Source organism: Manis pentadactyla, chromosome 1 (genome assembly GCF_030020395.1).
Source record: "Manis pentadactyla isolate mManPen7 chromosome 1, mManPen7.hap1, whole genome shotgun sequence".
NCBI classification, from domain to species: domain Eukaryota; kingdom Metazoa; phylum Chordata; class Mammalia; order Pholidota; family Manidae; genus Manis; species Manis pentadactyla.
The window spans coordinates 193313963-193456501 of NC_080019.1; the positions used below are offsets into that span (position 1 = coordinate 193313963).

The 142539-nt window shown below is 50.6% G+C and overlaps 4 protein-coding genes and 1 long non-coding RNA gene across 10 annotated transcripts; 2 read left to right on the forward strand and 3 right to left on the reverse strand.

Moving 5' to 3' along the window:
- Positions 1–5064: 5064 nt before the first annotated feature.
- Positions 5065–35715, reverse strand: TMPRSS2 (transmembrane serine protease 2). 6 transcript variants are annotated; one of them, XM_036876909.2, is made up of 15 exons: positions 35629–35715; positions 27383–27453; positions 25102–25324; positions 22863–22949; positions 22057–22176; positions 16829–16955; positions 15951–16013; positions 15670–15780; positions 13141–13184; positions 11877–12048; positions 10511–10686; positions 9294–9389; positions 7118–7260; positions 6523–6675; positions 5065–5281 (listed from the first exon to the last, which is right to left on the reverse strand). In XM_036876909.2, exons 2-15 carry the CDS (start codon positions 27395–27397, stop codon positions 5270–5272), a joined length of 1542 nt encoding a protein of 513 aa, XP_036732804.2. In that variant the 5' UTR covers positions 27398–27453; positions 35629–35715; the 3' UTR covers positions 5065–5269. The 6 variants fall into 6 exon arrangements, with proteins under 6 accessions (XP_036732804.2, XP_036732805.2, XP_036732808.2 ...); XM_036876910.2 differs by lacking the exon at positions 35629–35715 and adding an exon at positions 35446–35529; XM_036876913.2 differs by lacking the exon at positions 35629–35715 and adding an exon at positions 35480–35500.
- Positions 35716–42473: 6758 nt separating this feature from the next.
- On the reverse strand, positions 42474–78973 carry LOC118907878 (uncharacterized). Its single transcript, XR_005023006.2, has 4 exons — positions 78883–78973; positions 53824–54072; positions 53256–53365; positions 42474–42796 (listed from the first exon to the last, which is right to left on the reverse strand). It is a non-coding gene; the product is annotated as an uncharacterized LOC118907878 (long non-coding RNA).
- Positions 78974–91871: 12898 nt separating this feature from the next.
- On the forward strand, positions 91872–92795 carry LOC118907863 (keratin-associated protein 10-8-like). Its single transcript, XM_057504820.1, has one exon. It carries the CDS (start codon positions 91900–91902, stop codon positions 92527–92529), a length of 630 nt encoding a protein of 209 aa, XP_057360803.1. The 5' UTR covers positions 91872–91899; the 3' UTR covers positions 92530–92795.
- Positions 92796–97053: 4258 nt separating this feature from the next.
- On the reverse strand, positions 97054–97710 carry LOC118907864 (keratin-associated protein 12-1-like). The gene has a single exon (XM_036876890.2). The coding sequence runs from the start codon at positions 97708–97710 to the stop codon at positions 97390–97392; it is 321 nt and encodes a 106-aa protein (XP_036732785.1). The 3' UTR covers positions 97054–97389.
- Positions 97711–99527: 1817 nt separating this feature from the next.
- On the forward strand, positions 99528–100333 carry LOC118907865 (keratin-associated protein 12-1-like). Its single transcript, XM_036876892.2, has one exon. The coding sequence runs from the start codon at positions 99775–99777 to the stop codon at positions 100063–100065; it is 291 nt and encodes a 96-aa protein (XP_036732787.2). The 5' UTR covers positions 99528–99774; the 3' UTR covers positions 100066–100333.
- The last annotated feature ends 42206 nt before the right edge of the window (positions 100334–142539 follow it).

The window sequence follows — 142539 nt, forward strand, 5'->3', positions numbered from 1 at the left end:
GGAATGTCAGGTAGACGTAGTCAGCCATTTCACAAACACAAAAAAAGGAAATGAAAGTGTGAAACACACGGCATTATTTATAATTGCACTGACCAATGTCCAACTTGCTCAATCGCTAGGTACCTGACATGCAGATGAAAAGATAAAAAGCCACGTCAGGAGCAGTTTCCCGGCAGGATTTGCAGGCAGGTCTGGCTAGATGGAGGTCTGGGCAGCAGAGAAGGTAGAATGTTAACTGTGGGTTCCTGCTCCCTCAGGATGGCACTGCTGTCCACACTGTTCTCTGTGGCCTAGCCAGGGATGGGGACCCTCACAGGTTTCTGGCCATGGCCAGCTCAGGAGCAGAGAGGACCTTGTCCTTGAAGGCAGGCGTTGAGGGATCACAGGGCCCAAGCCTGGAGGACAGGAGTCCGCAGGGAGCCCCGTGAGCACGCTCTCCAGAGGGAGCAGCCGCAGCAGGAGCTGTGTGCCCCCAGGCTGCAGACCACGCTGGACGACTGTGTACAGGATAGGGGGGAGGTGGACTAGAGACACTGGCCCCTTCCAGCATCCCCCTCACCCAGGTCCCTTCTGACACTTGGGACTCTATGATCCCCAATGCTTTGGGACAATGTAAGGATTTATTTACAAGAGGAGAGAATGCCAGGGGAACAATGGGCATTCAGCAAGTTCAAACCAACGCCTGCTGTGGACAGCACCCAATTGCCAACTGTACACCTGCAGGTTGACTTCAGACCACCAGTTCACTCCTGTTTAAAGGAAACACTGCAGCAACATGCACACACTCTGTAAGCCTAAGGGGAGGCACGCCTTCCTAAGCCAGCTCTAGGGGAGGACCCTGCGGCAGATGCAGGCCCGCTGCTCACCTGCGTGCTGGCGAGCCATGGAAGCCGGCGCTCCCTCGTGGCTGGCCTGAGTGACTTCTGCAGGACCAGGCACCTGCCACCTGCCCGCAGGAACACTGCCCAGGCCAGAAACAGGTGTCATTGTGGCCAAGGGTCTTCTTTGCTGTTGTTACACAGTTTTCCTGGCAATTATATGGTGAAGGAAGAAAACTGGTAGCACATGCTCCAGAGAATGGGAATTTACCCCAGGGTAAACCTGCTGGGGTCTCATGTGCTCACCATCACTTTCATTTTGGCCAAAAAGAGCAGGTGTCCAGGGATCCTCCAGGTCTGTCCTGGCCAGCCAAGTGTACTAGGCCTCCCCCAAATGTCCAGGAGTCAGGGAGAGACAGCTCTGTGAGAGTGGCTGGGCTCTGGCAAGGGGCTGAGCTGCCCTCCTCTGCTCACTCACCCATGAGGGGCAGTGCTGGAGTCAGAGCCTGCATCTTCAGATTCTGCCACATGCTCTGCAGCACGGGCTTGAAGGTCCATCTATCTGTGCAGAATATGCTGGAATATCAATGATGCCCCCTCATGGACCCTCCCTCTAGGCAAGCCTGGGGCTGAGTTGGAGCAGAGCAAGGAGGGGAGCCAGGTAGAATTGAACTGACTGAAAAAGAGAGGCTCGTTTTCCGGAGCACGGGGTCGGCATGCTGCAGGGGCTGGGCATGTGCCTTGGAAGAGGCCAGGCACTTGTTCAATGGCTTCTGGATTTGTGACCATCTTCTAAGATGCTGTGGCCCAGCTGCCTTTATTACTGTCCTTCTGCAGCAACAGCGAAGGCGAAAGCAGTCAGTGAGCCAGAAGAGCGTCCCGAACGTAGCTTTTGCTTCAGAGGAGAGGAACCCGGGCTGAGCAGCAAGTCTTCCACCAGACAGCAGTAAAAGCAGCCAAAGGGACACAGCCTCGGCTTCCCACTGGTCAGATCTCATTTCATTTTCCTTCCAGGGAAAAAAGATCCAAGCAGCTCAATGGGATTCAGGTGGTTATAAGATCAGCCTCCTTAGTTACAGCAAGTATCTAGCAAATGGATGGCTCAAACACTGGTATTTTCGGGGTTCATTCATTTCAAATGCGGTAGCCAGTACATTCGTGGCTTTTTAAAATGTAGCATTAATTCTAGCACTTTTCTTCAAACACTGGGGGAATGAACTCCAGCATGTGCCACGTCCTACGTCATGCTCTCTGTGTCCCAAACAGCCTAGGGCTCTAGTGGTGGTATTTCACTCCAACCAGGAGTCTGTGCGGCTCTTTACGAAGTCAGGCTCCAAGGGAAAGCCTTGGTCAGAAGGGAAAAAGGCTCCGAGTTGGAGCAGAGTCAGGTGAGCCTTGGGTGACAGAAAGAGCCAGGGACACAGCGGGGAGCTGAGTTCAAGGCAGGACCCCTAACAACTCAGCGAAGTGAGTCAAGGTGGGCAACCGTTCCTACCCTGGAAATACACCTACTGACCCAGCAGCAGAAAGCAACAAAACGATCAACACAAATTATGCAATTTTACTAATACTTGTTTCCACTTTAATTAGTATTTGGGGTTCATTTATACCGAGCAAATTAACTTAAGTATTTTATAAAGCTTTTAACATGAAAATGCCATTGTTTCCTTAGCTTCAGCATTCTGGCTAGACCTTCGAAGTGAAATCAGTCTCATTCAGAAGTAAAACCTTCCACAAGGTGACCCCAACATGAAAAATAAAACTGCAATTGTCAACTGCCTCACCCATGTGGGTATTTTAGGTACAGCCAGTGGTCATTATTTGTGGATCCTTTATTTGTGAATCTGCCTGCTCACTAAAATTTGACTCCTAAATCGGTGTCAGTGGCACTTCTGTGCACACGTGCTCAGGAGCAGTAAATTTTAGTGTCCGCCACGCGGATCACCAGTGTTGCCTTTTTGTTTCAGCTTATACAGTAAACAAGCGGTTTTTATGCCCCATTTAGTGCCATGTTTTCAGCATTTCTGTACTTTTGGGTGATTCGGGTGTTTAAAATGGCCCAAGCATGGCAGAAAGTGCCATCGAGTGTCCTAAGCACAAGAAGGCTGTGATGTGCCACAGAGAAAACACGCCCGCTAGGCAGGTGAGATCAGCTACCGTGCTGCTGGCCCTGAGTCCAGTGTTAATGACCCAACTATATACATTTCATGAAGTAAATATATACATACAAAACAAAGTGGTATGTTGGTCTGTTGACAAAGACCAGAGGCTCACAGTCACCTGACTGTGCTTGTCCCCCCGGAGCAATGATTCCATATTCGCTGAATCAGTGTTTATGACGATTATAGAACAATTTTCATGAATGAGAATCAACTGTATGTAAGGACATTGTCTAATAAAACTGTGTGCTTTTTTACTACAGCTTTTTCCCAAACTTTTAAGACATCTTGACAGAATGAAGACAATCACCTGTCATGTATGTAAGACCTACAGGATTGAGGGAATGCAAAAAATAGAGTGGGTTTCTATTTTTGGGGAGGGAACAAACTCGCCCCATGTTTCCCTTCCCCCACAGTCACAACCCTAGGGTGTTGGGCACACGCTGGTTGAGGAGGCAGCTCTGCCCCCATCACTATCAGGGCCTCCAGGGAGGCAGCCTTGGGAGGGAAGGCGCTGGACTCGGCTCTGCACACGCTGGATCTGAGGACGTGTGGGACGCTGGGCAGAGGTCCAGAAGACAGCTGGGTCTCGGGTCTGAATCTAGGAAAAGTGGGGGCCACACGCGATGCCCCTTCAGAAGCCGTCGGGGGTCATCTGCAACAGGACAGACGGTGGAGCTGGTGGGATCAGCCAGACCACATCCGCCCCGGCCACCGCGCCACACCTCCATTCTCAAACCCACCCCTTCAGCTGCCAACCCTGCAGCCACTGCGCCGACTACATGACCCTCCAAGGAAGAGCAGACTCGTTCTGCTCACCAGACAGCATCTCAAAGACTCAGTAGGTACTTGGAAAAATGTATAATTTATTGGCATAATATTTCACAATTGAATTTTACAGTTCAAAAAAGATATAAAACAAGACAAAAAGTGGTCACATAAATAAGAAGACACACTGAAGCAAGAACATGTTCTCGCCATGCCAGTGCTTTCTAAAATCTGAGTTGGAGAGCAGGCATCTCAGTGCCACATGTCCGGAAGGCCCCAGGGAATGCTGCTGTCACCAAGGCACATGAATGGGATGCACCATCTTCCCCGTCGGGGTCAGTCCTAGCAGCCAATCGGTGTCTCATTCTTAGAAACCAGCGTGCTTGAGAGGAGGCAGGACCTCGGGAAGGCAGTTCTCAGGGCGAGAGCATTTACACCTCGCTTGGCAACACAGCCTGGTCCCTCCTCCGGGGAAGCCTAAGGGCTGGAAGGGGCCATGGGGCATCCAAAATACACCTTTCTCTTCTTCATCTGAAGCATGGGAGCCATTCTTCAGCTCACTCATGTGCAACACATTCAGTTAGGAGCCAGTCACTTTGTGAAAGTAGTTCAAGTCGGCCACCGCTCACATTTGGCAAGGATGACAGCTGCAAAGAGCCCGATGGAGGAACCACTCGGTGGCACCACAGCCAAGATTCTGTGAGCACTGAGGTAGTGACATGCAGAGACATTGCATGGAAATGGTGCATCTGGGATTGCACATCTCTGACTTCCCTGGGTGGCCTCAATTTCCACATGATCATCAGGCCCCAGGCACTCCATGTGGCTGCTTCCAGGAGGACCACAGGGGTGTGCACAACCTCCAAGGAGGCCAGGAGGACAGTGGGGCTCCCTGGGCAGAGCCCCACCTCACGCACGGTGGCCCCTGCCCGAGCCGTGCCCGGGGGTGAACACACAACGGCTTTCCATGCTTTCCAGGATTCATCTGCATTCTCAGCCCCACAAGAAAAAAAAGGGTTTCTGATGTCTTTACATCATCACCCATGAAGGGCTGGTCCCTTTATGTGCGGCCATCATCTGGGTCTGCAAAGAAGGCCCTAAAAAAGTATCAGCAAAAACCCTTGTGCAGAGACAGGCCCTGGGGTCACCCTCCTCAGCACCCTTTCCATCTCAAGCTGTCCAGCAGCTGAGAGTCACCAGCCCCACGTGCATCCAAAGCGGCCCTTGGACAGGCACAGAAGGAAGACCCGAGGGGCGGATGGCATCCATCTGCCCTGCACCAGCCCTGGGTGCTGCACCCAGCAAGGCCTGGTCACCCCTTCCCGACAAGGGGCAGGAGCATGGGCCTGGGGGGAGCCCAAGGCCAGCACAGAACTGTGCAGAGTCCAAAGACAGGCAAGTTCACTATTTAATCAAAATGAAAGGCCGTTGAATCATTCCTAAAAGTACATTATTCCCCGGGAATTAAAAATCAGCTCCTTCATTTTCTTGTGGAATATGGTGTCAAAGCCAAGGCCGTGTGGATTAGCTGTTCACCTGTTTGAAAGGAAAGAGAAGTGATGTTATTTTCATAAGGTAAAGGTAGAAATTGCTTTACACCCCAGATTGACAAGAGGCACTTAAAACCAAAGGAGCAAACCTAACAGGACGAAGGATATTTTTTCTACAGCACCGAGGTCAAGGAGCGGAGCTGATGTGGAGGGAAGGCACTCTAGGTGCCGGGAGTGTGTGGAGGTCCGGAGGGAGCGGGGAGAGCACGCTGCGGCAGAGGCAGGCCGCTCACCAGAGAGGGGACACAGGCCTTTACTTGGGAAGGTCCAGCTTGGGTCTAATCGCTGCTGACTCATTTGCTCTCACCCCATGGCCTAGCTGACCTTCCCAGTGTCTGGAGCACCTTCTCCTCCCAGGCCCCTCCAGCCCCCCAGCCTCCCTCCACCACAGCCCCCAGTGGATCCAATGGGCCGTCATTTCCAGCACACAGCCCTTTGCCAGGTGTGGATGGGCTGACCCCTGTGGTCACTTTGAAGTATTTGGTCCCATGGTTTCCTGTAGGGAAGACGCAGGGTAGGCCCCGTCTGGCTCTGCCCCTCACTCTCCAGAATGGACACTTTGGGAGGCCAAAGAGGAGGCGAAATAGAACGTTTCCTTTCACCAGGTGCCCATCTCTAGAAGGGATGAAATGTGTGCCCATCCTGAGGCCCCTGAGATCAAGGGAGATCGGGTTCTTGCCCAAGATCAGGAAAGTGCCCAAGACAAGGGCTTTGCTAAGCAGCTCAGGTCCAGCCGGGTGTCTGGGAAGCGGGGCTGCAGAGGCCCGCTGGATTTCACAGCCTTTCCTTGTACAGGAGAACGCTGGTGCTCCTCTGCCCCAGGGAGCAGGGCAGGTGCCGTCACAGCTAGGCGTGGTGACTGGCTGCCTCTGCTCTCAGCCCGCCACCAGGTTTGATTCGTGAGGTCTGGGTGGGTTAACAGAGCCAGGTGAGCCAGAACGAAGCACGAGGAAGCCCGTGTACAGTTAGCTCTGTACCTTGCAGGGCTAAGCCCAGGCTTTTCCATACAAGCACCACTGGGCCCGCCCACTGTGTCCAAGTGATACCACAGCAGGGCGAGTGGACGCTGGAGAGATGCTGTAAACGTGGCCAGAGGAGGCAGAACGTGCATCATGTGAAGGGAAGGTCAGCACGCAGCTGCTGCAGGACCGCACCCCCCTCCACAGACATGTGGGCTCTGACACAAAAGCTCAGAGAATGCAAGCAGAAGGCGGATGGCACAGTTACCCTCATTTGTCGATAGATCCAGTCTGTAAATACTGTCACGTTTCCATACACTCCTGGTCTGTTAGGCTTGGCACAGCCGGATCCCCAGCTCGTGTCCCCAATCAACCACCAGATGCTGCTCTTCAAAGTGACCAGAGGGCCTCCACTGTCACCCTGGGGGACACAGCAAGTTACGGGGAGTACACAGAGGGTGGGGGTTCGGGTGGGGCCTTGGTGGGAGGTAGGCGTGGCTGCGGGTGTCACATCACGTGTCCTCCAGTGAGGTAATGGGAATATAATCTCCCAAAGAGACTACATCAGCAATGAATTAGGGTCTGTACTGGCTGAGGATTACTAAACAAATCGCTGTGCATATCTTAAAATAGTCAAAATACTCATTTCTGCCCACTGAGTTTTTGACAAAATAACCCTTCTGGGGGTGTTGCTGGTGGCACAGCGCTTTCGGGCGTTTCACAGCCATCCCCTACCGCAGCTGCCCGCAGCTGCCTCCGGGCCCAGGGACGTGGGGCGCTGCCTCTTGTGGGGGCAGAGGGCGCCTCTCACCGACTCCGCAGAGACAGACGAGGCCAAAGGCTGCCTAGAAACATGCAGTTACCTGGCAGGAATCGACGTCTCCCTGCAGGTAGCCCGCGCAGATCATGGCCGGCGTGACCAGGCCGTTATAGACGTGCTTGCTGTTACACTGCCAGGGCTCGAGCAGGCGCACCACGGCGGCGTTCAGCATTTCTGACGTTTTCCCTAGGACAGGGCACCCCGCTGGCCCTCAGTGCCGCCAGGGACCTCACGGGGGGGTGCGGGGGGACTCCCTCGTGGAGATGCCCCGCTGCCGCCCGCCCTCCCAGCCCACTCGGGGTGAGCCCGGGTGGGGGTCGGCACCCGGCAGGCCTGTGTTGCCCGCGCTCCGGAGGTCAGCTTCGGGGAAAAGACTCTGCCCCTGGCCCGGGGAGCCCACCCGGGCTCTGAGCTCCTCCTCCATCACCCCCCAGCACCTGGCTCTGCAGGCCCGTTTCCCCGGTGCCCGGCTCCCTCTTCCCTGGACCCAGGCCCAGGAGAGGCCCCTGTGCTTCTCACCTTAGACGGCCCACCCTCTCCGATCCCACTGGATCCTCCACATAGCACCCCAATTCTCGGCTCCCCGACCTGCATGTTTCCCTAAACGATTGCTGGCCACAGTCTCTACCTCCTCCCTCCCGTCCTGCTGCCTCCACGGGAAGTCCTCTAGGCCGCATGGCTTCCCCTCCTAAAACAGAACCTCCACCCCGGATCCTCGCCACCTGGCTTTCCCAGGCTGGGAGACGGCACCAGCACCCTCGCTGGGCTCAGGCCCCAGCTGGAAGCCGTCCTCCCCGGTGCCTGGCTCTCCTCCCTGCTGACCGTCCAGCCAGCAGCCAGCCAGAGGCTCTGCCGACCTGAGACCCTCAGATGCGCCTGGTCCCCTCACCTCCCGGCGCCCCACCCAGGCCTGGCCCCACATCATGGGCGGAGGACCACCACAAAAGCCCTCACTCTTACGCTCAGTCCGCCCTTGCCCACACCCTTTCCCTTTCCCATGACTCCCAAGCAGGTATCTGGTCCCATCATTCTCCAGCCTAACACCTCCGACAGCTTCCTTTCTCCCTCAGAATAGAAGCCAGCGTCCTCAGCAGAGCCTGCGAGGCTTGACACAATGGGGCCCTAGCCTGCCCTCACCCCCAGCTCACCACGCCCCCACCACCCGGGCCCTTCTGCTCTGAAACATTCTTGTCATTCAGACCTCCACCTCAACTGTCACCTCTTCCAAGAAGCCTTCCCTGGTCACCTCTTGAAAGCAGCCAGGGCCTCACTGTCCCAGCTGTCTGCTGCTCAGTCATTTGTTTCCTGTCTGACCACATCCAGCTCCCGGACACCCACCAGAGAATGTGAAGTCCCAGAGGGCAGCGGTTTTGTCTTATTTCACGCGTTGCTGCATTTCCAGCACACAGTAGGTGCTCCACTAGTATGTGTGAGCTGCCTATTTGTCTTGGGCTGCTGTGAAGCCTTGCTCACACCTGTCAGGCTCACCCCCAGTCAGTTTCTTCAGGCAGGACGCCAGGATCGCACCATCTCTACTATCCCCCCAACATGCCCCAAATTGCCCACCCTTGTACTTTCCACCTTGTTTTAAAGGCTTCGTTCTAGGTGTGCCCTCAACACTTTTTGGAGGAAGGATACAGGCTATGAGGGGCTTCTTCATACCACTAAGTACTTCCAACACTCCAGAAAAATGAAGCCGCCAGGATGCCTTCATTTGGAAGACAATCTCCGAGATGAAAGCCGATTATGAGGTGAGGAAGCCAAACAGGCCTGCACCGGGAGGGCATAGTCCCCTCGCCCCACGCGTGGTAGCGGGGCAGGAAGACAATGGCTCTGACAGCCTGGATCTGGCCACCACCGTCACACAAGCCTATCCTCTGGAGGTCATCCTCACCCAGCCACCCTGGCTGGCCCGTTAGCAACAGTGGGACCCAACCACAGGTGCTATGTAACTCTCACAGTATGTGGCCTTTCTACTTCAAAAAGCAGTTTCAACTCATTGTTCCATTTGATCTTCCTAAGAACAGTGCCAGTTAGGTGGGGCAGGCATGATTTCTCCCATTTAGCAGATGGGGAAACTGAGGCATAAAAATGGGGTGAACTCCCGAACACCATCCATTCACTGGTTAATCGAACCAGGATTAACACCCAGACCTCCCACCTCTGAACCCCATGCTCTGTCCCATGCGGCCTGCAGACCTGTGCCCCAGAAGACTCACCTTTCTCGTGCGTGGCCCCCCACCCAGAGATCCAGCAGGCCTGGGCGGGCTCCAGCGTCATGCCTGGGTTGGGCAGACACACCGGTCCCACTTCGTCTGTTTCAGGAAGAGAGAGTACCGTGAGCTAGTCCGGTCTACCTGAGCCATGGGCTCCACCTGGACCTTCCCCTGATGTGCGCTGGGCCTGGTGACTAACATTGCCCATGGAAAATTCCAGATTCTAAGGTGTCCTGGCACTGCCCCTTTCTGTCCCTGCCAGGCCCCTCCTTCCAACAGGCAGGATGTTCCCCACTCTAGAAGTTCTGCTGCTTATCAATGGAGTTATTTGATAGCTCTGTTTCTAAAAATACACAATAGACTTTTTTTCAAACTTAAATCTTCAAGAAACAGAAATTTAAAATACACAACACATCCAGGTGGTGGAGGGTAGAAAATGCACACATGGCCGTGGCCGTGGCCAAGAAGCTGGTGGGCACGTCCAGCATGCAGCTCGGAGCCCCATGTTGGACACCCCCTCCCCTGGGCAGCTTCTTGTAGGTCCGAATTGTTTCCCCACTTGAACACAAACACCCGTGTAGAGGAACTGGGTTTTGCCTCTTCTGTACCTGCATGGGGCTGGGACATTCTGGCCCGGCCCTCGGATGGACTAGAATGGGGTCAAATAAAAAGCTACATGTTTGTTTCTTATTGTTTAAAATTGTTATTTAAGTATCTTATTTCAGAATTTATGTTTAAAAAAAAGTGTCTTGACAATTTATAGACTAGCAGTTCTCCACTCGAGGTGACTTTGCCTCCCTAGGGACATTTGCCAAGTCCGGAGACATCTTTGGTTGCCACACAGGGGGTCCTAGTGGCATCAAGGGGGTGCTCCTAAGCATCCTAAAATGTGCAGGTGGCCCCCAACCATGAAGGCTCCCACCCCAAATCTCAGCAGTGCGGTGGGTGAAAAACCCTTTCTGACCTGCACAGATGGCTGAGTCACACCTCTGGATAGTGGCAGACAGCGTGCTGGCGGCTGCTTCCCTCAAACAGCATAGGCCCATTTTTGGGTGCCTCGGCCCCGAGCAGGCTTCCAGGAGCCGACCCTCCAGCATACCACCCTAACTCCACGTAAATTCCTCCCCAGTTATCAGGGCACAGGCTTAGGTCCGATCAACCTGTCCTTAAGATTTGTCCCAAGGCGTTCACATGCCCCGAGTCACACAACACAGTCGTACCGCTGAGAGTCAGGGGAGTCTGCAGCTTCATGAGAGCGATGTCATTGTTCTTGGTCTGGGAGTCGTAATTTGGATGAGAAATCACTTTTTCCACGCGGTACCCATTTCCATAGAACATGAAGGACTGTCTCAAAATCCCCGCGAAGGCCGACCAGTACCGCGGATGGTTCAGAGGCCTGGAAGACGGAGATGAACGCACAGCAACTCAGACCCACATGCGGCACCCACTCAGTGGCCCTCCAATGTTGCAAGCCAGAGCCCAGGGTCCCCAAGAGGACCCTTCTCACTAAAAGCCACAGAGCAGGACGCCTGCCTCAGCATGGCCTCCTCCCCCGACCTCTGCTCTATTCCTCCTGGATAAACCCCATCCTTCCAGGGCCTCCCACCATCCCCAACCCTGACAATGCTAGGCATGCTTATTCTTGGGCCTGAATGCCTCCTGAGGCTTCAGGCCTTATTTCTGGCCAGACTGGGTCTAACGTGCCTTTATATGTTAGGGGATTTCCTGGCACATAGTAGGTGCTTAATGAGTGAGAACTGATGAGCAGACTTGGTCTCACAGCCATCAAGGCACTGTCTATATACAGGTGTTGCCCTTTCAAGAGAATCCCAGGGGCTGTCAGAATATGGTGGTGGGAAGGGGACACCCTCAGCAATAAACATGGCTCCTGTGCCCTCACAGCAGCCCTGGAGGGACAGGCCCCCTGCTCTCCCGGGTGCAGGCACTACAGTCAGACACCCAGAGTGGACTGCCCCAGGCCACATGGCCAGAGAACTACAGGGCCAGGAGCTGAGCCAGTCACCAGCATCCCCCAACCAGAAGAGCTCTGTCGAGGGAGGTTTTCCCCAAAATAGGCATGTGACCAAAATACTCTATGTTTAAAGAAGAAGGAGGGGGCAGTGTCTTCCACAAAGGCTCACACTGTAGGTTATGGCTACCTGCCTGCGTGGGTAGGGCCATGGCCAAGCAGGCTTAACCACAGGCCCCCAGAAAATTCCGCAGGCAGCATGAGGTCCCTGTGTCTGATGGCACCCTCTCCACGGATGGCCAGACCTTCCAAGAGGGCAGCTGCTTCTGAGAAGTGCAGGATGGAGCTGAGAAGCCAGTGGGCAGAAGGGCCCTGGTCACAGCAACACCCCTGCCCTCAGCTGTACCCCACACCCACAGCCCTGCTGCAGCAGCACCAGGGCACGCTTGCTGAGGGTGGCCTGGGCCACGTGCCTCCTGTGCATGAGCTCCTCTGACCCTCCAGGCAATGCCTGGAAGCAGGCCCCTGAGAATACCCCTGGAGCTTGAAGAGCTGAGAGACTCCGCTCAAGGTCACACGGTCACAAAGCCTCTCCAAACCCAGGCGCGGGGACGTACTCCTCCACGCAGTGGGCGGCTGTCACGATCCACTCAGGGGTGATGATGGAGCCTCCGCAGACGTGGATGCCCTGGACATGCAGGCTGACCTGCCAGGGCCAGTCCCCCAGGGCCGCACCCGTCCCACCGACGATCCGGCCCTGGCGGCTCATCTTCTGGCTGACCCCACACTCTGAAGGCGACAAGCACAACACGGGTGAGCAGAGGCAGGCCACCTGCCCCCATGCCCGCCCAGCGGAGGCCCAGACGGCTCCTGTCCCAAGGGTCCTGCCAGGCTGGTGGGCACTGTTGCCACCTCTCCTTCCCATTTGTATGGGGTCCGACTTGTGGAGGATGTGGCCCGATTTTCTTTAGGGGCAGGAGAGGAAGCTCCCACGTGCCCAGGCAGGGGGTCCCTGATAGAGAGGGCCTGGGACCTCCTGAGTCCTGAAGGGACTGAATGCTCAGAGGTCCCGAGGCTCTAGAACAAAGCAAAGGAGGGCAGAATGGAGGACGGAGGGGGAGGAGGGACGAGGGAGGAGGGGAGGAGGAGAGAAGGGGAGAGAGGAGGAGAGAGGGAGAGGGAGGGAGGGGAGGAGGGGGAGCGAGAGGGAGGAGGGGGAGGGGAGGGGAAGGATGCATCCCTGCTCCCTCCCCCACTCTGTCCCCATCACACTGGGGTCAAGGCAGGCGGCCCCCATGAGGGCCCCCACAGTGCGCTGCACACTGACCACCTCTGTGCTTCCCCTGTGTGCTGGTCTCAGTCCCCTTGAGGTGGGGGCACGGGCCAGAGGCCGGCACCATGCTCTCTTGGTCCCTACAGAAGCTCACTCCCACCCAGCCTGGCGGGAGGTTCCGGGGGGGCCCCTGGGCCGTGCCCCCTCCTGGGAGCGTGGGCTAGCTGCACCTCTGCAGACACAAAAGCTGAGCTCCGGGACCAGAGCCCCCCGGGGAGCAGGGCTGGGCCAGCCCAGAGAAGGAAGCAGAGAGACAGTGCCTTCCATCCTGATGAACACAGGGATGGGGGCACCCTCAGGCCTCCCGCTTCCCCTGGGGTCGGGGGTGCACAGGAGCGGGACCCTGGCAGTTCCTGGAGGTTGCCTGTCCTCAAGGACGGCTACTCCTGTTCCCGAAGCTGAAGTACATCAGATTCCAGGAAGGAGCTCCTCGGGTTCATCCCAGCCCACCACCCCCCGCCTTCTCCCTCCTCACCCCCAAGGATGCATTCTGAAGGTCTGGGCTGTTTCCTGTGTAGAAATAGAAAGGCAAACCCAGGGTCACTTACCTATGCAGCGTAAAGAAACCACTGTTTTTGAAGAACAGACATCACTGCAAAGGAAGAGAGGGATCCTGGTCACTGTAAAGCGTGAGGAGACACTTCACCCTCAAAACACAGACATGACTACTTCCTTCCAATGTACCCAGAGGCAGACGGTCCACGACTGAAGACTCGGATAAGGGAAGCAGATCGATATCAGGGACGGTGGGAAACACACGCGGAGTACCAGAGCCAAGTCCCCGCTGTGTGACCCTGGGCAAGTCACCTTACTGAGCCTGTTTCTCTCATCTGCACAATGGGATCATAACAGTACCAACTCATAGAGTGGTTGCAAGAGTAAGTGTGCAGTGATGCGTGTATTTTTATGCTCGGAATTTACAATCACCCTCCAGTTTTGCAAGGAAGCCACTTGTAAACTTCCAGGTTCCCATGGCTACTTTACATATACTGTGCAGAAAGCAATACCACCAATCATTTGCCAGGAGACAAAAAAAGTTACTCACTGGGGAGGTAAACTTTTGAGGTTACAAATGAAAAATAAATAATAAAAGCATTCTGTCGTAGAGTGGATTTTCCCCAGTGTACTAAAGACAGAAGCAATCCCCGGGCATCAGGCATTCGCAGCCACCCGTGGGTTCCACTAAACATAATTCTCAGAGCATCAGCATCAGGCCAGACCTCCGGCAGGTGATGGAGCAGGACACAAGCCCAGCCCACTGCAGAATCCTATCTGCAGGCGTCAACCTGGTCCAAAGCACACAGGGACCACCAGCCCCCTCTGCTGGCCAATAGGAGCGACTGCGGCTGCTCTGCCCACACAGCCAGGGTTCATCCCACCCACCTTCTAGGAAAAAAGCATTAAGATACCAGTCACAGCAGCAGCCTCACTTCTCAACAGCATCCAATCTAGTCCAAAGGCCTGCTTCCTTGAGACCTCCCCAGAGTGGCCCAACACAAGCCCAAGTCCAGTGATAAGTCCCTCTGACCTCTGCTCCCGAGCTGCCCCGTGGTTCCACAGACAGTGTGTCCTCTGGCTGGGCAGAGGTGGCAGTGCCAAGAGAAGACACATTCCCATTAAGAGAAGGTGTTTTCCAAGAATTGTAAGGCTCCTCCTTTACCTGGAGGCATTGCTGTCAGCCAACAGCATCTGGGCACCCAGCAGTCACTCAGACCAACCCCATTAGAAGCCTGAGACTCGGGGATCCAAGGGCAACCTCTGAAACCAAAGAGAGGTCTTCCCACCTCTGCCACATGTAGAGGACACCATGCGCCAGGCAATGACCTTCTCTTCTTTCCTGCAATCCCTGCAGCCACCTTGTGAGTTCCCAAGGCTCTTGCCAAGAGATGACAGCCTCCCTCCCTGCTCAGCCCAAATTCCGTGTCTCCAAGGGAGAGAACACACCCCTCAGCATTCACAAACAGGCCAGGCAGCTGTGTTTGGCTTCTTGGGAAGGCAAACTCCAGCCCCGCTGCTTTGACGGCTACATCTGGCTCTGCACACCCCTCCTCCTGGGTTCCCCTGTCACATTCCTGGGGACAGCCAGGCTTGGGCAGGAGTCAGCCCCCCAGACACCTCAGCCACCTGCCGCCAGGAATGCAAACCTGCTTCCAGCCTCCCAAAGGAAAGGAGGGGCGGCGCGATTAACTCCTCCTCCCCTAAGACGCACACCTGGCACCTGGTACCCGGCCCTCTGTGATGGTGTGGCTAACCGCCTGAGGATGAGTGGATGACAGGAACCTGGGAGCTGAGCAGGAATCGTGTACAAAGGACACTGTGTGTCTTTTACATGAAAGAATATTCTGATAGTAATAATGACCCCTGAGAAAATTGCAGACATTTTAAACATGCAAAAGAAGAACCTTAAGTCCACCCCTCACCCCCACCCTCCTAACCAGTGACCTGTTCAAGTTCGTTTCCACCCACTGGAGGTGAGCTATCAGGACAAGCTGGCTTTGCAGCACAGGAAATGTTGGCTGAACGGAACCAGCCACTCCCTCCCAGGCCCCCAGAATGACGTGCCCCTCTCAGGGCACCATCTGACCCTATGGCTTGGGGCTGAGGGACCAACCATCTCTGCCAACGGGGACCAAGGGGACCCCAGAGAAGCAGGACTGCCAGTGCTGAACCTGTCACAGTCCTGGGAAAGCTGGGAGGGGTGGGCCACCCTGGCTGCAGCCCTGAGGCATTCCCTGACCCCTGGGGACACACGCTGACACCCTGGAGGCACATCTCTAGTGTCCAGAGAGTGAGGACAATCTGTAAGGAGCGATCTCTTTTGCCCTGCTACTCAATGGCACTGAGGGCAGAAGGCAGAGGGCGTAAACAAAATGGCAAATACATCGTGGCCATTCCCAAGAATAGATCCAGAGCTTCTCAGAGCAGCCATCCTGCAGAGAATCCAATCTCCTCCCATGAGAAACTCGGCCAGGCCCACAGCTGCAGCTCAGAAACGAATGGGGCCAGGGATGCCCATGGTGTCTCCTATTCATTCCCATTGTAAAATTTCTTAAAGGAAAAAATAAATCACCAAATACCTGTGGTAGAGTTTTTTATAGAGATCCACATTGCCAGTGCTAATGTTCAACTTCATAAAGCTGGTGGCCCCGCTGTCATCCGCTATTCCTTGGCTAGAATAAAAACTATTCCTAAAAAGACAGAAAGTCTTATTTAAAACAATGGTCTCATTGGAAGCAATTGCAAATCCTATGCCATATTATAATACTGTCCTGTATGACATTCAGATTAAGAGGAACGACGTAGCATTTTGAAAAACAAAATCACAAGTTCTGATCAAGTGACGCTGTGTTATAACCACCTTTCCGTCCTATGACCCTGAAGCATCAGGCAAGATCCTCCACTGGTCCTGTTTCTAATCTGGCTTGAGGACGAAGAAACAATGAAAATAAGGATGTGTGAGTATATGGAACCTACCAGAATTTACAGATGTTATAATGCCCCCCGTTACCCGCTTCTAGCAGGTCCTAAACTTTGATGGGGGCTTCATTCAACCTTTCAATTTGGGGAGGGCATTCTGAAGTATTTCAATAGCTAAGATGCCAGCATTTTTATCAAGAGGTAGTTTCTTTTGAAAGCTAGCATACAGAGAACACCCTTCGATTGCACATTAGTCACACGAGGGCACCCCCAGGAGGAGAAGGCAGCAATAAAATCACTCAGCCTTTGGCCATGAGGTCAGAAGGCTGCCAAGGCCTCCACGGGATGCTCTGGTGAGCCCTGGGCTGGGAATCACGGGACGGATGCTGCCCCTTCCTCCCCCGCCTTCCTTGGGGCTGCATGCTGGAATGAATCCTCTCCCACTGGGAAGCCTCCCAAGTCTCCCCGTGCATGCCAGGAAGGCTGCAGACCCTGTTCCCTCCGGCCTCCCTGGTGCTCCCAGCCCCAGCCCCGACCCAGGCAAGCCTCAGCCCTTTCTGGAGGCTCCACAGGAAAAGAGCACCCCACGCCCTCAGCTGGCACCCTGGGCCTCAGAGGCCACAGCTGTGGAGTAAGCAGGAGAGTACGGAAGCCGGGAGGGGCTGGGACCAGGTGGCAGCAGGCCAGCTCACCAGGTAGGGCAGCACCTGCTCCTTGGCTGGTTTCTGGGTAAGCTCTGTCCCTGCATTCGTGCTCCGGCCCTTCCCAGGAGGGGCAGGGAGAAGCCCTGAGCTGCCCAGGGCTGCAGCCCATGCTCACCGGTAGCCCATGTCCTGGCACGCAGCCCTCCCGTAGCTCTCACTCCAGTCATCTCGGCACACAGGGTGCCAGGACTTCCTCTGCGCTGAGTACACCTGCAGGATGAAGTTCGGTCCATAGAGGCGAACTGCAGGCAGGGAGACACTGCTTGAGTTTCAGACAATTGGCCAAACTGCCCCATGAACCCCTCAGGCCCTGACACAGAGGCCCAGGGGGCAGGCTAGTCTCCTCCCATAGCACTGACCACACACAGGGGTGCCCTGCACCTGTTTCCGCTCTGCTGAGAAGTGCTCTTGACCCAGAAGCATTGAAACAGGTTTGGACAAAGACTTGCGTACCATTGTTCTTCAGCAGCATTATTCACAATTAGCAAAAGGTGGAAGCGATCAAACCCCAATGGATGGATGCACAGATGTGGCGCATCCAGGCAGTGGGCTCACACTGGGCATTAGGGGATGATGACTGGCCCACACTGCCACACGCGTGAGCCTTGAAGACATTCTGCTGAGTGAAGCAGCCTAGCACAAAGGCCAATACTCTGTGAGTCCATGTCTGTGGAACATGGAGAGCAGGGAATGGAGAGTGACAGGGAGGAGATTAGCGGTTGCCAAGGGCCCAGGTCGGGCCGGGGGACTGTGCGGAGATGACAGGGGGAGGGGGGATGAGAGCTCAAGGTTCTCTTAGGAGGTGAGGAAGGTGCTTCCAAACAGCCTGTGACGCTGGCTGCACAACTCTGCGGATATAGAAGAGCCATTGCGTCGTACACTTTAAAAAGATGAGTTTCCTGGTGTGTGAATTTTATCTTGATAATGCTAATTTTTTTTAAATGAGTAAGATAAAGGTGTTTTTTTTTTTTTAATGCTCTTTAAACAAATACTTTGAAAATGTTGACCCCTCTGCCCAGACCCTGGACCCCGGCAGAGCACCCAGAGGGTGCTGAGTCCCCTGGTGTAAGGCTCTGCCTCTAAATTCATAACTGCTTTGCCAAAACAAATGCATCTCTTATTTACAGAGATAAGACATGATACAGACGGCTGAAGGCCCCTCCATATTCCAATCCCTTCTCTGGCTCCCAGAGATAATCACATTCCAGAATTCTGTGGAAGACGACATCAGGAGTGGTGAATAATTGAGTGGAAGCCTGTGTGACCCAGGGGTCAGCCAGCATCATGTATTAACAGAAACAAATCTTGAAAACAGCATTGCATCAAAGAGGCCAGCTGCCAGATGACCTGTTCCACACGACATTACTTGGTAAAGCTAAAAGCATGGACAGTCCTGCTCTGTGGCTGGGGGAGTGCATGTGGTGTGAAGTGTAAAGTAAGGACCTGGCTATCTCAGACCTCCTTCTCGCCCCTTATTGGTGGCCCCTGACTCACTGGATTGTCTGACCGATGTCTCAAGGCTCATTCCTCCATGAAACAACCAGCCATGCCCTGATTATTTCCTAATGCCTCCATGATGAGGGAATCCATGTGCAATGTTCTAGCCAGCCATGTGTTAGTGGGTAAGCACACTGTGATGCAGACAATGGAATATTACTAAGGGCTGAAAAGACATGAGCTACCAAGCCAGGAAAAGACAGGGAGGAAATTTAAATGTATATGACAAAGTGAAAGAAGCTAATTTGAAAAGGCTACTTGCTTTGTGATTTCAACTATATGACCTTCTGGAAGAGGTACAACTCCAGGGACAGTTAAAAGATCAGAGGTTGCCCAGGGCTGGGGCAGGGAGAGGTGAACAGGCTGAGCAGAGGGGATTTGAGGGCAGTGACTCTGTATGACACTGTAATGATGGACACATGTCAGTACACACATGTCCAAACCCACCATCCAAACGTGAGCACATCATACATTTGTCTACAACACCTAATGTAAATTAAGGACTTGAATTAGTGATAATGTACCCATACTGGCCCATCGAATGTAAGGAAAGTCCCCATGGATGCAAAAATAGGGGCAGCTGTGTGTGGAGAGGCGGGACATGGGAACTCTGCTATCTGCCCTATTTCCTGGACACTTAAAAGTGCTCCAAAAAATAAAGGCTATTACTTTTTTTTTTTTTAAGTAACTGGATTTAAATAAACTTCCAGACTCAAAAATAAAACTGACACTGTGCTGGGATAGAAAATGAGGGGGAAATTTCACTCTTATCTGTGGATGACTGTAGAGATTATTTTTCCCTCCAGCTGTTCTGCAGGAAAACACAACAGCTGATGCACCAGATAGCTGCAAAGGGTCTCAAGCAGTTCTTTTGTGTTTTAGTCTTTGGGACTTTGTTTTTGGCTCTATTGATGTATAATTGACAAATAAAAATTGTATATATTTAAGTCATGCACTTGGCGTTTGATACATGGATAAGTTGCAAAGTGACTACCACAGTTAAGCTGATTAACATGCCCATCACCTCACAGCATTAATATTTCTTTTCTTCCCTCTTTTCTTTTTTGTGTTGAGAACATTTAAGATCTAAATTTGCTAAGATCCTAGCAAGTTTCAAGTGTACAAAACAGTATGTGAACTGCATCACCTCACATGGTTTTTCAGCTTCTCTTCCAACATTTTAATGCCTGGACATAAAAAGTGAATTAATGTTAAGAACATATATATCTGTATATCCTAGGAAAGAGACTCTGTACACATTCTTGAGCATTTTTCACAGGTTGGTGTAATGTTCCTTAGTGTCAGAAGATGTGCATTACTTGGAAAATAATTTCTGCTCTGCACAGTGGACAAATTACAAGCACAGCACATGTGTGTTCCAATCTAGTACAGAATACACACATGCAATGTTGTGATGACCCATTTTGTTGTATATGAATAATCAACATGGGAGCCAATACCAAACTGTGAGAGGGAGTCTATTAAAAGACACATGTGTAAGTCCTACAGTCCTACAAACCCCTACAGTTCTCCAGAGAGAAGAGCTTTCCTTCTGGAAATGTTTCCTGCCACTATGCTCCTACCCTCGGGGCACGTGTGCTCCAGCGGGAGGCAGGCAGAACCAGAAAGTCCTCTAGGAAGAGACTGCCTCCACCTCGGTGTGTCCACAGGGGATGTACACGGAGGGCACACGCAGAATCCACAGCAGTGGGACAGGGAGAGGTGCTCTGGGCCCGAGGGGAAATGATTTCAGGATATGTCATCAAGGGCCCAAAGCAGCTTGTAGTAACCACTGGGAAACAGGATTAACAATGCAAGCACACATTTATTTGCTTTTCACATGAAAAAATTCTCTGGAAGGAGAAGACACACATATTGTCCCTGAGAAAGAAATGTGATTGGCCGGTGAGCAGGCACGTGGTTGAATGTGAGTGAGAGTGTGTCAGTGAGTGTGTGTGTGGAGAGGGAGATGAGATTTTTCTGTACTTCCTGAACTTTGATCTATTTGAGTATATTAACTCTTAAAATATTTGTATTTGTTGTTAGTATTTGCAATATTAGGAAGAGAGAGGAAGAATCTCCAGGTACCATAATGCATTTGCCTTGCTAGAGTTTATCTTTGCACATGCATGTGTTGGAAAACAGCAATGAGCATTCCACCTGACCTTAACCACACGCTCCTGCACCTCAAAATCTCCCTCCTTTAAGAAAATGGTGACAAACACATTATCACCATTATAAAGGCAAGGATCTATGTGAAGAGTTTAAAGAGTGAGTCACTGGCAAGTGCAAACTCCCTAGAAGTGTGCAAGGCTGTGCAGAAGGAGTAATTGGGACTGCGACCATGCACCAAATGGCCTGGCCCTGGCTGCCACCCTGGGGAATTCTAGCATCATGACCAGTGACACACGTTCTCCCGAACTGTGATGTGGAGATGAGGACATGCAGGGAAACGGCCATGCTGAGGACGCTGAGGGGAGGAAAGGATCCTGGGAGGCGTGCAGGCTTCCTCTGCCACTCTCTGCCAGCCCCGGGGCCTGCATGCCAGGTTTAGATCAAATACTGAGGACTTAAGAACGAGCTTGACTGGACAAGGGGAAGGTGCCTGAGAGATTTCTGGTGATGCTTCCGACACTACAATTTTGAAAGTCCTATTCATAAAAGAGACATGGCCTTGTGTAAATGTGTCAGAGTGTGCGCAGAGGGCATTAAGCCATGGCACACACCCCACCACCAACGCCCGCCCTGAGTCCTGGATGGCCTGCTGTGGCCAGGCATTGCGCTCCTTGAGGGGGGAAAGAGACAGCCTTGCAGGAGAAATAAGAGAGCTCTCGCCAGGGTGAGGGGCCAGTTAAATGTGTGTAGATGGTGCTTTCCTTCCACTTCTGCCACGTATACACCACGTATGCCCTGGTGCTCACTCAGGCAGGCCAGGCTGCAGTCAAAACTACCACCCAGAGAGGACGCAACAGGCTAATACCACACAGCTCTGAGCTGAGACGTTAGCACAGCTCTGCTCTGCTTCTCAAGCATTGTTTTCCCCATTACAGCCACTTTACCACCCTGAAATCACCCACAAAAAGTTAAGAGAAAATACTAAAAGCAAATTGAGCTGTCCTCTCGGTGACAGTAGATACATACAAATTTAAAGGTAGCTGGTGTTGGACACGATGCAGCACACTGCAGACTGCATACCGCTGAGCCCTGAGCAACCCGGTGACGGAGGGAGGAGGGGTGCCAACCCCCTGCACAGTCAGAAATCCACCTGTAACCTTTGACTCCCCCCAGAAGGTAACTACGAATAGCCTACTGTTGACTGAAAACTTTACTGATAACATAAGCAGTCAATTAACACATATTTTCTACGTTAGGGTATTATATACTGTATTTGTACCATCAAGTGAGATGGAGAAAAGAAAATGCTTTTTCAAATTGTCACAAATCACCAAAGTATTTTCTGATATATTTACTGAAAAAAATCTGCATGTATTGGAGCCACGCAGATTAGAGGTTTTTCAAGGGTCAGCTGTATTTTCAATAGCCTGCTTGTTTTAGTTGCTGTGAGGTGACATCCCATGAGAGCTGGGGGCCCACACGCCCTAGTGACCCTGGCCCTGCCGCCACTCTCTTGTGGTCTGTGTGACGCTGGGCCCCGAGCACAACCCCTCTGAGCCTGTCTCTCATCTGAAAATTGGGGTCGGGCCCCAGGTGTAGCCTCCAGGCAGGGATTCAACAACACAGCAGGTCAACGTGCCGGACACCAGCCTGGAACTGTCACGCCACATGTGTGCAGTGGGCCTGGGTGCCAGCACATCCCCAAACAGAGGGCACAGCCTCGAGACTCACCACAGCGGTTCTCGTCCTCCCCGCCGGGGCAGTGCAGGACCCCGTCGCACCAGTGCGAGGGGCTGATGCAGGTTCCTGAGGAGCCGCACTCCATCCCGGACACAGAGCACTTGTCCTCCACTTGCAGAGAAATGAGGAAGACGCCAGTGGCAGCAGGAAAGAACCCTTCTCCCCTTTATTTTAGCCAGCAGGGGTATGTCATCACCACCCACGTACAGCAAAGGAAACGGGGCTGGCGGTGAGCAGGGGAGAACCCCCAGGGCGCCTAACTGCACAGGGCTGTGAGAGGGACTCCCAGCCTTGCATTGGACAGCTGTCCTCTCCTCTGCCGCGCAGTGACTTCTGTGATCCGTGACCACCTGAGTCGCCAACCCCAGGCTGATGGCGTTTGGCCTGGGCTGTGGTACCAGGAGGTGGCCCACAGCAGCCACAGCTGTACGCTGAGGTACAGAGGCCCAGGTGTGGCCCCAAGGCAGGGGTCCCTCAGCTCAAGAGTGCCCTAAAGCACTGGGGAAACTCGAAAGGCTTCTCCCACCCTGTGTCAATACCACACAAAAGACATGGGACTTTGACAACTGATAGATGAGGACAACGCTCACAAGGAGGCCTAACTGCCGGGTAGGGGGTGACTGCTCCTAGAACGGCTAGCCATGCATCACCAACAGCAAACGCAAGGAAAGAGAAGACGCTCATTTTGCAAGAGAAACTTCGGGACAGCTGTGGGTGGTCCCCAGCCCCGGGAGCAGGGCCATGCCCAGTCAGCACGCGGACCTCCCCCTCCCGCTGCGGGCTTGCCCCTGACTTACTGAACCTCCAGAGCAGGAAGGCAGCCGCCAGCGCTCCTGCCAGGAGGGCGCCTAGGGCGACAGTGATGCACAGCACCCTCCTGGTCCCTGGGGGAGAGAGCTGAGTATAAAATGCAGTTGCAGAATTTTCGGGATGTTTCAGCTCTCAGATTTTATCCACTTCGTTTACAGTACAGCATATCAAGAAACAATAATTTCTTATCCACATAAAATGTTACATTTAATTTTAAGAATGCATCCTGGGAGGTCTTTCCCATCACACTTCCACTCTGCTTTTCTGGAGAAAAAAGCAGGAAGGCACAATAAGGATCAGTGTAAATTAACGTCAACCTCTTTAAAAAAGCATGGCCTTAAAATAGCCAAATAAATGATTAACGTAAAAAAAATTGGCTTAAGAGGGAAAGTACCTTGTTTTGGTAAGCATAAGTAAAATAATAATAATGAACCCAAATTATCACCTCAAGGTGGGAGAATAATTGTCTTACCCAAAGTGATTTAGCAAACAGGTGTCCTGTTTGCCAGCCACTAGCCACATGTGGCTATCTGCACTTCAATTAATTACCCTTAAAATGTATCAGATAGTGATGGCAGGTCAAGTACACAAGAGTCACATGTCCTGGAGAGTGAGAATGTAGAACATTTCATCGCTGCAGAAACTTCTCTGGGCATTGCTGACTGGCCCTGGGGAGTGGGGGCAGGGGGCAGGGACACGGGGCTCCCACTTCAGATTAAAGGCATTTGGAAAAGGTCACCAGTGTCCTCTAGTCAAAGCAATCTGACGCACCATTATCAGTCAGTCTATCATGGTTTGGACACCAGTACCCTCAGCAATTCCTACCTGGAGAGCGGCCCCAGGGGTCCCAGAGCATTTAGGGGAGGAAAGGTGGAGAAGCGAGGGCCGGGGGCGGAAGGCCTTTAAACAGACCCTCCAACCCCTTAGTTTATGTAGAGGACCCCCAAGCTAAGAGGTGGAGGGTGGGGGACACCTGTGCACCCCAACCGTCCACATCTGTGCTTCTAGAAGTCAGCCAGGGCGGCAAGACCTGCTTGGGGACTGGGGCAGACCAGACTGACCATTTGATTAGGGCTCATTTTATAATCAATCACGTTCTGCAAATTCCACAGTCTGTTTTCAAGCTGTAACAGGTTTAGGAGTCACCTGGGGAGCCTGGGGTGGGCGAGATGGGTAGGCAAAGCACAGAGGATTTTCAGGGCAGTGAAACTGTTCTTATGACACTGTAATGGCAGATATGTTGTTATACATGTGTCCAAACCTATAGAACATACAACAAAAAGTGTAATCCTAGCTGTATTCCTCTAAGGGGTAGTTCCTAACAGTCAGCTAGCCTGCAGCTGGCAGGAGCTGGGGAGAAAGATGGGAGGGGCTGGAGAGAAAGAGTGGGAGGGACTAGAAAGAATGGGAGGAGCTGGGGAGGGAGGGTGGAAGGGGCTGGAGAGGGAGGGTGGGAGGGGCTGGGGAAGGAGGATGGGAGGGGCTTGGGAGGGAGTGTGGGAGGGGCTAGGCAGAGGATGGGAGGGGCTGGGGAGAGAGGGTGGGAAGGGCTAGAGAGAGGATGGGAGGGGCTGGGGAGAGAGAATGGGAGGGGCTGGAGGGAAGGGAGACAAATGTAATGTGAAGAAAGGAGGAGAAGGTCAGGAGGATGAAGGGTTCAAGTAATATTCAAAGGACACACCACCCATGACCCCTCAGCTTTTCTCTGGCCGCTCAGATCAGGCTGAGATATCCTTAAAGTCAAGAAAGGGTAGCAGACACGTGTGGGACAATCCCAGCAGTTGCTTCCTTGCACGCCACATCTTCATGGCGCACCGTGAGCATGGCCGGCTGTACTCGGGGAACTGGACCACGGGCAAAGGCTGGAAGCTGTCTTCCAGCTCCAGAGCTTGCCATTTATCCCAGGTGACACATCAGAAAGCACACCGGCAAGGAACGCGACAGAGAGGCCGGCTTGAAAGATCACCCGGGTGTTACGGGCGAAGCTGGTACAGGAGAGTTTTAGCAAAAGATAAAGGTCTTTGCAGCCTGGAGGCTCCTGGAAGCCTGGGGCAGGAGGTCAGACCCGGTGCAGACAGCTTGACACAGCAGAGGGACAGGGAAAGGCATGCTAAGACAGACCGACCAGGCCGGGGGACAGACAGCCGGCGACAGAGCGGGTTGGGGCTGGAGCTGGCAGACCCACACTCCGGTTGCATATGGGAGAGAAACACAATAGGGTCCTACTTGAGGTGCACAGTGTCCCCGACGGGGATTTGGGCTGCACGTGGATGACGGGCGTCGAAGCGTGCGTCAACACCCTCGGGGCGTACTGGGGCACGGCGGGCGGGTAGTACTGAGCTGGGTACACGGCGTAGGCGCTGGGGACCACAGCTGGCCGTGGCGGGTACGGGCTTTCGTTTTGGTACCCGTGGTTTTCATAGTAAGGTCCAACACCTGGCGGTGATCCCTAAACAATTAAAAAGATGAATAATATAAGCCTCTAATTACCTTAGAGGTTAAGTATATCTCCCATTGCCCTCAGACAAGAGGTGGAAGGATGCTGCGGACTCTTTTCCGTCATCTACGATTAGCCAAACACCCAACTATGCCGAATAAAAACTAACGGGACTTTTTAATTAATTGTCAGTGGTTTTTGTTTGTTTACCAATCATTTTCTTGAAATAAAGAAAAAGCAAATGAACATGGAGATGTAGTAAAAAATATAAAGAAAAAAATGTGTAGAAGTCTGGGAAGGAGTCAATGCCCTACACCTTGAGACAGGGTGCACAGCTATGAACTGGTGCTACCGGAATTATAAGAACAGTCGCTGCGTTTGAGAGCCCACCTGCTGCCAGATGTGTATGCACAACCTCGCTGAAACCTGGCCATAAGCCCCAGATGGCACAGTTATGACTGACACACCTACTTTTCAGAGGCGCGTGAGTGATGGAGGTCAGGAAATGTACTCAAAGGTTCATCCTATACATGCTATTCTGCAAATTCCTTTTCTATCCCCTCATCTCTCACAGACAGGTGTCATCATTTACTCGCCCTCTCTTCAAATGGGCATTTCAACGGGCTTAGGATTTGGGGCCGCTAGCAGTTCTGCTAGAATAAGTAACCTTGTACAGCCCATGCAAGTTGGAGGCAAGTGTGTGGATTTCTGGAGCTGCACCTATGAGTAGCGTTTCTGAGTCCCAGTGTGTGCACGCAAGTGAGGACGATAGTGCCCTAGCCAGGGCATTTCATTCTCAGCTCCATCCTTGGCTGGTTTCTACCTTCTTAGAATGCCTTTCTCCCCTCCCTCTGCCTACTGAAGACGTCTTCTCCAGGCCAGGGTTACCCCTTCAAGATGCACCCCTGGTGGCCACTCCAGACCCCACAGCCTGCCACCCTCCCAGCTTCTGCTCGGCTCAGTCCCACCCCCACCGGCCAGGCCACACTGGGAGGCCACATTTACCCTCTAACCTGAGTGGCCCTGTGCAAAACTTTCCACCCATGAATTTCTTTCCTCGTTTCTTGTTGACTGAGATCTCAGGGAGAAGAGGATTTCTGAGCAAAGGCAACTTAAAGCTTAGCATTTTAAACGGGACCTCCAGGGAAGCAGGATTGTAAAGAGACAAGCCAAATGCAGGCTCCCAGAGTTAACCTCTGCCTAATAACTCACCAATGCTCTCCTTCAAAAGTCCAAAGATTATGGCTCTAAACCAAAACAGTAGACAGAAAGGGAAAACGAAATGTAATCTCTGACCTAAAGGGGAGTACCCGAGACAAAAAAGGAGCACATGCTTGAACCCTTTCTGAAGCATCTAAGAACATGCCATCCCACCCAGGAGCAGCTATAGGGAGTGTAGAGGTTTATCCTGGCAAATTCCTGTGCAGTAGATTTGAAATTTTAAATGCATTAAGTAACATAAAGGAAGGAAGAGCAGAAGGTCTATTTTCCAGACACAGGATATAGAAAAGTTGTGTTATTAAGCACAACTCTTTAAAATGCACTTATTCCCAGGTACAAGATGCATCAGTAAGATGTGATGGTGGACAAAGACTGTCTCCAAAGTCGGGGTGGAGAGGTGGGGTCTAGGAGGTGAGATGGGCAGCCTGGTGCCCCACGCACTCATGGCCTCCCCCAGGTCACCAGAAAGCCAGGCTACCCAGTGGTCTGCTGGCCAGTGGTATCCGCATACCTACTCCCTGTCACCACTTCCTGGTTCTATCTGTCCCCACACCCCATCCCTGACCCCTGGCCCCAAGCCCACCCTAAGGCCAAGAAGAGACGGGGCCATGGTGAGAAGGCGCATCACCCCATACACACCAGCCCAGGGACTCCTCTGTGCAGCCCCACGTGGCTGCACCCTGACTCCCCACTGCTCACCCTGCCTCGAGCATGCCTTGGCCACCACCAGCAATGGAGCGCACACCTTCCCTACAGTACCTCCTGAAATGCTGACCACACACCTCGGGAGATGATGGAAGGAGGAAGGGAACCCAGAAAAAGCCAGAAAGGTAATAATTAACCACTTACTGGGTTCAGAGCCATCTCGATTTTATCAGCGGCATCAGGTAATGGGTAGGTATTTGGAATGTTCAGATGACCTAGAAGAAAGAACGGCAAGATTGCAACATTTCCAAACTGGTTAGTTTTTAGAAGACACATTGAAAAAGAACTCGAAGACTTTCTAGGCAAGAGTTCCCTCTCTCCAGAGCAAACAGCAGCTTTGCCTGCTGGCCTAGGCTTCCAGCCTCTTCCCCATGACTGCTTGCACTAGGAGCTTGGTGCCTGCTGGTACCTGAGGGGGGCCGGCTGCTCTTACATGGCTCCCAGAGGGACGGTCCCCTATGTTACTGCTACTGAACGGAGAGCCCAGGGTCTAGAAACAGGCACAAGGTGACATAGACCCATCCAGCTCAGGAGGTTCAGGAATGGCAAAGGCCTGGGGCACTACTGACAGGGCCACTGCCCTGAGGTGCCACTGGGCCAGTCACGGAACTTCTGAATCTTGTACAGAAATGGGCGTAGAATTGGCACTGTCTAGTCCAGCTGGCACTTGAATGAGAGGGTGCACCAGACACCTCGCAGTGCCCAGGCACAGACAGCGGGCCCATGGGACACTCACGCCCCCACTCACCCCTGCCGCCTCTGTGGAGCAGGTACTCTATAGCTTAGTACCAGATAGAGGCCATGTCTGACCTCTTAGGTAAGCCATGTGGGATCTCCCAATCCTCAATAAACACGTATATGAAAAAATTCCAGAAAATACATCCAGATGCAGCCCTACTCCACTTACTGCCCCAAATCCAGAACAGAAAAAATTCTGAACTAATCATTTTGGCAGTTTCTCAGGTCAGTGGTAGTGAAAAGGCGAAAACGCAGCTCTGGGTCGTCTTGTTTGTGGGCGTCTGTCAACGGCTGACGGTAATGTCCAGAAAGACTGTCAGCATGGCGGGCCCTAGAGTGGAGCCCCATTCTGAGCCCTCTCCCTCCCGTGACCAAATGCAGGACTTTTCTCCACCCCGCACTCCTATCTTGAAATGACCAAAAAATATTGCGAGACATGGCCTCCGACATCCACCCACAAGGCCGTGCTCCCGGTGGGCAAGCCCTGGGCTGCGGAGTGGGCCAGATCAGGCCTGCGTAGGTTTCATCTGGAAAGCGCCTGGCCCACAGCAGGGGACAAATGGTTGTAAGCAGCAGAGCACAGTGGTTAAGCCCCTGGCCTCTGGGACCCAAACTGCCACTCAGCCACTCACTAGCTGTGACCTGGGGCAAGTCTCAGATTCCTCATCTGCAATCAGCGATAACAAGAGCCCCGTACAGGGCCACTGAAATGACTTGATACTAAAGATGAAGCTCTTCCTGCCTGGCGCACTGGCTGGGCTCCACACGTTTTTCTTAAAAAAATGTGCTTATAAAGCTGATAAATGCTGACCAGCCTGCCACAGGGGAAGGGGACCGATCTTTGGCTTCCCAAATATCCTTGCGAAGCCCCCCAGCTCCGAAACTCTGAGGGCACCAACGGCAACAGAGCCAGCCCCACCCACCACTGCCCTTCTACCTCCAGAGCAAAATTATTTGACTCATTGAGCTAGAAAAATAAACCACATTAACATGTTATGACTAAAAATATAAGTATGGCTTTTAATATTGGGGAACCTTGCTGAACAGGTCACAATAAAATGCACCAGATCATTTATTTACTCTTCATGTAAAGATAAAATGTTAGAACCAGTTCATACTGGTAGCGTCGAGATTTTTTTAAGTTTGGGAAAAAAAGTCAGTACCTTTCTGGATCTGAGAAAAGAAAACTGACCAATATCCAGGTGGAGGGGTCCCCATTCGAATATGTATAACATTTCAGCCTTTAAATGGTGCAGATTAACAAACCTTTCCTAGCCTGCTCTGTAAAGAGAGGGCTCTGAGATGTAATCGCAACCCTGCATCCTCCCCCCTCTAGAATGAATGGGAAACACACTTCCTAAGGCGCCTTCCAAGAGCTTCACCTGCTGGCTCTCCTGTGCCAGCCTCCCGGCTCTCACCAGTTCCCAGTTTGGTTGAAGTTTCAGGAAATGAGAATTCAATCCCCCTGGCTGCTTTCCCAGTTTAAGAGCCCTCTGAAAGGAACGATCAATCCATGCTCAAAATCCACACTTCCTATTCAGAGAGAGACCAGGAAGCCAGAGAAGCAAGGAGCACAGGGAGTCGGGCTGGGGATTGTCCAGCAAAGCCACAGGCCCCAGACGGAACCACGGGATGATCCTATCTCACCCAGCCATCCCACACCCCACAAAACCTTAGAACCAGAAACACCCAGTGCGCCCAGATGAGCCGCTGCAGACTTTGGAACAGAAGACAAATGTCATGCTGCCTGTAGTTTTCTCTGGCCAAAAAGAAAGGAGAGGAAAACGTCTCCCTCTGGCACTGGGTCTGAAAGGGGACACGCTACTGTCCAGAAAGACGAGGACGGCACATCTGGTCTGGTTCCATTTCAGAACAGGCAATCCCACTCCCACACAAGACAGCAAATCACATCAACTGGCTCTCAGAAGGAGCTAGACGGCCTGGACAGTGAGAGGCAGCACTGTTTCTCAGACATTCCTTCCTGTCACTGAAAGGACACAGGCGGTTGCTCTTGATTCCAGAATGCCAACCATAATAAGACACTTTTCCTTTAAGTGACAGAAGAACAAACATGGGACGATGCTCCTTCCTCCTCCGTGTCCAGGCCAGCTCCCTCCCTGGCACTGACAACACCATCCGTGAGTCACACAACACACACGGCTGTTTCGGCCATTCCAGGTCATCCTTTCAGAGAACTGAGTCACCCCAAGTCACCTGCCCAGCCACTGCTCAATGGGATGGTGTCGCGGGATCCTCTCTGCACCCCGTGACATGATGAAACTACTTCCAAACAACAATAGTCTCTCCTTAACATGTCTCCCCTGAAGATCCCTGAATACATCCGCTGCAGGCTTATTTTGAAAACCACCAGAGCGGAACAGATGGGGTCAGTCTCCTCAATGCTGACTCCCACCCGTGACCGCCACACACTAGCATCCATGCATTTGTTCCTGCCCTGGACCCCACTGGGTTCCTTTGAGATGTGGCAAGCCAACGGGGGCTCACCGTCCCTGACCTCAGATTCTGATTCCCTTCCTCAGACTCCAAAGCAAGCCATGCCAATAGACACTCCCTATCCAATGGGCAAATGGTCCCTGAGAAGCTCTTGTGCCTCACCCACTGCACAAAACCCCATTATACAAAAAGACATTCTCATATTCCACGGGGAATATGATGTGCTGATGGAAGGTAACAGACAGTGGTGATGAGGTAACAGTTCAGGGTAAGAGTGTTTAAGGGCCCGCACAGCGGGTGCCCGCATGAGAGGGAGAGAGCGGACAGAGCTCACCTGCAGAGAGGGATGCTGCATCAGCTGCATCACCCAAGCCTCTTTCCCTATGAATGCCTCATTGTCCCAGTGAGGTGACAGACTTTTTAGGGCAGGAACTGGGTCTGCTCCTTTTTTTTTTAATCTAGCTTTGTGCCATACAAAGAAAGTGTTCCAATATTCTTTGAGTTCCAAAGGCCAAATGAGTAAGATGAAATTTAAGAGAGAGAGAGAGAGAGAGCTGGAAGGTCTTTGCATCTACACAAAACCAGCATCCAGGCTGAGGGGGCGGGTGAACTCTCAGGGCACAAAACTGACGGCATGCCTATGGTAACAGGTGGCAGAGTCCCTCCAGCAGCTGGGATTAGGGTGGGGATCAGAAACTTTATAAAGGTTTAACTGGCTAATGTTTGAAGAACTCGTCCAATCTGTGAAATGGGGATGATAACAAATAAATAAGGTTGTTGCAAGGATTAAGTGTGTACATTTGCTAGCAGTGCCCCATCCGTGAGAAGCCCTCACTAATAAAGTAATGACAGCAGCTAAAATTCACCTTGCACTAGGTAAGGGGCTGTTACATGGAAAAGGGAGGCAGTTTATTCTGTGTAAATCCGAAGGACAAAACCAGAATCAAAATGGTCAGAAACATCAGAAAGGCAGGTTTAACTCAACCCAGGGAAAGCAAGTTTCCAACAGTGAGAAAGTTTAAATATTGACTGGGTTTCCTTGGAAAAAACAAGAGTTCCTCAAGAGTGTGACCCAATACTGGAAGAGGGGGTTTCTCCATCATATTCTTGAACAGAATTGGGCTTTAGCTGGGAGGCCTGACATGACGATCTTTCATTCTCTGTGGTCAGAAACTGGAAGAATGAACTGCAAACCCAACATCCTTAGAAAACAAAGGCTCCACATGCCCCTAAATTCAGATCCAGGGCTGGAACGAGGTCAGGCGTGGCATCGCCAGGCAGGCCCAGAACGCAAAGTCCTTACAGGGAATCTGACACTGGGTCTCAGGACACATGCAATCAAGCAACCGCATGGCCTGGATTCATCTTCCAATTCAGCTCTCACTTAGAAATTTTTTCTAACCAGCATCTCTTTGACAGCTGTGGTCTCTCTTCCCAGCCATGCTTGAATCCCCAATTCCGGCTAGTCTGCCCTTGCATGAACCTCCAGACTTCCACCACCAGTCACACACACACACACACACACACACACACACACACACACACACACACACATGGCGCCCTTCAAACATATCAAGCTGTCTTACCACCTTCCTGCACCTCACCCCTGCCTGCACACCCCCCACACTGATGCCTAACTCCACACAAATGCCGGAGTTCACTATGCCAGCCCCTCCTCCTCCCTGGCTCACCTCTAATCAGGGCAAAAGGCACATCTTTCAGCCACATTCCCTCCTCAAAGTCCACGCTGTTTACAATCCAAGTAACTGCCCACATGCCCACAAGAGATTCAGTGTCTGCCTCCCCCGGTGTTGCCACTAGGCTGACTGTGACATTTCCACCTGAACACTGTCTAGGTGGGGGCAAACCAGGTCCCAGGTGGGGGCTCTTCTTCCTTCCTGCTCTCAAGTTCCACCTCGAGGCTGTCCCCCAGAACTGCCCGTGTGATCCACTGAGCCCTTTGCTACCCCTTGGGGTTCCATGTGTTCTTGGGGCCAAGATGGCCAATGGCACAGGGGGCACCATGAGTTCTCTGCCCCTAGGCCATGACCACTGGGAGCTCGCAGGCCAGGGCCCCCTGAGATGCCTTCAGGGCTCCCCAACACCAAGCTGAAGGGACTCCCCAGGCTCAACGCAGAGCTCAGCACTTAGGTATGTGATGCCTTTGCACCCCATCCCCAGATGCCACCCTACCTGTCCTGGGGCAGACCCAAAGTCAGGGGGTCGCTGGCAGGTGCTCTGGAAAGTAAGGAGGGAAGAGCAGCAAAAGCTCAGCAATTTTGGGGAAGCAGGACCACCCAGGAGATCCCAAGCAGTGGCTGCGAGCAGAGGTGGGAAAGCCCAAGGGGCTGCGAATTCCCTCCGGACCCTTCCTCCATCTCCCCAACAGTGGGCCCAGCTTCCAGTCCTTAGGTAACCAAGACCAACCAGCTGCTGCTAAACTGATCCAGTCGCCTTTCCTTTCTGCTTCCACACCCATGGTTTAGACCTGATCCCTGGTTCCCAAACCAGGAATTTTCTGGAGGGTTTAGCAAAACAGATTCCTGAGCCCTACTCCCAGAGTCTGGAACAGCAATTCAAATAGCACGAGAGCAATGGCCCCGTATTATTACAAAGCTCTCCTGGGACCTTGCCACAGGTTAGGCAGAAAGGAGGACCACGGGCCTGAACTCCTGGTTCACACTTCCTTGTAGACCCGGTACCCCCATCATGCTGGGCCCGGAGTAGGGGCAGCGTGCTTATGTGATGGCAGTGGTTGCTGGCATAATGTCCTGCATGTGTCTAGGTTTCACTGTCCACAGGACATTTTCACCAGCGTCTTGTCCCTTGATTTCCCATTACCCAGGGAGGTCAGCCCTCCTGGCATTGGAGGAGTCCCAGGCCCTCCTGCCCAGGTCACACTGAAGGGAGCAGCACAGAGCCCAGGTGGGGCTGCCAGCAGGTGCTCCACGGTCAGGTTAGAGGGAAGCAGCCTGGCACCAAAGCGAGCCCCTTTCTGTGAGGTTCCCTCTCCCCTCCTCTCTGCTGGTTCCCATAACATTCCAGCCTCCTGCAGGAGACAGGGAGGAAGGGAAGGGAACTGCCTCCATGTGCCAAAGCCCCACAGAGCCAGGAGCCAGGAGCCACACGGCCTGCCTTCAAACCCAGTTCTCCCTGTAGGTCACTGAGCCTTGAGGGCTTTATCTCAGCTCTCTCACCTCAGTTTCCTCACAACGGAATTAAGATGTGCGGTGAGGGGCTTGCAGTGACACGCAGACGGAAGTTCCACATCCACATTTGCTGTTATTATAATAGCAGGGTGTCCAGACTTACTGGGACAGTCACGGTGAGGGGGAGGGGAGGGGCTCCAGCAGGTTCCAGGGCCCCGCAAGCAGCTCCTCCACTCAGACCTTCTCAGAGGAGGGCCAACCTTGGGGGTGTCAATCAGAGGGAAGTTGCTGGGGACCAAACAAATGTCCAGACCAGAGCAAAGGCCGTGCCCCTCACCAGTTGGTATTTTAAGAAAACAGAGCGGGGTGTTGAATGACCAGCCTCCAGGCATAAGTCACCACCCATGGGACATGCCAAACTCCGGGCTGAGTGTGTGCAGGCCGGTCCTGCACCTTTCACTCTGACCCTCTCCGGCCAGTTATCAGCAAGCTCCGCTGGGGTCGGAGCACGGAGGCAGCACCCACCTCCGGTGAGGCCGTGGAGTGGGGAGCACCCCGCAGGGCCTTCCCGGGGACTCCCGCGTCGCCTGGCTCACCAGGCCCCCTCGCCTCCCTGGGCAGCAGGGCGGCGCCTCCTGGTTCCCCTTGGCCCCGTTAGGCTGGGCCTGCACCCCCAGCCAGCGCTCTCCTCCAGGGGAAGTTGGCTCCTTCCTCACTTCCTGGAGAACCTTCCGCGACCTCCGGCGTTAAGTCAACAACCCTCTCCTCACTTTAGGTTTTCTAAACACCCAGGAACTCCGCTTCGCAGCCCTTGTAATTTTCCACGATGTGGCCTCTCTCTCCAGCTGAGAGCGCCAGGAACGCAAGGGTCTGTCGTGGCCCCAGGACTCCGTGCCTTCGGAACTGAGAGTGCGCAGCCCCCGATTCCTGGTGACCCCTGCCCATCAGGCAGACCTCGAGCCGCCTTGCCATCCTTACCCCCAAAATGAGCAGCCAGGATTCCTCCCGGCCAGGCCCATCGCCGTGTGCGTTCGAAACGCGATCCAGGATCCCAGTCCTCAGGGCTGCGCACCCCCACCCCGGGGAGGCGTCTGTGCCACACGGGCTCGGGGCACGCGAATGCCGCGCCTGGGCCAGCGCCAGCGGGGTCCCGAGCCGGGCGCTCTGGGCAAGGACGCGAGAGCTCTGGGGCTGTAAGGCAGCCCTTCCGCGGAGCCCGTGGGGCCGCGGGCAGATGCCCACTGCCACGCCGGCGCTCCCGGCCGCCGGGCCGTGGCCTGAGGCCGTGTCCAAGCGCCCAGGTGCCCGTCCCTCGACCCAGACGCGGACCGCCCGTCGGGCGGGCATTCCTGCGGGTGCGCGGTGCCCATGCTGGCTTCCGCCGGGGCCCGCGAGCGGCAGTCCCTCCCCGGGGCTGCCGAGCCGTTCGCGCGTCGCCGGGGGTCCTCCGGGAGCCCGGCCCCGCCACCCCCGCTGCGCCGGCCGTATCGCCCCCGGCATCTCAGCGAGTTTCCAGTTTCTCCCCACCTCAGGAGGGAACCAAGGAGCAGAAGTTCGGGTAACACTCCGGGGCTGCAGAGAGTTTCACGAAACAAAGAAACAGATCGACAATCCTCCCTCCTCCTCGTCCCCAGTAGGAAGAGGTGCACCCCGGCCTCCAGTTCGGGCCTCGGAGGACAGGTGGGCCAGGAGCGGGCTCCGGCCGAGAGCACCCACCGGAACGACCCCAGACACCGTCTTCTCCGACGCATGGCCCGGGGACTCGCGGAGCAACCTGCCCAGCCGCGCCACGGCCAATGGGTCCCAGGCGCGCAGCACCCACCAGCCCCACGGAGGGCGCTCGGCCGGGCTCAGCCCCGCACGCACCTGTCGCGCTCGCGCTGCTCGCACCTGGCCTCACCTCCTGCCACCCCGCCCAGCGCGGGGGGCCATCAGGTCCCTCCTCGGGCCACCGGCCCCGCCCGGAGTTCCGGCGGTGCGGGCCGCTCACCTGCAGCGCTCTGGGGCCCGGGGCCCCCCGCCCCTCGCCCTTCCGCCTCCGCCTCCTACCTTGCTCGCGTCTTCCTCTGCCCGGCGCCGGAGTCCCCAGCCCTCCCAGGCTCCCGCTTTAATCCCGGGAGGCGGTGTCCAGGTGCCCAGGGCGACACCCCCCGAACGCGGGGCCGGGTCAGCCCTGGCGGGGGGAGGAGACCGGGCGGAGCTGTTCAGGGCGGGAGCGGCGGGAGGAGTTCGCCCCGGGGAAGCGCGGCACCCGCTTGACGGCTGGGAAGAGCACATCTCCCTCCCTGCGGCCCTGGACCGCGCCAGTCGAGGGCTCTTCGCAGCCAGAAGACTCGAGTTTGGATCAAGGCAGGGGATTCTGGGGAGCGCTGGAGCTGTGGCTGCCAGAGCTCCTGGAGGTGGCCCGCACGGGCTGGTGCCCACAGCCCCGCGTGGCCTCTGTGCCCTAGGTGCCCACCCAGGAGTCGGCCCCCGTGGACCCCTGGCCCCCGCCACGCGCCCTGCACCCCCCACAGTCCACCTTTCTCTGCCTTCAGGTCCCAAGTCCCGCCCCTCTCTCTAAACGCGCCCAAGAGCGGAGCGAGGTCTTCCCGCCCACCAAAGGCAGGGACGCGGGTGACCTAAGCCTCAGTCCAGAAAGCACGGCTTGCTCTCCCCGCCACTTCCCCAGCCCTTCAGCTTCGCACCCCCACCCGTGAGAGTTTACAGCGCACGAAGTACCCTGGATTGCTTAGAGTAAGGTGGAAGGGGGGGTGGCGGGAGTTGGGGTAAACCTAATTCATTCCCAATCACGTGCGGCCTTGGCGCAGCGCCCCTTCCTGCGCAGGGCTCTTTCCTCCTAAGTTCTTCCCGCCCACCCTCTCCTTTGGATCCCTCCCTTAGATCCACAGGGAGGACCATCGTGAATCTGCCCGGTCCCGCGTGCGCTCACACTTTACCCGTGTCCAGGGTGTCCTGGGTAGAAGGCCCTCCAGGACCGGCTGCAGCACGCAGGTCAGGCGGACCCTTCTTCAGGGAGTCACTCACTTACCTCTGTTTTGAATAGTGTGTTTGGAGCCCTCTAGAAATGACACCCCTGCTCTCCCACACCCCTAATGTGCACCTGACACCAGGTATGCACATCTCTACATTCAGCCCTCTTGTGGCAGATCGGTCAACATCCATTTCCTGTCTCTTGACAACTTTGCGGAATTTTTGTTAGGGTATATACACTTCACAGGAGCAGCTCACCAGCTCAGGGAGCCGACTCCACCCCAGTACTGGCTTGGGGGCATGCAGCCAGTCTCTGGCTCAGCAGCTTAATCCCATCTTTGCCAGAATTTCTGCTTCGGGGATGTGGGTAAAATTGCAATATTTCCAGAACCTCTCACCTGGCTTTAGTGCATCTCCATATCAATAGGTGATTACAAGGAATTGGGAAGGGGAGGCATATTTGGACCTAGGAGGGTGGGTAGGGTCCTTTTGCAGCCAGGTTGAGAGAGACACAGACAAGTAGACGACTTCTTGTAAGCAACAAATGGGTTTCTCCCACTTTATTTCTCCCTTTGACCAATTTCAGCTTCAAAGGTTATTTGCCCCAGGCTGGGAACATATTTTCCCCCTAGAGTTACAGGGGATGAACACAGCCCAGCCATGTGAGACACAGAAGAGAGGTGTCCTGGGGTTTGGGGGAGGGGAGATGTTTTCCCACCCTTCTAAGGCAACTTGCAGAGACCCTCTTCCTGGTCTTAGAGGAGGAAGAAGCAAGTAGCCACAGGAATTGCTGATCACCATCTCTCCATCTCTAAGGAGCTAGTACCTGGATAAAAATAGCTCCATGAAAAAGCACAGCATAGCGATGCCAAGGACCCCAATTCTATGGCACCACTCAACCTCTGGATCAAACAAGCAAGCTCTGGAGTTAAGTCCCCCTTTGCCACTTCTTTCTTCAGTGCAAGTAGAAAATCTGAATTGTTTACCAAGGGGAGTATCTGTGATGTAATAAAAGCAAAACTGTATTATTATAAGTTAAAAAATAAGCATTAGAGTTCTGTTCATAATCATATAGCAGACTAGATATCCTGAAATAATGCTATCACTAAATAAAGCCTTAAAATCTGGATAGAATATATATTAATAAACTTTAAAATTACAGCTTAATTTGCCAGAAAACTTGAGAAACCCTCAGACACAGAAATGCAGTGGAAGCATATATCCAGGGAAGGAAAGAAGAAATCCCAAAGTCATCTAGCCATCTCTAGTTGTACAGTTTCATGAGCAGGGGCTGGGGACAAATGACAACCAAAGTCAGGGACCTCAGCAAGGTAGACGTTTGGCTGGGACACCACCACAGTGAGTCAATACCCAAAAAGCTCCACCCTCAGAAAAGGATGATTTAAAAAACCTGATAACCAACCCACTGGAAGTGATGATCAATAAACTTGTTTATAGTTTGGTCTTAGCCCCCAATGCACAAGAAGTAATGCTCTCCAGAGAATATATAACTACAAGCAAGCCCTCATATGAGAATTTAGCTTTTGAACCCAAATTCTCACTATTTTTATAGTCAGAAAAACCTCAAGCCAAGAATTTGATCTAAAGTAGTCCTAGATTGACAATGTCCTTGGCACATGTCCAAGTGCTCCAGTGGCATGCTGCTTGTGAGGTTAATTTTATGTGTCAACTCTCCTGGGCTAAGGGGAGCCCAGACAGCTCTTCTCCTTGCTTCCTGTATCAGTGTTCCTGGTTCTCAGACCTTTGAACTCAAACTAAACTGTACCACTGGCTTTCCTGCTTGTCCAGCATGCATAGGGCAGATGGTGGGAATTTTTGGCTCCCATAATCACATGAGTCAATTCTTATAATAAATACACAGACTTGCATACATGTGCACACACACAAATATATTCTATTGGTTGTATTTCCTCTGGAGAACCCAGACCAATATACCCCTCAACCCAGGAAAACTCCCACACAAATTTAAAATGAGCTTTAATTTAATTAAAAACAATGAAAATAAGAGCAAGCAATAGAATCAGATCATAGACATTGGCATTATTGGACACAGATGAGAAAATAAGTATGATTACTATGTTTAAAAAATAAAAAAGAACCTAAAATGAATAAGAAGCAAGAATTATTTAAAATTCCTAGTGGAGTTAAGGAGAAAATACTAAAGACAGCTTGTAGAAACAAACAAACAAAAAATGTAAATCTTCAGTAGCTGAAGAAAGAATCATTAATATGGACTACAGACCTAAAGAAATTATCCAAAATTCATATGGAGGGGCAAAGGTATTTTTTTAAAATACATGTAAAAGAAGCTAAATGGTATGGAGAATAGAGTAAAAAGATGTAAAATATGTCTGATTAGACCTCCAACACCTGGTAACAGAGAGAACAATGTAGAAGCAATAATGATTGCAAAAATATCCAAAACTGATAAAAAGTCTTGAATCCTTAGATTATTGAAGCTCAAATCCCAAGCAGAAAACAAGAGGAATCCATAGTTACACAGAGTATAGTGAAGTTGCAGAACCCTAAAGAGAAGGTATGAAAAACATCCTGAAACTAAAGACTTCACCCCCAAATAGAAGGTGCAATGTGGGAAAGAGTGGCTGTGAACATGGAATTTTATATCCTATAAAAAGATCCTCCATTAAGAAGAAAAAGACATTTCCTGACAAATCAAGGCAGTGTGCACCGCAAGGAGCAAACTTGGAAAAGATATAGTTTGGAAGAAAGAAAAATTATCCCAGAAGGAAAGTCTTACGTGCAAGAGGAAATGGGGAGCCAGAGAAATGGTAAAAATGTGGGTAAATCTGAACAAATCGACAGCATAAAACAACATCACTGATAAGGTTTAATTTATAAAGGTAAAGAAGCAATAGTAACAAAAAGCAAAATGAGAACCTGGAGAATAATAGCAAGGAAACCCCAGTGGGTGAACAACACTAAAGCATCTTAGTGATTGTGTTCTTCTGGACGAGAGTAAATGTACTGATTAACTATGGATTTTATTGAGTGTTCTAGTTCAAAGGATAATTACAAAAGAATAAAAATAGAGTATATCTTGATATACCCAAAGAAGAAAAAAATGGGATAGAGGGGGGAAAATTTAATGAAACCAAACAAAGCAAAGAAGAAGGAAGAGGAGTAGAATTAAACCCAGAAGAAAAAGAAACACGGCAAATAGCACAAAACGTAAGTGTAGAAATAAATACAAATGCATTGGGAATCATAGTACATGTAAATGCTCTAAACTGTCCAATTTATATGAATAGATTTTTTTAAATATACATAGATTATCAGATTGCCTAACTTTTAAGACAGCCATCTGCTATGCATTTATGAGACATGTAGAATGGACACATGTAAAAGAAAGCCAGTTTGAAAAAGACAAAATAGACTTTAGAATAGAAGGCTTTATTGAGAATAAGGAGTTGCTTTATAACAATAAAACAAATCACTTGGAAAACGTAACACATGTTAGCTTGCAGATACCTAACAACATAGTCTCCAAAAATGTATAAAGGAAACATGTACAGAACTATGAGAAGATCTTTACAAATCCACCATCATCTCTCTTAGTCATGAGAGGTCAAGCAAACAAGCAAACAAAAATCAGTAAAACTACAGAAGAACTGAACACCCCAGTGAGAAGATTTCATGAATGGGCATATATAGATGCCTTCACCAAATAATTGGCCCAATGGTTTTCCAGGATAATTCTTAGAAATAGTTAAGAAACGTATTATTCCAGTTTCAAAAATTGTTCCAAGGAATGGAAATACCGAAAATACTCTCCAGCTTATCAATGCCTAAACCATCAAAGATAGTTCAAGGACAATTACCCAATTGATCAGGAATATAAATGTAAAAATACTAAACAATTATTAACAAAAGGAATCCATGATGTGCTAAAAAAGATCCTGACCAAGCTGGGTTATCCTAGCAATGTAATATTGCTTTGACACTAAAAAAGCTACCAGTATAGTTCAACACAATAACATGTTTAAAAAGGAAAACCATAAAACCATTGTAATATATTTCAAAAGAGCATTCAATGGAATTCAACAATCATCCATAATGAAAGCCCTTTGCAAAATGAAATAAATGGGAATTTTCTTACCTGATAAAGGGTATCTGTATAAATCTCCAAGCATATCATCCTTAATGGTGAAATGGAAAGGTTTACTGCTGCCCCCGGTCCTCCTCGACACTGTACTGAACCTTTTAGCTGGGGTAGTAGACGGGAAAAAATAAATTAAACTAATGAGAGTTACAAAGGAGGAAATAAGTCCGCCACTATTTGAAGATGATATGACTGTTTATCTACAAAGCCTCGAAGAAGCAAGAGAAAAATCACTAAAATTATTAAGAAAATGTAGCTATCTATATTTGATATAGATACCAGACAAATACACAAAAATTATTTGCATTCTTCCACACCACAACTAACCATTGGAAATCACAATTTGTTAATGTATCAATTACCATGTTAGCAGCAGTGTAGTTTTGTAGGAGAACATCATTCTTAGAAAGACTAATGTGGAAATATTTAGGCATGAGGTGCCAAAATCCACGACTTAATTTCAAATAATCGATTCCAAAAAAAGCCACATTATAGGAAAATGTTAGTAATTGTTGGGTCTAGGAGTAGGGTGTCCCTGTGTATCATTCTAATCTTTCATATTCTCTGTATCTTTGAAATTGTCATCATAAAAAGTCGGAAAAGAGCTACAAAGGCATATCATTTACCTGGCAACAAAAATTAGTTACCTTGAATAAATATACCAAAATATGTGAAAACTCTTATGGAGAAAGTTATAAGACTTTATCAAAAGGTATTAATGACTAAATAAATGGAGAGATACACAATTAATCCATAGAAGATGTAATATTATAAGGATGTCAGATGCCTCCTCAAATTGACATATAGGTTTAGTACAACTACAACCAAAATTGTAACACATGTTGACACCAATGACAACCAAGTGGGTGCTCCAACGTGGATGAACGCTGAGGACATGATGCTGACTGAGTAAAGCAAGCCGAACACCAAAGGATAAATGCTATGTGAGTCCATTTACAGGCAGTCCCCAGAGCAGTCGAATTCATACAGATAGAAACCCAAATGCTGGGAGCCTGGGCCTGGGAGAATGGGGAGTTCCTGTTTACTGGGGACAGTTTCAGCCGGGAAAGATAGAAAGTCCCAGAGATGGCTGGTAGGGGTGGCTGCGTGACAAAGCATATGTGTTTAAGACCATTGAACTGTACACCTTAATGCATATGTTGTAGTTATACATATTAAATACTGTAGTCTTACAATAAAGTAAGCTAGGGGAAATTTTTTTTTCAAATTTTTGCAAATCTTAAAAAAAACTTTCCAGTATATTAAAAAAAATCTGCACGTAAGTGGACCTGAGTTGTTCAAGGGTCACCTGTAGTATTTTCAGATACAGTAAAACTGAAAAAGAGAAAGATGGATAAACACAAAATTCACTATTGTGGTTTCCCCTCGTGGGGTGCAGTGGGTGGAGGGGTACAAACTGGGGGGCTGGAGATAATGGCACTGGTGACAATGTGTTTCTTACCCTGGATAGGGACCACACAGGTGTTCACTTTGCTTCTCTTTCTACCTCCTTTTTGCATCAGACATGTTCTGTTTTATGTGTGGAGTATTTCATCATTTAAAAAATGATGTATGTATATACATTAAGGTAACGTGTTAAATGCTTGTACCCGAACTGGTCTCTTAATGGGAATAATTCATGATCTGGCAGTAGTAAGACAACCTTTGGCCCCATGCTGCTCAAGACGGAGAAGTTAATCCTGTGTTTTAGTTCTCATGTTGACCAGCTCCAAATGTCAAAGAAAGAGCAAAGAATTCACAAATGCCCAGAAAAGGCAGGACACAGAGAATTTATTCTTGGCAAAAATGAAGTAGAGTTCAGCACTCTGGTTTTAAGAAGCCATATGACTCCCCCTCAAAGTGAGCTCAGGGTCTCGGCATGTCCTCAAGGAATGGATGAGACCCCCCATCCAAGCAGCAATGGGAAAATAGCATCTCCCCCTGGTCTCCATCCAGTTTCCATGTTTGCAGCAAGTTCTTCAGATGAACTCAGATCCCAGTTGTTCAAACAAGGAAAAAGCTTTCAATGTTTGTTGGTTTTTCGTGGCTGAAGCAAGTTATCAGGCTTGGCTCCAAGGCTCAGCATGTCCTGGGTCTCCTGCCCTGTAAGAATAACAATCACCTTTTATTAAACATTTACTGTGCCAGTCACCACACTCACATTTACCCTACCTCAGGGTGACATAGGTACATTGATTTCCCCATTTCACAGCTGAGGGCACGGGGCTCCAGGAAGGCACCTGATCTGCCTGGGTCACAGAGGTGGGGTGGAAGGCAGAGCGGGGTCTGTGGGCTTGGCTATCTCGTGGGCAGCTAAGTTGAATCAGGGACCCTAGACTGTTCCCAGGGACCCCAAGTCCTACAGGTCTCTTGGCTCCAGAACCCAGAGGGAGGCAATTGCAGGGGGGAGGGGTGCTCCAGGGGTGTGGGGAGGGCCACCAAAGCTGGCATGCAGGAAGAGCACCTCCCATCTCCCGCCTCCCTCTGAAGGCTCCTCCAGTGCCTTGGGTCCCAGGCATCCAGCCATGGTTCCTCCACCCAGCAGCTTGGCCCCCTGAGGGAGACGCCCCACGTGGAAGGACCTGGGATGCGTGCTGGCTGACGTGCGTTCACTGAGATCAGCGGGTCCTGAGCATGGCCCTGGAACCTAGTTACAACTTTAATTGTCCCCAGCTCACCTGACTCATCAAGTTGGAGGGAAAACAGGATAATGGCAATAAAAATTCCACTTGGGAAGGGGAGAGGCAGCATCTGGTGGCCTTCCCTTCCACCCCATCCAGCAGGGAGGCCCTGGACTCGATGCCCAGGTATGGGGTGGGGAAGCTCTCCTTGCTGCTGAACTGCCTCAGCACCCCTCCTGTGGCAGAGGGACCAGGAGCACCTGCAGGGACAGGCTCCAGGCCTCTCTGGCCTCAGGTGGGGCCGGGCTTCCTTTCTTTCCATGAAGCAGAGCTCTGGTCAAACAAGCCCTCACAGCCAGACTCAGGCCTGATCATCTGGCCCTCATGGCTGGGGTCCTGGTGCAGAGAGGAAGGTGCTGGGAAGCCCCCCCCCCACCTCCCTGGGAGACCTCCACGAGGCAGGCCAGGTGTACAGCCACCTCTGGTCTTCTACATGATGGTGTGATTTTTCCCCATTGTTCTTTCTCCTCCAGAGACTATAAATTCTTGAGTTACCAGGCTTCTTCACAGGAGACTCTCTACCTCTCCTAGGGATAAGGAATGCAGCCCGGTGCCCCCAAATGCAGGCTCCTGAGTGTATCCTGGTCAGTTGCTGGCTGCCTGCTGCACACCTCCCCGAGCTCCACCTCAGCCTGCAAATCTCGAAGCTGCCCTGCAGAGAGAGCACTGCCTGGGCTGCAGCCCCTTTCTGAGGGCAGTTTCCTGCATGCAGGGCCTGGTAGACTGCACCCCCACCCCCAGCCCGGGCTCTAATCCGGGACAACTTGGAAGGGCCACCCCTGTGCCAGAGCTCCCCAGGCAGTGAGGAGGCCTCTGCAGTGACACACCATTCCATGCTCCCCTCTGCCCACCTCTGCACCTCACAGGCCCCAAAGGCCTGCCCCAGTAGCACTCTTCCAGAAGCTTCCTGCCTCCCAGGGGACCTGACACTGGGCAGAAGTCACTTAACCTCTGGGTGTCCCGGTTTCCTCCTCATAGAGACACAGTTCTGTCTAAATGAGTTATGACATTTTAAAGGTTTAGAAGGGCACCCAGCACCTTCCAAGCACCCATTCTGGCCACTACTACTGGGACTCTGGACACACCGCCCCCCTGAACCCATGACCTGCTGCAGCCCTAGGCAAACACCTCCCCTGACTCACACCTCCATCTGCTCCAGAAATAAACCATAACTCAATACACAGCTTCGTTCATCTCTCCTCTCGTGCCTCTAGTTCCGTTCACTGGGGTCTATGCAACATGCTGAGCCCAGTTTACATATACAGACATATATGCATACACTTCTATTGGTGGGCATGCACACACATAGGTTCAGTATGTATGTGTAGTATATACATTTATATTCCTTCTCGCCCTGGTGCTGAGAAGCTCTAGCTGCTTTATGAATCTGCCCTTTGGAGACTAAGAACTGGAAGCACCGTGGCCTCCGCCCCAGAGAGCTCCCTGCCTGCCTCCCCAGGCCTGCCCCCTGCACTGTCTTCTTTAGCATGCTTTGCTATTCCTGGGAGTCTGGCCCGGGCAAACGGCTTGATCATTCATGAAACCTCGGGGCAGGCCCACCATTTCTTCATTGGCTAATTTCAACAGCTTATGCCGTGAGGTTCTTTGAACCCCTGCCTCAAACACCAACACCTGCCTTAACCCAAACTTCCAGGCTGCCACCCCGCCTGGCCTCCCCTGTCCACACTCTGCTAGCTCTGCTTTACCACCAATATTAATAACCCGGGCTTTGTCTGGGTCTATAGACTGTTATCTGGGGAGCCTGTGCCTGACAATAATGGGCCTATTTAATGTAGGCAGTGACAAATGACTCAATAAAGCTAATAAAGAAAATAAAATAGTGATCGTGTTCCCAGCTGTAAAAGTTTCAGTCCTGGTACAAAGTAAGTAAAACAGTAAATTATTCTGTCCTCCTCTACTGACTAAGTCCTTCACAAAGGACGGCCCACCGTGCCCCAGGATCACTCAGGCAGGGCCCTGGAGGGATGGAGATCACCAGCCGCTGTGGGCCATGTGGGCATGTGGGCTGGGGTGGGAGTGAGCGCGCCCACCTGCCAGGAGATCAGCAGGAAGAGGTCCGGGGCCAGGCAGGGAGGAGCCCCCCACACCCAGGGACACTGGAGGTCAGATGTCAGGGTTTGCACTGCACTCCACCTCTAATTACTCTCACAGTCTCATAGGCAAACTGCTTACATTCTCAGAGAATTCATAGCTTTATCTGTAAAATTGGCACAATAACGTGTTTCAGGATTGCTGAAGATTAGATTAGCCGATGAAAGCGGAGAGACTTTGCAAACCGTGAAGAGCAAGCTCCCGTCTTTTCCAGGGCATGGGAGCTGACGGTCTCTCAGGTCAGTCTACATCTGGGACCTCCACCCCAGGGCTGTCCGGTGCAGCTCTGAAAGTTGGGCACTGCACAAGGCCAGGGGGAACCTTCCACTCTGTCGGCATGAGGGATGTGTTTATCTAACATGACGGTTTTCTAGCTGATGCCAGAAAATATCTCGTGGAAAGGCCGATTTATTCTAACTCATGTGAAAGTGCTGAACAAGATCATGGTACCACGGGCTGTCCATATATTTCCTTGTAAGAAGGGAGAAGCTGGCCCTCCGGCAGAAGGCCCCTCTCCGTGGTTTGTAAAGTGAAATCATAGTTTTGTAGCTTAACTGCTCTTTGACTTAAAAACATGTCTAGAGTCCAGAAGTAAAAGTATTGATCATTTAAAAAATGTGTCAAGCAACTTCAGATTCATGTAGAACAGAGCTCTTAATTGGTTGTAGTGCACCAAACGAAGTATGACAGGTCTTACTGGACATGCACAGAATTCTAAAAACATTCAAACTTAACGTTTTTAAATGGGAGACTTCACATAAAATCCAGCTCTGTAGCTTCTCCTTAAAACTCGGAAGCTCTGGCTGGCTGGCTTGCCCCTTTCGGGTGGAACAGGATGCCTCAGCAGCCCGGGAGGCATCTGATTGGCTGGCCCTGGTGTGGAACACTCTTGGAAGCACTGTCATGAGCTCTTCCAGAAGGTTCTGGGGTTCGGTCTGTGCCTGGTGCCCAGCAGTGTGTTCCAGAGTCCTCGTGTCCCTGGGACTGAGGTCAGCAGCTGCTGCCCAGCAAGTGAAACACCCCGTCCATGTTCTCCTGGCCTCCTCATTTCCTGAGGTAGAGGCCGTGAGGAAAACAACAGTCCCCACTCCCAGGCGCCTGCCTGTGCTCGGTGGGGCAGCTGCTCACCCTTACTGAACACCTGGAGGGTCAGGCACTGTGAGGCACAGAGAGCAGAATGGGGGCCCATATGCAGCTCCTGTCCCCCAGAGAAGGCAGAAACTCAGAAGGCAGAAGCAAAAACTATGTAGTGAGCCTTGGTGCTAAGTGCTAAAAAGACAGATGGAACCAGGACAAGGGGACAGAGTGCTGACAGGAGGGGCTCCTTCTCAGACAGAGTGTGGTGTGCCTGCTGGGGGAGGAGCCTTCCCCGCAGGAGCAGCCTGTGAGGGAGAAGGGACAGAACCGCACTAGGGGAGACGAGGGTGCAGGCCGTGGGGTGGGGCAGGGCTTGGGAGGCCACAGGGCAACACGGAGAATTCTGGATTGTGTTCCAGGTTGGACAAGAGTGGAGAATTCACATGACCCGGTCTGTGTTCAGAAGGCACCCTGCTCTCTGCCGTGAGGACACTAAACCGCCGGGTGTGGGGGGCCATGCCGGTGAGGGTGGTCGTGGAGAAGCTGCCCTCAGTTGGGACAGGAGTGTCCCCCGCCACTGTGGGTGTGATGGCCAGAGAGGACGTGCATTGGTGGGTCAGACACAGGCTGAGAGAGGAGGGAAGTCAGGAGACCCCACGAGGAGATAGAATGAGTCACAAGAAACACATACTTGGTCATTCAGATGGCCAAATTGTATTTCCCAGCTGTATTTGGTCTTCACCCACAGTACCTGTGAACACTGCAGAGCCTTAAAGGGAAATGGGTGTCTTGACACGTTAATGAGAGGCTTTGGACCCCCCTCAAGGGTGGGGACTGGAGGTTGAATCAGCCAGTGGCCAGTGACTTAGCCAATCATGACTGTCAGTGAAGCCCTCACAAAACCCATGAGGAGGGCACTTAGCTCTCTGGGATCCTGCTTGTCTGTCTGTGGAGAGAGCTTCCACGCTTGGGGAACCCAAAAGCTTCCACGTGCCACAAGGCCGGGCCCCAAACTCTACGAGGACAGAAGCTCCTTTATTTGGGACCCTGCCCTGTGTCTCTCTTCCTCTGGCTGTTAACTTGTGTCTTTTATGGTGTCCTTTATTAAACTGGTAAATGTAAGTGCTATCCTGAGTTCTGTGAGTTGCTCTAGCAAATTAATCAAACCTAAGGGGGAGGTCTAGGAACCTCCAATCTGTAGCCTGTTGGTCAGAAGCACAGGGAACAGCCTGGGGCTCTTGACCGGTGTCTGGAGTGAGGGAAGAGGCCTTACCCTGGGAATCAGGGGCTGTCCCTGGGCAGACAGCATCAGAACTGAGTCGAACTCTCAGACACCCTGCTGGTGTTTGAGAATTGCTTGGTGTTGTGCATGGGAAGACCCCCTTCCACCCCCCACCCCCACACAGGAATCGGGTCCAGGAACCTGGAAAGAGTTATTATACTGCTGTATATACTACTGCTGAGTAATAAGAAAAAGCACATGCACTTTAGTCTCAACTAGAGTAACTCAGGTGCCATGTACTGAGAAGGAGAAGGTATGTGTGGGGGTGAAATCAGGAAAGGGGTCTTGGGCATGCCACGCTGAGGCGCGGTGAAGCCCGACCTCAGGGCCCCGAGAGGACTGAATTTGGAAGCACAGCCGCTAAAGAGGTGTTCAGTTAAGACGAGGCCACGAGGGTGGCCCTTATCCTATCTGACCGGCCTCCTTTTAAGAAGAGAGAAGATGAAGTTAAGATCCAGCAAGAAGGTGGCCCTCCAAAAGCCAAGGTGAGAGGCGTCCAATGCCACATTCGGAGGAAAAATAACTCCAGCAAGACTTCATCTTCATCTGACTGAAAGTATGAATACAGCTAAACAAGCAAACCAGACAGAAGGTGCTGTTTGGAAGAGGGGTTGACCAGACGTGAAAGATGAAAGAAATGCCATCACAGAAGCCGTGTGTGTGTGTGTGTGTGTGTGTGTGTGTGTGTGTGTATCTGTGTAATATCTCCAGCAACTCTCAAGTTTCATTCTATGAAAGAATCACCCAGAAAGTCTGATTTAAAAGATGCAAATTTCTGAGCCCAGCCTCAAAGGGCCGTTCCTTCTTGGGTGGTTCTGGGGCTAAAGCTGATGCTGGTGGTCCGAACACACTCTGCATCCCCCTTCCCAATAGTCTGTGGGCTCGGGGAAGGTGAGGCGCCCCTGAAGGAGCTTACCTCTACCTGGGTCTCATCTGGAAGGGTGAGGGACCACCCTGCACCGCACTTCACCAGAGGGGTGTCCTCCTGTCTCCCCCAAACAGCACGTGCCCCCACAGCTTGCTGTCTTGCTGGCTTTCTTTTATTAATTTAAATCACCAGAAAAGAAATGACATATTAAAGGTGACTCGCTTGATCTTGGCTTTTACACTAACACTGGGAATGTAAGTTTACATTTTGAGTCATGCCCAGAGGGTATTATGCTCAGTAAAATAAGCCAGGCAGAGAAAGACAAATACCCTATGATTTCACTTGTTTGTGGGACCCAAAAACAAAGTAGAACAAAATGAACAAAACAGCAGTAGACTCATAGACACCGAGAAGTGACTGGGGGTCACCATGGGGGAGGGGACGGGGTGGGTGGTCAGGGAGGGTGAGGGGGATAAAGAGGCACAAAATTTCTCAATCATAAGTTGGTCATGGGGATGTAGAACAGCACAGAGAATATAGCCAATGATTCTGTAGCACCTTCCTGTGTTGACAGATAGTGACCACACTAGTGGGGGTGAGGATTTAATAATGTAAGTGGTGGACCACTGTGTTGGATACTTGAAATCAATATAATGCTGTGTATCAACTATACTGCAATAAAAACAGTTTTGAGTCATGAAGCAATATTTTGACCAAGCTCCCCACCTCTTTTCCAGCCTGCAGTCCCTGAAATGCCTTCAGCATGAAGGTAAAAAGAAGGCTGGGCTTAAACTCCACCCCATGGGCAAGCACGCAAAGGGTCCACATTCGCAACTGGTTAGTGGTCTTGCATTTTACAAGTCTTAGTGAAAATCAACCGAACTCTCCTTTAAAATGACACATACGAGCATTGAGGGATTGAGTGGGGGACCCAAGGGGCCTCACCTGGGACAGCTGGTTGGGTGGCAGGTGGGGGGCTGTGGGCATGGGGATATGATGGACAAAGGGGCCCATCTGGAGGATGCCTGGAGAAGGGGTGGGAGCAGAGTCCATCATGGCGCCTCCGCAGGCAGGGGAAGGTGTGGTGCTGGCCGGAGGGATGCGAGATAAGGAGACAGGCAGGGAGAAAAACCAATGACAGGGCCGGTTTCTCATCATTAACAAAGCTGGTCTTTGCCTGACAAGTAGTTTTGCTGGAGCTAAAAGCTCCACAAGGCCAGACACCATGGCCCCTTGATTACCTCCTGATCCCAGGAATTAGCTCATTCCTTGGGACAAGCAGGTGCTCTGTGAAAAGGGGCAGGCTGACCACTGTGTTCTGTTCAAAGTGGTTAAATATTAATTCTTCAAGTCAGGCAACTGGTTTTAAACCCCAGCACCATCATTTGTGAGAAGTGAATGTGAAACATGGGACAAACAGTGCCTACCCCATAGGGTTATTGAGAAGACTAAAGGACACCTGTATGGAAAAGCTAGAGCACCATGCTGCCTAGACTGTTACCATCACACATGGACCATGCCTGACAGTTGCCAAAATTCCCTCACACATTTTCTCCAGGCCCCAGTGAGACAGGGACCATGGGCTTTGAAAGGGTAGGGTGAGGGCCTCTGGAAAAAACAAAAGCAAGATAATCCATTGTGAGATGTGCTTTGGCCTGCTGGGGGGCCCAGCTTATTTTTCTGACTTGACCCAAGTGCTGCTTTTCTTCCTCCAGCCCTAAACAAATGATTTGTTGCAACTTAGGCAATGTAGCAAGCAAGCCCAAAGCAACATAGTAAAAACAGGAAGGATACCATCTTAAAACCCAATTAGTTAAAAAAAAGTTTCTTAACAAACAGAAAATAACTCAGCCCACCTTGGAAGCAAAGCAGGCAGCCTTGAGTGATATGCTCCCAGACCAGGAAGCTGCTATCTTGGGAGGAAATCAGAGCAGTAAAGTTCTTGTAAATAACCAGCAAGACTAATAAGAAACTTAGTGTTTCTTCAGAGGTATTTGGGACCATTTAGCAGGTGTACATTCCTAGCCCTTTGTCTCTCAACCGCCTATAAAACCCCTAGACCACGTACCACCCCGGGGTCTCTCTTGTCCCCTCCTGGCCTGAGCCAGGAGATCTGTCTTCTTGCTTTCTCTCTAAATGAAAGCCTCTGCCTTGCTCTCCTATCTTGACTGTTCACGAAGTTCATTTTTCGGCTCCCCGAACAAGAACCCCGGCATCACCAGGTTACCCTGGGAACTAGAGGGACAAGAAAAGGGGTCTTTCTGATTTTAGAGAGCAGCAGTGATGATTGCCTGACACAGAACTGCAAGGCAGGGCGAGCCAGCCCAAGAAATCAAAATGCCGAGGGCCAGGTTTGGGCCAAGAAACCCATGGCCCAGTTCTCAGAACCTGGGCATTTTTGTCTGGTTGACTATAAACATGAAACTCCTAATTTGACTCATAGTGTTAGTGATGTCAATCTAAACTTTGAACCCTGCCCAACATTTCTTGATTTCCATGTATGAAGTGTCTTCCGTCCTCCCAAAGTTCAGTGAAGAGGTGGTAAGAACCACATGCATAATGTTTTTACAAACCCTGGACTAATAATTTCCATGAGGAAGACATTAGCTAAGCACCATCTTGTCAAGGAGGAGTTTGGGAGGATAAATGAATTTCCCACTGCCGTGTAGGTTCTTGTTTAGTGGAAGCCAACAAAAGGCACCCAAGGCAACAGGAAAAACACTTGAGAAGGGAGAGTTTATGGTCAGTACTTTTGGGATGTGACCTCCTCAGGTTCTGGGAGTAATGCTGGGAGTGAGGGGGCATCAGCTGTGCCCTGCAGAGGGGGCATGAGACTGCCCAATGTTGTTCTGAGCTGCAGGTGGTCAGGGATGGGGCCAGGATTCAGGAGGGGCAGGGGTGCATCCATGTCCACTGCACGTCCTGCACTGTAGTCAGGCTGGGCACCCACGTGGCCAGCGGGCTACTGTCCAGGTGGGTGAGACATGGGGAAGGCGCCAGGCTGGTGGACCCCCTCACCTGGGGTGGTGGCAGCGAAGTCATGCCCAGGCCTAAGCCCTAGAGGCCATCCACTGCTCCAGACTGGAGCAGTAAGTTTGTTGAATTTGCAAGCTTATTTCTGGCCACAGAGGAAGTTCTAGCCAGGTTGTGAGAAGCACGTGGCCACCTCTCCTATTTGGGAGTTGGGCTGAAGGCTGGGAGACAGATGGTGAGCTGGAGCAGGTAGATATGGGGACTTGGAAAGGAGGAGAGGCAGAGATCAAAGTGAGGCCTGACCCTCCCTCATGGGGCTTCGCAGCCCGGGCACTCCCATGTGCAGGGGCCCAGGCCGCCCCCAGGGCTGGCCTCTCCACCAGGGGAACCGGGTGGGCTGTGTTTACTTGTCCGGTGGCTCCACTGCTGGTCTTCCGGCTCCTCAGGACTCCTCACTGCATGTGAATCGGGAAGCATTGTTCCTCTTTCTCCTGGCTGCAGCCTGGCCGGCCTGTTTTTCCAGTCAGGCCAGAAACACCTTCAGAGGCACATTAACCCCTGGGGCTTGCGAGCATCTCCCTCTGGGCCTGCAGGAGACAGCATTTGCTTGCACACATGTTGGATGTCCCTGGAAATTTATACTGCGTCCTCTCTGGACATACACGCATCCAGGCAAGGACTGGAGTTTCCGGAAGTCTAGGTTTGGGTTCCAGGCCCCCAGGGTGGCAGCCGGCCAGCATCTGAGCACACACTCCCACCCTGGCCCCGGTCAGCGGGTGTCCACCCTGTTCATGCAGGGGCGTGGTGGCTGCCCGCCAACCTCACTGCACCAACCGTCCCAGGAAATGACGGGTGTGAAAGTGGTTTGAAACAAGAAGAAAATGCTAAACCAAGGCACAGAACCACCTAACCTGCCAACGCAAACCGTCAGGGACAGACGAAGGGGGCGGGGGCACCGGGTTTTCCTTGTCATTGGCTCATTCAAGCTCTTCCCGTGTATCAACAGTGGCAAAACAGACTTGGTGTTTGCACAAGCCCCGGGCATCTCGTGGTGCCGCAGGAGGGTGATGCAGATTTGCACCAGGGCCTCCCAGGGCCAGACAGACCCATACTGTGTGGGGGCTGCAGCTCATCTGACTGGGGAGGACCCTCTTTAAGAAGAAAAGTATAAATACAAGAGCAGATCGAAAGCAGACATCTCTTTAGAATGAGAAAAGGAACCACAGTAAATTACAAATGCTAAAAAGCTAACAGTATCACAATACCACAAATCCAGAAAAATAACAGACCTTTTAAAATTCTATAATAACTTTTAAACTACATGTTTGGCAAACACACTCTTAACTTTCTTCTCATGACAATTGAAAAATAACATTTCTGTGAGGGAAGGATCTTTCTGCCTCTCCTTAGTAGGTAGCTTCTGGCTCCATATGTCTAAAACCTCTTCTCTACTCCACATCCCATAAACAGGGTGCTAGGCATCCCAGGAGCTCCCTGCTGGCACTGGGGTTGGTAGGAACATTGATGGAAGCCATTCCCACATCTCACAGTTAACAGCAAATTACCTACATTATAGCAGGTGGCACGAAAACTACTCATCCCAACCGCAGTGCACCCAGCTCAGCTTCGCCTTAGAATGTGCCCATCCCAATGTGCCTGCAGCAGCTGCAACAAGAGAACTGGGGCAGGGGAAAAGTGTGAGCAGGAAGAGACAGTGGTCCTCATGATTGCAGTTAAAATATCTTATGTTTAAAACACTTGCAAAATGTTATGACCCAGCAGGAAGCTCCCTGGGGCTCCAAGGCCTCTATGTCATTAGCTTCCAGGTAAACCCTGCTCCACGGGGAAGCTCTGGAACCAAGCTCTCTGCAGGGCTGTGCAGACGCCGAGCCAGCACAGACCTGCTGGGAAGACCCTCACCTGCACCCCTCCAAGCCCTCTGGCCCCTGTTTCTGGAGGTGACAGGGAGACACGACCAAGCAAAGACCCCCATCAACTGGGTACCATCTGAAATTTACAAGCCTCTGTGCCTTGATTTATCTGCAGCCTCACTTGGTTAGTTTGGAAGAAAGGCACAGGCAGCTCCCTGTCTTTCTCTAGTAGTGAGAAAGAACAGCATTCAGGTGCTCACGCCTACCTGGCTTTTGGCTTGACCATCTGGAAGGATGGAGTTGTCATCAGCTGCAATGAGAAGGAGCCGGTCTTGAAGGAGATGAGCAGGGCAGGTTTGGACAACTGAAATTCGCAGTGCAGACTCCACATCCAGATGCAGACCGGCAAGCAGACTGAAGACTCAGAGGGCTGGGCTGGGCACATGCAGGAGCCATTTGCATGTAGAGGTGGAGACCACAGCTGCAGCCTGAGGCTGGATGGGACCAGCAAGGGGCTGAGGAAGGAGATAGCAGGATGGAGCCCTGGGGAAAGCAGGACCAGACAAGGGCCGTGTCATGGGCTGAGCTATGCCCCCCTCAAATTCATATGTTGAAGCCCTCACCCCTGGGACCTCAGAATGTGTGTGTATTTGGAGATAGGACCTTGAAAGAGGTGATTAAGGTAAAATGAGGCCATTAGGGTGTCTCTAATCCCATCTGACTGGTGTCCTTATAAGAAGAAGACACCAGGACACAGACATCCCAAAGGGACAGCCACATGAGAACACATGAGAAGATGGCCATCTATACGCCCAGGACAAAGCCACAAAGGAGAGCCACCCCTGGCCACACCTAGGCCTTGGACTTCCAGCCTCAGGACTGAGACAATCAGCTGCTGTTGTTTGAGCCTGCAGCCTTCGGGACTTTGCGGCAGCAGCCTGGGCAGACCACTGAGGGTGGGGCCACGGAAACCAGGGAGACGCTGCGTCCATGGAGGGAGGGATCAGTTATGATCATTGTGTCCAGTGCCTCAGAGGCGCAAGTCAGAGGAGGGCAGGCAATGTCCTTCCCAATTCGTGTTTTGAATTTTTTTCTGATAATAAATGAGCAGATGCTTGAAAACAGTTCAAATGTTGTAGAGATATAAATAAAGAAGAATATAGAAGCTGCTACAGTGTGTGGTACCTTGAAACGTTTTTGTCATCTCAAAACACACAGCAATGACAGATGATGCATGTAAAGAAAACAAAGACACACAGGCTGAGAGGCAGAGCAACCCCTTCTGTGGGGCAGACCTGGACCAGAAGTGCCCAGCTCCAAAACACAGCCAGGGCCTGGCTCACCAGGGGCAAGAGGTGGCTCCCAAGGGTCATGGAGACCCAGGGATATCTGGAGAAATGGGGAGCTTGAATTAGACTCTGGGGCTTAGAGAGAGGCTGGAGTAAATCTGTACAGACCTCTCTCCAGGGCAGCCTAGGCAGCGGGTACCAGGAGGCGGGCGCACAGGGTGCTTCAGCCGGAATGGGGGGCCACGCTGCCTTGGGCTGCCCTGAGGGCAATGGACTCTGGCCCAGGGCTGCTCGGCAAGAGTGGTATTACCATCATCAGTATCTAGATCTTCATCCTCCAAATTTGCCACCCTACCCAAGTTGCTCTGGCGAGGTGGCTGAGGACAGGGCCCTCCCTTCTACCTGGCCCTGCCCTTCCACTGCTTGCCAAAAGCAGGAGGAGGCGAGAGGTGTGTAGTTTGTATGCTCAGCTTTAGCAGAGCCTGTGAAGGCCCTAAACGAATCGTCAACTGAGAGGTCATTAAAAGCATGTCAATAATTAGTTAACACTGGAGCTGTCTGTGTGCACCAGACCCAGCGGGAGACCCACGGCTGGTAACCCATGACCCCACCTGCTCTGAGCTGGGAAGCGCTGTGCCAGCTGATGGATGGGACAAGGCAGAGGGCTTACTAACCTGTCCGAGGTCACAACTAGTAAACCTTCAAGCCTGGCTTATGTTAAGCACACAACTTGGAATGATTTCAAAGATGGCCTTTACTCCCCCCTATTTAGTTAGGCAAGCCAGTTTTCTCAACATTATATTGATAGATCAAAGAACAGGAATCAGAATAATGCCCAGCTGTCTCATTCATCCACAGAAACCTAAACGAAGTGGGAAAATTGGACAGTGTGTCCCCTGTATTCCCACAACCTGAGTTCCCTGCTCACCATGGTCAGGGAGCTCAGGGTGTATGGGGGGAAGGCAGGGTTGGGATTCAGGTAGATTTGAAGTCTGGCTGGGCAGGGCATTGGACTGGTGCCACAGGATCAGTGGAAACAGCCACAGGGGAGTTGTGAGGAAGGACATGGAAAGAATCTTCAGGCTGTCTGGGGGACTCTCCACCGAAGGGCTGGTGGCCCTCCTGTACTGAAAGAGGGAGGCATTGGCCTGAGAGCTGATGGCTGGACTGGTGAAGTCATGCTTATGCACTGTGAGTTATGTGTGTGTGTGTGTGTGTGTGTGTGCGCGCGCGCGCGCGCGTGCACACGTGCACACGTATGAGGCTTCCATTCTCATCAATCAGTCCATTTCATTAACAGATACATTTGCAGTGAAAGGTTATTTTTTAAAGCAAGAACTTACAATTGCATCAACATTTGCACCATGTATTTCCACTGTTGTCATCAACTCTGAATTAATCAGTGTGATGGTAACTCCAATTCAGGAGCTGTTTTCTGACACTCAGTGCCCTATCTGAGGTCATCTACAAATTACATTTCTTCCAAGGGAGCACAGCAGGTTAACCCCAAAAGCCATAAATGTAGATGGCCAGATTGAAACCCAACCTGGACTTAGTAAGGACAGGCTTTATGAGACAGGGCATTGTGGGGGGAGGGCAGGACCGTGGCAGTGGGGGAGGGGACTGTGGCAACAGGAAGGTGCTGTGACCCCAGATGTGCAGCATCTCCAGATCTCAGCATCTCCGAGGCTTTCTTTCCTAGAGAGGAGTAAGCAAAACTGGGAAGAACTGGGTCTAGGACGGGAGGTATGTGTAAGGTGGACGGGAGGTGTGTGTAAGGCGGCAGGACCCTCAGCAGGTGGAGAGGCTGCGTGTTTTCAGGGGCCCGTCTGCTGGCTGAGACGCAAGTGCAAGGGCTTGGGAGGAGAGACCCTCAGCTCTTAGGTTAGCAAGCATTTTGTTCCGGAGGCTCGTGGGGATAAGCGCCTGAGCTGATCATTCATGAGGCACAGAGTGGGAACTGGGGGGTCCGAGTCTGAACTTGCCACGGCAAACCAGGCGGCACCATGAGTCTTACTGAGTCAAATGGGGAAGGGTATTTCTTTGTGGTAAGTCATTTAGGGAACGCAAAGGGTAGGGGGCTTTCTTAACCTCCAGATGAAATTCAACATTGTCGATATTTAATATGTTATATTCAGATGAAATTGGCAGGGGCGCTAGAGGGAAATTGCAAGTCCAGGGGGAAGAGAAAAACAACTGCTGACCGTGGGACGAGAGCTGTTTCTCGTTATCTTAAATGGCCAGAAACTGGCGTCAAACCGCCAGACAATTTAGATTCAACTGGGTACATTTTAAAGATGATAAAAATGGTATTCAAAGTAGGCTGGATTCCGTACTTCACTAAGTAAACATATGATAGAATAGTTTAGGTGTCGGCTTAGAAGGTGCAACGGCAACATAATCTTTCAGAAGTATTTTCAGGAATACAAGTAAGAATTTGAAGACATTTCCCCCAGGAGTGGGTGGGAGCTAGCTGGGTCTTAAAGGTGACTGTCCGAGGCTGCTTTTAGTCAAGGGTGTGGGACGGCCCTCAGACAAGGAGAGGAGCCAGAGGCCAGGAGGGGTCGGGCTGGGGCTCAGCCCTCCGGCCTGGAGGCTGCTGGCGACTCCTCTAACCTGACATGCTCTAGCAGGCATGCGTCCTTCCCCGCCCCCACCTAATCACCTAAGAGGCGCTGCTCAGTCCTGGCGGCCCCTTGCTCACCTGGGAAAACCAGGGATGCTCCCGACACTGCTGGGCCACTTAGGTCCCAATCCCCGCAGGCAGGACCCAGCCTCAAGAGGATTTTAGGCTCCCAGAAGATTCCAAGGTCAGCCCAGGTGGAAAGCCTGTGCGTAAAGGGACCCACATCATCAGGAGCAGTGTCTGGGCTTACCTTTTGGTCGCCTTGTTGATCAGTGGCCCCAGAAAAAGACAAGGTGGGTTTTATTATTCAGTGGCCCCCAGGCCTGAGGCCTCAGGTGTCCCATGTCCACTTTGCAGAAAGTCTCTCTCCCTCACCTCGCCCTGGGCTGGCTTCTGTCCCCCTGCCATCCCACATGTTTGCCCATCTACACCAAAAATGCACAAACTTTGTCCCTTGGGGTGGCTAAGGCGGGCATTAAGAAATGGTATTTTTTTGGTTCCTACCTGGAAAAGAGACAAAATTATATTGACTTTTGTTTTTGTGTAAAATCATGAACTATTTGCTTGTAGCCTATGAAATGAATTACTAAAGATTACTAATGCTTTGCAGGCACTAGATGAAATTAGCATGCTGCTAATTTACTAAAAATGAAAAAGTAGTATTTAATGGAGTGGCTCAAGGTCTCCCACTTTGCCTAAATTCATGAGGCTGCTCCTTGTCTCTGAAGATGTGGGACACTGACCATTAGAAGCATATTCATATGAGAAAATTCACAGAAGGATAACCAAATTAAGTAGCCAAATCTTTACTTAAAAATGTAATTTATGAATTTCATTACACACATTAAAAAATCAAATATCACATATGCAGATTACAAATTACCATACTGCTGAGTTTCTGCACCCATTCAAGGAAGTCTTTTCAATCAAACTCTATGTACACATTTGTCAGCCAGTTCCCTTGCCATCACAGCCACCACTCCGGAGCTAAGAGCTTTCCAGATACATTATATGATCTTCAGTTCTGACTAATTTGTTTCAGTCAAAGCAAGCTGACTTGATCAAGGTATTGTCACCAGAAACTTGATCCCTAAGTATCTATGTACACAACATGCGAACACTTATTCTTTTTCATGCTTTTGGTAAGTGAATTTACATAACATAGACACCTATTGGTTTTAATTTGGTCTTTGAAAAACTTATTTTTGACACCTTAATCCTCTGAGTATGAGGTCACACCTCCTGGAATAATTCAATGGGCGTTAAGTATCTTTTTAACTTTATCTTCTGTGAGTGATTCAGTGAGGTGGCCACTCCAACATCCCAGCTAAGTACAACCTGAGGTCATCTCAGGCTGCTGTGCTTCCAGGAAAAGAAGCTTGTTTTTTTGTAAAAAAGCAGCTGGCATTGTATTTCACAATTAAAAAAAAAAAACATTAAAAGCAAGTATGAATGCCTTGTGAGAAACTTTATAAGAACCTAAATAGAAGGCAACCTAATCTTTCCTGGGGGATGACATTTTGGGGGAAAGCCCTTGACTGAGGGATAACGCAGAGAGCAGGTCACTGAAGACTTGGATGTCATGGCTTCGTCAGTGGGGTTTTGAGCTGGCTGTGGCTTTCAGTTGCCACTATTATGCTCTCTGCTTATAAACTGCTGTTATGTTAGTCTGTTATTACCAGTTTAACTTGTTTGGGGTTGCTTGGTCATTTGAAGAATGATGTGTCAGATGGATTTTTGGTTTAGAATTTCCTTATAACTGAACTGTGCCGCGGGAGTTCATGCGCGCTCCCCAAACCCTTCCTGGTGAGCAGGCGTGGATGGAGGCCTCTCCGGGACAATGGTGAGCATCAGCCACCAACACACAAAGACTCAAGTATTTATGGAGTTGTCTCAGGGAAAGCATAGTAAAATTGTTGGATTATTGGACCTCTATAAAGCACTGTTTATAAAACCAAGTTGGAGGGATTCAAACAAGCCTCCTTACAATGCACAGCTTTGGCATGTGGACTGTTCTGAGCTGAAGGCAGTCGAGACCCGGAGGACACAGGGAAACCTTTGCCCCTCCCCACCTAGCGAGGAAAACCTAAACTGGGGTCTTTCCCAGAATAAGGGTTATTACCAGAGATAAATTTATCTGAGTGACCCATCAATATGGAGGCCCAGCATCTCATTACCAAGCACCTGCCCTTCTTACTGCCACAGGCATCGCCCTACCCCCTTGGAGCCCCAGGCCTTACCCTATTCCTTGGCTCAGGATGGTAAGTCACCTCATTTTCCCTGTCTTTGAACTTATCATGTATGTGGGGCTCCCATACTTACGAAATTAAATTTGATTCTCTCCTGTTAATCTGTCTCACATCAACTTAATTCCTAAATCAGAGAGAAGAACCTTGAAAGATAGAGGAAAATTTTTTGTCAACAAAGTAATGTGATAAGTTGATATTCTTTACCACTGGAGGTATAAGTAAGCGAGTCCTACATTTCAGGGCAAGTTAAATATTTACTTCTCTCCATTTGCGTTGTTATCACCAAGTTCTTTTTCTGCTTCAGAATGAAAATGGGTTGATGTCGGGTAGACCTCTGGGTCTCTTGCTTTAAATAAATTCATCAGAATCGAAAAAGGTTATGCGTTAGCTGATCTTTAAATCCTATTCTACGTTTTGATTTCTAGGATCCCAGGACATATATGCATGCAGAGAGCACATTTGTGTGTGCATACACACACATGCACATGCACTTCTGCACACACATGCTCATGAGCACATATGTGTACAGGATCATGATCTCAGACATGCAAGCTCTTACATGTATATACATGTGTGTGCTGTATATGTATGTCACACATGTACACATGCTCAAACATGACTACACAAACACACTCACATGCACGTTTTCACATACACACTCTTGTCATCCTTTGTGTTCTTCTCAGCAGTTCTACTTTCTAGGTCAAAATTCACCCAGGGAGAGTGGGTGAGCTTTCAATTTTACTGATAACAGGAGGAGGGAAGTTGGAAAAGAGGAAATGGGCTGAAGAATCATTACAAGCTTCATATGCTTGATACATAATCGCCCTTCACAGTTATGTGGAGTGATCTGAAATACTTTGTGGAATTTCTCATTTCTCTTCTCATGAAGAAACTTCCTTATATGATGTATCTTGAAAGAAAAAGTGCCTCAAAGTCTAGTTCCATGGAAAGAGGTGACACTTGACACTCAGTCAGGACTGGACCCCTGACCCACCATGAGCAATCCCCCAGGCATCTGACAGCGGTCCTCGGGGCTGCTGTGTGGTCATACTGGGTCATGGGTAGAGCAGGATGAGAAGAGCCAGCCCAGCCTGGCTGGCAGCCTCCCCACTGGGAATGGATGTCCTCCTGGGACACAAGATCTCATTCCATCCTCAAGGCAATTCCCAGTGATCTTCATTCTGTGTCAGGTAAGGAAACAGCATTTTGTGTCTTGGTAGTAGCCTTGGATTTAGGAAAGGGATATGAAGGTTTTAGGAGCCATTATTTTCAAATGATGAGTGTCTTCTGAATGGAAAAATTCTGTAGAGTGCCAGGCAAGCAACTGTCATGAAAACACACCCTCAGATTCACCATGTCATCCTCTGATCTCTTCACAATTAGCAGAAATGGGGTGTTGTCTCCTTATCTTTCACTCCATCCCCTCCCCATCATGTAGCAGCAGCCCTGTGATTGGAGGATGGATCTCAGAGCTAGAAAACCTAAGCCAATCACAGAAATCCCAGCTTCTTTGATAGTGATTGGTCAGAACAACTCAATCTAAGCCAACCAACACGTGGCATTTCTCTGTTGACAGCAACTGGCTCAGGAATGGACGTGTGACTGGTTGTGGCCAATGAAACATTAAAGGAGGTTAGCTGGTAGCTTCTGGGAAAGATTCTTTGCTCTCTGAAGGGATGGCCTCTTTCTCTCTTACCGAATGTTAACATGTATCCGGAATTACTGCCGGCAGCCACCTGACAATCAGCCACCTTTACGAGGAAGTTCATACTGTGGATGGTAGATTGGAAACAGAAAAATACCTTGATCTTTGGAAACATTTTTTATCAGGTAGAGTCCCAGGAGATAGCACATTGAAATTGGAATAATTTGGGGAGATTTTAATAAAGTAGCCATTTTAAAAGGTGCAGAAGAGGTAAGTGCAGTGTCCACTTGGACTTAGTCATGAGGGCACCTATTCCATCCCGCCCTCTACCCTTAAGTCCTTAAAGGGACAAGGAGACTTCCCAGAGCCAGAGGCAGGGAGGCTGGGTGGAGACAGCCTTCTGAGAAGTCGGGCCCATCCTGGAGTTTCAGCTCGCTTGAGAGCTGGAAGAAGGAATGCCTGACTTCACACCCCTTTCTTCTAGGAACTCCTGTTGATGCTCCCCATTAACCAAATTCAACTGGAGGTCCATCCAGGCAGGCTGCTGGGGCAGACAGCACAGAGAAGGCTGGGAGGAAACTTGGAAGGACAAATGGAAGCTTTCCAGCACATTGTAGAGCAACAGGACCAAGAATTGCTGGACTTGCAGTTATAGGACACAGTAAAATTCCTCATTTTAAAGTCACTTTGAGTTGGCTTTTCTGTTTCTTGTGTGGTAAAGCATCCTAATACACACACACAACACATTTTACATACATGGCCATCCTTTAAAAAAAAAGGTATGGGCTAGAAAAATAGAATGAGGAAACTCATAGAAGGGGCAAAAGCCACCAGCCTCTTATTGTCCAGTCCTAGACACAGGCAGTGTCACGAGGACGTCAACTCCTAAATAAGAAAGGGCATCAATGGCACCCTGTGTCACAGGAGCCTACATACAGCTCACTCCAGGAAACAAAGGGCAAGGGCGTGGCTTCCCTCCCATGAACAAAAAGCTGGATTGCTTTTGATGAAGACTGTTTGCTGACCTTGGAAGGGGTGGACTTAGGGTTGGAGTTAACAGGAAGTCAACCACCCAGAACAGGGTGAGGGAAGAAGAGAGCTAAACACGCAAAACAAAAGAGCTTGCGAAATAATGTTTCAAAGCATAGAGGGAAAACAAATGCCTTGGAAACATTTCCAATAAATGCAGCAAATAGGAGAATGTTCCCGAGGAAATCTAAATAATAGAGCCATCATCAAAGGACTTTAAGTAGCTGTATTTGCTCTTCAAAGAGATGGAAGAAAGGGTAACAATAGAAATAAGCAAACAACAAGATGCCATGAAACAATTCAACAGTTATGGATTGAGAAGTGGATAAGAAAAATGATAGATACTGGAAATTTTTTAATTCTGGGAACATTGAGATAAACAAGATAAATCCAAAAGTGGACGCAGTTAAAATTAGAGAAATGGGAGATTGTACCAAGGAGTTATTGCTAATGGGGAAAGAGGCAGAGAAATGAAAAATATGAAAAAGACTCAAATAATATGGAGACTAAAATGAGATGCTCCAGCATACATCTAATAGGAGTTCCAGGATTAGGGACCTCCTGGGAAAGGGTGGAGCAAATATCCAAGGGATAATAGCTGACAATTTTCTAAAACTGAAGAAAGGCATGATTTTTCCAAATAGAAGGATAACACTGAGGAGCAAGTAGGATATATAGAAATAAACCCACTGTCAGATGCATTACAGTAAAAATGCAGAACATCGAAGACAAAGAGAAAATCTAAAGGATCCCAGACAGAAAGAAGATAGATAACCTACACCAAGGAACAGTAAATAGGCTAAAAGCTGGCATCTCAACACTGAGAATGGACAGTGGTCAGTGAAAACTTTCAAAAGGAAGAGGAAAATGACTTCCAACCTACAATTCTGTAAGTGACCAAATTATTAAAATTAAATGCAAAAAGTAAGACTTCAGACTTGAAAAGAAGGAAGAGGTTAACACAGATTTTTTATGAAATAATGAATCAGTGGCTCCCGACCTTGGATACCCATTAAACCACTTGAGGAAAACTTTACAATTCTAGTGCCCAGGCCACTCCCCAGAGCCAGGTGCCAGTGCGTCTAAGTCTCACTAGGTCATTGCAGTGTTCAGCCAAGCCTGAACTGTGCGACCTGCTAACTTCAGGCAGAAGAAGGGTTCCAGGAGAGGTTGCCAAGAGCACACAAATCAGTTAAACTACGTCAGTTAATATAATTAACTCCTGTTGGGGAAAATTAAAATCCTTTGCCACAATTTCATTGATTCCTGTAAAGTAGTTACTGAGCTATCTGAACTTTGCTTGGTTTATTCTATCCTGAGGGATTTTTCCTCATTCATTTGTCAAGTAATTACACGTTTTGAGGACAAAGGTAAGTTCAGTAGTGGGACTGATTATAAGAAGGCCATCCTGCTGCGCTTCGGAAAGTGCTTTGAACCCCTTAAGGCCGCAGCTCCCTCCCTGACAGTCGGCTTTAATTAGTAAGGCTCTGGGCTTCAATAGCAGGGGCTTTCGGATCTCCCCAGGGCAGCCCAGTCTGAGAACCCCTGAGTTAGGGATTCTCTGGACCAGAGGACACCAGAAGCAGAGAAGGCAGAAACACTGAGTCCGATGAACTGTTCTGAAAACCTCCTGGAAATAACAGGTTGTTGAGTCTTTTGGGAAGTAGAAATATGGCTCATTCTCATTCCTTGACAAAGAAGTCATGCACTAACCAAAGCAATGTTTTCTGAATGGGAAATATCTCGAGAGTTGGTGGCTAATTTTAAGAGTCGCTTGCTTGTATTTCTTCTGGGCCCACTTCTGCTTTTCCCATCTGGAAACTGGTAGGTTCGTTGGCGGGTGATGGTAGCACAGAACTCCTACCTCAGCTATGTTTTCACCCGGGGGACTTTGGACCAATCAACTCACTGTCTGGTGGAGTTACTTCCTTAACAGCCGAGTGCGAAGCCCGACCAATCCTGTGTATCTGTGTGGTTACAAAATCATTGTTATTGAACTTTCAGGAAGGTACTGGGTGTTTATGGCAGATAAGGTGATTACCAGGGACTTCTGTGGAAGGCTTATCACCTTTGTCCAGGTATTTCATTTTGATTCATTCCAAGGAGCTTGTACCTGGAGCCTCCACTGCATACAGCCTCTTGCCCTGACATAAACGAGTCCAGGATGAATAAGATAGCAACCCTCCTCTGAAATTTGAATTCAATCTCAAACAACCATCCTTGGAACAGGAGTTGAAAACTTAAACACCTCAAGAGCCAGACAATAATACCTTGCAAGTCCGAAAGCCAAGCTAACAGGAGAGTGTTGCTCATAAGGGCACTCAAATCAACATGTCTTTTAACACAGCTGCCTACACCAGGTGCATTTCTGGGCTGAGTTAGGTGAGACCTTCTCACCGAAACAAAATAAAAGCTGGCCAACTTTGGAAGGATTCAGGTATTCCCTTTTGTACATCAAGCTTTGCTGACCAGCTTCTCAATTTCCACACTTTAATATGTATGAAAAACACTTGAGCGCCTGGTGTAAAATGCAGATTCCCTGCACTTACCCGCAGAGACTCTGCATCAGTGGGCCTGGGGCAGGGCCCAGGAATCTGCATTATAAAGCAAAGGTCACACTTTGAGAAACACTGCTCTTCTTCCTACAGGCGCCCTTCATTGTCCGCCAGGTGTGTCGCCACGTTTCTCCTGGTGTTGCCATCCTTGGGCCAGGGGTCATTTCTGTGATGCCCTGACATCCACCACACAGCTGGAACAGGGAACTATAATTTATTTTTTCTTTCCTGGAACACTTCACCCGTAAGGATGCTGCATTGCTGGGGACTCAATTGCTCCCAGGACAGCTGTCTCCCTGAAAGGCCATCCCATGGGGAGGCAGGGTGCCCTGCTGTGGGCACATTCAGGGCCCCCACCAGCGGTGTGCTGGGGCGGCTGGGCTATTAGTGTATCTCTGGGATGCTGGGCTGCTTTCATCCCCTCACTCAGCACATGGGGAAACTGAGGCTGTAACCCAGGCCACACAGGTTGTCAAGCCTGGATCTGTGCCCGCACTGAGTTTTGGGGAAGGCCATAAACTACCCCTGCTGGCAGAATAGCTCTACCTGCGGTCGAATCACCGGCTTTACTCTGGGAGGCAGGGGTAGATTTTTCAATTGAATTTGGCAGATAAGATCTCTTCTTTCTCGGAGGGGGGTGTTTGCAGCACTCTCTCCCTCTGTCCCTCACACACGTGCACACACACACACACACACACACACACACACACACACACAAACACACAAACACACACAGCCCTCCCTGATTAGGGGCCTCCACTGGTCTCCTCAGGTCAAAGCCACAGCTCTGGAGGAAGGAAAGCAATATGACCAGAACAGGGTCACCCCATCATTGTCAATGCTCCCCAAACAGTGCAGACAGAAGAGGGCTGCGGGATCAGACTGGGGGCCCCCACTGCGGTGGCCAGAATGAGCCTTTGTCCCCTAGATTCCCAGGGCCCATGGCCAAGGGGCACAGACAAACAGACCCCCTGCAGGAGCAACAAGTGGCCTTGGGCAGGTGACTTGAGCTGCCACCACAGTTACATGTGGCTCACAGCACTTTGCATTTTAAACAAAATCAAATGTTGGAGTGTTCTGTCTTACAAGTAAGCAACTAAACTTTAAAACAACAATCGCTCAATAGAACAAGAAAATTATGAACAGTTCTCCTGTGGCAGCCCCTTCCCATCCCCAAACTCGTAGAGGGTTGGGCTTATTTATCCAAACACTGCCTGGTGGGTCGTCAGCAGTGGGAGGAGGCACCTACAGTGGCAGGGGCCACCCTCTGCGGCTGTGGCCATGCTGACCCTGCTACAGTCCCAACTTCTGCGTCCTCTAAATTCATATGTTAAATCCTCACCCCCAAGGCAATGGTATTAGGAGGCGGGGACTTACGGGGGTTATTGGGTCGTAAGGATGGAGCCCCTTATGAATAGGGTGAGTGGGATCAGTGCCCTTACGAAAGAGACCCCACAGAGCTCCCTGCCACCTCCTGCCACATGAGGACACAGTGAGCAGACAGCTGCCTGTGCACAAGGATGGGGCCCTCATCAGGCACCACACTGGCCCTGGCTCCCGGATCTTGGCCTCCAGCTTCCAGAACTGTGACAGCAGATGTGTGCTGCTTATAAGCCACCGTGGAATTGTGTTAGAGCAGCGGGGCTAAGGCGGACCCTGTCTCGCACAGTCCCTTCCTGCCTTTCCTGGTCAGGCCTCTCAGAAAAGCATCCGCCACCTGCAGCTTTGCCCTGCCCTCCTCCTCCACTCTGCCCTGGAGTGCGGCCACTGGAACTCTGGGAAGTGCCTGGGACCTGCCACAGTGACCCGCCAGCCCCTGTGCGCTCTGTCCCCTCACCCCTGGCCCCTGGCTCCTTGACTTCGGCCAACACGTGCCTTCTTGGGGACTCTGTGGGGGGAGTCCTGCCGGGTCCTCCCTGCTGGCTGCAGCTCAGGCAGCCCGAGGACCAGGAGCTCGTCCTGCTCCATCACCAGGGGGCCGCTCAGGCACGCGGGAGACCAGCCCCCAGGAGGTTCAGCAGCACCTCCAGGCCTAAGTAGACCTGTTGAGTAAGGGTCTCAAGGACAGAAGGTTCCTTGGGCTTCCAGGCAGCGTTAGCCCTGAAGCAGCAGGAACCGCGGCCTCTGAGAGCCTGGGATCCAGCCAGCTGCCCTGCATCCCCCACAGGGAATGGCTGGTGGTCCAGGGGTCCCCAGGACCCAGGCAGATATTCAGGCCCCCAGTTTCAAGGCCCCTGGGTGGGTTGTGGGGTCCCCAGTTGGTGGAATGGCTCTTCAAGGGCAGGGTCCCCCCTGGCTTTTCCCGTGCAGCAAATCTCTGTAAAGTTCCAGGTGGACTCTGATGGCAGGACACACAAAGCAGGACCCCAGGAGCGACAGAGAGGGGCCCCCCAGGGGACAGTCTTCGGGTAACGGGCACCACGTACGAAGGTATGAAGCAGGGAAGAACGGAAGTGAGCATCACCTGGGCTCTGAGTCAGCAGGGATGCGGCACCAGGAGGGGCGGCTTCACATGGCAGCATCTGGATGCTCCTGTCTTCCCCGCCCCCACTCCCTGACCCCCTCCCTGTCCCCCCTCCCTGTCCCTCCCTCCCTGTCTCTCTCCCTGTCCCTCCCTTCCTGTCTCTCTCTCCCTGTCCCCCCTCCTTGTCCCTCCCTCCCTGTCTCTCTCCCTGTCTCTCTCCCTGTCTCTCTCTCCCTGTCCCCCCTTCCTTGTCCCCCCTCCCTGTCCCTCCCTGTCTCTCTCCCTGTCCCCCCTCCCTGTCCCTCCCTCCCTGTCTCTCTCCCTGTCCCCCCTCCCTGTCCCTCCCTCCCTGTCCCTCCCTCCTTGTCTCTCTCCCTGTGCCTCCCTCTCCATCTCTGTCTCCCCACTCCATCACGCCCACCTTTTTCTCCTGAAATTAAAGGCTAGGAAAAGATGAAAATGTCACATTTCATTTTCTCACTATGCTTTATTTTTATGCAGCTTCTGGGAAGAAGTAGGTATCAAATAATACTCTCTGCTTTTAGACTTGATACTCATTTTCAGCCTGAGGATCACGATTTTTATTACATAAAACATCTAGGTATTCACATGCCCGCATATCCCGGGATCGGCTCACCACCGGCTGCTTTCAGAAAGGGGCCAGGTGGGGAAGGGGTACAGCGTTTGCAGATAGACCTGACCTGGGCTGGAGCTCCGATGGGTGACCCTGGACACCTGTGCCTCTCCGGGGTCCGCTTCTGGCTGAACACCACCAGATTGTTACAGTGCCACGGGGCATGCAGGGCGCCAGGCCCCACCAAGGAGCCCTTCCTGCTTTTCTCCACCAACCGCAGCAAACACTATTCCAGGAGTGCCTGGTGTGCTTTATGAGTCACCCACTCCTGGAAACTAGAGCAAAGTGTAGGGTGTTTAAATGCCTAGTTGTTTCCTTGTTGCTAAATCTGATTTTTTTACAGCTTTCTCTTCAAAGGGCTGTGGATGAATATCTAAATCAGCATGAACTTCCTCCCTGGGCGACCCCTCCTCTCCTTTCTCAGCAGAATCTTCCTCCTCCCACATGATTATCATCCCAACAGCTCCAGGACAAGCAACCTGCATCTCCCGGTGCTGGAAAGTGCCCACATCCCCACGCAGCCTGTTCTGACCAAAGTGATCGCCATGACCCAGCAAAGAATGATGCAGAAAATAGTGCAAACTGATTTTAGGTTTAATGCTTGGAGACACATGACGAGAAGGGGTCAAAAAATGAATGGAATCTGATCTCTGAGCATGTCCTCTTCTTGGTCAGACCCTGTCAGTGGTTTAGAATAAGGACGAAGGTGCAACTGAAGCACACGCCAGGTCTCGTCCACCCTCCGGCCTGAAGCTCAGATTTGCTCTCCCTCTCCTGCCATTCTCACTGCCCACTGGGATCCCGCACATGCTGTTCCTTCTGCCAGGACTCTCTTCCTTCCTCTTCGCCTGAATCGCCCTCTGCTCTGGCCTCAAAGCCCTCCTTCCTCAGTGAAAATTTCCCTGAGGGACTTTTTGCGGGTTACCTGGAAGGGCTCACCATAGTAAGTGCTTGGTAAGTTTGTCACAGTAAATACACTGGTGGAGGAGGAGGCACTGCCACAGTCCCACTTTATGGATGAGGGGATTGAGGCTTAGGGATAGTAAGTGTGTTGCCCCAATGGGTGAACGGTGGAGTCTGGATTCCAAAGCCAAATCCTTAAGCATCAAGCTAAAGATTCCACAACTTATCCTTAGATTAGATCTGGCTTTGGTTACAATTGTCCTACAGTCGGCTTCCCTCAGGGCTCCTTGAACCCTGATTTGAAACCCAAAGGGCAAAGGGGCCACAGAGCCCCTCCAGACTATTCCTGGGCGGGGAGGTTGGCCCAACACTGAATTCCCTGTCGCCTGCTCAGTTGTCTCTGGGGGGCTCTCTTGGAAGACGGGGCCAGGGAAAGAGCTATCCCACCTCCGGGAACCCTCGTGGAGAGCAGCGGCAATGGACACCACTGTCCCACACGGAGGAGGCATGTTCTGTGTCCGGCCACTTGTAGGAAGGGGGCTTCATCTGCTTCTCCAGTGAAATTAAATGGTGAATGGGTAACTAAGTGAATGAATCCCATCAGCCTGGCCATAATGGCCTGGGTGCCACTTTTAGAGATTGGTTTCCATATTAAATGAGATTCTCTCCTGAGGTATAACTTAACACAACCCTTATCAGTCTTTTACACTTGAGTGAGAAGTAGTATTAGCTTGCCCTCCTCCTACCTGCTGACATCTGGCTGCATAGAAAAGAGAAGGGTTGGGGGAGCATCTGGGTTCCCAAAGCTGAGGGATCTAAAGGGATCTCCACAGGAGGGAATGCAAGAGCCCTGGACACAATCTTGGTCCAATTTACAATCTTTGCTGGATTGGCCCTGCCTTGGTTGTAAGTCCCAGATAAGTGACCTGGTATCCAAGAGCCTGGAAGAGTAGGGACGGTAGAAGAACCAATTTCAGCTTTGGGGTCAGCTCACTTCCCTGGGTCCCACCTGTGGGCAGGTGGCACGAACAGCCATGATCCCAGCCTAGGGGCCACGGCACGTGTGATGGGCCCTCAGGAGATTTAGGAGGCTGCTCTGAGAAGGGGCACTTCCGATGCCCAAGCCACTCCGGTTTCTCTGGCCTTGCCCCCAAATCCCTTTCCCCTGACGGAGTGGCTGGGGTATCATCCATTCAGCAATTGTTTATGTGCCAGACTCCATGTGGGACCAGGAATGTCACAGCGAGCCAATAGGCAGGGACCTGCCCTGAGGGGGGTCGGGGCCAAGCCCACCCCTGTGGAGTGTGCATTTATTTTGGAAGCAGCACAGCACCTTGCAAAGAACAGGCACTGGGAGTCACAGGCCCTGCTCCGGTCACCTGTGGCCCCAGCATCCTGGATGGCCCAGACCTGGACTTGTCCACAGAAGCCCCAGCGAGTTATTCTCATCCCTGCAGGACCCAGGTTCCCATGGCAGCTGCAGGCCCTGCATCCTAGCGCTATAGTCTCCCCTGTCTGTCCTAAGGCTTTGCACAGACCCTGCTGCCAGCCTGGGTCTTCCTAATTTTACTGTACATGGCCTTGAGCTACAAGAGCAAATGCTCCTTACACCTAATCTTGGGATAACACCTGGTCCCTATTTGGTATATAAACTGTGGTTCTGAACGATCTGGGGCCATAGAGCCAGAAAGGCCTGGGAGACAGGAGCATGTGGGGAAGAGGAAGGGATGGGAGGGTGGGCCTTCCCAGCAGGACAGAACCTGGGCAGGTGGGCAGGGGGGCCCCGCCTCCAGGGGAGGGCAGGGATGAAGGCAGCAGCTGGGTTCTGGGGAGAGAGCCATGGGGAAGGACACCAGTGGGAGGCAGGCTCTGTGTCCGCCCTCCTTGGCCTTTCTGGTGAGTGGAGACGGTTCAGGCAAGTTGACATCACACTTAACAGTGTTTAAGTTGTAACTTAGCATTTCATGCTGTTTTATAATGCTTTAAAATACTTGATCGGTCTCAAACTTTTCTGTAAAGTAGCTATGTGCATTTTATGGCTGGAGCTGTGCAAACGGTCAGGCAGCCGGTCTGAGGCTGAGCAGAGAGGTCAGCTCCAGAACTGCTGGTCCCAGCCTACTGGCATACTCCACCAGACAGTGCCCCCAGCCTGGGAACTCTGGGCTCATCTCTGCCCCCTCCTGTGTAGGATGCTCTCTCCAGAGAGAGAATGAATGGGAGGCTTGGTAAAAGGGAGCAGGCAGTATTGGTGAGGCAGTTGGGGAAGAGTGCCCACCGGCAGGCAGGGAGTCCAGGAGGCACTGAGAGCACAAGACTGCAGGGAGGCCGCCCCTCCAGGCTGCTCCTTGTCCATCTGCCTCCAGATGCACCCCGTGAGCATGGGGGCCTTCCCAACACCTCATTCACGGCCTCCTTATGAAGCACCCAGGCTGTCATGCAGTCCCCTCTCCTAAATCGTGCCTGATGGTCACCGCCCAGCAGAGGGGTGGCTGGGTCACTCTTGTCCCAGAGCCCATTCAATCATAGACACTCTCCCTGGGGACATCCCCAGGCTAACGGAAGATGGTGCATCTCCCCTGCAGAGGGGACAGGGAATGGGGGAAGACCCTCCCAGTGGGGACAAGAACTTTCTGCATTCAAGTACAGACGGAGCTGAAGGGCAGGAGATAAAGTATCAGATCCTCCAAGATGGGGAGTCTAACGGGAGGCCCGTGCAGACAGCTGGTCCCGGAGACTATGCCGTCGGTGTACAGATGACTGGGAAATAGGCCCGCTGTGCCTAAGGAGACAGCCATAGGTGCTCCTGTTTGAACATGTTCTGGGTAGAGTGAAAAAGTCCCATGGCCCAGGCTCACTACGTATATGGCCTCCAAATCCTCCAGAAGAAAGTTGAATTTAAAGTAGGTTTGTAGTATCGCTGGATGCCTGGAAACCACCATGGAAACCTTTCTCCAGAAATCCCATCTTCAACCCAGGCCTCAAACTATTTGTATGGATAGAGATCCTAGAGAAATGAGCAGTCTCTGCTTTTTTTTAAAAAATTACAAAACTTACAAGGAAAGCGGGTGAAAACCACAGACAACTGGATCAAACCCACAAAAAGTTCAGGTATTGAAATGATCAGAAGTCTATAAACTAAGCATGTTTCTTCTGTAGCAAGAAAATGAGAGCTTGAAAATACAAGCCCATAAAAAACAATCATGCAGATCTGAAAGATAAAAACATTTAATAGGAAACAGGAAGATTGAAGTTTTTAAAAACCTACCCAGAATGCAGCCCAGGAAGACAAAGAAATGGAAAGTACAGAAGGAAGCCATGGAAGATGGAGTAAGAAAATCTAATAAGCATCTAATCAGAATTTCACAAGGAAATAATAGGGAAAATAGAAGAGCTGCAACATGGAAAAAGATCATGGCTGAGAATTTTCCAGAACGTTGACAGACATCGACTCTTACATCTGGGAAACTAAGAGACTCCAAGGAAATAAATAAAAAGGAAATCCGTATCTAAGCACATCATAGAAAAACCACGAAGCATCAAAACAAAAAGGAAGAGCATGAACACAGATAGACCGATAATTTGAAATCAGGACCAGGCAAGGCTGTCCCCTCGCACGACAGCTCAGCATCTTACCTGGAAAATACATAAAAGGAATAACGATGGGGCAGGAGGAATAAAACAATGTTTATTCCCCAGGCACCATGATGGTGTATGCCACAGCAAAAATCCTAAGGAATCTACAAGACACAAACAAGTGACGAGAACGAATAAATACATTTAAGAGGGTTGCAAGGTCCGTGTCTCAAAATATCAACTGTTTCTATACACTAGCAAAGAAAAAATGGGAAATGAGCTTTAAAAATATCGTTTCTGGCCCCAGAATGTGTTTAGAGGATGTGGGAGCATCCTGGCTTCACCGAGAAAAGATGAGCCCCAAGCCAGAAGGCCCCAATTGTCCACTAATTAAGGGTATGGCCAAGTCTTCCTCAGGTAAACCCTGGATGCTTCACGCTGAGCCCCACATTCACATGCAGACAGCGCAGATGGTGCCATTTTCCAAGACAAAGGAGGATCATTATGACATCTCACATTGCTTTCTCACTGTCCCCTCCAGTTTGTCTAATCTCTTCTTTTACTCATTTAAATTAAATCATACTCATTATATAAAGTTGAGAAAACTTGGAAGAAAAAGAAGAAAGTTAAGATCTAAAAATATCGTTTACGATCACACCAAAAAATAAAACACATGGAGATAAATCTAACAAATGCATGAAGTGCATTGAAAAGTAAAAATCAGTGCTGAGAGAAACGTGGAGATCTAAATGGGGAGACAGGGCATACCTGTGGGTTGGAAAACTCAGCTAGAAACAACATTGCGTCAGTTGCCCCAGGTGAATCTGCAGATTAAAGGTACTCTCACATGAAATCTCAGCAGGCCTGTCATTGTAAACATTTTCCAGTTGATTATAAAATTCTCGTGGAAATGCAATGGACCAAGAACAGCCAAAATTGTTCTTGAAAACTTGTAAAGTTGGAGAACTCACTTCCTGATTTCAAGATTTGCTTTCCAGCTACAGTAATAAGGACAGAGCAGTACAGGTCTAAGGACAGAGAAATAGATCAGAGGGGACAGGATAGAGGCCAGAAATAGACCTTACCTGGTCAATTGATCTTGTTTAACAAAGGAGCCAACGCATTTCAATGGGGAGTAGAAAGCCATGAGCTGGAAGAGGCATAAAAATGATGTCCTCCGTCAGAAACATGAGTCTCAACTGCTCCCTTATGCCACACACGAAAATTAACTCACAGTGGATTATTGACTTCAGTGTACTAACTAAAACTACAAACTCCTGTCTTTGGGTAGGCAAAGATTTCTTTAGACACGCAGAAAGCACTAGACATAAGAGAGAAAATTGATCATTAGATTCCATCGAAACTAAAAATCACTGAGAAAATTAACATGCAGCACAGACTGGGAGAGACTATTTGCAATCCATGCATCTGACGGACTTGTATCCAGAAGATCTGAAAGGCTGCTACAACTTGATAATGAAAGAAAATAATAATATAAAATTTAAGAAGACAAATAACCCAATAAAAATAAGGGGCAAGCTTGAAAAAGACTCCACATAAGAAGATAAACAAATGTATCAACTATATTTCAATTTTAAAAAAAGAAGATACGCAAATGGTCAGTAAACACATGAAAAAGTTCTCAGCATCATTAGCCATCAAGGAAATTCACATTAATACAATGAAATCACTCTATCAATATCAATGTTATAATATTAATTAATTCACTAATTAATATAATAGTAATAATATTCTATTAGTCAATACTATGGGTAAAATTAATAAGACTAACAACTCTAAATGTTATTGAGACAGGGACCATGGATGTAGTCAGAGTAGGGTGAGGGCCTCTGGAGGGGGCAGGGCAGGATATTTGCAGTCAGAGCAATGTAACTACATGCAAGGAAACCCTCCTACTAAAACTCTAACACTGAGCTCTAGAATCATTCTTCAGTGAGATCAGTTAATGTACCCCAGATAAAGAAGAGTAGCACATGTTTTATTATGCTAATCATTTGTAACCATGTGTAAGATTCACTTTAGCATACTAAAAGGCCCAGGCCTACGTGCTGTCTTTCCTCCTTCAGATCTGACAAGGTGATTTTGCAAACTGAGCAACTAACTTAGCATGCAGACCCAGCTGCAGATGGCATGGTAAAAGGCAGGAAGAATTTCATCTTAAAGATAAGATTGCATTTTAACACCCAGGAAGTTCAGGAGGCAAGATTCTTTAGCAAGTAGACAATACCTCAGACCACCTTGGGAGCTGGGCAGGCAGCCTTTTGATATGCTCCCAGACCAAGGCACCGGTGTCCCAGAGAGAAATCAAGGCAGGAAATTCCTTACTGTTAAGTTAATTTTTAATATTCAGGGACCACTTAACAAGTCCCCACCCCTAAGTATTTTCATGTTCTCAAAAAATCTTCAACTGCCTATAAAACCCCCTAGACAACGCACCACTACAGACTCTCTTGTCCCCTCCTGGCGTGAGCCGGGAGCTCTGTCCCTTCACTTTATCTCTAAATAAAATCCTGTTCCTTGCTCTCCTCCCTTGACTGTTTGTGAAGCTCATTCTTCGGCTCCGCAAACAAGAACCCCGGCATCATTATCAAAGATGTAGAAAAATGCAACTCATACCCAGCAGGTGGGAATGTATAACTGTACTCTTTAGGAAACTTTCTGGCAGTTTCTTACAGAGTTAAACACATTTCTACCCAGTAATTCTCCTCCCAAGCATTTTTCCCAAAATAAATAAAAACTGATGTCGACAAAAAGACGCGTACATGAATATTCAGAGGAACTTACTGATAGCTTAAAATTGGAACCAATCCAATGTGCATCAATGGAAGAATGAATACAAATGCTGGAAAATCCATACAACCGAAAACCACTGAGAAATGGAGAGGGCAAACTACCCATGACTGCAGCAATGGGAAACATTCCACTAAGTGGAGAAGCCCACCCAGCACATGAGTACAAACCGTAAGCATCCACCTATGTGATATCTGAAACGCGCTGACTTTGGGAGGAGATAGACACGTCTATGAATTTAAGCACACGCACAGGTTCTGGTGATGCCACCCCAATCTGGACACAGAGCAGTCTCACTCCAGAGCCTCCCTCCTGCTGGCCCTTCATGGTCATACCTTTCCTGTCCCCAGTCTCTGGCAGCCCCTGCAATGTTCCCCTTCACCATAATTTTGTCTTTTTGAGAATATCACTTAAAGTGAATCATAGCCCACATAGCTTTTAAGGCTGCATTCTTTCCCTAAGCCTTTGCCGTCCACCTAGGTTGTGCGCACGCAGAGCTCATTCTTGTTATTGCTGAATAGTGTTCCATGGTGTGGACAGACCACGGTGTGTTTACCCACTCACCCTTGGAAGGACATTTAGGTTGTTCCCAGTTTTCAGCAATTATGAACAGAGCTGCCATGAACTTAAATGTTCAGGCTTTTGTACGAACTTTTTACTTTTCTAGGATAAATTCCAGGAGCTGGGTTGCTGGGACATATAATTTGTGTGAATTTAACTTTTTTTTAAAAAGCCTTATTTTGGGAGGGACTGAGTGGGAAGTACAGAGATTTCCCGTGTAGCCTCTGCCCCAACACATGCACAGCCTCCCCCACTAATCATCATCCCCCACCAGATGGCACATTTCTTACAACTGATGAAGTTACACTAACACTTTACTATCAACCAAAGTCCACAATTTATCTTAGGGCTCACTCTTGGAGTTTTGACAAAAGTTAATGCCATGTATCTGCCCCTGTGCTATCATACAGAATAATTTCCCTGCTCTAGAAATCCTCTGTGCCCTGCCTGCTCATCCCTCCCCTGCTCCAGTCACCACCCCTTCCCACAACCACTGGACTTTTTACTGTCTTCATAGTTCTGAGTTTTCCAGAAGGTCAGGTAGTTGGAATCATACAGTATATAATCTTTCAGATTGTCCTATTTCACTTAGTCATACGCATTTAAGTTTCTTCTCTGTGTTTTCCTGGTCTGATAGCTCATTTCCTTTTAGCACTGAATACTATCCCGTTGTCTGGATGTAACACAGTTTATCCACTCAGCTACTGAAGGGTGTATTGTATGCTTCCAAGTTTAGGCGATTATGAATAAAGCTGCTATAAATACTCGTGTGTAAGTTTTCGTGTGGACATAAGTTTCCAACTCCTTTGGGTAAATACCAAGGTAAATACTGTGGTTGCTGGGTCAGATGGTAAGAGTACGTTTAGTTTTGTAAGAAACCACCAAACTGTCTTCCAGAGTGGATGCAGCGTTTTGCATCCCCACCTGCAATAAGTGAGAGAATTCCTGCCACTCCACATCCCCACCGGCATTTGCTCTGCTGTTGGCCATTCTAACAGGTGTGTAGTGGTATGTCATTGGTGTCTTAATGTTTAGCTTTTGAAGAAACTGTGGAACTGTTTTCCAGCATGGCTGGACTGCATTCCCCCCTGGCAATGTGCAAGAGCTGTACTCCCTCCCCATCCTGGCCAATACTTGGTGTGGTTGTTTTTTCTGATTTTAGAAACACAGTTTCCTATATGCTTCTTAAAGCTTCAGTAATAAATAGAGTCCAGGCATGGCTGAGCTGAATTCCCAGTTTCAAGTCTTGCCAGGCTGTAATTGAGTTGTCAAATTGATGGATTCTCATCCAAGGCTTGAGCGGAGAAGGATCACTTCCAAACCCACTTGGGTTGTGGGCAGAATTCAATTCCTTGTGGCTGTTGGACTGAAGGCTTCAACTCTTGCTAACTGTTGGCCAGACACCACCTTCAGCCCTATAGGCACCTCCAGGTTCCTGTCACACAGTTATCCCATACGCCTACCTGCTTCCTTAAGGACAGCACGAGAGCAGAAGAGAGAGAGGGAGATGCAAAAATCTTACGGGATCATAATCACACCCACCCGGCCACTATCGCGGTGTTCCGCTGGTTAGAAGCAACACATAGGTCTTTCCACACTCAAGGGGTGGGCATTACACAAGCATGTGAACTCCAGGACTGACTGGGGGTCCCAGGGACCACTTCAAGAGTCTGTGCACCACGAATGTAAGTGTAGATGTAGATCATAGCTCTTACTGGACTTTTGGGAAAAGCTGTAATATACCAGTAATGCTACAGCAAATAAACTAGAACTGAAAAATGTGAAGGACACAGAAATTATTCTGGGACAGAAAAAAAAATATTCAAACAGTCCCTCCCTTTAATCAGTTTTAAAAGACATTTTATCCAGTTGTTTTCACTGCGATTGTTGGACCAATCTATTCTATCCAAATAACCGGAAGTGGAACTCACTCAAAGCCCTGATGAGCAAACACAAGTCACCATATGCTCTCATTTCATTCATATTCCGCCAAGTCTTGGCTAAATACTGACCCGTACTTCAAATAATTACATCACAGTTTTTATGATCCATAGCCGTTCACTTTAATAAACTCTGAGTCCAAAGTGTTAGGCGTGACTCACACCTCACAACGGTTCATTTGTGTCCTTTGCCATCTGCTCAAGATTACGTCTGTAACCTGAATACCTCCGAACAACAGGAAGTGGGGCCATTCATTCCAAATAAGAAAGACGCACAGGCAAATGGACGGGCGCTAAACACACAGCTGTGCCTGTTATAATGAAATGTGGGACGAATTTTTAAGATGTGGTTTTTAAGGCAAACATACCCACACACACCTCTGCCACTGGGGTGGGTTGTTGTGGGAACACAGCAGGGCCTGTAGCGTCAGTACAGCACAGTGTTTGCGGGGATGGGGGCTTGAAACAGCTGTATCTTCTGATATGAGAGAATCTCACGTCCACGGCACACTTGTCCAGCCAGGCGCCACCTCCCTAGCCTCTCTCCTCTCTGCCCACACAGCACTCGTGCCCGCCTGGCTTGCCCAGTGTCTCTTCCCTGAGACACGGGAAGGATGGACTCGTGATGTGCAGAGAGGGTCCAGGTGAGGACTGAGACCTGGGTGGGGTGGGAGCAAACGGCTCTGCCATCAGGAACACCCTGTGAAGCAGTGAGTCAACTTGAAGAGGCGTTTGTCTCTACGGTGTCCAGAGAATCAGGCTGGCAGCTGGGACTGTGCGGCCAGAGAAAGCTCTGAAAGGCGCTGCTGTGCCACAGTTTCATTTTAAAGTCTAGACGCTTTGGGACCCTAAGAGATGTGGGAACTATAAGAAGAATTCAGGGTTCCCATTAAATTCAAGGATCATTAGAGCTGGAACCAAAGTAAAATCTATCAAATAAGAAGGCTGCGCGGATGGAGGTCCCAGACCTCCACGAGAAGAGGCAGGATTTCATCAATAAGACTCTTTCCCGAGGACTCTGGCTGCACATCCGCCCGGCTCACCTTCTGGGCCCTGTGACATGCTGACTGCCTGAAGGGGCTTTCAGAGAGCTCGGAGCCGGCAGCGGCTGGAGCGGAGGGGAGGCTGCCTGGAAGCGGGAACAGAGATCTCTGTGGCAGCTCCTGAGAAAGAGGAGGAGGCATTGTGAGTCGTTTTTCACGTGATATAGTAACTCACCGTGTTTACAGAGAATTTATGAGAATTAAACACCTCTTTCCTTTTTTCTCTTCGCTCCGTCACCTGCATGATGTTTCCTGTGTACTATACCTTCCGACAGGTGGCCCCCTGACTGACTGACCCTGAGACCCTCAGCTTTCTGGGCTGCAGGAAACCAGAGGACCCGGGGGTCCTGGAGTCTGAGGGCCAGGAAGTCAGAGGCTTGGGATGGTATGGGAGGAGAAGGGGAGTCAGGGGAGCTCCTTCGGGGCCAAGCAGGGAATGGCAGCATGGGAAGGGCAGGAAGGTGCCCTCCGGACAGGCCCTGGGAAAGCAGGGGAGGAGGGGGAGGAGGGGGAGGCGGGAGCCAGCCTCAGTTTCTTTATCTGTGGGTGGGAGACTGCACCCTAGGCCGTGAAGGCCTCAGCTTCCCAACAGCCCTTCTTCTGCCTCCCTGCCCCGCTGACAGTGACCCAGTTGCTTCCCTCCCTGAGGCCCTCCTGCCGGTGACTCAGTCAGGGGCAGACCAGGCAAAATGCGCTGACAGGACCGTGATGCAGAGGAGCCCTGCTTCCTAACTGAGTCAGGGGCGCGCTGCGAGCAGGTGATCGCTGGCACCAGGAAAGCACCTCCGGGGGCCTATCGGGCAGCTTCCCCCACACCCTGTTGGCAGGGGCCACTCCCAAGCCTTCCGAAAAGCCATCGGTGCCTCATGCTCGCAGTGACCTCAGATCCAGGTCAGACATGACGCCAGGCCCCAGGAGGGCTCCCCACAGCCCGTGCAGCTGCACTCCCGCTGGGGACAGGAGCCAGGCACAGCCGGAGAAGGCCTCCCAAGGTTCAGGAAGCACCTCAGGTCCCCAGGCCACAGTCGCTAGGGACCCGGCCCCACTGTTGACTGCAGGCAGCTAGCACCCTGCAGGGAGATGCTGAAATCACCAGGGAACAATGTCCCTGGGTCTCTGAGGGTGCTGGGGCAGGAGGGCAGGAGGGCAGGAGGAGAGGGAGGCAGCCACGGCTGAAAGACACGGCTGGAGCAGCACCTACTCAACAGAAAGAAGCTTGTGTTCTCCTGTCTCCATCTCTGTCTCCATCTCCATCTATGTCTCTGTCTCCATCTCTGTCTCTGTCTCTGTCTCCATCTCCATCTCTGTCTCCTGTCTCCATCTCTTTCTCTCTCTCTGTCTGACTGTCCCCTGCTCCCTCCATCTGCATTTGCAGTGGTGCCCAGGCAATACTCCGCTGGGGAAGCAGCACAGTAACCAGATCATGTGAACAAAAATCCGTGCTGGGTGGGTGGCCCAGGGTCAGGGCCTCTGTGCATGCTTCCTGGGCAGGGCAGAAGGCTGCAGGATGCCCATGATCTGCCCTGCCTGGCACAGTTGGGACGTGCCCAGCTCCCCCAGGGCAGGCCACACGGCTCTGCCTCTGTTTATTTACCTTGTTCCTGGGTTTGCAGGCTCACACACACCTCTGTGCAAAGGGTGAAGGTAAGTCAGGGAAGGAGTAAGAGCAGGAAGGGGAGACAGGGCAGCGGAGGGGGCCACACCCTGAAGCTGTGCATCTGTCTGAGGAGACGTGGGACCCAGCGCCCTCTCCTTTAACAACCAGTCCTTCAGCAAACGCCGCATTTCCACATGACCCTCCTCCCCCATATCAGAGGTGCTTTCCCAGCCCTCCCCATGGCCCTGAATCTTGGGTGTCCTGTACTAAGCCTTGGCTTCTGAAGCCAGACCCTCACAGTTGGGTGCAGGAGCCAGGAGCAGGCCCAGGATGATGGAGGTGGGTGGTGAGAGGCAGGCTGGTGGACATGGGGCAGGGGGGGCCGTGGAGGTGCCAGAGCAGGGGTGGGCTGGTGCCTGGGCCCTGGAGCTGTGTCCCACCTGGGAAGGTGCCAGGCAGACTGTGGCAGAAGTCAGTGTACAGATTCACTCGGATGGAGGGATCCTGGCTCACCACCAGGAGATGCTGCAGAGCCACCAGCATGTCCCCACAGCTTGCAGCCACCACCCCACAGGGAACCTAGAGCTGAGCCCAGTTAATTTGGTTTAGAGGGCAAAGGCGTTCTTGCTTCTGGTGTTCTGTTTGTTTGACCTCATGACATCCTGCATCCTTCATTGTCCCCAGAGCCTGGGCTTGGGGCCAAGCCTCCCTCCCATCAACAGCAGGGGAACACAAGACCTGAGACCCCGCTTGTCGGAGCAGTGATTTCCTTACAGGTGTGCCAAGCAGAGAAAACACCACCTTCCCACCACGCCGGGCCAGACAAAACTGAGCAGCCAGCCGCGTTCTCTGCAAAGGCTGTCCAGTCAGGGGGCTGAGAGGGCCTCGTCCCCACAGAAGCCCCGTCATTAAAGCTGCATCTAGCAGGAGGGCCCACAAAGGCACAGGGGGACAGGGCCCACAGACCAGGAGACAGCCGCTGGCGAGCATGGGTGCTGGCAGCCCTGGGAGGGACTCCAGCCACACACAGGTCCTGTTGGAGGACATGCGTGGGTGTACACTGGAGTCTGAGGGATGCCTGCACAGCTCCCCGCCGGAGGCTGGTGACAGCCCCACTGTTCTCCAGTGTGCATGGAGACAGACCACAACAGATTGCCCTCATGGCCTGCGTGAGCCCCCGGGGCAGCACCCAGTGTGCCGTCCACACTGGGTCGGTATTTGCCATTCTTTATTGCACATTTTCTTCAAACAGCAGACAGCCTGGGGTTCAGATTAACTGAAGAGCTGGAGCAGTTTCAGCAGGTGGACCAGTCAGGCTCGGGCGCCTCCCTATCAAGCGAGTCTCCCGTAACACCTGCCAGAAGAGGCTCGGCGGGGCAGTCCTCTCCTGTGCCTCCTGAGCGTCATGCTCGGGGCCCCACCCCCGCTGTCACCCAGGCTAGCTGAACAGAGTTTCATTTCACCAAAATGCACCAGTGTCAACGTCCTCAGTTCTTTAGGTTAAGGATTCCTACATGAATGTTCCCAGAAGAATGGGACAATTTAGCAGTAAGACCCTATAATTTTTGCAAGACACAAAGAAAACCCAGCCTGTGTGTGTGTGCTCACCCCTCCTCACACTGAATTTACTGGTTTTTAAAGCATATACCTCTCCACTGGGCAGAAATCCTGGTTTCCTCACTTCACCCAGTCTACCTACTGGAGCAGACACCACTAATTACCAACCCAATATCCACTCCCCCACATTCTAACTAATAGGGCCTCAATTATGTTCAGGTAGGTAGAATGCCCCACTAAAAGTATTCACTGTTTCAGATTCTCTGGAAGCAGGGGTAGCCCCATGACACTTCTGGCAAATGAGATGAGCAAAAATCTGCTGGAAAACTTCCACTTCCCTGAAGTAGGTCCACCCTTCCTTCTCCTAGTCTTTCTTCCTCCTTGAACCACAGCAGCAATGCCTGGAGCTGCAGCAGCCATACTGTGGTCATGAAGCAATGATCTAGGGAATGAACGCCAACATTAAGGATGGTAGAACAGAGAAATGAAAGGAGCAAGGATCCCTGACAGCATCACTGAGGCCACCAGCCCGATATGGAGCCTGCGTTAGTCATTATGGGGCCTGGGTTAGTCGTTATGGAGCCTGAGTTAGTTGTTAGAGGGCCTGGGTTAGTCATGGAGTCTGGGTTGGTCATTATGAAGCCTGGGTTAGTAAGGATGCATGTTGTCTGAATGCCCCTAAGATGTACCAGAGCTTAGATGGGAAGCTTTGTAATGTGATCAGATCTGGGCTGAAATCAGGGGGCATTTTGGCTGCTCCCTGGTGTATTGTTGCTGATAAGGACATAGGAGGCACCTGGTGAGGACTCTAACAGGGCTCCCTGGGCACATGTTGGCCGCTGAAACTGTTCTGTGAGGTTTTTCCTGTTCTAAGAGCTCTCCACCGTGTCTGTGCCCAGTGGAATGGTCATGGAGTTCTGGGGGTCCTCTAACGAAATGGGTAACATAGAGGCAGGATCTCTGCTTTTCTGGACCTCAGGTTTTGTTTGTTTGATTTTCTTTCAGTTTTATTATAAACTAGGGTTTCTTCTTGATCTAACCTTCTCTGTGTCCATCTTAGGGGAGCAAGATTAACAGTACATGGAGGTGGAAAGGAGAGAGATTTCACTGGAAAACATTTCCTGACTCTGATAAAATGACCATGTACTATTGAGGTTGGGGATGGAACAGTGATCCCACTTATTTTTATCAGAGAAGTGTTTAGTTTTTCTTCCTGTTTTTACAAGAACACACATGAAATGTAACTGGGCTTGGTATGAACTCAGTCACCCTGAACCCAAATATTTACATTCCAGGTGAATTAGTCTTGCTCTTGTCTGCTGGATCAGCTCAGGGGCCAGCAGGCACACAGGAAAGAATGTCCCACCTGGGACAGAGGAGCCTTGGGGCTCCTGAGGGTGTCGCTAAAGCCTTTCACCCTATTTGCCCCACCCCCAAGGCCCTGCCTCTATACGCACTCAGCCTCGGGCAGGCCCACCCATTGCACTCGGTGAAAGTGAACAGACCACTCCCAGGCCACACGGTGATGCAGCCCCCTGCCTCCTTGGGCAGAGCTGCCTGGGGCTGCCTACAGAGACGCCCAAGCCCTGTCACTACTGTAAGGCAGGGCTCTAGGGCTTAGGGGGCTCAGCAGATACCTGAGCGGGATTCCCTGCTCTGTTCTGCACCCCCACCAGCCCCCCAAATCCAGCAATGGGGAGCTTCCTTATCTGTCCCTCTACCTAGCATCCATACATTTTTTCTATCACCCTGTAGACAACCTGGACTGCTCACAGCATTTTGGGGGCAGGAGTTGGAGGAGAGAGGCTGGCCGTATACCTCTCTGACAACAGAGAGCCGTGTTGAGCCCCCCACCCTCCCCACCCATCCAGGTCGGTCCCACCGGGCTGTACACTCTAGGGAAGTTGGGGCCATGCTGTTAATTTTGCATCTCTGGCTGGAGATGTGGTGCTTGCATACAGTAGGTTCTCTGTGCTTGTTGCATTGAGATATTCCTTTTCTATTTAAAATAAAGACATGTTTTTGGCTTTGAAGAAAAGGGCTCTTTTGCTTTTTGCTTTTTTTTTTCTTTTGAAACGCATAAAGAGATGTGGTGATGCTACAATAATTTAGGCATCTTAGGGCTTTCAGATGAGACACATCAGAAGGTGTTTGATGTTCACAGTGGGCTCGTTTGGGGCAGAATACTAAAGAACGAACACACACACGTATGCACACATACACGTGCATGAACTAGACAGGCTATATTTTATCAAAACTAAGATCTCATCCATAGTAAGATGTTCCATTGTTTTAAGTACCTCTAAGCAAAAATAGCAGCTGCCAAGTAAACTACAATATGTCCTCATTTGGAAGGTGTCTTCCCTTTTCCGTGATGTTAAAATGGGGCCTTGAATCAATGCAACACAGTAGTGACTTAACTTGATTTATGTGATGTCACGTTGGGGAAACCAGATTTACATACAGAGATACTATGGGCTTGGTTCCAGACACTGCAATGAAGTGGGTATCTCAATAAAGTGAGTCTAATGAAATTTTTGGTTTCCCAGTGCACATAAAAGTTATGTTCATACTATACTGTAGTCAATATTAAGTGAGCAATAGCATTATGTCTAAAAAAAATGTACATACCTTAATTTAAAGATATTTTATTGCTAAAAATGCCGACCATCATCTGAGTCATAATCATTGATTGCAGATCATTGTAACAAATGTAATAATAATGAAAAGTTTGAAATATTGCGAGAATTACCAAACACAACACAGAGACACAGTGAGCAAGTGCTTTTGGGAAAGTGGCGCCAAAAGACTTGCTTGAAGCAGGGTTGCCACAGACCGTCAACTTGTAAAAAATGCAGTCTCTGCAAAGCACAGTAAAGCAAAGTGCAATAAAACAAGCTATGCCTGTACATGAAAAAAATGTAAAAACCAAGACAATCCATAATTATGAACTACATGGTTTGGCATAGGTGATGCACATCATAGGAATTCAGAGGGCAGAAATGCCTGCTAGTGCCAAGGAGGATTAGGGAAGTGTGTGAAACGAAGATGAGTTACATGAGCCCTGAAGATAGATAGAAAGATATAATGATGATAGATAGATAGATAGATAGATGATTGATTGATGATTGATAGATGATAGGTAAAATATCTAGATAGATGATATAGATTGATAAATAGATGATACAGATAGATGATAGATAAATAGATAGAATGATAAAATCATACCATAAGGCAAATATAAAACAAAAAACAAGTTAGGAAAAAATATCTCCCACTTGTACCACAGAAAATGAGCTATTTACCAAATTTTAGAGCTGCCAAAAATCAGGGAAAAGAAATACCAACAAATCAATTTTTAAAACGGGCAGGGATATGAACAGCAGTTCACAGAAAAAGAAATGCAAATAGGTTTGAAGTACAAGAAGATGCTCACACTCATATTAAGAGAAAGATAATTTTTTTAAGAACAAGAGTACTATTCCCAGCTATCAGGTTGATAAAAGGCCAAAGGCTCGATGACATGTTCAGTTGGAAAAACACACACACATTCACCAAGGCATTCTCACACACAACTTGTGGGAATGCAAAATGGAACAAACAGTACAGAGGGGAATTGTGAGAATATCTACCAAAATTACATAATGACCCAGTGTTAAATAATAAAATAAACTCTAGGACTTTATCCCTAAGATACACTGACAAAATTAAATGATATCTACCGAAGACAACCATACACTGTAGTATTATTCAGAATAGCAAAATGCTGGAGGAAAACAATTGCCCACCAACAGGAGACTGGTTGAATAAATGAGGTTACATTCATATATGCAGTGGAATGCAGCTATAAAAAGGAGTGTGGCCACTCTTGATAAACTGTTATAGAGTGGTCTCCAGGATATACTGGCAAGTGAAAAGTGTCAGGTGCAGGCCAGTGTGTATAATATGCTAACTGTTGTGTAAAAAAGGGAAATAAACACACACATCCATGTTGTTGGTTACATTAAAAAGACAATGGAAAGATAACCCAAAACCTAATAAACCTACAGGGGGAATAAGGCCACAGGTGGAGGGCACCGGGGTGGAAGCAGTTACTGGAGATGGTTCTTAGAACCCAGAATCCCCAGAGGGAAAGTGATAGTCAGCCAATTATGTTACTGCCAGCTGTGTGCTGGAACCAGCAGGGGCTGACTTGGACTAGCTGGCAAAAGTTGATTATTAAACATTCAGGAATTTTGCAAGCTGGTTGTTAAACTTACAGCAGCTTTATATTGGATACAATCAAGGTGTTCCAGTCTGAGGACTGACTCAGATACAGGAACTGGTCAAAGAATCAAGACTTTCTATTGGGCTGACTGCCCTCCCTTCCTGATCAACCATATTTGTCCTACTTTCTTTTTGGTTAGATTTTAATGAGTATGCAAGCAATATGCTGGTAAATTGACCTTCCAAAAAAAGGTTATGATTTGTAGTGTTTGCCAATTTCTTTGGTGTAAATGCTCCCACCCCACAAGGAAGGACTCGGAAATCCGGACGAGTATACGTAACCATGCTTCTCCCAGTCTGCCTCCTACAGCATTTACTCATGCAACAATGCACCAGGAAGGGGAGTACCCTGACATTTCATGGTCTGTTGAACACAGGGTTCAAGTTGAGATTGACAGCTGAAGTCCTGAAACATCACTGGGCTCCCAGTAAAATAGGACATAGGAACTGCAGGTACTTAATGGGATCTTGGCTACATCCAGCTTAGAGTAGGTCCACTGGGCCCACAGACAAATCCTGTAGTTATTTCCTGTGTCCCATAATGTATGATTGGAATAGACATCCTTGGTAGTTGGGTTTGGAGACAGGGTTATCCTATTGGGAAGGTAAGAATCCTCTGAAATTGCTTTCTCACCCCAACCCACCCTGCCCAAGTCAAGATAGTGATTCAAAAACAGCACTGCAACCTGGAGCAATGGCAAAATTTAGTGGCACCTTAAGAAGCAAAGGGATGGGGACAGGGGAGGTGTCCCGTAGGGTGTCCTGTCCATTCATCAGTCTGATCCTTGCACAAACTGGATGGATCCTGAAGGATGACAGTGCAAACCCAGCCAAGTCGCAGTCGCAACTGCAGCAGCTGTGGCAGATCTAAGAGCAGTGAGATGGAAGGCTAACCGCCAATTTCACATCAGAAACAGTGAGGCCAGAGGGCAGTGGGATGATGTACTCAAAGTGCTGATCGAAAAAACTGCCAACTAAGAAGTCTATACCCAACATAGACGTATCCTTCAAAATTGAAGGAGAATTTAAGATATTTCCAGATAAATAAAAATGGAAAGAATTCATCACTGGTAGACCTGCCCTACCAATGAAATAATTCACACTGAAATAAAAGGCACTAGACAGTAACTAGAAGCCATAGAAGAAATAAAGACACCAGGAAAGGTGTCAGCTTTGGTAGTTTGTGTGATTATCAGGATTTTTCCATTACATCTAGGTTACCATATTTTTTGGTGTACAGTTGTTCAGAGCACTCTCATACAATCCTTTTATTTAAACAAGATCAGTAGTGAGGTCCCACTGTTATTTCTGACCTTAGTAATTTGAGGCATCTCTTTTCTTGGTTTAGCTAAAGCTTTTTCCATTTTTTGCCCTTTTTAAGAACTAACTTTTGTTTTCATTGATTTTCTCTTTTGTTTTTCTAGTCCCTATTTCATTAATATGTACTGTAATATTTATTTCCTGCCTTCTGCTAGCTTTGGGTTTAGTCTGCTCTGATTTATCTGCTTCCTTAAGGTGTAAAGTTAGGTTATTGATTTAAATCTGTTTTCTTTTTAAATTAAGTTGTTGACAGTTATAAGTTTCCCTCTGAGCACTGTTGTCACTGTATTCCATAAGTATTTCTTTGTTATGTTTTCATTTGCATTCATCTCAAAGTATTTTCTAACTTCCCTTGTGATTTCTTCTTTGACCAATTTTTTATTTAAGTGTGTGTTGTTTAATCTCCTCATATTTGTGAATTTTCCAGTTTTCCTTCTGTTACTGACTTCTAGTTTCTTTCCATGGTGGTCAGAGAAGATATTTTGTATGATTTCAATCTTTCACAATACAATGAGATTTGCTTTGTGGCTTAATGTAGAGTCTAATCTGGAGAATGTTTCATGTGCACTTGAGAAGAATGTGTTCTGCTGTTGTTGAGTTGAGCATCTTGTATATGTCTATTAGGTCTAGTCATTCATCGTGTTCTTCAAATCCTCTATTTCACTATTGATCTTGATCTAGCTGTTCTATTATTTCATTTTTTTAATTAGCAGAAATGACTTCTTGAAGTCTCCAAGAAATATTGCAGAATTGGAACTGCCTATTGCTTCAATTCAGGAATTTTTGCTTCATATATTTTGGGGGTCTGTTGCTAAGTGGATATGTGTTTGCAATTGTCATATCTTCTTGATGTAGTGACTTTTTTTATCAACACTTAATGTCTTTATTTGTCTCTTACAACAATATTTGACTCAGAGTCTATTTTGTCTGATTTAATTATCATGGTTACTATTTGCATGAACTCTCTTTTCCTATCCTCCCACTTTCATCTAAAAAAGTGGATCCACTGTAGATTCTTGGCTCTAAAGTGAGTGAACTCACTCAAGAAGAAATAAACAAGCTGAATAGATATACAACAAGTAATGGGATTTCATCAGTGATCAAAAACCTCCCCCAAAAGAAATTACCAGGAGTGGATGGCTTCAATGCTGAATTCTACTAAACATTATAAAACTATACCAAACCTTCTCAAATTCTTCCAAAAAACAGAAGATGAGGGAACACTTTCTAACTCATTCTATGAGGTCAGCATTATCCTGATATCAAAGACAGACAAGCACAACAGAAGAAAATGGAGGCCAATATTCCTTATAGATAAAGATTTTTTTTAATCCTCAGCAAAATATAATCAAACCAAATCCAGCAGCATAGTAAAAGGATTACGCAACACAACTGAGTGGGATTTATTCTAGGATTGCAAGAGTGATACAACATATAAAAACTAATCAGTATAATGTACCAAATTAATAGAAGAAAGGAGTATAAACCACATGACCATCTCAATTGATTCAGAAAAAGCATCTGACAAAAGCCAACACTCTTTCATGATAAAAAACATTCAACAAACTAGGAAAAGAGGGAACTTCTTCAACATAATAGCATTATGAATAACCAGTGGCTACCATCATACTCAATGGTGAAAGACTGAAAGCCTTCTCCCTATAATCAGGAGTAAGACAAAGATGTCCACTTTCACCATTTCTACTCAACATCATACTGGAAGTTCTAGCCAGAGCAATTAGGCAAGAAAAAAAATGAGACTTCCAAATTACAAAGAAAGAAATAAAACTTACCACAAAACTAAAGTAATATTTGAAGTAGTATTTGCATAAGGATAGATATATAGTTCAATATATCTAAAGAGTCTCAAAATAAGCCTATACATCTATGGTCAATTGATTCTCAATAAGGGAATCAAGATCATTTAATGAGGAAAGAATAGTTTCTTCAACAAATGATGCTGTGACTGGATATTCACATGCAAAAGAATGAAGTTGAGTGCAATCTCACACCATATACAAACTTAACTCAAAATGGATCAAAGATCTAAATGCAAGAGCTAAAGCTATAAATCTCCTAGAAGAAAACATAGGAGTAAATCTGCATGACCTTAGATTTGGCAATGCTTCTTAGATATGACACCAAAAGCACAAGCAATAGAAGAAAATATAGATAAATTGTACTTCATCAAAAATAAAGTTTCACATATCAAAGGACACTATCAAAAAAGGGAAAAGAATACTTATCTGGCAGGGGAGACACCATGATCATGAAGGTGGCTTTCCCAGGGCGAGGCTTATCCATTGCACTCCAGATGTGCTGACCCTAAGATATTAAAGTTTTATAAAAATAAAAAAAATTTTTTTAAAAAGAAAGGGAAAAGACAGTACAAAGAATGAGAGAAAATATTTCTAAATCATAATTCTGATAAAGATCTAGTATCCAGAATACATAAAGAACACCTGTAGCTCAACAACAACAACAAAAAACAATCAAAAATGGGCAAAGTCCTTCAATAGATACTTCTCCCAAGAAGACATACAAACAGCCAACAAGTACATGAAGGAAGCCCAATGTCACTGACCAGTAAGGAGATACAAATTAAAACCACACTGAGATGCCACTTCACACCCACTATAATAAAACAAAATAAAAACAAAAAAGTGTTGGTGAGCACATGGAAAAATTGGAATTCTCACACATTACTAGTAGAAATGTGAAATGGTTCAGTTGCTTGGAAAACAGCATGGTAGCTCCTCAAAAGTTCAACACAGAGTTACTATATGAACTGGAAAATCTACTCCTAGATATATACACTCAAGAGAGTTGAAAAGACCATGTTGTTGACAAAGTCAAACAACCATGTGTACAAAAATGTTCATAGCAGTATTATTCACATTAGCCAAAAGGTAGAAACAACACAAATGTCCACCAACTGATGAATGGATAAATAAAATGTGTTATATCCTTACGATGGAATATTACTCAGCCATAAAAAGGAATGAAGCACTGATACATGCCACAGTGTGGATGAACCTAGAAAACTTTTAGGTTAAGTGAAAGAAGTCAGACACAAAGGGTCACATATTGTAAGGTTCCTGTTATAGGAAATGTTCAGAACAGGCAAATCCATAGAGACAGAAAGTAGGTTAGTGGTTGATAGGAACTGGGAAAGGACTACTTAACAGTACAGGATTTCCTTTTGGAGTGATGATAATGTTCTGGAACTAGATATGGTCACGGTTGCATATCACTGTGACTGAACTAAGTGCCACTGAATTATACACTTTAAAATGGATCGGTTGTAAATTTTATATTATGTTATCACAATTTTAAAAAATCACACCTGCTAAAGGTTTCCAAGAGTGAGGCCACCATGCTCAGCAGCACTGAAAATCATCACCATTGTAAATCTTAGTTGATTTTACAAGTGGGACATTTTTTTTTTATTTGGGAAACTAATTATTAATGAGATCAAGTATTTTCATGTTTCTTGGAAATTTGAATGTTTTGAATTTTGTATATGATTCTTTTGTATCTTATCCTGTTCTAGTTGTAGGGACTTTTTAATTTTCATGTTAACCTTTCATCCATCATGCGTATGGCATTACTGCCCATTCAATATCCTCAATTTCTACCAAAAGAGATTCCCTTTGGGTTCTAATGGAAACTATGCGGCGATGGACTGTTCGGGGAGGGTGGAGAATTACACAGCCCTGAGTTTTCCTCCCACAGCAGCCTTGGGTCTGCAGGGGACACACACTGTGCATCCTCTTCGATCAAGTTTCACTCTTCTGTTCACACGTTAACGTTCCACTTAGTGCTTTCTAGTCTGGGCTGTATGATACTGGGTGTCTTCCCACAGTGTTCATACACTGGCACAGCTGCTGGGAGGGAGGGTGTCGGTGGCCGTGAGTTCATCTCACACCCAGCCCCTTGTGAATGTGACATTAGGACCCAGGGCAGTTACTCAGCAAAAACTTGCCTCATATATTTTCCACAGGTTTTCAAGAGCCAAACAAACAACAGATGGGAAAACATATCCTGCAACATAACAAGTTTGATGAGTAAAGCTAATTATAGAAAATAAACCAACACTAATAAGGGGTCTCCTGCACCAGCTCTCAGCACCAACCAGGAAGGGAGGGCGTCACTCAGCCTGCTGCTGGGGCAACACACACATCCGGGAGGGATATAAAAGCTGCAGCCCTGAGCACCTCACTCACACTCACACACTCATACACACACACACACCCTCCTTCATCCCACCACCCACCATGGCCGCCTCCACCCTGTCTGTCTGCTCCACTGACCTGAGCTACGGCAGCCGGGTCTGCCTGCCCAGGTCTTGGGGCTTCTGCACCAGCCCCTCCTGGCAGGGGGACGACTGCCCTGAGAGCTGCTGCGAGCCCCCTTGCTGCGCCCCCAGCTGCTGCCAGTCCAGTTGCTGTGCCCCAGCCCCCTGCCTGACCCTCGTCTGCACCCCTGTGAGCTGCAGGTGCAGCCCCTGCCAATCAGCCTGCACCAGCTTGTGCACACCCTCCTGCTGCCAGCTATCTAGCTGCCAGAGCTCCAGCTGCACCTCCTTCCCATGCCAGGAGGCCTGCTGCCTGCCCGTCTGCTGTAAGCCTGTCTGTTGCAAGCCCGTGTGCTGTGTGCCCGTCTGCTCTGGGGCTGCCCCCTGCCTGGCGCCCCCGTGCTGCCAGACCACCCCCTGCCCCCCATCCCACTGCAAAGCCTTCTCCTGTGTGTCCCCCACCTGCTGCCCCGTGTGCAGGCCCACCTGCTGCGTGCCCACCTCTCCCTGCTGTGCCCCCGCCTCCCCCTGCCAGCCCAGCTGCTGCTGCCCAGCGTCCTGCGTGTCCCTGCTCTGCCGCCCCGCGTGTGCCCGCCCCACCTGCTGCTAATCAGCTTGATCTTCTGCCTCTTGGGCTGCATGCATCTCTCATCCTGCTCTCAGCATCCTCTCTGTGGAGCCCTGGAGCCCCTCTACAGGCACCAGGACCTCTTCTCACGCACTGGTGGACACACAGTTCCTAACTCAGATTTGAACATGCCACCCATTGCTTTCTGAGAGGAGATGGCCCTGCAGTCCTCCAGGGGGGTGGGCTGCAGGCGCCGGGGAGCCCTGCTCTGCAGGGTTGCCTGCACGCATTCAGTGTGACAAGGTCAATTGGTATAATCAATGAAATGCTTGTGTGAGGAAATAAGGGCCCGTGTTTGTTCTTCTTCCTTTCCGGCGCCCCAGTGACCACTCTGGATTTGGGTGAGGGTCCTCTCTCTGGTAGAAGCAGACAGAAAGAGACATATTCAGATCTCCTGAAAGAGAAGATCTAAACAGGTGCCATCTGCATGCTCCATCTCCCTTCCTCACCCTGAGGCCCCACCCTCCTGAAATGGCAAGGCCCAGAGGCTGGGCCCAGGAGGCCAGCATCCTTGGAGAAAACTGGGCCCCAGGTGGGCCCAGGACTCTGCCCACCCCTGTCCCCTGCCCCATGCATGTAAGGGGAGTTGGGGAGCAGTGGAAGCCCCATTGAGTTGGGTCTGAGAGTCAGCACAGTGCCAACTTCCCTTGCAGAGAGGTGCCCTCAAAGAGGAGGCATGCCTGTGGGTCTGGCACAAGGGCTGGGGCCCGCCTCTGCCCACTTGAAGCATCAGCAATCTCCTGTGAGCCCCAAGAGGGGCATGAGGGTCTGTTCAGACAGTGCTCATTCTACCCAAGTTTTCAAGGTCTGATTGAGGAGGCTCAGAGCAAAAAGACACCTGTGAGCCTCCCCTCAGGCCAGGGTGGGGATGAGCCTGCAGTCTCAGTAGGCCACTAGCACTAGACAGTCAAGTGGGCACCAGTCAAACCGACCAGGTCAGCATCAGGAGCCCTACTGATCCCTTGGGCCAGGAACAGGAGCAGATGGGCCCAGGAACAGGAGGCCCCTCCCCAGGGGACCTGCTGGGGAGCCTGTAGGCAACCCCACCCCAGCTTGGCTCTACCCTGGGGAAGAGGGGACAGAACAAAACCCTAAGAGGGCCTTTAAAGATAAACCTTCCTTGACTGGTTAGCCAGAGACGGGTAAGATTCCTCAAGGGAGGAACAACCTAAGACAGGCACAGTCGCAGGGGGGCCATCAGGTGAGAAATTGGGGATCAACAGAGGGGAGGCTTAGAACCTCACCCCCCCTGTTCTGAGAGAAATCTTCTGCATACGTGGATGTTTTGTTGCCCTTGTCTAGCTTGGATTAACACATAGTCTACAGGCACACACCTGATCATCTACATTTGCTCTCTTACAACGCTAAACTATGTTTTCTACCTTTATCTTGTATCTACCTACCACTTCAGCATTTTATTAAAAATAATAATAATAAAGAGAGAAATGTGGTATCCACATATAAATCAAGTATAAAAATCAAATGAGTATTCATATTTGAACTGACTGTTTATAGTTCATAATGCATGAGCAAAACCAAAAGTTTCTGTGATGACTGCCCTTGCACTGTTCACCATGTAACTTATTCATTATGTAAGAATTTGTTCTCCATGTAAGAACTTGTTCGTTATGCTTCGGAAGATTGGAGACTGACGAAAATTAGGCTTGGGGTGGATTAATGATTGTGCATTGAGCATTGACTCCCCTATACAGAATTTTATTGTTGTTAACAACCATTTGATCAATAAATATGAGAGATGCCCTCACAACAACAACAACAAAAAAAAAAAAAAGTACACACTTCCAATTGTAAAATAAATAAGTAACCGGGATGTAATGTGTAGCATAAGGAATATAGTCAAAATATGGTAACAACTTGGTATGGTGATAGCTGGTACCTAGAATTATCATGTATATAAATGTTGAATCACTGTGTTGTACACCTGAAACTAATGTAATACTGTGTGTCAACTACCCTTCAATAAAAAATAATTATCTACAAAAAAAAAAAAAAAAGATAAACCTTCCTTGACTCTTAAATCTTTCACTTTGCCCTGATTTATTCAAAGCCATACTCATTACTTGTCCATTCAAATGTTAAGAAAGGTATGACCCTAAACGGACAAGGTGTTGATGGACTCTTCAGAGAACACAGAGTTAAAGGTGCTGGGGAAGGCTTCACCTCACCCCAGGCCAAAGGAAAGTGAGGTGCAGGGGTGCGGACACACGTGGGGACAGCGCCCCCACAGAGTCCTCCGCGGCCGAGAGCCCTGGGACCCCCGATGGCTCCTCACCCGGAGCCAGCTGCAGCCACAGACAGCGCCAGGTGGCTGAGCTGCTCGCTGCGGGTCCCCCCCCCGGGGTCAGCCGGCCACACGGACGCGGAGGGAGAGTCGGTCAGAGGCCACAGGCGCTCTTCCCTTTGGAAGTTTATGGGGCACATGTTCACTGCACAACGACAATGCCAAACGCCCTGCGACCCCCTGGGCTGCAGGCGAGCCCCCCATCTGCAGTGAGCGAGACGGGTGCTCCCAGACACGGGGTCCCGTCATCTGCCCTGCCTGAGGTCGGGGCAGATGCCACCCCAGAGACATCACAGAGGAAACCACAAAGTCCCCCTCTTCTGCCCGGTGGGCGGCGCTGGTGGCCACCAGGGTGTTCGGGAGGCTGTCTGGAAGGCAAAGACGTGACACAAAGGGGCCCGGCTTGGATTCGGGTGACGGTAACGCAGGCCTGGCCAGGCAGACCGGCTTGGAGGGGATGATGGTGAGAAAGGGCTGCGTGGCCGGTGCGCAGGGTTCCTCCGGCCCCATGGCCTCGTCAGCCCGCGATGTCGGCAGTAAAGTGTGGGGCTTTCTAGATACGGGCCTCCCCGCAGGGAGGCCCCCCTTCCTGATGCTCCTCTTACACTATTTCTTGGTCCCAGCAGCTGCCCCCTGGCACCCCGGTGTGCCCACAGCCTCCTCCGGCCTCTGGGCCTCTCCTGTCTGTCCCTGGGGCTGCCCTGTGGTCTCTGGGCCGGTTCTCCCTCCCGGAGTAACACCAGCATCCCCCACGCAGCCTCTGCCTTCCTGCAGCCACAAGCGGGGAGCAGGGCCCCCCCGCAGGCTTCCACCCCCAGGCCGTGAGGCTAACCTTCCGTTTACTTCCCCCAGTCTGGGTACTTTGTTGGGGCGGCCCTGGGACACCACTCCATCCCCTGCCCAGCTCCAGCCCCTGGAAGGGTGGACAGGCCAGGAGGAGGGCGCCCGCAGGCCCGAGGGCAGGAGAGTTTCCTCGGGGAGAATGGGGCCAACCCCCGCCGTCGGGGGTGGGAGGTCTGGGGCTGTCACGCCCTCAGCAGGTGAGGGTCGGGCGGGGGGACCCCCGGGAGTGAACCCTGTCCCTGCAGGGAGGCCGCCAACCAGAATCTCTGCTGGAGGCTCCGGTGGGGAGCCCCAAGGCGATGCTGCCCGGGGGCCCCCACGGTCCAGGGGGACCCTGGGAAGGACCCGGAGTGGAACAGACCTGGAGAGGGGGAAGGGCAGGCTGGGGCCCACAGAGTGAGCAGGGCCAAGGCCCGGGTGAGAGGCGCAGCCCGGCTCCCCTCCTCCCCCACCTGCTCTGACCCCCACCGACCCCCATCCACAGCTAGGGCACAGCAGGCAGGGCCGCGGAGGAAAGGCGGGCATCCGAGCTGTGCGACAGGGAGTCGGCTCCATCCCACGTCCACCGGGACGAAGGACCATGGGCATGGTGGCTGAAACCACATGAATTCCTTCTCTCACTGCTGCGGCGCCCAGACCCCGAAATGGGTCTTGCTGGGCTGAACCAGCGTGACCCGGCCGGACCCTCCCAGAGGCCCCAGCGGAAGCGCCCTGGTCCCTCTCAGTGTCTGCGTGCCCGCAGGGCCCCACGCTCCGCGCCCCGGGCCTCCTTCCGCAGCCACGTCCCATCCCCCTCGGCCTCCCTCCCCTAAGGCCCTGCAGGGACCCCGGGCCGGCACCCCACAGCCCGCAGGGACGTCCCAAAGGCCCAGGTTTACCCAGGACCGTTTCCCGTCACTTTGCCTGCCAGGGGCCATGCCCACAGGTGGGGATCAGGGCATGGGCATCTCTGGGGGGCCACGGATTTCACCCACAAGACCTTTCCTACTGACGGGAGGAGGAGGTGCTATGCTCTTCAACAGGGTGCACGGTGGTCAGCTCGCAGAGGGGAGTGGACTCCGCGTATTCACTGCCGAGCAGGGCACCTTTTCACCTAAGAGGGGTCAGCTCAGAAAGTGATTTGCCCTCAGCCCCACCCAGGGCAGGGTATGAAATGACCTCCTGAGTTCAAGGAGCCAAGTGGGTCAGAAGGAAACCCGGGGTGCCATCAGGCTGAGTGCTAGGAGCATGCCCACACGCCCGAGGGGCCACCTTTGAGCACTTGTCACCGGGCACGGCCTTCTGGGACCCTGCTCCTCCTCTGCAGGAGGAGTTTTCTGGAATCTCTGCGGAAACACCCACCCGAGGAAGCTGTTCAGGGAAAAGCACTAAAGGAGAGTCGTCGCACGCTCAGCTGGGCCTCACACTCTGGCGTTTATTAGGCCTTCAATGCTGGAAGCTGCAGATCCTGGACGCTCCACACCAGGCAGGGTGGGTGCCGTGTGCATGACCAGGGCTGGGGCCAGGGGACACTGGGGGCTGGACCCCTCAGGCTGGACCGCTGGGATGGAGCAGCCTTGTTGCAAAGTGGTCTAGTCGGGTCCAGAAGGCCTGAAGTGGAAGATGTCTGGGCTGCCTTGTAGGAGTTCAGAGAGCCAGCTACTTCTGACCCCACAGAGGAGGGGTTCTGGGGGGCCATGGGCTCACCAGCAGGAAGCTCAGCAGCAGGAAGGGGTGCCACAGGGGACAGGTCTACCGACCAGGGTGGGGCAGGAGGGCTGGCAGCACCCGGAGGACTGGCAGCAGGGGGCCATGCACACAACGGGCTTGCAGCTCACAGGCGTGCATATGGCTGGCTTGCAGCTCATGGGCACACACACAGTGGGCTTGCAGCTCACGGGTGTGCATAGACCTGGCTTGCAGCTCACAGGCATGCAGTAAACAGGCTTGCAGTTCACAGGCATACAGCAAGCTGTCTGGCAGGAACTGGGAACACAGCAGGGCGCCTGGCAGCCGGAGGAGCAGCTGGTGCGGCACATGGTGGTACGGGGCTGGGGTGGGATCAGGGTAGAGGACAGGACTGGTCTGGAGGCTCCTTCCCCAGTGTGGCCTTTATATACAGGCCACGGCGCCATAGCAACAAGCCACACGGTGCCTCCCCCTGGCTGCCTGGTTGTTTCTCCTCCTTGGCCCTCCCCATGGTCTCTTCCTGGAGTCTCTGGGTGAAGTGACTCAGTTGGGGAAGTTCCTCCTCCGCTGAGGCTCACTATGACTCAGCAGCCCTGTGACTCCTGGAAGCAAGGCCCAGGCTGGATGGGGAAGCTTCCATCAGTTGGGGACAGGAGACCCCACATTATGATGTTCAAGGTCCTCCCCAGTGTTACACACCCTGTCCTCTGTCCACACAGCACAGCCACACTCCCCAGACCAGGGGTCCCCAGTTCATTGGGAAACTTGGCGATCTGTAAGGTCCTCCTAACTCACAAGGGCCGCGCTGCTGGCCCCTCGCTGGGAAGTGCGGTGACCACGCCACTGCAGTGAGGATGATGGAGTTCCAGCTTTGTGTCAGATCCTAAGCATTTAATGTGGGCTATCTCATAACTGATTCATTATCCGTCTTTGACACCGTTCAAGGGGGAGGTGACACCACTTGTACAGATATGCAATTACAACTTTGGGAGGATCCTATGATACGTGCACATTCTCACCACTGCAAACAGGGACCAAGAGTCTGGAGCATCTTCATTTAACTCTGGAATCCTTGGTCATTGTGCCTAATTGAGTTGGGACTTTAGGGGTTTTCTGATATTCTTGGATCTGTAAAAACTTATAAAAATCAAATTTTGGAATTTTACCCATTATTTCTCCAAAACATTCTTGTGCTTTAATATCATTTCTTCTCTTTCTTAAGTTGAAATTACTTATATGTTAAGACTTTTTAATATTGTCTCATAGGCCCTCTTCACTTCTCTTAATTCTTGTTCCCTCTTCAGATTGGATAATTTCTACTGACATGTCTTCAAGTTCACCAACTCTTTCTTCTATTGTGATAGAAGGGGATTGTGATGCTGATCCTCAGGCTGTGTGATCTGAATCTGTCTACCTACACCTGCTGCCTAGCACCTACACTGAGATTTCCAACTGCTCCTGAATATGCTCATTCCTGCTGCAATGTCCTCACACCCCCATGGCCACCTCCACCTGGAACACCATCCCCTGACCTCTTCAAATCCCCTAGGTGCCAGCTCAGTGTCACCTCCTTACAGAGGCCCACAGACTGCCCAACAACATACACCATTATTCTTTATATGCTGAACCTGTTTTCCTTTCTGGGACTAAGCCTTCCCTAGAATTATTCCATGCATTAATGTCATCAATTGCTCATTTATTCATTGCCTTAGAAGATTCATAAGGCTAGGACATCTCTATTGCCAGTACATAATATCCACCTGTTGCATGAACAAATCAGTTCTTGTATAGATTACTGTACTATAAGGCAGAAGTTGACAAACTTTCTGTAAAAGGAAAATCGTATTTCAGGCTTTGCAGTCACACAGTCTCATGCAAATGCAGCCCTAAACAATACATAAGGGAATGGGTATGGCTGTTTCCAATAAAACTTTATTTACAAGACAGGCAGCAGGACAGATTTGTCCCACAGACTTGAACTTGCTGACTCCTGCTTTAATGTTTTCCTGTATAAATAAAAGCTCAAAATATATTATTGCCCAAAACTCTTCATTGATGGCATGAGACAAAAAGGAATAAGAGGATACAGTACTCTGAGTTGAGCCAATGGTGTTGTGTACACAAAAATAGCCTGAGAAACAACACAAACCCCATATAAAGTCAAACTGGAACATCCTGTTTACAGAAGGAGAAATCGGCCTCAAAGCCAAACTTATTTATGCTGGAGCATAACACAGGAAGGTGCATCCCAGGATGAGAAGGTGTTGGGGAAACGTGGTGGAAACGGCCAGGAGGAAGTCGACAGCTGTGCTTCTGTGTTGCTGGGACGCCCACAACCCAGATAAAAAGGCCACCCAGGGAAGGAGCCTGCAGACATTACCACCCTCCACACACCAGCCCAGCCCCACACCAACATGTGCCACACCAGCTGCTCCACAGGCTGCCAGGCTGCCTGCTGCACACCCAGCCCCTGCCAGGCATCCTGCTGTGTGCCTGTGAGCTGCCGGCCCACTGTGTGCGTGCCTGTGTGCTGCAGGCCCATTGTGTGCATGCCTGTGAGCTGCAGGCCCACTGTGTGTGTGCCCATGAGCTGCAAGCCTGCTGTGTGTGTGGCCCCCTCCTGCCAGTCCTCCAGGTGCTGCCAGCCCTCCTGCCCTACCCTGGTCTTCAGACCCGTCTCCTGTGGCACCCCTTCCTGCTGCTGACCATGCATCTCCTACCCAGCTGCTCCCAGTGCACAAGGGCCACACCTGCTCCCCTCTAGAATGAATCCTTGGTGGCCCTCCAGGTTCTGCACGTGGCCAATGAAAACATGCTCAACAAACTCTCTGAGCTTTTTGGGGAGAACATGGCAGGATGATCTGGATCCCTCCGTGACCTGCACATCCCCTCAGGGAAGCCCTGGTCCTGAGGGTCCTGTTCTGTCCCCATGGAAACCATACCCCATGGGAGCCAAATAAATCATGCTTTCCCCATGCAGCTTGTGCCTCTGTTTTACCTTCACATATGGTTGAAGTCCTTCCTTGAAGGCACATGCCAGTCATAAACACAGCAGCCCCTTCTCCACAGTGTTCTTCCCAAAGGCTCAGCTGAAGCACAGAGTCCTTGGTGGGTAGAGGGTTGAGGGAAGGTGCTGTCCCCACCTCTGCCACTTGAGACCCACACTGTGGGTGGGGAAGGACAGGGAAAACTTACTCTCCCCAAGCGAAGGATGGGAATCAGGCCTGGGCCCTGAGGCCCACATGGTACCTGCAAGGATCGCTGCAACAGGGAGGGCAGGAAACTCGCACACAGACCCAGGGCATGTACAAAGTGGGATCCGGCCCTCCAGGGAGGAGCAGCAGGACACCTGAGCCCAGGTCCCAGGCCCAAGGGGCCTGCTCAGACTGACCCTGGGTCAGGGCAACAGAGAGCCCTCCTGCCTCCCAACGCAGCCTGGCCGGCGGCTGCACAAGCAGCATCAGTCATCTGGGGGAAGGCAAACGTGTGTAGAGGCCCCCTCTGTGTGCCAGGCATGAGGGGCAGCTGAAAACTTAGGGTGGAGCAACAGCGCTGCCCCCCAGCCCCCACCCTAAGTGTGAGGCACTTGCAGCCTGCCACAGAGAGGTCTTAGGTGCCCTGAAGGGCCTCATGGTCGCCAGACCCAGACCAAGGTCACCATCTCAGCAGGTTGCTTCAAACCTCCCCCAGCACCCTGACGACATGACAGCAGAAGAGACCCACCCACTGCCAGGGGGAAGCACTGTTCATGTCCATTCCGATTAATACATGATATTCAATCAAAAACTAGAAGACAGATAAAAAAGCAAGGAAAAATCAATCCATTGTCAAGAGGCAAAGCAACCAATAAAACTGGACTCAAAAATGACCCAGATGTTGGAACTATGAGACAGAAACTTTAGAACAATTACAACAAGTGAAATAGGTCAGACACAGAAAGATAAATACTGTATGATCTCAGTTATATTTGGAATCCAAAAACAAACAAAAAACAAAAAAACCAATTCAAAGATAGAGATAACAGATTAGTGGTTTCCAGAAGTCTGGGGTGGGGGTTGGGGTGAAACAGGTGAAGGTGGTCAAAGGTACAGACTTCTAGTAATAAAATAAATAAGTCCTGGGGAATATGATGTACAGCATGGTGACTATAAAAGAAAATAAGTTAACATATTTAAAGAAATACAAAAAAGAACTGTAAATGTGAGAACAGAGTGAGAGTTTATTAAAATAGAAGAAAGAAAAAGACCTAAAGAAACAAACAGAACTCCCGGAAACAAAAAATCAAGTAATGGAAACATAATACCCAGTGGACAACTTAAACAGAATATTAGGAACAATTAAAGAAAGAACTAGGAAAATCAGAAGGCAGATCCATAAGAAAGTATCCAGAATGCACCAAAAAGAGTCAAAGAAGTGGCAAATATGTAAGAAGTTTAAGAGATGTGGTAGAATGATTAGGCGGGGGACATGTGTGGTAAATCCATAAACAGAAGCATGGGACTGATAAATATAGATGTAAGATAATAGTTACCTGTGGGATGCAATGAAACATTGGATTGTGTAGGCATATAGGGCTTCAATAAGTAAATAAATAGTAACTAAGATTAGTATTTTAAAGGATCAAGTGTAAAACACAGACTGCATATTCATATATATATATATGTGTGTATGTGAGCAGATGGGGAATTTCAGTGAGAGATGGAAACTGTAACAAAGAGTCAAACAGATAGTGTAGAAATGAAAATACACTATCAAAGATGAATTATTTTCATCAGCTCATCAGTAGACTTGACAGAGCCAAGTGCGGAATCATGGAATTTGGAGATAGGCAGATAGGCAGATAGAAATTGCCCATATTAAAACACAAAGAGAAAGATAATGGGTCAATAAACAAGAACAAAATATCAAAGAGTTTTAGGACAATATCAAATAGTCATTAACACACATAGAGTCCCAACAAGAGGACAGGGTGAGGCACAAGAAATATTTGAAGAGGTACTAGCTGATAAACTTGCTAAAAATAATGAAATACATAAAATCATGGCTCAAAAAGCAAGGAGCACCTCAAGTTAGGTAAATATATACCACCCCCCTTATAAAACAAGGACCTGATCACATCACATTAAAGCTGTAACTGTCAAAAACCAAAAATAAGGAGGATATCTTGAAAGAATCCTGGAGAAAAGGACATGCTACATACAGAAGAACAAAAGAAGAATTTCACCAGTTCTAGTTAGAAATTACACAGTACAAAAGACAATAGAATGACATCTCTAAAATACTAAAAGAAAAACCTGTCACCCCTATGCAGCTGAAAGTATCTTCCAAAAATGAAGGTGAAATAAACACTTTTTCAGATAAACAAAAAGTGAGAGAGATTAGCAGCAGACATGCACAACAAGAAATATTAAGAAAATTTCTTCAAGACAAGGGTTTGGGAACACAAGAGAAACCTGAATCTACACAAGGAAGAGAACAGCTCCAGAAATGATTTTTTAAATATGTTTTATTTAACCCAAAATATCATTTCAATACATAATTAATGTAAAAATTATTAATGTCCCATTTCACATTCTTTTTTGTGTCCTGAGTCTTCAAAATCCAGTGTGTATTTTACACTTTATGGCACATCTCAATTCAGGTCAGCAGCACTCAAGTTCTCCATGGCCACGTGTGCTGAGGTAGCTCTCGGGTTGGATGACACTGCTGTAGGTCTTGACAACTTGCTCAGACTCTTCTCTCAACTTCCACTCTGTAATGTGGAGATAACTGCCCCTGAATTGATCCTGTTTTAGGGTTGTGTGGGATGTATAGGAGTTTATGGGTGCAAATGCGCTTTGTCTGCTAAAGCTATTCGGCCCCTCACAGGCCCCTACCTCAGGTGAAAGAAAAGTGTTGCCAGCACCCATGAACAGAAATTAACCTATTAATCTATCACCTGAATCACCTGGACTTAGCATGTATTGAAAGAAGGGAACAGTAGCAGACTCATAGAAATCTTGATTTTACAGATCAGTGAAATTCTGCAGCAAAATGGGGGTAATGGAGATGAGGTTGTCAACTGTTGCTTTGCCATCTACTATCAAAATCACTCTACTTATTTAAAAAATGAAAGGGTATTTTAATACTATCCCAAGCACCAGAGATGGTAGGATGAAAAAAGTGAGCTACTTGCCCCCAAACTCATAGAATAGTGTCTAGAAATGATTTTAAAAGAGAAGATGAATATAAAAGTCAGTACAAGATAGTTGACTGTCTAGAACAAACCTAGTGGCCGGGCACTGTGGGGCTCTTTACATATATAAGAGTAAAATATGACAACAATAACACAAAGTGTGGGGGAGAGGGAAGTTCACTGCTGTAAAGTCCTGACACTATCGATGGGGGAGCATAATATTATTTGGAGGTAGACTGTGTTATATTAAAGGTGCATATAGAACAATCAACTTCAAAAAGATGTGGAACTAATGAGCCAAAAGTAGAGATGAAATTGTTAAAAATACTAAACCTGAAAAGAAGAAATAGAGGAAAGAGAACAGATGGGACAAATAGAGCACAACTAGCAGGATGGTATTTTACATTTAAATATATCCAAAATTATATTCAGTGCAAAATGTCTAAACATCAAAATCAAAAGGCAGAAATTTTCAAGTTAGATAAAAAAGCAAGATCCAACTATTAACTATCTACCAGAAATCCCACTCTAAATATAAAAACATAGATAGGTTAATCATTTCGTGCATATATATTTAGGTGTGTGTGTGTATATACATATATATGTTTAAGTGTTATATATGTATATAAGCATTATATGTATGCATATATATGACATAATCAATTATTTTGTTGGTATTTTTAGTTTGAACAGACTTTTATGCCAAATCAACTAAAAATAAGAAAAATAAAAGTTTTTGTTTTACCTTCACTTGTTCTTTCTTCAATATGCTTCCTTACTTTATATACAGATCTAAGTTTCTGACCTATATTGTTTTCCTTCTCTCCAAAGACCTTCTTTTAACATTTCTTGCAAGGCAGATATATTGGCAGCAAACTCCCTCAATTTTTGTTTGTCTGAGAATGTCTTTATATTTTTCCTTCACTTTTGAAGAATAATTTTGCAGAATTCTTGATAGACAGTTATTTCTCTCAACACTTTAAATATTTCACTCCACTCTCTTGCTTGCATGGTTTCTGAGGAGCAGTCAATGTAATTCTTATCTTTGGCCTTCCATAGGTAAGATGTTCTTCCCCTCTGGCTTCTTTTAGGAATTTCTCTTTAATTTTCTGTAGCTTGAAAGTAATATGCCCTTTATCCTGCTTGGTGTTCTCTGAGCTTCTTGGATCTGTGGTTTGGTGTGTGACATTAGTTTGGAGGCTTCTCAGCCATTATTGTCTCAAATATTTCTTCTTTTGCTTTCTCTCTCTCTTCTCTGGTATTTCCATTCTATGTATGTTACACCTTTAGTAGTTGTCCCACGATTCTTGCATGTTGGGCTCTTTTTTTGCTTTCTTTTGTAGTCTCTTTAATTTGCTTTTCAGTTTTGGAGATTTATAGTGCAACATTCTCAAGCTCAAAGATTCTTTCCTCAGCCATTGCTAGTTTACCAGTAAGCCCACCAAAGGCATTCTTCATATCTGTTACAGTATTTTTTATCCTTTTTTTAACCAATATTTCTGTTTGGTTCTGTCTTAGGATTTTTATCTCTGCTCACATTTGCCCATCTGTTCTTGCATGCTGTCTGCTTTATCCATTAGTACCCTTAGCATATTAATCTCAGTTGTCCTAAATTTCTGGTCTGATAATTCCAATGTCCCTGCCATGTCAGAGTCTGGTCTGATGCTTGCTCTGGTTCTTCAAACTGTGATTTTGCCTTTTAGTATGCTTTGTAATTTTTCTCTATTACCAGACATGATTCCTGGGTAACAGGAACTGCTGTAAATAGGCCTTTAGTAACGTGGTGGTGAGCTGTGGGGCTGGGGAAGTCCTTTGATGAGGTCTCTGTCTCACAGTGAGCCTGTGCCTCTGGACATGAACTGCACAGGAGTTCCTCAGTTCTCCCCACTCAAGTGGTACAGGATGACTCGAAGAGGCTGGAGTTGGGCATTTTATTCTCCCCAGGTCAGCAAGGCTGTGATAATACCCCATTGGGTTAGGCTCTGGTTTTCCCGAGGGCAGCCTTGCTAAGAACAGCACGCTCTGGCTTAGCTCAGAATGGTTCCTTTTCCCCTCCCCATGCCGGGCACATGAAGGAATTTTTCTCTCCCAGTAGGATTTCTAGGAGACAAACTCACACAAATGTGAGAGCCCCCACGACTGGTCCCCTGGAGTTGTTAGTCTCTCAGACTTGTTCACACTGAGACTCCAGCAATTTGTCAATTACAGTCAGGTTCCCTGCCCCAGCACCCGTTCCCATGGAGGTTTCTGCTCCAGCCCGTTGTGATTATCTGTATTTGCCTGTGGGTCTCTCCAACTGTGGGGACAGAACTTTGCCCTGTGACCTCACTTCTCCTACAGACCTAAATGAGTCACTGATTTTTCATTTTTCATCTTTTTACTTGTTAAGACAAAGTGGTGACTTCCAAGCTTCTTGCATGTTGGCCAGACTGGAACACCTCAGAGAATATCCATGTGAAGAGGCAGCTAGGCAATCAGATAGACAAAGTCACTTGGCCAGCGTGACGAGCCAGTCCCCATCACGGCACGGTGGGTGCATGAATGGAGGAGACATGGGGAGAGGAAAGGAGGCCCTGCATGAGCCATGACACGCACCCTTCTTACTGAGCCGCACCTAGCCCGAGACCGCCACTGCTGCATAGACAGCCTTCCAGCATCAGAGACCAGCTCTGGATCCCTGATAGGCCACAGTCCCTCAAGGACACCAACCAGCCACACAGGGAAGTAGACCACATTGGACATTGGAAAGGGCAAAACAGTGCATTTGACAAAAACAGACACCCATTCTGGGTCTGGGCTTGGGATTCCTGCAGGGACCTCACCAGAATCACTGTCTCTGGGTTCACAGAGCGTTTGATCCACCGGCACTACATAGATAGCAGCTGGAACATTAGACCAGGGGCCTCACTGTTCAGCAAAGGAGGTGCAAGAGGGGGTTACTGACCATGAGATCCACTGATGCATCACATACCACGCCATCCCAGAGCTGCCAGCTCAAGAGAACTTGGTGGGGCCCATTGAAGGTCAGTTTGGAGGTGACACCTCCTAAGGATGGGGCACCATTCTGTAGGACCCATCAGACCCTCTGCATCGATGGCCTTTATTTGGCATTGAGTCCATAGTAGGTAGAAAACATGAGTCTGAGAACTAAAGGTTGGAAGTAGGAATGCCCCAGATTTACCATCACCCCTGTGGCCCACTGGGGGAATTTGGGTATTCCAGCCCCACGGTCATGAGCTCTATGTGCGTAGAGGTCCTGGTTCCCAAAGGACGAATGATCCCACCAGGGAACACAATGGGAGTCTCTTCGAATTCTAGGCCACAGCCTGGATACTTAGAGCAACTTCGGCCAAGAGTCAGCAGGCAGGAGTGACTGGCTCTGGCCCACAGGGGAGGCGGGCGGCAGTTACACGATGCGAGCAGTTACGTGTCGGGCAATAGCAATCTCTCGGGCACATCCTGGTTTCCCTTCTTTAGTTTAGTTTCCAGTTTAGTGTAATTGGACAAATGCAGCAGCCAGGGCCTGAGAAGAGCATGGCGAGCAGGGGCTCTGACGCCACACAGATGACATGTATGTACACACATATGCATATGTGTACACACGTACACATGTGTGTGGATCATTGGAAATCTACACAGATTAGGACATCAAGAATTATTCTGAAAATAGATTTTAAAAAAGAACAGAATCAACATGTTATTTTCCATACAAATGTCTCCATACAATACGGCCTTTTCCATACAAACAATATTTCATAGTAAGCAGATAGGCATTCAGACAAGTTCTTAAAAGAAGAATTTCAGCTAATAAATGCAGAAGGAATCAAAGACAACCACCACTTGGCCATGTCAGTGACACAATGGATCTAAGCAGTGGTCCTCAGTGGCTGCTAAAACTGAGGCCAGGAGGCCAGTGGGGACAGGCTGGTAGCACCTGACCCAGGGAACCCAGGGGGCACCCACAACATCCCTACACCAAGGCACCCAGACATCTCTTGCCTCTTGATGTGATGCACTCAGAAGCACCCACCCCACCCCGTGAAGTGTTCAAGTCAACAACCTCATCCAGAAGGCAGGAAACTCCCCAGGACAAATAACTGGATTTCTCCAACCAGTAAATCCTGTAGGAATCACTGCTAATCAGAAGGGACTGCAGATGCAGCACCCACACGCTCTGGGCAAACCTTGTTTGGATTCTGACTCAAACAAATCAGCAATCTAAATGTCTGTTTTTAGACAATCAGAATAAAGTGACTAGATTAGGTATTAATTAATCATTGTTTATAGATTAACGTTTCAAACTTGCGTAAGTGTTCGTAGTATACCACTATGTAAGTGTGATAGACTCATGCCTGTCCACACAGAGTTTTGTAACATGTATACGTTTGAGGAGTTTGCTCCTCTTGGTAAAATATCAAGGCCTTTTTCCTGCACCCACACGTGCAACCCTAGCTCATCCTTTTTAATGCCTGAGTAGTATTTCATGAGACAGATTTGCCCAAACACTGCTCCTCTAGTCTTCATCTTGCCTCCCTTCTTGTGGTTGTTGCTAGTGTGAACAATGGATCACAAACACCCTTTACATGTGTCTTTGTGCAAGCGTTTCTGTTGAGTGGCTTCCCAGGGGAAACACCCACTTTTAAAGGAAGAGAACAAGGCCTTTGGAGGACTGACCACACAAGGCTGTAGTCAGCGTGAGGGCGCAGCGTAGCTGGCTGTGCGGCCCTGGAAGTTGATCCCATCTTCCCTCTCCTGCACCAGCTCCTGCTCTGGGGACTCATTCACCTCACCCAGTGAATGAATGAACTGTAAAAGCCTGGGTTGGGGCTACAGTGGCGTCCCACCCAGCTGACAGCTGCTGCAAACATCTGAAACTTGCTGTCACTGAATCTGGGGATCAGGAGCCTCCCTGTGGCCGAATGACATTTCTCACGCTGGGATCCAGTGAACAGATGGAGCCCACAGCCCCCACACTGGGCACTTGGTCAATCCCCTGCATAAGGAGGGGGTGGCAGATCCCCCTGGGGATTGCACTTGGTAACACACACCGGGCCTACCTGGGGGCTCCGAGGGCTGTTGCTTGAATGGAGGACTCAGGAGAGGACAATGATGCCACTTGAGTGGGTGGCCCCAAGAGAGGCTCCCCTGTCTTGTCCCTTTCCAGGGTGCAGTGGGGCTGACCTGAAATAAGGCTCCTCCTCTGGTATCTCCCCCAACCTGTTTTGTCAATCGCTGGCAAAGGAGGCATTGCTTAGCAACCAGAGAAGGGAATGACGTCCTTGGACTATTCTGTTCCACTCCTGTGACACTTAACTCTGGTTGATTATTAGCACAGAGACTGGGGAGGAAACAACGCACCTTAAAGAAAAATGAGTTCTACAAAGTCAGCAAGGGGCAGAAAGGGGACTTCTAGCACGGCTGTGGGAAGGGGTCTGGCCAGTACTGGATTTTCACCTCTCAGAAAGAGCCTTTCTTCTTAAGCCACAAGATTGCTTGAACAAGAGGACAATGGGGTTAAGAAAACTATTTGAAATATGAGCCACTCCATTTACTCTCTAATCTGTAAAGCTGCAATGCAAATGCGATATTGTTGGCCTGTGTCCCTTGACATTTACAGCCTTTGTGTTTTATAAGTATATTAAGCAACTGCAAAATAATACAGTGCAGGTAACTATGATATAGCACTAATGGGCATTCTGTGCCTTTTTCTGTAAGAGTGTGTTAATAATTTATATTTAACTAAGAGTTACTGTTGACACAGTGGTGGAAAGACTTTCCAAAAAGCCATTTCTATCACCAAGTAAATAATCTCAGATAAGCTTTTGCTTACCCCAAGACTCAAGTATCCTGGAAACTTTCAGATATGCCCTTGGGAAGTGGGTTTGGCTGTTCTCCTCCCAGAGCAAACTGGCACCAAAACCAAACAAAAAAAACCCACCTGCTCATGCAGAGACAGTGCTCTCACACTGCTCATGCTTCTAGACGCTGAAGAGGGCGGCAGTCAGTCCTTGCTCAGTGGGGCAGGACAAGCCGAGAGGATGTCTCCCACTCTGCAAGTCAGAATCCCCATAAAAGGGAAGGGACAGCAGGCACCCCACATGCCCGCTCCCTAGAGAACCACGGCTGAGATTTTGGTCCATTTTTTTAAAGTCCTTTTTGTCTTGTGTGGGTGTTGCAGTGGGGGAAGAGTGTGCTCTTTACAGAGTTCTTTTCACAGAGCGGTGGTCATACTGGCGGCCTGACTTTGTTTAGACCTGTCTTTTCATATAAGCCTTGTTTGTAATAAGACCTAATAGCAAATGAACTGCTGCAGTGGCAGTCATGGCCTGGTGTGGGTCCTTGATATCGTTCCCACAATATTTTGCTATTTAAAATAATCTGCTGCACTGGAGTAGAGAGGGACCCTAACAACTAATGAGTCAGGACTGGAGTTCAGGTGACAACGGGGGCCCGTCTCTCCAGCACTGGGAGAGCCCTGCTGGAACGGTCTGACCTTGAGACTAGACAGCAGCTCACATCTGTTCTCCCCAGACTTCAGGCTGGTGCTTCTGGTCATTTCTGTGATACTCTAAGGTGTTTGGAAAAGTGACTGCCACCTTTCTGGTTGAATGACTGAAGCCCCCAGAGCGGCCTGGAGTCCCTGCACCAGTTCACGGGGCGTGCTTATTTTCTTCACTGAGCACTTGGCCCCTTGTGGGTGGGCCCTGCACTTCTGTCAGGCTGCCCCTTGGAGCTGACCACCAGCAGCTGTGGCCCTAATAACCTCCCCAAACCAGCCAAGACCAAGCGCAGGCTCCTTTACAAAACACTGCCAACCCGGGGCTGGGGGTGCTTCAGGGGCCCCGACTCGGGAGTCATCCGTGCAGACTGATGTGATAACTGTGTCCCCTGCAAAGAGAGATGTTGAAGTCTGACCTCTTGGTACTTGTGAATGTGACCTTACTAAGAAATAGGGTGTCTGCAGGTATAATCAAGCTTAGATGAGGTCATATTGGATTGGGCAGGCCTTTAAGAGGAGTCCTTACAAGAAGCAGTTTGCCAGGGACAAGGGAGAAGGCCATGTGTGATGGAGGCTGAGGCTGCAGGGCTGCCTCCACAGGCCCGGGACCGCTGAGGGGTGCTGGCCTCCACCAGAAGAGGGGAGAGGCAGGGAGGGTTCTCCCCGACAGGTGTCAGAGAGCACATGGCCCTGCCCATGCCTTGATCAAGGACTTCTACCCTCCAGGACTGTGAGACAATAAACGTCCGTTGTTTTAAGACGGCCAGCAATGAGCCTGTCCAAGCCACCAGGCACTCCTCTGCCTTCACTTCTTTTCGCCAGTCGCCATGGGAGGGGTAGGTGCATCTTGGTGTTCTGACCCCCATGGGGTCCTGGGGGAATCCCGGGTCAACACCAGAATAATTCCAAGATGGAGCAGCTTTGCCAGGCAAGCAAGCAGTAGCCTGGCAGGGGGTGGCTGGTGCCAGGGCTCCAGGCCTGAGAGACCTCTCAGGCCCTGGCTGACCCACTTTACTGGGAGAACCACAGCCCCAGGGAAGAGGCCCCAGGCCCCTGATACAAAAGCCCAAAATCATGCTGCCAGTAGGATTCAAACTCAAACCGAGACTCAGGGTCAGGGTGCTAGTGTGTGGGCCTTGGGCATGGGCTGCTGAACCTGGAGCATGCGTCGGCTCCGTCCCCAGAGGGCACCCCCAGGCTCTTCCTGGGTGCTTGTTCCAGGCGTGGAGGGCGGCGGTGCCAGATGTCTTGAGGACCCAGGATCCCTCTGGGCTATGACAGAAGGAGGGGAGAATTTGGCTGCCCTCTGGGGCACCAGGGCCATCCATGGGTCGCAGTGTGTATCCTAACCTTCTCCTGTCTAGACCAGCACCCCTGTGGGTGGGGATGGCCCGAGGTGCCCATCTGGCATGGGGAGATGGGTGAGAGGTGCTCCGGAGCCTGACAGCATGACCAAAGTCACCTCTCTACCCTGCAGTCATGGTCTGTGGAAGGGTGAATAATGTCCCCCCAGAGATCCTCATGTCCTAACTCCCGGAACCTGCAAACATCCTTATATGGCCAAAAGGACTTTGCAAATGGGATTATGTAAAGATCCTGACATGGAGGTGATCCTGGATTGCCCAGGTATGGCCCTAGGTGCCACCACAAGTGTCCTTATAAAAGGAGGGCAGAGGGAGATTGCACACCGGACACAGGAGGAGAGGCCACGCACCCACGGGGACAGAGGCTGGAGGGATGCAGCCACAAGCCGAAGCTGCAGAGGCCCATAGAGCCTCCGGAAGGACACCTTGCTGGCCCAGTGATACCGATTTTGGACTTCTGGCCTCCGGAGCTGTGAGAACGCATGGCTGTTGTTTCAAGGCCCCCATTCATGGTGCTGCCTCGCAACTGCCTGGGGAAGCTCAGCTGCCCTCTCCTGCCATGCGCCCGGACATTCCAGCTGCCCACACAGAGCCCCGAGGAACACTCCCGCTGCCTGTGCCGGCCACATGGCGCTGGACTTTGCCGGCCAGCACTGCCGCTTTGCTCCTGCTCATCAAACCAGAGCAAGAGCAACAGAGAGAAATCTAACTTTCTATGGAATCATTGTTCATGCCCAGCATGTGGACCCAGAAACTGTAATTAATGGAAAGACAGGTGAGCAGGGGAAGGACTGATTGATTTGAGGTGGTGGGCGGGAGGAGGCGCTCAGTCCACATGGTGGGACATGCTGGCTAGGCTGTGCCAGGCTTCTGGGCTGGCCCAGTATCCTGCTGACGTCTTCTCTCCTGTCTTTATGCAATTATTCATCTTGCATTTGTGGATAGTCAAGCCTGAGTGTGGAGAGGAGCCCAGGGAGAGGGGGATGCTGCAGTGATGCCTCAGAGGGCTCCACACCGAGAGGACCGCTGGGGTGCTGTCACAGCAGCTGGGCTGTTGTTTGGCATCCTGTCACCTGTAAACCCAGACTGTGGGTGATTTGGCCAAGAGTAAACCCTGGCTGGTGGCAACAGGATATTGTTCGGGACGCCAGGGCAGAAGCATATCTTCATATGTAGCAGGTTCCAGAATGTGCAGTGGAATTAGTAGCCCAAAGACATGCGTCTGCCTCCCCATCCCAGCACCAAAATCCCAAGGCTGAGGCCCAGGAACCTAACCCTGGCACTTGGCACTTCCCCAACGAGAACATGCTTCATCCAAGTCATCGGACTACAATCCTTTGTCTCCTTGATATTTGTGTCCAGGGCCACCTCTTCCAGGAAGCCTGCTTAGAGTAAGCAACCCAACTTTGAGAAGACCACGATCATGACTAGAGTAAGATTGGGTCTGTGTAGCCAAGATGGTCTGGGTCAGTGCCCAACTTTGCCCCTCATTGATCATTGTGGGAAAGTCTCTCACCCTCTCTAAGTCTCTGTGTTACTGGAAGGTAACTGGGGACTCCAGCAGGATGCACCTGACATTAGAGGCATTTCACGTAGAGCACTGAGCCAAGGGCCGGCACGTAATGGCACTTGGTGCGAGTTAGTTATTGCTGTCACTTCCCACAGACCCGACCCTGATACTCATTACCAAGGAGGGCAGGCACCAAAACGGGCCTCTGACCCTGCCTCCTGCACAATCCCCTCTCCTTGAGTTGGGAGTGGGGTCTGGGTCTGGGGACTTGCTTCTAATGAACAGAACACAGCAAGAGTGATAGGCTATCACTTCTGTGATTAGGTTTTGAAACCCTGCGTTCCATCTTTTGAGGCTCTTTCTCCATTGCCTTCTCTGCTTGCACGCTCTGAGGAGGCAGGCAGATTGGGAGCAAGGCCTGTGCCCACATGGCAAGGATGCAAGGCGGCCTCTGGGGCAGCCAGTGAGGAACTGAGGCCCTCAGGGTAGCAGCCAGCTTCTTGAAACTGAATCCTGCTGCCAGCCCCTGAGTGAGCATGCAGCAGAACCGCCCCAGCTGAACCTTCAGATGAACGTGGCCCCAGCTAACACCTTGGCTGCCACCTTAGGAGAGGCTCTGGAGAAGAGGATTCAACCCAGCTGTGCCTAGATTTCCGACTCACAGAGACTGTGAGATAATACATGTTCTGAGCCACACACTCTGGGTCGATTTGTTAAGCAGCAATAGCTGACAGTACAGAGCCATGCCCTCTCTGTACCCGTACAGTTGTATATCCAGCCAACACGTATACATTTCTGCAATTCATCCCATTTTGTTAACACAGGTCATTGCAAACACATGTGAGGATCCAAAGAGGAAAACAAGAGCTGGTCCTACCCTGCAGAGATGGCAAGCCCCCACTCTGTCTGCCGGAGGAGTGACAGGGGCCGCAGGGAACTCAAGGCCCAGCGTGTGCCCGAGGGGCAATCTCACAGAGCTGAGGACAGAAGCTGCTCGGTTGGACACATGCCAGGTTGTGCCTCTAGTCACTGCAATACTAGAGGCCAGTCCGGAAGGAGCTGCTTCACCAAGGCCTTCCTAATGCTCTCCATGGGGACCCCCCTAAAGAGGTAAGTCCTGACTTGGGAGATCCTAGGGCCCCCCTCCTGCACCATGGCCAGTGTCCCCCTGACGGGCCACACCCCGTGTCATGCATTGTAGGGGGGCCAAACTTTACCTCTCCCTCTCAGGGTCTCCGGCTGGGTGTGAGAATTAAATGGGCATGAGAATTAAATGGGGTTAACAGGAGAAAAACATACACTTATTAATAAAAGTTTTATGCTACATGGGAGACTTTGTAAGGAAATGAAGATCCTGAGAAGGGGCCAAACCTAAATGTGTTTAAACCAGGTTGAACAGAGGCAAATGTGGAAAGTAACTAAAATATATGAGGAGCCAAAAGGAGGTAAGAGTTATTTTACTAACATCTGTTTGTATGGCACTCCCCTTCCTTCCCAGTGCAGGGAGGGCACCCTTCCCATGAGAACTTCATCTCCTTTTTCAGGAAGAAAGGGGGATTCAGAGCACCCTTCTCACACCTGATGTTTTCCAAATGCCTTCAGCTCAAATAACCCTTATGCCGAAGTGGCGGTTGGGGGTAAGGGGGTGGCATGAGCTGCCCCCTTTCATGGTGGTGACTATCATGAACCTCACTCACCCTGGTTAAATAAGACACACAGCCACACAGACATCACCCCTGGGCTAGACACACCCAATCTGAGAATATCCGGTTTGCCAAAGGCCAAGGGCTCCCCTCTCCCTGCCCCACCCGGAGTCCCACTAATCCCTTCATCAAACAGGAGCAGGCATCCCCGCCTGGTACATGTTCAAGCTGGCTAGAGGCAGACAGCGGAAATGTGGCCAGGTCCTGGGAGCCAGGCGACGGGTGGGTCTCCCAGTGGCTCTGCCTGGTCACCCATGTGCTGGACGTCCAGTCATGGGCCTGGCATCTCGTTATTAGCCAATCTGACACCTGCCATACCCTCAGGAGACCACACAGAGAAGCGGAATATTTGAAGGAAAAAACTGCTGGTTTCTCTCCCAGTCACTAATCACCCTCATAGGGGTCAGGAAAGCCCCGTAACCCCCAAGCGGAGTTCCTGCTGCCCCACAGGGCCAGGGAGGGGAGTGCCTATCGGGCACCTCCACTGGACTCCCTGCCTGAAACAGAGAGTGCTCAGGGCACATTCCGGGCTTCTCGGCCCAAGCTGCCTCCTTGAAGTTCAAAATGTCTTCAGAGACTTCTGTTTTATCCTTAAAGGCTGTGAAATATTGCTGTTGTATTACATAGACTGTTTGTGTTAGTTCTAAAATAAAAATAAAACCTCAGCCCCATGAAACTGCCCCTCTGAGATGTCTTGTTTGTTGAGGGGGCTCCCCTCCCAGCCCAGACTCGGCTCCAGGACTGTCCCAGTCCCTCTGCCCCTCCAGCTTAGAAGGGAGGGAAGACGAGGGTCAAGCACTGACCAACCCTCAGATCCCCAACTCCACCTTCACACCAAGCTGAGGGGTCAAGAGGATGACACCCTGAGCTTAAGTCCCAGTTCTGTCACTACTGGCTGTGTGATCTTGGGAAAGTCCCTTAACCTTTCTGTGCCTCCCTTTCCTGGCACTGAAAATGGAGATAATGCTATCTATTCTCAGGGCCATCCTGAAGGTTAAATGAGCTGGTACATAATCGCTTTCCCTCCTGTGCACCTGAACTTTACCGCCTCCACTCCGCCTCCAAACTCAAACTTCTCTCCCATTTGTATTTTACCTTTCCCCAGCTGCTTCTCCCCTTATTCTCTCTCCTACATTTTTGTCCTATTTGTGGCCTTACAGTGACCTCAGGGGTGGGCATACAATCACACACCCTGACTGTAGGAGTGCATCCTCGCCGTGGCCACACCAAACCCTGCATGCAGCTTGCAGGCACGTGGGGGAGACAGAGGGGTGGCCTTCTGCGACACACACCGGGAGCTGCCCCACAAGGCACACGGGGCCCCGTGCACTGGCAGATAGATATCAGGTATCACCAAAATGTGCCGCCATAAGGGCCCACTAAGGAGCTTATGATGGAGTCACAGTGTGGAATGCCATGTGTTGTGCATTTTAGCATTGAAAATGCTTTATTGAAAAAAGAAGAATTATTGCCCAATGGCCCTGAAACCAAAACCTAAAAGCTACTCAGCTTGCAGTGGCATATGGGGGCCACTGCCCATGGCCACATGCCTTGGGCCGAGCCTGCAAACACCACAATAGAGACCACAGGCTGGTTCAGGGACATTCCTGCTGTGCTGTCATGACTGAAGGAGGAACCCAAACCTTGCACTTTATTCTATGCTTCAAAACAGTGCACACTTACTGCTCAGTCTGTTTAGGCTGCTATAGCAAAATTTTTACCCCAGACAGGGAGCCTGTAACCCGCAGACACACATTTCTCACACTTGTCAGGGCACCAGTGTGGCCGGGGTGGGGGTGGTGTGGGCGGGGGTGAGGGTGGGGCTCTTCTGGGTGGCAGGTTTCTCATGGGAAAGGGACAAGGGAACTCTTTGGGGTCCCTTTTATAAGGGCACTTGCATTAATGAGGGCTCCACCCTCAGGACCTAATCACCACCTATAGGTCCCACCTCCTGGGATTACACTGGGCATTAGATTTCCAGATTTGAATTTGTGGGGGACACACACATTCAGACCACAGCACAGACCTACAGAGAGCCCTGAAAAGATACCAACATGTCACAAGTATTTTCTCTGCATGGTGAGATTCCAAGTGGCTTTAAGCTCTTCTTTTTTCTTGGAGTTTTCAAACAAATTCAACATGAACATATGTTATTTTACATTAAGCACAGGAGTCAGTAAGGTCAATACCACCAGGGCCCCGCAGGCCGGCAGCTGGAGTAGCTGGCCTTGCTGGGGGAGGCATGGGGTGAGTGGGTGCCCCACACTGCACAGCCGAGGACCCCAGGCCAGGAACACTGAGCTCCATCGTAGGGGCTCTGGGAGCCAGTGGGGGCTTACGCAGGGAAGCGGGCCACCCCTTTGGGTATAACATAAAGGACACATGGCAGGCACCCAGAGTCAGGGTAGGAAGCCCACTTAGCGGGACCCATGGACAGGAGGAATGCCCTGGGAGTGGGGCCACGGGGTGCAGCGCCAGCCTGCATTCCAGCCTGAACGCCCCCCAGGGAGGATCTTCGTGTGCACCCCAACTTGTTTCTCCCTTAAGGAGCCAGCAAAGTGGGTATGATGACAACCCCAGTGTTAAATCACCACTGTTGTGCCATTTGTGGAATTAGAACAAGCAGCCTGCTTCTCCTTTCAGGCTCTTGCAGGGAGGGTGCAGGGACTGAAAGGGAGCTGGCAGGGGAAGGGGGTGGGCCTGCCAAGGTCAGGCTGGTGGAGGTGAAGCCAGCTGAGAGAGGAGGGTGGAAGGTTTGGCCTCCTGGCTGGGTGGCAGGAGGCAGTATGGGCATTAGGAAGAGATGAAGTCAGGTGGGGAGCCGAGCCACTGAGGATGCCCTAGGGGCGGGGCGGAGAGGGACGGGGTGTCAGTGACAGGGGGGATGGCCAAGAAGACATAGAAGGGAGCATATGCTGTAACTGTAATTCTGCTGCAGGCCCTGTTGTGGGGTGAATTGTGGCCCCAAATATGATACACTGAAGTCCTAACTCCCAGAACCCATGAAAATGACCTTATTTGGAAATAGGTTATTTGTGGATGTAATCAAGTTCCGATGAGGTCAGACTGGAGTATGGTGTCCCCTAACCTAAGGGTTTGGAGACATGCAGGTGCCCAGAAGCCCATGTGACAATGGAGGCTGAGGTTGGCATAATGCAGCCACAAGCCAAGGATGGTTGACAGCCCTCCAGAAGCTGGGAGCAGCAGGAGGAGTCCTCCCTGGGGCCCTGGAGGGAGCGCAGCCATGCGACACCTTTATTTCAGACTCTGAGGGAGTGCCTCTCTGCTATTTAAGCCTCCAGTCTGTGCTACTGCCATGACAGCCTCAGGAAATGAACGCTGGTCCTCACAGCCACTGCCCATCCCCCGTGCTTGCCCAGTCCTTGATGGACCACCCCAACCCTCAGGCAAGCCTCCCTGCGGAGTGCCTGCACCCACCCACTCCCCCACGGGGACCTGCATTTGATGGAGCCACCTGAGCAAAGCAACATCAGAAGGCAAGGGCAGGGGGACGGGGTGGGGGGGACGGGGTGGGGGTGATGAGGCTGGGAGGAGCCCTTGAGAAGAGCTGTCTGTGCCTCACAGTGGCGATCGGATATTCCCGCACGCAGGCTGGCAGTGACAGCCCATCATGACCTACCATGGCTTCTGAGGCACTTGCCAACTGTGAGGTTTGAGGGCAAGCAGTCCCCAGAAACACCCATACTCTGACACCACCTGCAAGTTTGGGGTCCCCAAGGCCACCTCAATTTACATCATTCACAAGAAGGCTCCAGAACTCACTGTGAGCCATTCTGCTCACGGTTACAGTTTATTGCAAGAAAGGAGACAGACTAACCTCAGACAGTGATGGGGGTACACGTGGCAGAGTCCTGGGAAGCGCCAGACCCAGAGGTCCCACCATCCTCTCTCGCATGGTTCAGATGCATTAACCTCTGGCATGGATGTGTGACAATCCACGTGGAGTATTGCCAGCCAGGGAACCCAAGTCTTTCTTGGGGGTGCATCCCATGGGCATGATTGATATGCACATGGAGGATCTATCTACAGTCTCTCCACAGCCCAACTGATGCCACAGACCCAAGGCCCTCCCAGGCCCATTGTTAGGCTGTCCGGTGGGACCCCAGGCTTCCAGGCCAACAAAGACACTATCAAGCATGACAACACAGGGGCCTCGAGATCCTCTCCCAGAGACCAGGGGCAGAGGCTGGTTAGTCCTCCCTACACAGCTTTATGTCAAGAACTGCATTTCATGACATGTCCTTCCAGGTTTCAGGCACCCCTGCTCACACCAGCCTCCTCAGAATTGCTGCCCCTTCCCTGTCACCTCGCCCTGTTCACTCAGATTCTGGGCCGCATTCTCATAGAGACCTCAGTGCCCTGGCCCCTTGCCCCTGCCCCCTTCCCACTCACAGGCAAGACTCTGCTCCAAACAGCCATGCTGCCCGTGTCCCCAGCCCAGCTATGCCCTGGCCCTGGCGGTATCCCCAGTCCGGCTGTGCCCCGCGTCCAGCTGTGTCCCCAGCCCAGCTATGTGCCCAGTCCAGCTGTGTCCAGGCAGCCAGGGGGTGTTGCAGGAAATACAGGCTCATAGGCAGGAACCCCAGGCTCTCTGGCCTCGGCTGGCCTTGCTCTGACCCCACAACTCTGTCTGGTGTGGGGCTCACAGTGCAAGCTCCTGGTGCCTGCTGCAGGGGTCCCGGTGGGACTGCACCCCATGCCCTTCCCAGGGCTTGTCACCCCCTCCCCACCTTTACAGTGGATGCTTCCCCGAGTCCCCTCACCTGCCCTGCGGCCCTGTCCCCCCAGCCGGGCATCCTCAGGTGCGGTTCTGCTCCCGGCTCCCACCCATGCCATGCGGAAGCCCCAAAGCCCAGGTCTCAGGGTGTGTCCTGCTTGAGTCTCTTCCTCCCACCGCCTGCCGCCGTTGTCACTGTCTTGCTTTTCATTCAGAAGCTTCCTTTCTGGGGAGCCTCATCCTGTCTCTTCCTCCCCACCTGCCAGAGCCCTGACCTCTGAGGGAGGGAAGTTGTAGGATCCTCTTAGACGGCAGCGGGGCAGCCCCACACTGTGGCCGGGGCCCCACAAACCCATGGGGCCCTTCATTCTAACAGTGCTAAAACCTTCCAGATGGTGAGAGCAGACAGCAGACAGCCCCTGTGGGGAGGCTCTTCAGAGCAGGTGGCCTGCTGAGCCTCAGGCCCTGTGAATATGAGGGCCCTGGGAGGTGGGGTCCCCGTGAGCCTGAGGCCTGGGAGAGTGGGACCCTTGAAGGGGAGCCCTTGGAGGTGGGGGCCCAGGGAGATGGGGACCCTTGGAGTGGGGCCCTTGGAGGTGGGGGCCCTAGGAAGTGGAGACCATGTGAATCTGGGGGCCCTGGGAGACGGGGACCTGTGTGAGTGCCCAGGTGGAAGCTGGGCCTGGCCAGGGGCTTGCCCTGTAGGAATCAGGTGGTCCTCACAGGCAAGGCCACTCTGGGGACTGGGAAGCCCCCATAGCAAGTGTAAAATTAGTTAAACAGGGAGGCCATTAGACTGAGGTGGCCCCCGGGCCATGCAGCCTAGGTGAACTGCGACTGTCTGTAAATGCCTCCGGGTTACTGAGGACCGCCCATCACAAAGGCCCTCTGGCTTCAGGCTGTGGCTATCAGATAACTTCCTTTCTGCTCGCCCATTCTCTTGTCTTCCCCTGGCCTCTGTCGGGGGAGCACTGCTAACCATTTCATTCAGTGCTGTCCCATTCCAATAGATTTTGGGTCAAATAAACTCAGAATGTTTAAAGTGCCTCAGTTTATGTCTTATCCCAGGAGAGAAGCTGTGCCCATTAGCCGGAGCAGACACAGCCCAACCCATGGGCTGGCAACAAGGGCCTGGAAGGGGTCCAGAGGTGAGTTCACTCCACATAGAAATGAGGAAAATGAAGCCAAGAATCATAAAATAACACCGTTCCTTGTGTGCCAGGCCCCAGGCTAGTTCACTACCGGCATTGCCTCACAGACCCACCACGGCCTTGAAGGGACACCCCTGTCAGCCCACTTTACTGATGAGGAAACAGCCCCCTCAGCTCTGAGGACCTTTCCCGAGGCTGCAGGGCCGAGCTGGGCTGGAGCAGGGACAGGGCAGACGCCCAGGCAGCCACAATGCACCAGTCCCTCCGTGAGCCTGAGGATGAGCCAGTCTCCAGCACAGGAGCTCCTGATGCCCAGCTCAGCCCCTTCCCATCACAGAGCTGCTCTCCAGACTGGCCAGGGCCTGGCTGTCCACTGGAGCAGGAGGCCCGACCTGCAGGCCAAGCCCTGAGCATGCTGGGCAGGAGCCAGACCAGAGCCACTGTTTGGAGGGCCAGGCCCACCCAGGCAGCCCCGCCTCAGGCTGCAGGTGACCTGTGCGAGCCGCCTTCTTCGCACACAGAGCCCTAGAGCTCTGGCTCGAGGACTTTGGGTGGAGCCCGGTGGAGCTGGAAGCCTCCACACAGTGGTGCTGGCAGGGGTTAAAGTTGTGGCTGATCTTGAACGTGTTAGAGCCTGACACGAGACACCACCGGAGAAGACACCTAGCTCAGGGCATTGTTCTTCAGATGCTTTTGTTGCTGGATTCTCACTGTCTCAAGTTAAGGAAGTTTGGGGCTCTGCATTCCTGAGGTTTTACAGCTATTCCCTCAGAATGCCTGCTGGGTCTCACCGCTCCACTCCCTGGGGAAACTTTCTCATTTGTGCAAATGGCTCCCAATGTGCCACAGGCACAGCACGATGCCACGCTCACCTTGCTGAGTGTGGGCTTCTCCTTCCTCCTGTTACTGGTTCAATGATGTACCCCCCAAAAGATATGTCCAAATCCTACCCCCAGTCCCTGTGGATGGAACCTTATTTGGAAATAGGGTCTGTGCAGGTGTGATCAAGGTAAGACAAGGTCAGACTGGAGTGGGGTGGGCCCCAGATCCAATGACTGGTGTCCTAGAAAGAAAGGGAAGCCCGAGAGGCCTGTGGAGGCAGAGGTGGGGTGGGAGCGACGCATCTACAAGCCGAAGAACACCAGGGGCTGCCAGCACCACCAGCAGCCAGGACAGAGGCCCGGAGGCATCATCCCTGGAGCCTCTGGTGGGAGCCCAGCCCTGTCCACACCTCGATCTCTGACTTCCAGCCTCCCAAAGGTGAGACAGTAACTTTCTGTGGCTCAAGCTGGAGCACCCCAAGCAGGCCCCACCCCCACCAGGCTCCCTGCAGGTGCCCCCCTGCCCTGTGTGACCCGGAGACAGGGTTTGAGGTTTCCTAGGCCATGGCGGTAATAAGCGTCTTCGGGCTAGGGTGTCAGTACCTGGAGAGGGTGGAAGTCCCCTGTGGCCTCTGCAGTTTTATGGGGCGTGGCACAGGCCACTTGCATCTTTAAATCCAGTCTTGTGAATTCCAGAGCAGGGCAGCAGAGCAGGGAATGTGGTGACCCACTGGGGCCCTTACACTTGAGGCCAAGGGGAGGTGTAAAGTGCTAACAAAAGCAGAGATGGTGAGGGTTGGCCTACAGAGGGGCAGCCGTGGGGAAGGGAGGGTGTGCAGGGGCAGGGAGGGGAAGCTGACCCCAGACTGCTGGCTGGGCAGGCCCCCCAGCCCCACAATAGGCCCAGCGACCTTGTGCAGGCAGGAGGAAGGAGGCGGGAAACAGGCCAGGAAGGGGCTGTGGACTCTCCTTCCCTCCCCACTCCTGTCCCACCAGGGCCTCCCAAAGCAGAGGTGCCTGGGGCTGGGGTCCTGCTGGCTCCACCCTGTGGGACTGTCCCCTGGCCTAGACCCTGTGTCACCTCTGTCACCTGTTGGATATTTCCATGGGGTGTCCAGGAGTGGTGGCCCCAGACTCCACACCCCAAGCCAAGTCCCCCTCACTGCCTCTCGTCTCCCTCCTGGCACTGCAGGTGTCCAAACCACGACCCAGCTTTGCCCTAGCACATCCTGGGCCATCTGCAAGGTCAGAGGTAGGGACGGCCTTCTGCCTGGCTCCCTGGAGCTGCCCACCTTCCTATAACCACCTCCCACCCCCACCCCCAGCACCACCAAGCGAGGCCTTCCTTGTTTGACTCCAAACTCTTGCCTACCTCCCCATGCACCCCAGCAGCCCTCACTGTGGTCTCCAGGGTATAGCCCTGCTTCCAGCCCAGAACCCCACTGCTTAACCATCCACCACAGCTCTGAACACCCCAGCTCCCCTTCCTATGCTTAGAGGGCAAATTCATGTTACACATGCTGACCCCACTCAGCAGCCTGGCCCAGCCTCCCTCTTCACTCTGACTCCCTCTGTGCTCCCAGGGAAAACCTTATCCAGCCAGAATGATGCCTTCCTGCCAGTCTGTGCCCAAGCATTCCCTTCAGCCTTTTCTCTAAGGCTGGAAACCTCCATTTGTGTTGCCTCCTCCAGGAAGTCTTCCAGGAAGCCCCCGTGTTGTGAAAGTCCTCACGCAAAAGTTTCCCACACTGTGGGATTAACCATTATTCGTGCATCTGTGGCCTCCTCTGGAAGATGGCCTCCCTGCTTGCAGGGACTGTGAGTATGCACGTGGAGCTCCTGATCAACAAGGGGACTGGTTTTGGGGGCACATGAAAGTCATGTGAGCAGACAGAGGACTCAGCAAGGAGTGATACAACAAGGGCAAGGGCTTAGTTCACATCCATCATCCATTCATTTTCCCTTCTTGCCACTCCTCCCCGAGGCAGGGTCTTCCTGACCCCCGAGCTTCTGCACAGTAGTTAGTGGTGGGGATTGGATGATAATCACTAAACATCTACGTTCAGGCTCTGAACCGAGGCTGGAGGCGAGTGGGCTGGCACCAAAGACTGAGGGGAAGAGCGAGGCGGGGAGGCGTGTGGTGGGAATCACCCTGGGGATGATGCAGGAGGGGAGAGGGAAGGGGTGAGGCAGAGGGTGGCCCGGAGCCGGGCTGACATAGGGTGGCTGTCTGCTGTAGGCACTCTGGGGAGGGGCAGACAATGGCTGGGAAGCCCCAGCCCGATGCGCAGTTTCCTACTCTGTCCCCATACAGTGCCTCGGGGATCTAACGTCACCATCCAGCTGCTCTGAGCCGCCCACTCTGGCTCGCTTTCTGAGGAAAGCTGGCTGAAATTTCTAACCACTGCACTGACAGCACATGGATTGCAAATATCTGCGGAGAATCCAAACTCCAACAAGCACTTCCTGGACTTGGGTGACACTGGGCGAGGACAGTGCCCGCCTACTAGGGGCCACACTCTGCCTGCCTCAAGGGACGATGGGAGCTGGAAGCTGTGTTTCCAAACCGCCTGGGAGCAGCTGGCTTCGCCTCAGGCCCTGGAGCCGGCCAGCCACTCTGAGCTAGAGATTCTCACTGTGGCTTTAGAAATGTTGGCTAAGGTAAAGCACTCTTTTCTTTTCCATTATTATATTTAAAAACATATATATTGTGTGTGTGCAAATATGGAATCATATGCATGTAGCTATGGGCTGAATTGCATCCCCTTAAAATTTGTATGTTCAAGTCCTCAGCCTCAGTACCTCACACTGTGACCTATTTAGATATAGTGTCATTGCAGATGTAATTAGTTAAGATGACATCCTACAGGAGTAGGGTAGCCCTTAACCCAATATGACCAGTATCCTTATAGAAACAAACCAGTGTGGACACAGACACAGAGGGAGACTCCACGTGAAGATGTAGGCAGAGATGGGGGTGCTGCTTCTATAAGCCAAGGAACCCCAAAGACTGACATCAAAACCCCAGAAGCTGGGGGAGAAGCCAGGGACGGATTCCCGCTCGCAGCATCAGGAGGGACCGGCCCTGCTGACACCTTGGTATCAGACACGCAGCCTCCAGACTGTCTGACAACACATTTCTGTTGTTTAAGTGATTGATCTGTGGTACTACGTAACAGCAGCTGTCAGATGCTAATAAATATATATGTATACAACATATGTACCTACTGAATAAATATGGAAAATACGAAAATCATGAAGATAACCCTCCCTCTCAGAAGCAGCACACTTTTTGATGTGTGTCCTTCTACCTTTTGTCCCATGGGTATAGATTTCAAGCTGAGTTTATATTGGATACTTTTCCTTTAAAATATTATTACTACTTTCCTGTGTAATTAAATGTTCCTTGAAATGCTTATATAATATTCCATCAAACAGGTAACCAATTTAATTTAGGCTGTTGCCAATTGTTTGCCACTAAAAATAAATTCAACATGAATATCCCCAGGCATAAATCATTTCCTGCATTTCTGAGTATTTCCTTAGGATGAGTTCTAGAAGCAAAGTTAGCTGTGACCCAGCCATCAGCCAAGGGGTCTGCAGAGACACACACCCAGCTTCCTGAACTTCCCCCACTTCACGTAATGGTCACGGGTTTGAGGAGGATGCACCCATCCAAGCTGTGGGGATGGCCTCAATGGTTACAACCCAGCCAGGTGAGTCTTTCCTCTTAGCCCAGGGATCAGTCAGTGACCTTGGCCTAGGGTCATAAGTATACAGAATTCCCATAAGCAGGGAGATGGCTGCAGAAATGAGCCGGCCATCTGCTTCCTGCCACTGAGACCTGGGGTCACCTGCCCTCACCCGGGCCTGGGGGAACAAGAGGCTCTTTGCTCTTCTGAGAGATGTTCTGGAGGCCAGGCTTCCTTTCTCCTGGATGGTGCAGTATGAAGATGTGATGCTTGGAACTGCTGCATAGTGAACTGTCACCACAAGGGAAGTGCCTTTGGGCCGAGCAGAGAGACAGACTGTAAGCGGGTCCTTGATGACACTGTTGAGCATGTGGATCAAACCAACCCATTCCCAGACTTGCCAGGAATTAGAGCCAAGGAACCTCATTCTGAAGCCAGTTCGAGCTAATACGTATATGAGAGTCACAACAGATGCAGCCTCGGACAGCTGCCACAAAGAAGGAAAACAGCTAGTAAAAGCACGCTAGCCCTTTCCGGTCACGTTAGGCCCTGCACAGCCTGATTTGTCAGTACTTGTCTCCACCATCCTGTAGAGCCAGGTGACATTAGTGAAAGGAAGGCCACCTGGGCAGGCCCCGCATGGGCACGGCTCACCGGGTGCAGACCCAGGTCGTCATGAGTGTGGGCTGGGAGGCACCGGGAGTCTGGGGAGGCTGGCGAGGTCTTGGCAAGCACCCGTGTTCTCCCAGGGACCCGGGGACAGGCTGGAATAATGTGGGGGGGCCCTTTCTGGCAAAACAAACTGGACAAATGTGGGGCTCCCTGCCTGCTTGCCTGTGCCCTGCCCAAATGTAGATGCTGGCGTAGTGGGTTATAGAGTGCCCTCCCAACTCCATGTCCACCTGGAACTGCAGCACGTGGCCTCGGCAGATGTAACTGGTTAGGGACCTGGGGATGAGATCGCCCTGGCTTACCCGGGTGGGCCCTCAGTCTATGACTGAGGTCTTTACAGGAGGAGGAGAGGACAGGGAGGGACACAGAGGGACAGACAACCACATGAAGATGGGGCAGAGGCTGGAGTGGCACATCTGCTGTCCCAGGACCACCAAGTACCTCAGGAGAGAAAGGAGAGGGAGACCTGAGATACGGAGGCGGAGGAAGCCGGGCAGGCGGGGGTAGAGGTCGTGAGATGTCTCCCCAGTCCGAGGAACGCCAAGGGTTGCCGGCTCCCCCAGAGGCTGGGGTACAGGCCCTCACCAGCTTCCCCTCAGGGCCCCCAGAGGGACCCAAGCCTGCCCACATCCTGATTCTAGAGTCCTGGCCCCAGAGTGGGGAGAACAAAGCTCTGTTTTTGGAAGCAAAAAGCTGGTGGTCATTTGCTCTGACATCCAGGAACCTCACACATCTGGGCATTCTCTTTGACTCCAAGTCTAAATCTCCAGTAGGAAACCCCTGTGCTCGCAGCGTGCTGGCCACCGCAGCATGTGGGCAGGACTGCGATGCCGCAGCCCCGTGTGCATCCCACGGCCCCTGGCACCCTGAGATGGGAAGAGGTGTGCAAGAGAAAAGCACCAGGCCCAGGAGAGCTGAGGCCCCCCCATGTCAGTCTGTGGTGCCCTGTGTAGGGATGTCCATATCAGCATGTCACCAGATCTGAGCTCTAACACTTACTCATATATCAAAGGCAAAGGGCACAGAACACACCTGGGGAAGACTGAGCTGGTCTGCTGCTCTCGGCCTGGATGCGACTCACCTGAGGACTCATGGCTGTTTCTAGAACATGGGTCTCAATGCAGGTCTGCACTGTGACATAGTGTTTCCTGTGAAAGAAGGCGACACCGGAATCTCTGGCAGATCTGAGTTAAACGTTCAAAGGAAAGTCACCTTTCTTTTTTCAGTACAAAGCTGAGTTTACTGCAGTGACATGGAACTCAGGTTTGGGGAGAGAGATGGGATCACGAACTCCCCAGCTTTTTCTGCTCAGAACTGTTTCTTCACACCGGCGCGTCCTCAGCCGAGGGGCTGTGCTCCCAGGTCAGGAAGGGGTACCCCGACCCAGCCCAGCACAGAGCTCAGCTGCGCCGCTGGAGAGGCTGGTCGGCTGGGGACACGGTCAGTGTCAGATGCACTCTGGCCTTCAAAGACGGTGCAAAGCAGAGAATATGAAACATCTCATTAATAATGTTTGATATTGCTGCATGTGGAAATGATAATGTTGGGTATATGAGGTTAGATTAATGCATTATTAAAGTTAATTTTACCTGTTGCACTCAGGTTTTGTTAACGTGGCTACCAGAATGGCTAACACTGCAGCCTGGTGCACGTTGGTGGCTGGTGTCTTGTTTCCACCAGACAGGGCTGCGGCAGGGGCTCTGCTTCCTCAGGTGCCTGGCGGAGGTGGGTACTTACCTGGTCCCCTCCCGGGTTCCCACAAAAGAACCAGTTCAGCCTGCCTGTCCCAGGAGACTTAAGGCATCAGGTCCCAGAGGCTCGCACTTTGGGTACAGGGCCAATGGGGACCCGCGAGGAGCACAGTCAGTTCATTAATGTGTGTGTGGCTGTGATGGCCCCCAGGTGGGCAGCCTGCCCCCCTCCCCTAGCAAGAAAAACATCCCAATTTGTGTTTTCCACTCACTCCACTTTACGGAGGGTGGCATCAACGGTGCACAGAGTCTGGACGGACAAGGTTTGGGGGAACGGGTGTGTGTTTGGCCCAAGAGTCCTGTTTCCCTCCGTCAGAAACAGGCCTGCGTGGTGCACCTGGCGGGTGGAAGGTCATGGAGTCATTTGTGAGCTCTTGAAGGACAAGGGCTGGGGGCTGGATTTAAACCTTTTCGGACTGCGCTGGCGCAGCACAGAGAGCTTGGCCGGCAGCCCCCTGCCGCTGTGAGGAGCAGACTAACCACGGCGCAGGACCGCGCACTTGCTGCTCTCCGGCCAGCAGGGGGCAGTGTGGCCGCGTCCGCGAAGGGATGGCTGCTGGGGCCCGCGGCTGGGTGATAAGGTCCAGACCTGCGGCCACGGTCTTGGCTGACAAAGGCCAGGCATGGCTTGGAGCGTTTGTTCCTTTTTTTTTTTTTCTGAGGCCAAAAAAATGTTGATAGTGAGGAGGGATGGCAAAGATTTGAGATTTAAATCTGTTTTCTAGAGAGGACCAATTTCCTGTTTCAGAAGAAATACAGTCATGGTCAAATAAAAGGACTGCGGTGAGAAATGCTCGCGGAAAGACATGGGCGTTATTAATACGTTATGAGGGGTTCTCAGAAAGTTAAAAGGAGGCATCAGCCAGGAGCAATGAGAAGGACCCAGAAAGGGGTTCCTGCTTTGGGGGACAATGAAGGTATGTGCAATCAGCAGGTTGGACATTAATAGATTGTGTGTGCACCTGTTCCCACACTAAGGCATTCCAAGGCATTCCACGTCGCCAGAAGCCAGCGGCTGGCAGGGAAGGAAGCTGAGGCCCCGTGACCGGCCCACTCCTCTGCAGGGACAGATTTTTGCTGGGACCTCCCAGAAACTTCTCTGAGGTCTGTCTCATTACTCTGACTTATGTTTGTTCATGTATGTTTGACTGATCAGTATTGCAAAACTGTGCCTTGGAAGACGGCTTCCTTCCTGCCTCTCCTGGCTTTGAGGAGAGCCGGGAGTCTGGGCTGGTGGGGAATTGGACTGGCCCTTCCCCCTGTGCCCAATACAGCCCTTGGCACCAAGGGGCAAACTGCAAGCTCCAGGTACAGAGAGTTAAAAAATGATCACATTCCTGCTCACCTTCTGGATGCAGCTCTCTCAGACGCATTCCGCTGTCTTACACCTCTTCCTGCGTTCTGGCTGTCTCTTCCCAGCCCAGCGTCCATTCGGGCTCTGAGGCCCAGGGAGCCTCCTCCCCAGGGTGTAAGACCAGCTTCCCCCACCTAACAACTTCCACTTTTCCCTTAGGTGGGTTACATGTATAAGACCTTCTGGTTTACTGTGTTGTGCTTCCTATCACCTTGATTTTTCCACTGCCTCTCATTGTTATAATCGAAGGGGGGAATGCCACCCAGTGCCCCCTGGGCAAGCTCTGTGGGGTAGTCACAGCCGGCAAGCTCTCGCACTGCCAGCCAGCAGAGGCTCCTAGGGCTCCTGTGCAAAAGGGGTTCGGGGTCTCGGTGTTGGGTGGAGGTGCTGTGGTCCACAGGCTAGCAGGGAGGCCTCCAGCGGGCCCCAGGCATCAGCCCCTCGGGCCCAGGAACGCAGCCCGGCAGCTGGGCCTCCCCGACCTCTGTGTCCAGCACTGACCTGTTGGTTCTCTCCAGCAGGAAGGCGCACCAAAGGCCTCTTGCCTCAGGCAGAGGGAACAGGCTGTGCGGTTTCCTGTGCCTGGCACTGGTGGAACCTGAGCAGGGCGGACACCTGGGCTCAGAGTGGCAGCTCCCAGACAGGGAAGCTTTACCCTTGCTTTGACTGGCATCCGGGTGAAGCTCGCAGTGACCCAGCCCTCTTCAACCCTCCGCTTAACACACACCCAGAAACACAGGGTGCAGGGCTTGAGGCAGCACCCCCACCTGGCAAATGGGGGGCAGTATAAATACCGAAGCCCACGTCTTGCCCCTTGGCAAACACGTGCTCCATGTTCTTGGTGGCAGGGAAGGTGGCACGGATGTTCCCCACCCTGTCTTGAACATAGCAGCAAGAAAAGAGGCATTTGAATTCTGTGGCTCCAGTTTCCTCCTCTTCCTGTAGTTGCTGAAGTTTAGCTGGGCAACATCAAAGCACTGTAGGCTGAGCTCTCCAGGGCGTGGGCACTGCGGGTGTGGGAGGTAGGGCGGAGGCTCTTTCCTACTGGTCTGACCCCCACCCGAGCCTCAGGCCTTGGTGGGAAGGACTGAAAGCCTCAGGCAGAGCTGATGGCTGGGCAGGGCAGCAGTATGGCCTGTGCTCACGTGTCCACCATGGACCCCATCGTGGCCCACAGCCCCAGCCCCGCTGGATGCAGCTAGGCCCAGGCCTCAGACTCCTGGAGGGCATCCAGGCAGCCGGTCTCAGAATGTGTCCTTTGAAAGGCAGGGCCTCGCAGATTCCTTTCCTGCCCTTGGAAGCTGGGAAGTCTCAAAGCCAAGACACAGGAATGTGTGCCCGCCTCCAGCAACTCCAGTGCAGGGCCTGGAGTGCAGTGTGGGAAGCTCGCTGCTTCTCCGCCTGGGAACAAGCCTGGGCATCCCACCCCCTCCCTCCCCTACTCCCTCCCACCCTGCTGCCTTCTGCCAGGAGGAAGCGGGCATAGCCAGAGGCATCCAAATGATAGGCTGATCTCCTGGGTGGGTGGGGAGGTGCAAACCGTTGGCTCTTCAGATCACATGGGGCCCCACCGGTGCACAGACGCAAGTCCCCTTCACCCCGCTCTTTGTCACCTACTACAATGTAACGTATATAACACAGCCAAGCCTATCAGTCGTTCATTCATGCCCCCATCCAACAAACAGTTCCTGAATCCCCTACACCCAGGAGTCCGGCTTCATCCTGGGATGGAAAAAGGATCATTCCGAGCCTCTGGCTGGGTGGACACTCCGAGACTAATGCACACGATGCAGAAAAATGGAGGCTCAGATAGGAAAACTGGTCTAGCCTTTGTAATGGGCAGATGGGAGAGACAACGTCTTTGGGAATGGATTTTTTTTTTATTTAAGTTTTTTTTTTTACAGCAGTTTTAGGTTTACAAAAAAATTAAGAGAAAATTGCAGAGAGGTCCCATATACTCTGTGTCCCCATGTACATAGCCTCCACAATTGTCAATATCAGTACTTTTTCCCAAGGATGAACCTACACGGACACATCACAATCACCCAAAGTCCGTAGTTCACATTAGGGTCACTCTTGGGGGTATACGTTCTATGGGTCTGAACAAATGTGTAGTGACATGTGTCCATCATTATAATACATACAGAGGAGTTTCCCTGCCCTACAGATCCTCGGTGCTCTGCCTATTTATGTTTCCCCCCAAGCCCTGGAAACCACTGATCTTTTTACTGCCTCTGAAGTTTTGATGTTGCAGGAACTGCGGGAACTACGAACAAGGAATCAGATACCCAGACGTTTGGCGAAAGGCAGTTCATCAGTGCTGGCACCGGCTCAGCAGATTCACACCCAAAGGCTGAGCCCCGGGCGCAGCGGGGCCTTGTCTTTTATACCTTTACTACAAGGTTAAAGAAAAGCAGCTTTTCCTTATCTTGAGGTTAATTGGTTACAGAGTCAGGGTGAGCTATCACAGGCGTCTCTATACCATGTGCTAACAATGCCACGACGCAGGGAAGCCCCCTCCCTTCCTGGGTTAAAAAAACTCCGTCCTTTTCTTGGGCTTCCTACCTCATTGCCTTTTCCAGAATGTCACAGAGTTGAATCAAATAGTATGCAGACTTTTCAGGTTGGCTTCTTTTCACTTAGCCATATGCATTTAAGGTTCCTTTTCATGGCCTGATAGCTCATTTCTTTTTGGCACTGGATAAAATTCCATTATCTGGATAGACCACAGTTTATCCACTTACTTACTGAAGGACATCTTACTTGCTTCCAAGTTTTGGCAAATATGAATAAAGCTGCTATCAACATCTGTGTGCAGATTTTGTGTGGACATAAGCTTTCAACTCCTTTGGGTAAATACCAAAGAGCACGATTCCCAGATCATAACAAACCTAAGAGTATGTGTAGTTCTGTAAGAAGCCACCAGTCTTCCACAGTGTCTGTAGCATTTTGCATTTCCACCAGCAGTGATGAGCATTCCTGTTGCTCCACATCCTTGCCAGCATTTGGTGGGGTCAGTGTTCTGGATTTGGGCCATTCGGATAGATGTGTAGTGGTATCTTGTTTTAATCTGCATTTCCCTGATGACATATGATGTGGAAGGGAAAGAAGCTGATTAGCTAGTCTTCAGCGTCTACCAAAAGCATCAAAAAACTTACTCCTTCATTCAGTATATATTTGTTGTATGTCGAGTATCGTGCTAGCTTCCATTTAAATAAGACATGCACATATGTTAAATAAAAAAATGATTTAATATGTACAAAACATATTTTTATAAAAGCAAAAGAATTAAAAACAAATTAGAAAAGGAGGTTTACCACTTCAAGGAACAGATCTGAATAGAACATTGTATATACAGTTTTTAAAATGTACTTTGGAAAAACAACACCTGGGTATTCTGGAAAATGTTATTACCATCTAAGTAAGTGCTACCCTAGAAAACAGAAGTAAATATTCTAGAAAGCCTATACATCTAAAGATACTTCTGTGGGGAGATAAAAAGACTAGCTCACCCCCACGGCACACGACAAGACTGAGCACAGTGCCTAGGAGACGCTTGTCAATCCTTGGCTACTGCTGTTCAGCTTTCCTTACGGAGGCATCAGGGTGGACTTTCCTTAGAGTGGATGATGATCATACTTCTTGTCCTGTGAGAAGATACTGGATCATGGGAAAAAGAGAAAAGGTATCATTTAATTGTGAAATTACATCTAAGACCCTGAAAGAGATAAAAAGTAGTGAAAAGCATAGGACTAGTGTCTTCTTATAACAGCAATACTGTTTAATCGCTAAACTTAAATGTCTATTATTTTGTTTAAAATATGTGGTTTTTCAGCTCTGCTCTCATAAGTAATAAATAATATAAGAGAGAAAAAGACAGGTGAGAAGACAAATCCAGGGTGATGGAGTCCAGGTTAAAGCAGAAGCATGACAGCATGGCGTGTGGACAGGGCGGAAAGAAAAGCCTCCGTGGGCAGATGATGCTCAGAGGGCCTGATAGATGAGATGAGGGAACAGATGATGTCCGGAAAGTCAGGATGTGCTGCGTGAGTGGCAGGTCTGACACTGTCGCTGGTTTCACTGACCGGGTGCCCTGTTCAGGGTGGACAGTTGAAGTCTGTGTTGGGTATGATCATGGCCTCCCAAGCACGTGGTCCAGAGGGAGAAGGTGAGTAAGAAACCGTGCAGGACCTGCTGCATGCAGGAGGGGCAGCGGGGCCCACCTGGCATGGGCAGGGGCGGACTGGGTGAGCCGAGGCCTGGAATAGGGAAAGGCGCAGGGCAGAGAGCAGCAGAGAGCCGGCTTGGGGAAGCCTGCTTGCTCCAGTCCAAGGGACCCTGTGTGTAGGCCGAGTAATGACTCCCCAAGATGCCCACATGCAGGTCACAGGCAGTGCTGAGGCTGCACAGTTAACCCAGCAGAGCAGCTTGCCTGGATCATTCAGGGAGGCCAGTAGGAGCGTGTGGATCTGTCCCAGCAGGGCTGGCTGTGCAGATGGGGGAAGGGGTCACAGGCCGAGGAACGCAGGCCACCCCTGGAAGCTGGGAAAGGCTGAAACAGACACTCCCCTACTGCCTCTAGGGGAACCAGCCGACTAACACCTTGGCCATAGCCCAGTGAGACCCACTGCAGACTTCTGACCCCCAGAAATGCAAGATAATAACTTCCTGTGGTTCAGGCTGTGGAGCTTGTGGTAGTTTGTTACAGCAGCAGGACCCTACATGCTGAGAAAACCATTTTCTTCTTGTCTAAGTTTTCACACAGCACCAGAACTAACCGGCATGCCTGTGAACAGGCTGTTCTGAAAATCCCCAGGACCTGCTGTCTAGGGTCAGGTAGGAGCAATGCACCGAGCAGCCACCTTCCCTCTGCAGGACAGGATGAGGAAGGGGAGGGGTGCACAGCGGTGTCTCTAGGTGTCAGGGGGCAGACTGAGCCTCCAACCAGGCCCTGAGCTGTGGAAGAAGCCACACGGGCTTTGGAGTCGGGCTGACTGAACTGCCAATCCCAGCTCTCTGCTAGCCAGTCATGCAACTCAGGGCGGCTACCAGCCTGGCTGGGGTGCAGTTTCCTTCTCTGCCAAATGGGCGTGTGCATGTCAAAGTTAGGGTTGTCATGACCATTGTAGGGGGTGCACATAAAGCATGTCACAGCATCTCCCTATTGTTCACATTTGCACATTTGTTTATGTAAAATAGAATGCCTGTCATCTACCCTCAAAGGCTTTGAGTCAGAGTATATAAATCAGGATGATTACATTAAAGTTATAAAGCGAGAGCAGGAACAATTTAGAAAGAGGATATCCCAGGTGTCTGCAAGGCACTAATTTCATGGGGGAGAACTGCCCCTAGCTCATGCTCCCCACGCACTGGCAGCGTGGGCCAGGGGACAGGAGGCCCCCTCCCTACCTGCAAGTCAGTGAGGCCCTCTGAGGGGTGGCCACCTTCCTGCTGAGAAATTTTAAGAGGCCTTAAGAATATATGTGGGGGTGTGAATAGGCAACTTTCACATGGTTTAATTATATGTTCAAATACATGCATGTGTTGGAGAACACATGTCTATAAATCCACCATAAATGATATATATATACAGTGAAAACTCTCTTCCATCTGCCCATGCCCTCTCCTTATGAGTTTACCCCACAAAATAAAAATTAACTTGTATTAAGACAGTCTGCACTGTGTGTGTGTGTGTTTTCTACTATACAGCCAATAAGTGGCTGGGAGTTTCTACCGAAAGACAGAACCTCCACTACTTGTCCCTACCTATCCCCTCCCCCAGGAAGGACCAGCACCCTCACCCACCGTTACAGTGGAAGGCAGGACCTTGGTGGTCAGCACACCTCCCTGGGTCTGTGTCAAGGTGACCTTGGCTTTGGTTTTTAATAAAGCCTTCATTCACACATTTGGACCAGATGCCAATGAGGTTATGTGTATACAACTGGTGTATAGGCAACAAAGTTGTGTGTCAGCAGACAATTTAAAGCGATTGTTCAGATGATCTAACATGCAGATGTAACACAACACATGCAAACACACACGTATACACATCCCACAGTCATGCACACACATACATGTCTGTGCACATGCACACATGCTTGTGCACACACACATGCTTTGTAAGCAGCAGACTGAGGCATGCAATTAAAATGGCACCGTGAGGTCAACCTGTTTCTAAAACAGTGTGTTGAAAGCCTTGTAAAGATTTGGTAGTGTGATAGATAGCATTTGCTGGTGAGTATGTGAGAGTCACTCCCATCCACCGTTGGAGGGAATGTAAACTGGCGCAGCCTAACCCAGGGGCACAAAAGTAAGTGTGCACACCGCACACTTATCGCAGCATGTGTGTAATGGCAGATCTGGACACAACCCGCATTTCTAGCAGCAAAGGTTTGATTGTGCATATGCTGGGATTGCGTACCACCACTGCGAGAATGAAGCGGATTTGTACACATAGGGAAGATGCCCCAGATATGTTGCTAAGCAAGTTGCAAATACTCAGTCTAAGAAGAGTCTTATTGTTGTTTTTCTAAATTAACATATGCTTTAAAATGCAAAATAATTTAGAGCAAATGGTTAAAAACGGCTACTGTACAGAGAGGTATGGAATGGGAGACTTAACTTCCTATTTTATATAGCAGGAGAGCTCAGTAATGTTCGTGTTTTCATAGGGCATGCATTATCCCCAGGCTGGAGATACAACAATGAATCCCTGCAGGCCCTGTCCCCATGGGGAGCTATCCTGCTGTGAGGGACAGACCAGAGCATGTGAATGCGTGACCCACGCAGGAAGTGATGTGTGCTGCAGTGGAAAGAGGGGCTGCAGGGGCGGGGATGCTGGTGAAATGTGGTGAACATTCCCCCTCACCTTCCGACCTGAGAAGAGCAGAGAGGGCAGATTCTCCTCTGGGGCCAGGAAAGCAGGCAAGCAGGTCTCCGTACCCTGGGGGCCTCTCCGTCCTCCCCTCCCCGGGATGTGTGCTGTGTTCTGGGGGCCACAGACAGGCAGGCTCAAAACATCTCTGAGGGGAGTTACCTGAGCAGAAACCTGAAACCCTGTGGGATGGATAAATGTGGCTGTCCAGGAGAACGGAGCTCCAGGCAGAGGGAAGAGCAAATGAAAAGTGAATGAATGCATGACTCAACAAATGAAAGAATGAATGGGGGTCATTCCTGGCAGAAGACTCCCCCCACTCCCCACACATGCCCACGAACACCCTTGTGCTTGTGCCTGCATGTTGGTCTGCGTCCAGCCGCACCTCTCCTCATGATGACATAGTGAAGGCTGTGGCCCCCACCTGGAGTCCTGGGCCTGGTACCGACACCCCGACCTGTCATCCTTTCTGAGCCTTCAGACTGAGCTGGTGGCAGTGGGATTATAACCAGGTCTCACCTGGTGAACCGTTCATGCAGGGACACCATCCTGCGTCTGCCCGCTGGGCTCTCTCCCCAAGGTTGCTGCCCCACAGGGCTTGTTCAGGTCATTCTTAGAAACCCACAGCCCGGACACTTGGCCTGGGCTGAAGCCTGTTTTTTACGATCACATGAGGACATTCAGAGGAGTTCTTTCCAAGCATTACTGGCTGGTGTTCTGAGCAAGAAAATCTTTCCCATGCGGTAGCAGAGACCACCACTGTGCTCTGGGACCCTTCCATGCATCATAGGTCCATGAGGCTGCAGGCTATTATTATTAATTATTATTATTATTGCTTCTCTGTCCTCTTCCCTAACTCAGCCATGTGGCCAGTTTTAACAAAGTGAGAGGGAGGGGAAACTGCCCGGTGAATTCATCAGTAGTATTTGTGACCTTGCACCCCGAGCGGAGCCTGCGCTGTACACTATGTTAGTGTCATTCGGCTGCAGTACCAAATCACCACAAAGTAGGGGGCTTAAAACAATGGAGGTCTGTTCTCTCAGAGTCCGAGGCTTGAACTTCAAACCAAGGTGTTGTCAGGGCTGCGCCCCCCTCCAGAGGCTCCCCCAGTCTCTGAGGGCTCCCGCCATCCTTGGAGGTGCACCCTTCCAGCTCTGACTTCTGCCTCTGTTATCACATGGCTGACATCCCTTCGTGTGTTTGTGTCTCTCTCCTCTCTCATAAGGACGCCAGTCACGTGGAGTCCAGGGCCCACCCTCATGCATATGACCTCATTTTAATTTAACTAATTACCTCTGCAAAGAACCCCTTTCCAATTAAGGCCACATTCTGAGGTGGTGGGTGGGCCTGAATGGTGGAGAACGGACAGGAGACCTTCAGTCCTAGACGCGTCCATGTCAAGCAGCACGCAAGTGCGGAGTGGGGCCCAGCTCTGCTCACGTCAGGGGGCTGGGGTCCACTCCAGCTGAGCTGGGGAGGACCTGGGGCTTTGAGAGGTGCAGCTGTGGGAGACATGGCAGTCACAGGCTGCGACAACAACAGTGAGCCGAGCCTTCCGCGGGCCTGACCCTCTCCAGGTGCACCCACCTAGGCCTCCACCTTCAGCACCCCCACCTGGCTGGGGCGCCTGCCCGGGCTCTGACTCAGGGCAGGCACACTCCCTCTGCTCCCCGCCCAGCCCCTGCTGACTCAGGCCCACCCCCGAGGTGGGAACACGCACGCAGATGTCACAGCCGGCGAAACACGCACACAGACGCAGGCAGAGCAGAGAGCTGGGGGTTGAGGATAACTCGGAGAGGAAGGAGACAGAGACATGCAGACCTTACTCATGTCGTTTCCAGAGCACTAACAAAGCCCCCACCCAGCATGTGTCCCACAAGTATGACTGACCGATGTCAGGTAGCCAGAGACAAGATCGCTGACACACGTTGCCTAGACTAATACAACTAATGATATGTTACTAATCAGTCTTACTAATGATGTAATTCACAATTTCATACAGTCTTGGGCTCAGGGTAGTAACACACAGTGGTCGGGTGGACCGGTTATGGACTCAGATCAATTCCAAAATATAGCAATTTTAAAGCTACACTTTCTTGGAAAAATTAACTGTTTTTCTAAGCCTCATGTTCCTCATCTGCAAATGGGTACAGTAACTCCTCATTCACAGGCTGGCTGTGAGGACCGCAGGGCATACTGACTGAAGCTTACCCAGCACACCCCTGATCCTCAGAGTGCTGGAGTCACTGAGGGGAACGTGTCCCGCCAGGCCCTTCCAGCCAGAGGACACAGTCACCATGTGGCCATCACGGACTCTCAGGGGCATCATGCACTTGTGCAAGCAGTTAGAATGTCCCACATTTCTTCTTCCTGCCCCACAACCCCACTATTTGCCAAAAATATTCTGTATGCTTTCTCTTTTTAATCTTCACTGTGAAATGAAAACAGTAAGAGCTTTCCCTCTCTGACCTTAACAGCTGCATTTCCAGGTTCCTCAGAGAAAGAAGGCTTGTGCCAAGCCAGGGATGTCCGGAAATCAGTGGGCCACATTTGCAGAAGGAATGTCCGCAGAGAACGGCAGTGTCTTCTGTCCCAGGAAGCGGGCAACTCGCTTTTGATGAGGCACTTCCAGCTGAATTACCAGCACACGCTCTCTATCTCCAGCTCTTGGTGGCCCACTGCCCTTTGGGTTCAGACAGTGTAAAGCCAAAATTAAATTAATGTTTGAAATTCATTTTGATTCTTGTAAAAGCCATGTGCAATAGCAAGGAAAAGACCCCACAGTTTTCTGAGTTTGCCAACCTACATGAAGTGAGAGGGTGACTCCTTAGCTTTCTCCTCAATCTGATGCGAAATTCGCCCAAATCTTTTCATGCTTCTGCACCAGGGGCTGGCAAACTGCAGCTTCGCCCCACTGCCTGTTATTGTGAATGAAGTTTTACTGAACACAGCCATGCTTGCTCACTTACATATCGCCCATGGCCACTTTTGCACTACAACAGTGTATCTGTGCAATCGTGACAGAGACCGTATGGTCTTCGAACTGTGTACTATCCCGCCCCTTTACAGAAACAGTTTGCCAATTGCTGCTCTCCTCCAAGTATCCATTAATTGTTTAATTTCTCTCTCTCTCTTTTTAAATAAACTTTATTTTTTAGAAGTTTTATGTTTCCAGAAAAATTGTGTAGATGTACAGAGAGTTCCAGATACTCCTGCCCCCACATACAGTTTCCCCAACCAGTAACATCTTTATTAGTGGGCTACTGATGAACTGATTTTGATACATTATTATTAACTAAAGTCCAAGCTTACATTAAAATTTACTCTTGGGGTAGCACCTTCTATGGGTTTTGACAAATTGTTTTATTTCTTCACTTAAAGATATATACATTTTTTTATTACAAAAGTAATTCTGTGTTTAACATATAACAAGCTGGACCGATACAGACAATATAAAGGAAGAGGTAGAAACCACCTTGCCAACCCTACTTTCTGGCGTGCAATGTGAACGCAGCTGATGTGTGTCCTCCCTGAGTTGTTCCTGTGCACACAGCACTTGCATGTCTGTGGCTCTGGCTTTTCTAAGCATAATACTGTGCTGGACATGTGCCTTGAAACTGGCTTTTCCCACTCAACTATACCCCATGGGCACCTTCCTCAGGTTTTTTAAATGGCTGCTGAACATTCTATTGAATGCATGTGCTAAGGTTCTCTTACAATAGACTATTTCCCTATGTAGAAATAGTTTTGCTAATACACTATGCTGTGTGCTTACGATCAACACTGCCATGAGTATTCTTGTCCATTCGTCTTAAAGCCCTTAGGGTAGCATTTCTGTGGACTAGTTTCCTGGAATGGGACTGTCCAGCCAGAGGGTACAGGCACCTTTAACTCCAAGAGAAATAGGACAAACTGCCATCCAGAAAGTTGTGGCGTTTATGTGCCCATTCTCTGCACATAGTGTGGGGGTGAGAGGTGAGGTGGATCCCAGGGCACTGGGAGCGCAGGAAGGAGGGCTCACAGGGATGGGGGAACCCAAGGAGGCTTCCTGGAGGAGGTGGGTTATGGGAAGGTGAGCAGGATTCACAGGGTCTGGAGGAGTAGTGGGGAGGGCTCACCCAGATAAGAACCTGCCCAAGCAAAAACTGGGCCCTTTAATGACTTGAGGTCACAGGCTGCTCCCTACAAATTGCATTAGTCATAGGCCTTCCCAGGAGGAAAAGATTAGGTAGCCAGGGCTGGAGATCGGGAATAAAGTGCACCTCACAAGAGTGGACGAAGAGGCTTTGAGCAAGGGGCACCCTTATAGGCATTCGAGAGACCTGGCCAAGCCTCAGCAGATGGCATTGCAGTGCCCTATCCTGACCAGAGCAGACAGGTCCACAGGGTCCCAGCTGTGCTGGGTGCCTGCATGGGAGAGGGCAGAGGGGAAGGGAGCAAGGAGGAGAAGTGGACAGGAGGGTGCGCGGGAGCGAGGTGGGCGGGGGCAAGGAGGACGGAGGCCTGGCCTTCCCGCAGTCCCAGCAAGACAAGGACAGAGCGCTCATAGGCATCCAGTCTCAATCGCCCAAAACGCAAACAGCCCAGAAGTGTACAGAGCACCACACAGCTGGGCCGCCGCACATCCCACCATGGAAGGGTGGGGGTGCGGGCAGTTTGGGGGGCTGGCAGGTCCCAGCTGCCAGCGCTCCTTCCCAGCCCTGAGCCCCTCACTTCCCTCCTTTCTCCCACCCCAACCTTGGTGATAATAACGTCCTGGTCATAGGTACCACCTGAGCACATGCTCTCAGGAGCCAGCATGTCTTTCCCTCGGGTGGAGGTTGGGCCCCCCACAGGCTGCTGGCTGAGGGTCATCTAGGGCTTCACCGCTGCTTGGTGATCTTTCACGGGGCTGCTTATGTTTTGTGCATGTTCTTCTACGTATGTCCTATTTTGCAATAAAGGAAGTTCTCCAGCTTTCAAAATCTGAAAACCACTGGTTTAGTCCCCCTTATTATACTATACCTATAGTACATGCCACAGTGTGCCTATATACAGTGTGCGTGTATATACATAAAGAGGCAGGGATATAAACCCACACATACCTTGCATAGGCTACCCCACTTACATGGTCTGAACTACTTCAAAAACAAAAAGTAGCAACCAAATGGGGACACACCCCAACCCCTGTGAGGTCCGCAGACAGTGCTGTGTGGGCAGCCGACCTTGACACGTTTCCTGGCCCACGTGACTCGGTTCTGCAGGGACTTGGCCTGGCAGGCACAGCTGTGACTTAGGGTTAATCTTCCTGAGAAGCCAACTCACCTTCCATTCATCATTAAAAGCCCTCGAGTGATTCAGGAGGCTCCGTGTGGGGACTCTCTGAGGCAAGACAGGTGTGTCGGCTCCACAGACCATCTAAGAAACGATGAGCAACTCAGGCAGCTGTGATTGAAGACAGAGCAAGACTTCGGCCACGCAGCACTCCATCCAGGAGCTCCGGGTGCCGGCGTGCCGACTCCATCCTGGCCGACTCCTTCCTAAGGATTTAGACTGTTGCACAGTCATGCCCATCATCTTACAGCCAGAGCGTGAGAGGCAGAATTATCAACCCCAATCAATAGCTGCACACGATCTGTTGACTTGAAATCATTTTCCCTAAAAGCTGGAATTTTACTTCATTTTTACAGAACCCTCCCTCTCCCAAAAATGTGTTAGTCTCCTGTGGTTGCAGGAATAAAGCACCAAAAACCGGGTGCCTGAAAGGAACAGAGATTTATTCCTCCACAGTCCGGAGGCCGGAAGTCCGGGATCAGGTGTGGGCAGGGCTGGGTCCTGCTGGAGGCTGTTAGGGACTCCTTTCCGATGTCTCCCCGCACCTGGTGGCTGCCGGCTGTCCTCGGTGCCCCTGGGCTCCTAGACATGTCACTCCAGTCTTGGGCTCCATCTTCACATGGTCTTGTCCCTGTGTGTGGCTGTGCCCACAGATCCCTCTTAAAAGGATGTGTGTCATTGCATTTAAGGCCCACCCTAATCCACATCCAGGTTCTGTAGGACAGAAGTTTAGAAGATTTGGGGACAGTCTTTCAGGAAATGCATACAAAATTAAATCTAAATCAGGTACAAATGTGAATTCATATTTAGAATGCAAACAAATCACAAGAAATCACTAGGATTGTGGGCATTTGGATGCCTCCCTTCTTCACCCTCTTTGCCTCTGTGAACTGCACCCTGGCTTCCCCTCCCCACCTGCCACACTTCAGCTCCCAGAAGCCCCGGACTGCCCCAAAGACTACGCAGAGGAAGGCCTGGGCCTTAGGCTCATATGTTTCCAGGTAAAGTCCCCTCTGCCCGCAAAACGAGGTATGCTTTCAGGCTGGGTGATAAGGAGATGGGCCGGGTGATAAGGAGATGGGCCATCAGAGTCTCGATGACCTCGGAGGGCCAAGGGCCTGGGAGCCTGGTGTGGTGGTGGCTGTGTTCCTCCTTCCCCTCTCAGCCTCTGCTCCCCAAAGCACCCCACACAGGATCAACCACCAGAGAGGGGGCTCCTTCCGGGAACAATGCACACTAGGGCCCCCGACGTCCAGCTCTGAGAACTAGCAGCTCATAAAGTCATGCCACAGCTTGAAAGTCACATCCAATTGCCCTTTTTATGTCCCTTGTAAGACGGGGATGTAATCACAGCCCTCTCCTGTGACTCAGCCATATGAAAGGAGCCAGTGAAAGGACAGGTGTGATGGGGCTGCCTGAAGCCTCTGTCCACAGGCAAAGGACTGCCAGCCGGGCTGGGGCCAGCTGGCCTGGTTTGCAGGGAAGGCCGGAGCAGAGCTGGAGGTGGGGGTGCAGGGACGCCAGCTGCCCCCACTCTCAGCCTTCCCCTTCCTGTGTCGACC

Coding starts and splice junctions, on each gene's coding strand:
- TMPRSS2 (XM_036876909.2), bottom strand. Junction 22,950..25,101: donor GGGGACACTGTGCACCTCAA/GTAGGACCCTAT, acceptor TCTCTCCCCCAG/GGACCAGGAGGGTGCTGTGC. Junction 15,781..15,950: donor CAGGGTCATAGGACGGAAAG/GTGGTTATAACA, acceptor CTGTCTTTTTAG/GAATAGTTTTTATTCTAGCC.
- LOC118907863 (XM_057504820.1), top strand. CDS start 91,900: ATGGCCGCCTCCACCCTGTCTGTCTGCTCCACTGACCTGAGCTACGGC.
- LOC118907864 (XM_036876890.2), bottom strand. CDS start 97,710: ATGTGCCGCACCAGCTGCTCCTCCGGCTGCCAGGCGCCCTGCTGTGTT.
- LOC118907865 (XM_036876892.2), top strand. CDS start 99,775: ATGTGCCACACCAGCTGCTCCACAGGCTGCCAGGCTGCCTGCTGCACA.